This window comes from Mirounga angustirostris, unplaced genomic scaffold (genome assembly GCF_029215605.1).
Source record: "Mirounga angustirostris isolate CCGP_5_RB_7025 unplaced genomic scaffold, mMirAng1.0.hap1 SCAF_11, whole genome shotgun sequence".
Classification (NCBI taxonomy): Eukaryota; Metazoa; Chordata; class Mammalia; order Carnivora; family Phocidae; genus Mirounga; species Mirounga angustirostris.
In genome coordinates this window covers 97,726,555-97,857,658 of record NW_026991719.1, presented here as the reverse complement: position 1 = coordinate 97,857,658, position 131,104 = coordinate 97,726,555, and the positions used below count along the sequence as shown (strand labels likewise).

The 131,104-nt window shown below is 45.8% G+C and overlaps 3 protein-coding genes across 5 annotated transcripts; 2 read left to right on the top strand and 1 right to left on the bottom strand.

Annotated features, from left to right (window-relative positions):
• The first annotated feature begins 38,794 nt into the window (after window positions 1-38,794).
• On the top strand, window positions 38,795-87,310 carry TMEM255A (transmembrane protein 255A). The gene is made up of 10 exons (XM_045881906.3): window positions 38,795-38,890; window positions 45,510-45,652; window positions 55,554-55,616; window positions 57,412-57,501; window positions 62,468-62,536; window positions 63,753-63,824; window positions 64,237-64,325; window positions 72,429-72,591; window positions 78,331-78,474; window positions 84,905-87,310. The coding sequence occupies exons 1-10, from the start codon at window positions 38,833-38,835 to the stop codon at window positions 85,061-85,063; spliced, it is 1,050 nt and encodes a 349-aa protein (XP_045737862.1). The 5' UTR covers window positions 38,795-38,832; the 3' UTR covers window positions 85,064-87,310.
• An 867-nt stretch (window positions 87,311-88,177) lies between these two features.
• ZBTB33 (zinc finger and BTB domain containing 33) lies at window positions 88,178-95,857 on the bottom strand. 3 transcript variants are annotated; one of them, XM_045881882.3, is made up of 3 exons: window positions 95,612-95,857; window positions 93,882-93,945; window positions 88,178-93,181 (listed from the first exon to the last, which is right to left on the bottom strand). In XM_045881882.3, the coding sequence occupies exon 3, from the start codon at window positions 93,177-93,179 to the stop codon at window positions 91,161-91,163; it is 2,019 nt and encodes a 672-aa protein (XP_045737838.1). In that variant the 5' UTR covers window positions 93,180-93,181; window positions 93,882-93,945; window positions 95,612-95,857; the 3' UTR covers window positions 88,178-91,160. The 3 variants fall into 3 exon arrangements, with proteins under 3 accessions (XP_045737838.1, XP_064430594.1, XP_045737844.1); XM_064574524.1 differs by lacking the exon at window positions 95,612-95,857 and adding an exon at window positions 95,378-95,582; XM_045881888.3 differs by lacking the exon at window positions 93,882-93,945.
• A 5,616-nt stretch (window positions 95,858-101,473) lies between these two features.
• LOC135361879 (NF-kappa-B-activating protein-like) lies at window positions 101,474-127,230 on the top strand. Its single transcript, XM_064573616.1, has 4 exons — window positions 101,474-102,048; window positions 113,432-113,502; window positions 113,690-113,833; window positions 120,479-127,230. The coding sequence occupies exons 1-4, from the start codon at window positions 101,474-101,476 to the stop codon at window positions 120,481-120,483; spliced, it is 795 nt and encodes a 264-aa protein (XP_064429686.1). The 3' UTR covers window positions 120,484-127,230.
• Window positions 127,231-131,104: the final 3,874 nt, after the last annotated feature.

The following is a 131,104-nucleotide window of genomic DNA, read 5'->3' as shown; positions in this document are numbered from 1 at the left end:
AATTCTTTGGGTTTTATTATTCTTCGGGCCCCGGGTGCCAGAGTGGCAGTGAATCATGCTTATTCATCCTCTGCACCGCCCACGGTGTCTTTGAATAAGTCAGGGTGTCTCTTACTGTGTGTGATGAGCAGCTTATTAAGTTAGAGCCTATTTCTGCCTTAGCTAGACTGGTGCCTCTCAGAAACCCAATGCACCTCTCTAACTCCTGCTTACCTGCTGCATCAAGTGGCTTTTGGCAAGCGGAGTCATGGCACTGCAGTGGGCCCACAGAGGCCCCGACTCCCAGGAGCTTTGTGCTCGCTGGGTGGGCAGGGAGGGGGAGGGGCGATAGAGGTGGGGCCGCCCCAACCGATCGACCCCACCCCCCCACCCCCCAGGGAACCGGAGCTCAGGGACACAATCCATCAGAGGGAGCGGTCGGAGGGGGAGTAGGGTTCTGGCTCAGGAACTGTAGTGCTAGAAGTTTCAGTCCCTCTAGGGTTGGGGGTGGGGCCTGGGTGCCCAAGGAGATGCCTTGTTCTGAGGAAGGCAGTAGCCCCCAGTGGCCAGCAGGTCCTGGGAGGATGGATTTCCCCTTGTTTTAGAAAAGACCTTTGTTGAAAAGAAGCCGGTCACGGACGCCAACTGCCTCTGAAAGCCAGCGAGCCGCTTGTCACTGGAGCTGCCCGAACTTTGGTCTCTCGGCCACGGGTGACGAGTAGGATGGAGGGCTTTGCCGGATGACCTCTTGGGAGTCCTCCAACTTTGGCGTCTTCTGTGTCTATATGCGATGCTGTTTAATTTATCAGGGCACACTAAACTTGGGTGATACCTTCTACGTACATGTGCTGGCTTCAACTCTAGATGGGTTTGTCTGCGTCTATCTCCAGCCGTAGCTGACACTTTGCAGCAGGTGCAGGGATGTTTTCCTGCCACCTCTGCCGCCCGAAAACGGGCGACCTGAAACTAAAGATTAAACCGGGCAGTAAACCCCCAGATTACCAGGGGCTTGCTAGTAGGGGACGGTCTTGTTTTTTGTGGGTTGGTTTGTCGTGTCGTTTTCATGTCCCCGCAGCGTTTGGCTGGGCGTTCTCACAGAAGAATTGAGAGATCAGGGGAAAATGTGGGCTACGCAGATGTGGAGCCCCTCCACAAGGCTCGTTTTCTGTTTATTGGGAAAGGAGGGTGGGGGTGGGGGCGCGAGGTTTTCTGGAGCTGACTAGAATCTAGGAGGTGGCATTTCTCCCCGTGACAGGCTGGACAGAGAGCCGGAAGCCGAAAGGCAGTCAATCACGTGCGCCGAGCACAGAAGGGGCTGTTGGGCAGCATTGGCCTTTTCCGCCAAACCCTGCCAACCTGTTTATTACCAAGCAACAGCATTTTCCCGCACAAAGGACAGTGATATTAATCCAGCTGAACCCACTCTGGATTCAGCGAGCACCAGTCAGAAATCGCAGTGGCTCTCAGCTGCCTCTTAAATCAAAATCAAGTTCATAGGCAAGAGCTTACGGTCTCTCCATCGGCGGCCTGGCTCAGCCACTCGCTTGCCGTAAGGCCGCAGGAGTGCCACTTGATTTCTGTGTCGCACCGTCTCCCCACCTTGAAAGAGAGTAAGGCCAGGGCCCCTGCTTCCTTACTCTCAGGAATGCCGTGGGCCCGGAAGGCTTCGGAAGAAGACAGTGAGAGAATTCTGAAGTCAGGTGGAATGAGTGCTCCGTAGGGAGTACAGCGTAGTGCTTAAAAGCATGGGCTGTACAGTTGAAACTGGATTCGAATCCAGTGCCCACCCTGAATAACTTGGCGAAGTTACTTCACCTCTCTGAACCTCAGTGTGCCCATACGTGCACTCATTGGGTTAATGTAAGGATCCTTTTTAAGGGCTCTTCCTCACAAGGCCGATTACCTTACTGATAAAGGGAGCGAGCTCACTCATGTTGGAGGCAATGTCCCCATCTGGCCTACTAGTGTCTCCTGGGCTAGGGATTTGGGGCCAGCGAAGACAGAGGGGGCATCTGGAGGTGGGGCAGGAGGTGAACAGTGAAGACAGATGCACTCAGCCCCAGGTGAGTCTGTATTCAGGAGGTGGACAAGGCCTTTGTGGACCTTCCTTCACATCACAACGTGCAAAACAGCAGTTCAAACTTTAGGGCACTCAAAAATCACCATAAGAGCTTGTTAAACATGCACATTCTTAATTAATCCACAGATCACTTATTAATTTCAAAGAAAAAACTGTACCTTTACAATAAAGAGTTATAGAAGACACCCCTTATATAAGTGATCGAATATAGCATTACCAGTAACAGGGCAATGGCACGTGGACCCCCCAGTGTGACACAATGGGAAGTAAGCCATATTACTCCTATAGTTTTCTTGCCAAAGGGGTTGAATGTGAATCTAATCATGAAGAAACAATCAGACAAATCCAGATTACAAATAAGACAACCGACCTGGACTTTTCAAAAATATTGGTATCGTTAGGAAAAATAGCCAAAGGTACTGTTCTAGAATCTAGATTAAAGGAGACTTAAAAAAAAAAAAGGCAATTAAGTGAAATCCATGATTCTTCAAGATGTTTTTTTTATTTGAGAGAGCACAGGTAAGGGTAGGGGCAGAGGGAGAGGGAGAAGCAGACTCTCCGCTGAGCAGGGAGCCTGATGTGGGACTCGATCCAGGGACTCCAGGATCATGACCTGAGCCGAAGGCAGTCGCTCAACCAACTGAGCCACCCAGGTGCCCCCGGAAATCCATGATTCTTGATTGAATCCCTCATCAACATAAACATCTAGGATGTTTTGGAGATCATTTGAGAAATTTCAATATGGATTTGATATTGGGTAATATTCTGTCAACATAACACTTCTTGGATGTGATAATGGTATGATGATTATGCAAGAGAATGAAAGAATTCTCTTATTCTTAGCAGATATATGCTAAAGTAACAGTTAGGTATAAAGTGGCACGATGCCTGCAATTCAATTTCAAATGTGTCACCAAATACATACATATGTGTACTACGTATGCATATATGGAGAGAGAACATATGTGCAAATCTAAAATGTTAACAATTTCTAGGTGAAGGCTATACTAGGATTCATCATAGTTTACTTTTGAATTATTCCAAATGAAAAGTTGGGGGTAAAACGTAAATCCCTTCCTATAGCTCCATCCCAGATGTGCCTTCATCCCCAACACCTCCCTGTACCCCAATTCTTATCTGCCTAATACGCCCTATTCCATAGCAACAGAAGATAGTGGGAGTTAAGGAGTCATGAAATCAGGGAAAGCTTCATGAAGGCAGCCTCATCTGAACTTGGCCTCCAGGGAGGGGACAGGATTTTGCTAAGCAAAGGTAGCAGGGAAAGAACTTTCCAGAAAGAAGTCGCAGCTCAAGTGAAGCTCGAAGAACATAGAGCAAAGGTCCTCACCTTTAGTGTGCACAGAATTATATGAGGACTTGTGCAGATTACCCAACTCCCAAATTCTGATTCTGTAGGTCTGAAGTAGGCCAGAAATTTGAAGGTTTGAAAAGCACTAAGATGAATCTGATACAGTGGTTTGAGGACCAGGACTTGGGAAACGCTGACATGAGCAGTTGCCTATTTCACTTACACAGGGAACTGGCCCCGTCTCTCTCCTGGTCAGCTGAATCTGTCACAGGTACATTGTCACCAAGGCTGAGGCAAACCTTCAGAGGAAAGCCCTCTGTACTAGACCCGTTAGTCATGGTGCCTGCCACGTCCAGGGCTGTGCTCACTGCCTCCTGCTCGGGAAGGCAGATCCAGCTAGTGTTGGCACAGAGGTGACCATAACTGTGCCAGCAATGGGTCCCGCAGTTTGGTGACAGATAAGGTAGCCAGGGACAAAGGGCTCTGCCCAATTGGATTGATAGTAATAAGCTAAGGTGATCAGACTAGCACCCTGTGGAACTGTTCCTATAGACTACGGAGAGAGTTTTCCAGTCGGGTGAGAGGAGAAGAGCGCAGATTGCCAGTGGTAAGCAGGGCCAGTATACAAGAGGAGGAGAACAAGATGCTGATGACTGGAGCTGCTTTGGAATCTAGTTGTTTCCCAGGCTATGTGCATCCTCACCATAATCTTCCTTCTCTTGAGGTATCCTAAGTGGATTGATGCTATCTATGATAAAAGGGTTAAATGAATGCACCTTCTACGAGGTTCCCAGTTCCTAGAGAATGCCTCATGCCCACACTGAAAAAAGAAAGTGTCTTTAGGGCGTGTCGCTGCTCACCTGAGGAGCGAGCGGGACAGAAATAAGCTAATCGGTTCCTTGTCTCTTGTCTCTTCAAGCAAACACCCGCGCATCCAAGAAAAGAAACCGGGAGCCCACTATCTTGAGACCCTTTCTTCTTCTTCTTCTTCTTCTTTTTTTTTTTTTAAAGATTTTATTTATTTATTTGACAGAGAGAGCGAGAGAGCGCGCACAAGCAGGGGGAGCTGCAGGGACAGAGAGAGAAGCAGGCTTCCTGCTGAACGAGGAGCCTGATGCGGGACTCAATCCCAGGACGCTGGGATCATGACCTGAGCCGAAGGCAGACGCTTAACCGACTGAGCCACCCAGGCACCCCTCTTGAGACCCTTTCTCCCTTATGGATGCCTGGGTCCTAAGGGCCTCCCTTTCCTATCCCTAGTCCTTGCTTTGTTCAGGGTGATGGCAACCCCAACTTGCGTAGGCCTTTTGTGGACTGGTTTCTTCCCACCACCTCTGGCTCCAATGCAAGTGGACCTCAGCTTGGTAAATCTATGCCCAGAAGTCAAGAAGTGAAACAATCATCCTCTGTTCAGAAGAGAACAACAGCTGCTGGGGGGTGGGGAGGGTGGGGGGGGGGTGGGAGGATAGCTGAAGGCTGCGGGAAGGTTATTTCCAAGGCAACTCTGCCCGTGGGCCATTCGGCTGGGCTGGGGCGGGGGGCTGGGGGGTGGGGGGGGGGCATCTGCCTGGACTCCAGGAGGGAAAGACTAACCATCTCAGGCCCGGAGTCACCTACACGTTGTAGATTTTGGATGCAGGGACGCGAAGGACAAAGTCATGGTCCAGTTACACTCTGGGACAGTCCGTCCCCAGCTCTTTGCTGTACACCAGCCCTTATGCCGCTCTTCCACCCCGCCTTTGTGGGAGGAAGCCCGACATGGCTTGGCATTGACTTTGCCTTGCCCTTGGCCTCCTGAGGTTCTGTCTTCCAGGCAGGATGACCAGAAGCGGTCAAAAAGAAGAACCCTCATCCTAATGTTCCTGCTCTTCTTCCTCCTGTCCCCGGGGCGCTATCCTCCGAACTCGCTACGTTTCCAGGCTAGGGAGATGACTTCCAGCCCCAGCCCTGTTAGACACGCACAGTATGCTGCTGGAATGGTCACTGAAGACCTCAGCTTTCTCGAAGGGCTATTACGAGGAGAGCCTGGAATCACTTCGGTGGAAGTGCTAGACAAATCATCAGGCCTTCTGGAAGCGCAGTCCTCTGGGGACATGGTAAGTGGGAACGGCCTCGCTCCTCCTGGCCACCTTGAGCTGGGCCCTATTACTCTAGCTTCGCCGAACAGAGAGTGATGGCCTAACATCACAAAAGCGCTGAAGATAAAAAGAGTCTGTAAATAATGAGACCAAAAAACCTATATAAACAAAAGGGATACTGGAGACTCCTGAGATGAGAACTCTCTACTGATACCACTTGATACAATATTGGGGGAGGGGGTTCGAAATAAAGAGAGTGTGATACTGGGATCTCAGCATCGTACACCTCCCGAACCACCACCTAGGTGCCTGTGATCTAGAGGTGGCCAGTAACCCCCAAGGAGCTCCAGCTAGCTAGGGATTTACGAAGTATCTGGGAATGCCTGTCCATCAGTATGATTCTGCCTGGCTCCTGGGTCAGAGGTAAGGGGGCTTGATTTCTCCCAGCAAGCGTAGAAGCCAGAGTGTAAAGATTTTCCTGTGTCACTTCCCCTTGTCTCCAGACTTTCCAGGAGCTCCTCCGAAGGCGCCAGGCGACCCCATACCTGCTGTGGGTTGTGTGACAGGAGAGCAACACTGAGCTTCGTGAAGCCGAATCTTCTAGGACGGGCAGTGAGTATGCCTTTCCTTCGCTCCAGAGGGAGACACCATATCTTCCAAAGCTGTTCACTCTACAAATACCTTCGGGGGGAAAAAAAAAAGTCCGGACCAGTATCGGCTCAGAAGATGTGCAGAAACACGAACGATCCCTGGGGAACGGTCTCACACTCGTGATCATGAGCAAGTTCTAACCTCTCTGCGGCTCATTTGTTTTCATCTGTAAAATGCAGATCGTAATAATGCCTCCTCCTTGCAGTGGTGATGGGTAAATGAGCTCATACATGGTAAAGCACCAGACACCCGGAAGATGCTCTGCAGATGTTAGTTTCCCTTTGCCACCGAGACTACTAGAAGGTCCTGCTGACTCCCACTTCCTGTCCCGTTCCTGCAGCCGTCCTGGGGATGCCAGTGAAGACCTCTGTTTCTCTCTTACCACCTTTTCTCACTCATCTGCTCGTCTCTATCCACATCCTGTCAGGACTTAAGTCCCACTCAGTTCATTAATTAATTCTTCATTCATTTGACAAATATTTATAGGACACTGACCGTGTGTCAGATACTGTGCTAGGGGTCACGGATACAGCAGAGAATGAAAAAGACATGGTCACCACCCTCATGCAGTTTGCCCTTTAGTTGGGGAGATGGACATTAAACAAACAAATAAAAAATTATTGGTCACCAGGAGAACATAACATATGGAAGAGAAGATTATCCCCATTTCCCTCTTTCAATCTGCACCGCCTCACTGAGAGACACTGTCCCCATAGGATCATATCTCTGAACCACTTTTCCTTGATGGAGTCACACTTCACTCCTGGGCCCTAACTAGGTGAAAGGTCAATCTAAACTTGTGGACCAGCTAAGATGTAGAACACTGTCCAAGGAGTGGAGTCCTATTACTTTCCAAGACAGGCAGAGACACTTGTGATAGAAAGGAAGGAGGGTCAGGGAAATGAGGCTTCTAGAATCTGCTGAGGACTTGAAAGAACAGATCCCGGTTGACATTAGCAGAGCCATCTTTAAGACAAAGGAGAGTTTGTTAGCTCATCTGTTAGCCTTCACTCTTCAGGAACCTATGGAGTGCCCTCATTTTTCACGATTAATTAGCTACAAAACTGCCTTCCCTCTCTTCAAAGGTCAGCCTCACCCCCGGCAGGTGAAGAGATGATCACACACTCTAAACCAGTGAGACATTTCACTGGTTTGCTACCACGCTTCCTCATCCTGGCTGAATATTTTTTCTCTCCAATAGGATTGTAAGAACCTTGAAGGCAGGGGCCGTACCTGACACTTAGAACTCACTTCCACGCCTTGCCTTCCCAGCAGAGCCTGCATCTGTTCAGGGACATAAACAATCTGTTCTATAAATAAATAAATAAATAAATAAATAAATAAATAAATAAATACATACATACATACATACATACATACATACATACCTAGCTAAAAAAAAAGGAATGATACTGTGGAATGGCATGGTGCTTACCAGCAGATGAATGGCTATTTTATTTTATTTATTTATTTTTTTTTAAGATTTATTTATTTATTTGAGAGAGCAAGAATGAGAGAGAGTACATGAGAGGGGGAAGGGTCAGAGGGAGAAGCAGGCTCCTCGCTGAGCAGGGAGCCCGATGCGGGACTCGATCCCGGCACTCCAGGATCATGACCTGAGCCGAAGGCAGTCGCTTAACCAACTGAGCCACCCAGGTGCCCCGAATGGCTATTTTATTTATAGAAATTCTCAGACTTCTCTGGTCAGTCACTCCTAGGGTATCAACAAAAATATTTTTCCTGAGTATTTTGCAAGCCCAAATTGGTCTCCCTAGTTTCACAGATAGAAAGTCAGGTGTTAATTTGAACCAATCCTGTGCTAGTGCTCTACTCCTAGGAATAGAAGCAAAGAAACATTATCCCTCCCTCTCATTTTAATCATTAGCTTGGCCTCTTTCTTCGTCTAATCCCCTTGATCATGATTCAGAGACCTTTCCGAGTGTTAGGCCAAGTCTTCTGTCACTGTTCCTCCCTAGGGCAGGGGGCAAATGGCGATTAACTTCAGGGGGCAAGAGGGAGGAGGACATTACCTCTCAGCTATTGCAACATGGCGGCCCAGGGAATGGAGCAACTCTTGGGAGAGAATGAGATTGGAGGGAACTTTCAAACGTGGCAGCCAGGAGACCCTCCCAAGAAGGGTCAGTAACTCCTAACTTGATTCTAGAGAGGAAGGAAGGTGTGATGGGAAAAGCATAGACTTTGGACTTTGACAGTCCAGTGTACTTAAGTAAGGTCTAAAATTAACATATTGACATACCTCCTAAAAACTGTGAGAAACTTAGAGCACTGGAACTGTAATCACTTCTTTCTAGATACTTCTCTATTTGTAAAAGTTGTGAAATATACTTACAGATTTTTATTTTTTTATTTTTTTTAAGATTTTATTTATTATTTATTTATTTATTTATTTATTTGTCAGCGGGAGAGAAGAAGAGAAAGAGCACAAGCAGGGGGAGTGGCAGGCAGAGGGAGAAGCAGGCCCCCCTGCCGAGCAAGGAGACGGACGAGGGACGGAGACCACGACCCAAGCCAAAGGCAGACGCCCAACCGACTGAGCCACCCAGGCATCCCTACTTACAGATTTTTATTTATTTTTTTTAAAAGATTTTATTTATTTATTTATTAGAGAGTGAGCGGGAGAGCAATGGCATGAGAGGGGAGAGGGTCAGAGGGAGAAACAGGCTCCCCACTGAGCCGGGAGCCCAATGTGGGACTCGATCCCAGGACCCTGGGATCATGACCTGAGCTGAAGGCAGTTGCTTAACCAACTGAGCCACCCAGGCGCCCTTTACTTACAGATTTTTAAATAGACTTTATTTTTTAAGTCATTTTTAGGTTCCCAGCAACATTGAATGGAAAATACAGAGAGTTCCCATATATCCCCTGCCCACTCCCCCACAGTCAACATCCCACACCACAGTGGTACATTTGTTACAGCCGGTGAATCTACACTGACATATCATCATCACCCAAAGTCCGTAGTTTACATTAGGGTTCACTTTTGGTGTCAGACATCCTGTGCATTTTGACAAATGTATAATGGTATGCACCCACCATTAGAGTATCGTGCAGAATAATTTCAATGCCCTAAAAAATCCTCTGTGCTCCATCTATTTATCCCCCCTCCCTAACCCTTTGCAACCACTGACCTTTCCACTGTTTCCATAGTTTTTCATTTTCAAGAATGTTACATACTTGGAATCATACAGTATATAACCTTTTCAGATTGGCTTCTCTCACTCAGTATATTCATTTAAGTTTCCTCCATGTCTTTTCATGGCTCGAGAGCTCATTTCTTTTTAGTACTGGTTACAAACAAATTTGACGCATAGAATATTATTGTGCAGCCTAATGAAAAATTTTAAAAAGCTAACACCATAGGGAAACCACTACCCATATCAAGAAATAGAAGATAGATGACCCTCAAGAAATAACCTTTCCTCATGTGGGGAACTTCTAAAAGACAACTGGTCTGGACTCTTCAAAATAGCAGTAACATGAAAAGAAAGGTTGGAAGGTTTGTTTTAAATTAAAGAAATCTAAAGAGATGGGCGCCTGGGTGGCTCAGTCGTTAAGCGTCTGCCTTCGGCTCAGGTCATGATCCCAGGGTCCTGGGATCGAGCCCCGCATCGGGCTCCCTGCTCCGCGGGAAGCCTGCTTCTCCCTCTCCCACTCCCCCTGCTTGTGTTCCTGCTTTTGCTATGTCTCTCTCTGTCAAATAAATAAATAAAATCTTTAAAAAAAAAAAATCTCTTTAGGTTTAAAAAGAAAAAAAAAAGAAATCTAAAGAGACAAAGCAACAAAATGCAATATGTGAATCTTGTTTTGTTATTGTCCCTACCCCCCCCATAAAAAAAGGTGAATAAAAGACATTCTTAGAGAAGTTTGAATATGGAATGTTTATTAGAAACTATAGAGTTATGCTAATTTATTCAAGAATGATAATAGTATTGTCATTATGTAGGAAAATGTCCTTATTTGGGGAAGATGCATGCTGAGGTATTTAGGGATAAATTTTCCTGATGCCTGCAAGTTATTTTGAGATGGCTCAATGAAAAAATATATATATAAAGGAGTTCTACTTCCAGCATGACAGTGTGAGGAGCTCTGTAGACCAGCCCTCTGATGAAACTGGTGAAAATTATGGAAAAATACATACAATCATTAAAAGTCTCTAGAAATGATCCTAAGGGCATACGGCAAATTAAGAAACATCTATTCAAGAAAGTCTACTAAAATTTGGTGAGAACACGGAGTGTCTATGGCATTTGAACCAAGACCCATTCCCTCGTGACCCCCTTTCTTAACTTTGTGAGGAGGAGACTCCACTCCAGATCGGTGCAGCCAAGAACCCAGGGCTCCACCTTCTCCTAGATCCCAGTTGGAGCACGATTTCTCAGGAGGAGCAGGAGGTGAGCATTTCTCATCTGGCCCTTAGCTAAGGTCTAAGACCCAGTGACTGTGAAAAGGTGCAGGCTTCCTTCTTCCACCTAGTCCCCACTTGTGGATGGAGGCGTCTACCTTGGTCATGGCACCGCTGAGAAAATGGGGATCCCAATCACCCTTGCCCTGCCTTGTAAGGTGGTGGTTCTGTGCTGGGAGAAGCAAGCATAGAAAACTTGAAGCTGCTGCTCCCCGTTCTACTGAGCACTAAGCAGCTAGAGTGGGGGTGTCACTCAGAGAGAAGTGCACCATTATCTCCACCATGGCTCAGAGATTTGGCTTAGGGGGAGCAGCAAGCCATAAACAGAGGGCTCCGAATGTCTTCCCAAAGGAACTGACTTCATTGCAACAGAGTGTGGAGAAGTTTTAGTTTAAAGGAGCTCTCAGAAATAGTGGAGGTTGTGGTGAAAGACAGTTGGCAGGAGACTAGTAAATTCATTGGAGAGATTTAGGCTAACTAACTGTGGACACACTCGTTTGCTGGAGAGAACCTAGGAAAGAGACAGCTGGGAGGAGCCCTTCTGGGGTCAGAACAAAGGTCAAAGCACTTTCCTTGGGGATTGTCCTTCCTGAATTTGACTGGATCAGTCTGTGGAGAAGTTTACGGCCCTGGGCACTGTTAAAAACAGTAGGAGAGTCCGCTGACAATGAGGAGAGTTTAACAGCTAGACGTGGTTAAGAAAGGAGATAAGAACTCTGTGAAAACCACTGTCATCCCAGGGTGACTGTTGGAATACCCAAAGCTGCACCCCCTAGAGGAGCAACATCAGAGCCCTCACACTGTGGTTGTGGTGGGTGGGGGAAAGACTTCACTTAACTAATCCAGATGGTCACTAAACAAATAAAACAAACAAATTCAAATAACCAGCCCTAGAGGGGAAACCAGTTGTTGCTATAGAAACCAGAGTTGCTATAATATATTATCTAAAATACTCAGTTTCCAACACAAAAATTATGAAACATCCAAAGTAATCAGGAAGTAAAAAAAAAAAAAGGCAACAGAAACTCTCGTGACACTGTTGTCGACTGAACATTTTTGTCCCCCCCAAATTCATATGCTGAAGCCCTAACCCCCAGTGTGATGGTATTTGGAGGTATGGCCTTTGGAAGGTAATTTAAGAGAGGTCATGAGAGTGGGGACACCATCATGGGATTAATGTTCGTATAAGTGTTCTCCACTTACCCACTTACCCACTTACCCCACTGCTGCCACCCCATGTGAGGACACAGAAAAATGTGGCCGCGTCTAGACGCTTAACCAACTGAGGCACCCAGGAGCCCCTAAAAATAAAATCTTTTTAAAAAAAGAGTGAAGTATAAATTCTGAAGCTGAAAAGTATAATAACTGAAATGAATTTCACTAAAGGGACTCAACAGTGGATTTGAAATGGCAGAAGAAAGAATTAGTGTACTTAAAGATAGACCAGTAGTTTATCCAATCCAAAGAACAGAGAAAAAAGAATGATGAAAAATGCAAAGACCTTTGGAGAAATGTGGTATATCATTAAGCACACCAACATATATGCAGTGGGAGTGGTAGAAGCAGAAGAAAGATAAGAAGGAGCAGAAAAATCATTTGAAGAAATAATGGCTGAAAACTTCACAAATTTATTGACATTTATTTATGCTTCCGGGAACGTCAATAAGCTCCGAGGAAACACAAAATGAGACCAGAGCAGGAAATGAAAGAAATACAAAACAAGGAATATATAAAGAACTCTTACAGGTCAATAATACAAAGACAGGGGCGCCTGGGTGGCTCAGTCGTTAAGCGTCTGCCTTCGGCTCAGGTCATGATCCCAGAGTCCTGGGATCCAGCCCCGCATTGGGCTCTCTGCTCAGCGGGGAGTCTGCTTCTCCTTCTGCCTCTGCCCCTCCCCTCTGCTCGTGCGTGCTTTCTCTCTTTTTGTCAAATAAATAAATTAAATTTAAAAAAGAAAAGAAGAGGAGGAGATACCAGAGATACCCCTCTCTCTCCCTGCAGGTACACAGAGTAGAGGCCATGTGAGGACCCAGCGGAAATGCGGCCATCTGCAAGCTAAGGAGAGGGGCCTCACCAGAAACCAACCCTGCTAGCACCTTGATCCTGGACTTCCGGTCTCCAGAACTGTGAAGAAACAAATGTCTGCTGTTTAAGCCACCCAGTGCGTGGTATTTTGTTAGGGCACACCAAACAGGCTAATACAAGGACTGACGCACGCTACAACATATATGGACCTTGAAAACATTGCTCTAAGTGAAAGAAGCTAATTGCAAAAAACCACATATTATATGATTCCATTTATATGAAATGTCCAAAATAGGCAAAGCTACAGAGGCAGAAAGTATATTAGTGCTTGCTTAGGGCCGGGAGGTTGGAGGGACAGGGAGTTAATAGCTACAAGTATGGAGTTTATTTCTCAGGTGATGAAAATGTTCTAAAATTGAATATGGTGATGGCTACATGTGTCTGATCATACTAAAAACCACCAGTGGTACACTAAAAATGGGTAAGCTGTATGGGATGTTAATTATATCTCAATAAAGCTGTTAAAAATATATGTGGGGGTGTCTGGGTAGCTCGGTTGGTTAAGCGTCTGCCTTGGCTCAGGTCATGATCTCAGGGTCCTGGGATCGAGCCCCGTGTCTGCCTCCCTGCTCAGCGGGAAGTCTGCTTCTTCCTCTCCCTCTGCCCCTTCCCCCACCCCCATCCCCACTCATGTTCTCTCTCTCTCTCTAATAAATAAATAAAATCTTTTTAAAAAATTTGTCTTCACTTTAAAAGAAAAGGAATTTTTATTTCATTTATTTATTTTTAAAGATTTTATTTATTTATTTGACAGAGAGAGACACAGCGAGAGAGGGAACACAAGCAGGGGGAGTGGGAGAGGGTGAAGCAGGCTTCCTGCCGAGCAGGGAGCCCGATGCGGGACTCGATCCCAGGACCCTGGGATCACGACCTGAGCCGAAGGCAGACGCTTAACGACTGAGCCACCCAGGCGCCCCAGAAAAGGAATTTTTAAAAAATTTAGCCATTCTAGGGGCACCTGGGTGGCTCAGTTGGTTAAGCGTCTGCCTTCAGCTCAGGTCATGATCCCGGGGTCCTGGGATCGAGCCCCCTGTGGGACTCCTTGCTCAGCAGGGAGTCTGCTTCTCCTCTGCCCCTCCGCACCTGCTCTCTCGTTCACTCACACTTGCTCACTCTCTCTCAAATAAATAAATAAAATCTTAAAGAAAAATAAAATTTAGCCATTCTAGTGAACGTGTGGTGATATTGCACAATGGTTTTAATTTGCATTTCTCTGACAAAATTGAGGACATTTTTGTATGCTTATTGGCCATTTGGATTTTCACTTCCGTGGAGTAACTGTTTATGACTTCTTGCCCATTTTTCTTATTTTCTTATCACTTTCCAACAATTCTGTATATGTCCTAGAACTTTATTTGCTACACATATATTGCAAATATCTTCTGCTACTGTATGGCTTGGTTTTTCATTCTCTTCATGGTGTCTTTTCTATGAACTGCTTAATTTTATTGTGGTCAAAGTCATCCATTTTTTTCATTTATGGTTAACAGTTTTGTGTACTGTCTAAGAAGTTCGTCACTACCCCAAAGTTGTGACCATAATCGTGTGTATTTTAAAAGCATAATTTGGCCCTTTAAATTTAAATGTACAATCTACTTGTAACTCATTTGGGCTCATTCACTGAAGGAAGGGCCCAATTTCTTTCCGGTTTCCCATATGGGTACCCAGTCATCCCAGCACCATTTTTGAAAAGAACCATCTGTGCAGCTTGGCTGTTCTTTGAGGAAGAACTTGCCATCCAGCAGCCGAGAGTGCAGTTAGCGGTCGGCCTCAAGCCGTGGCACCTCGGAGATCTGCTGAAGCATTTAAGCAGGAGCCAGGCTCTTTCCCGGCAGCCTCTGGCCACTGACTGAGCGTGGCAGGTGCACTCGGGCCCCATCCCTTTGGCCCGCTGAGCAGTTTCTCTAATATATATATATATATATATATATGCAGGAGTCTGGACAAACTATGATCTTTGGCTGAGGCTCCAGATATGAGTCAGTTTTGGGAACCCATTGACTGAAGAGGTGGCTGGGTCCCCAGAAAGAAGGACCCTAAATCACCATGACAATTATATACAATAATACTAGCCCCAGTTCTTCCCCAAAGGGACCTATGGCCATTTATGTGGGTGGCTGTACACTGGGGAAAGGGGAGACATTTGGAGGACTACTGGACATTAATACCGCAGTCCGCTGGGCCTGTAGACCTACCAGGTGCTCATTTCCCTGGTTACTGAGTCTTCAGTGGGATTGACATACTTAGCAGCTGGAGTAACCTCTGCATTAGGTCTTTGTCCTGTGGCATAAGAAGTACAGTAGTAGAAAGGCCGAGTCAAAAGCTCTGAAAATGCAGCCCACAGCCGAGATAGTAAATCAAAATCAATAGTCTATCCCTTGCCCCGGGATGGAATATGGCATAGATTGGGGCACCCTTAAGGATCTCAACGATGAAGGGATGGTGTTCCCCTTTTGATATACCAGTATCAACCCTGCAGAAACTGAATATGACTTGAAAGATGACTAGAGACGACTGTAAGCTCAAGAAAGTAGAAGCCAATCACAGCTTTTGTGATAGTCATAGTACCTTTGCTAGAGCAAATTAATTTGGCTTCAGGTACATGAGAGATGGCCATTGATTTGGCAAATGCATTCTTTACTATCTCAATCAAGAGGGAGAATCAGAAAGAGCTCACATTCATGCGGAATGTATAACAATATTCATTTATAGTTTTGTCCAGGGATGTGTTATTTCTCCTGCCTTCTGTCATAACATAGTTCAAAGAGATCTGGCCTCTCTGGACATCTGCAGAACAACACATTGATCATTACATCGATGATCTCATTGTGCTGATTGAGCAGGATGAGCAAGAGAAGACTAGCCCTCTGGAGGCTTTGGTAAGACACATGTGCTCCAGATTGCAGGAGATAAGGATTTAACTAAGTTTTTAAGAATCCAGTGGTCAGGAGCATGCAGGGAAATCCCTGCCAAAGCAAAAGACAAATTGTGGCATCCGGTAATCCCTACCACAAAGAAAAAAAGCACAGCACCAGGAAGGACCATTTGGATTTTAGTGCCAGTCATTCCATACCTGGGAATACCGAGCCACTCCATATACCCAGGGCCGTTGAAGTCTACCACTTCCGAGCAAGTCACAGAGCAGGAACTCTGGGATGTAAAAGCAGCCCGGCTGCTTAACACATATGATCCAGCAGACCCTAGCGAGTGGGAAGAGTAAGGCGTGAGAAGACAGACATTGTGGAGTTTCTGGCAAGTCCCAGTGGGCTGCAGTTACAAAACAGGGACAGGGCGAAATAGGAATGGAACTTATGTAATCCATCTGGACAACTCTTGATACTCCTTTGCCTTGCTCCATTTTAATTGCGAATAGGCAAGTGCAGCAACCCCAAATTGAGGTGTGAATGGTTACTGGGGTTCAGGTTTCTCAGTAATGAGGGTTTTACTCACTTGACCACGTAAGCCACCGGGACTAGCAGAGGCGATAGCAGAGGGTGAGAGGAATTGAGGATGGATAGTGAGGGAGGAGACAATGGATTCCAGCTGTAGTTCTGGGACCGACTGCAGCAATGGGGGCTGTGGATTTTTTCCACTAACTTCCCTCTTCTAAGTTTCGCTCAGGAAGAGAGGCCTATGGGAAAACTACAAAAACTTGCCCCAAAAATGTGTGGAGAAATTGATCTGCTCAGCATAAGGGATGTATTGTGGCAGCCATGGAGGATCTCCCAATGAGAAAGAACTTGCCATTCAACATGGAGGGAGTACTCCATCCTGGCAACTCTGCCCACTGTGGGACCCCTCTAACTGGTAATCTTTGCTCTAGAGCTCCCTGTTGGATTGGCCAAAAACTGGTCAGGTATGTATCACAGTTTGAGGCTCTTGCTGCACAATCCTGCTTCCTTTTCTTTTATCTTTCACAGGTGATACTCACCCCATTCCCAATAAACCTCCTGCATTTTTAACTCCATTTCAGCATCTGTCAGAGTTCTTAAAATGACACACCATTCTCTCTCTCCATTTCTCTGCAGTAGCATCTCTGTCATATAACAAGTCTCCATATATAGGGATTGTTTTAGGGCTCTCTTTTCCCATCTGTGTCACTATTATACCATCCTGTTTACTACAACTTTATAATATGTCTGATATCTGGTAGAGTCCTCTCACTTCTGCTTCTGCTTCTTTAAAAGTGTCTACAATACCTCTTGTACTTTTAGATACACTTAAAATTTAGCTTTAAGTCTCTCTCTCTTTCACTGTGTCTCTGTCTGTCTGTCTCTCTCTCTCACACACACACACAAAACATTCGGGGGGGGGTGATTGCAATTTCATTGAATCTGTATTTGAGGGAATTGACCTCTTTACAATATGAGTCTTCTAATTTGTGAATAATGTATATCTCTTCTATATTGATCTTCACTGTCTCTCAGTAAAGCATTATAGTTTTCTACATAGAGGTCTTGCACACATTTTATTGGGTTTATTCCTAGGATTTTAAAAAATATTTTATTTATTTATTTGAGAGAAAAAGAGAGAGAGCATGAGCTGTGGGGAGGGACAGAGAGAGAGAGAGAACATGGGCAGGGGGAGAGGCAGAGGGAGAGGGAGAAGCAGACTCCCCACTGAGCATGGAGCCATCCCAGTACCCTGAGATCATGACCTGAGCTCAAGGTAGATGCTTAACCGACTGAGCCACCTAGGTGACTCTATTCCTAGAATTTTTTTTTAAGATTTTATTAATTTATTTGTCAGAGAGAGAGAAAGCACAACCAGGGGGAGCAGGAGATAGATGAAGAAGCAGGCCCCCTGCTAAGCAAGGAACCCAATGTGGGACTTGATCCCAGGACTCTGGGATCATGACCTGAGCCAAAGGCAGATGCTTAACCGACTGAGCCACCCAGGTGTCCCCCTAGAATTTTTTAAAAACTTTTTATTTTGAAATAATATCAGACTTACAGAAAATTTGCAAGGGTGTACTCTATACCTTTCACATACACCGATTGCCCAAATGTTAACAATTTACAACATTTGCTTTCTCTTCCCCTATATATTTTTCTGAAACACTTAAAATTTAGTTGCAGACTTGATGTTCCTTTATCTCTAAGTAGATATTTCTTATAATCAGAACTTCTCATATATAACTACAGACCAATGATCAAAATAAAAAATTAACACTGATATCATACTCTTATGAAATGTACTAATCTTAAATTTAAATTTCACCAGTTGTCACACTGGTTGTCTTTAGGGCAAAAGGAAAAACATCTGGTCCAGGATACAATCTAGGATCACACACTGCATTTAATTGTCTTTTTAGACTCCTTTTAATCTTGCTTAGTTCCTCATTCTTTGGACCTTGACTTTTTAGAGAGTACAGGCCAGTTATCTTATAGAATATCCCCCAATTTGGATTTTTCTTTCTTTCCTTCTTTCTTTATTTTATTTTTTTTTTTAGAGATTTTTATTTGTTTATTCACGAGAGAGAGAGAGAGAGGCAGAGGGAGAAGCAGGCTCCCAAAGAGCAGGGAGCCCGATACGGGACTCGATCCCAGGACCCCGGGATCATGACCTGAGCTGAAGGCAGACGCTTAACCATCTGAGCCACCCAGGCGCCCTGAATTTGGATTTTTCTGATGATCCCTCATTATTAGATTTAGGTTATACATTTTTGGCAGGAGTGCCAGAGAGTGATGCTGTGTCTTTTATAGCGCATCACATTAGAGATACATGATATTGCTTTGTGCTTTTGCTCATAATGTTTATTAACTGCAACCATTTGATTAAGGTGATCCCTAACAGGCTCCTCCACTGTAAAGTTACATTTTACTCTTGATAATTAATACATATCTTACGGAAGGATGCTTCAATACTATGTAGATATCCTTTTTCTGATTATATTCTCACCCACCGGTCTTAGCATCCATTGGTGATTCTTGCATGAAACAAATATTATTATGGTGGTTGCCAAATGGTGATTTTCTAGTTCCATCATTCCTTCTACATTTATTAATTGGAATTCTGCTGTAGGACAGGGCTTTCCCTTTCTGTTTGTTTGTTTGTATCAGTATAGACTCATCAACGTTTGTTTTATTCTAGGGTGGGTTTTATTGTGGGTTTGTTTTTTGTTTGTTTGTTTGTTTTTGTTTTGTTTTGATTGGTTGGGTTGTATTTTTTTTGTTTTTGTTTTTTGTTTTAGTTATTTTTTTCCAGCACCTAGACAAATTACCATAGTAGCGAATCTGTTTATAGTTGTAACTTGGGCGGTTATTATAGTTCCTTTGGTAAAATCTACATTTCCTTTTTTTTAACCATCTTATTTAAATCTTGATTATCTGCTCTCTCTCTATATATATCCACACACACACTTATAATGTTTATAATAGTGTGATAGCAGAATGTATCCTTTTTTTAAGGTTTTCCTATTTCCCAATTTATTTTAAAATGGTAGTTTTGAATGTATGCATTTAGGATATGTGACTAGATGTTTATATCTCACAGGTAGTTTAAATCTGGTTGGGGCAGCCTACAGACATTAGAAGTAGTTTAGTATTCTAGAAAGGTCTGTTGTCGTGGATAGTGTCTAGAGGAGTATGCTCTGTATGCTCTCTGGGCACACAGTATTGTCTGATGAATTTGAAAGAAGCAAACAAGATATGGCTTTATTTTCCCCTTGACACTCCCTTGGACTAATTTTGAAACTCGATGGGAAATCACTCAGTAGGTTCATAATGTACATGATAGAAGGAAGCTTTACATAGTGGTTTACTTTCCTTTAGCTTTGGAAATTTACCGTTGCCCTAGTTTTGGAAGTAAATTCTAGTCCTTTAGTTCTCATTTGTAACAAACACATTAAAGACTACATTGAAATATTGCCTACAAGATTGGTCTTACTTAAAAAAAAAATTTTTTTTAATGTATCTTATGGGTTACATTTCACTACTATCATTATTTTGTTCGTCAAATTATCCCATATTGGGCTATTAGAAGTCATGTCAAGCTAACTTCATTCTTTGAGTACCTCCTTATTTTCTGGCACCACAAGATATTTCTGCTGTCCCAGCCTTGGAATCAGCCATTTCTCCAAGTAGCCCTGGTTCTTATTACTAAGGAAGAGTATTTAGATACCAGGCTCTGGGCATTAGATGTGCTCATTGTCATTAGAGCATTATTACTACTTGGCCTTATCAGTTGACAGAGCCAGAAAATATGCAAGTGAAATATATTATGAACCATGAGTTCATACTGATAGTTCTGATTGACATTCAACACCAGAGAGTTCATTCTAGCTTTCTTCCCTTCCATTTTGTAACTTGAGAATATTTAACCCATACAACCGAAAAAAAAAAAAAAAAACCATACTAACTAGAGTATACTATTTGTTTACAATTATTTTGTTTGAGGGTATATAATCAAAAAATTGTGTTCAAAAGTTTTTTGGGTTAGTTGTCCCTCCACCCCAACCCCTAAAGTGGTTATGATTTATTTGAAATATGTTACATTCATTTGTTTCTGTTTGTATTCCATTTGGGGTTTGCAAAGGAAAAAGAAAGATAGACTCATACACATGGGAAATAAGGCAGTCAATAGGAACTGTCCCTGAGAAAGCCCAGACATTGGAATTAATAGACAAACACTTTGTTTTTTTAAAGTAGGCTCCATGCCCAACATGGGGCTTGAATTCATGACCTCAAGATCAAGAGTTGCATGCTCTACTGACTGAACCAGCCAGACACCCCAGATAAACACTTCTAATGAGATGTTTTAAATATGCTAAAATAAGGGAACTGAAGTCTACAGAACTAAAGCAAAGTATGAAAATGATGTCTCACGAAATAGTGATTATCAATAAAGACACAGAAATTATAACATGAATGAGATAGAATGTACAAAAGTAAAAAGTACAATAAGAAAATGAAAAATTCAACAAAAGGACTTGTCAAGAGAGTAGAGCAGGGAGAAGAAAGAATCCGTGAATTTGAAAATAGGTCAATTGAAATTTTTGAATCTGAGGGGCAGAAAGAAAAATGAACAGAGTCTCAGGGACCTGTTGGACACAACCAAGCACACACACCATGGGACACCCAGAAAGAGAGGAGAGAGAGGATGGAACAAAAAGTGTATTTGAAAGAATAATGTCAGAAAACTTCCCAAATTTCATTAAAAAAGAAAACATGAATGTACACAGCCAAGAAACTAAACAAAGTAGATTTTCCAAGTAGGAAAAACTCAAAAAGATCCAGACCTTAGACACATCATATCAAACTGTCAAGAGACAAAGAAAAAGAGATCATCTTGAAAGCAGCAAGAAAGAAGTGACTCATTAGATACAAGGGTTACTCAACAAGGTTAACAGCTGATTTCTCATCAGAAACCATGGGTGTCAGAAGGCAGTAAGATGACTCATTAAAAATGCTGAAAGAGGGCGCCTGGGTGGCTCAGTCGGTTAGGCGACTGCCTTCGGCTCGGGTCATGGTCCTGGAGTCCCAGGATCGAGTCCCGCATCGGGCTCCCTGCTCGGCAGGGAGTCTGCTTCTCCCTCTGACCCTCCTCCCTCTCGTGCTCTCTGGCTCTCATTCTCTCTCTCAAATAAATAAATAAAATCTTTAAAAAAAAAATTAAAAAAAAATGCTGAAAGAAAAAGACTGTCAGCTAAGAATTCTATATCCAGCAAGAGTTTTCTTGAAAAATAAGGGAGAAACCAAGACATTCCCAGATAAACAAAAACTAATGGAATTGATTGCTGGCAGCCCTGACCTATAAGAAACACTAAAGGGAGATTCTCAGGCTTGAGGGAAAGAACCCTAGATAGTAACTTGAATCCACAACTGATAAAATTTCATTACATAGGTAAATATAAAAGACAATATAAGTGTGGTTTTTTTCTTTATAACTCCTTGTTTTAATCACCTCTTCTTCACCCCATCAATGAAGAATGGCGTCCCCAGTGTCATGACACCTGACAGTAGGTAGATGAGACTGACAGTTTATTAATCACATATACTCACAGTCCAGGGGAAGAGGACACCGCCTGCCATGCGGGGACACAAGGGGATTGCACTTGAGAACAGAGTGAACAAACAGGGTCGGTGGGAGACAGACCTTCTAGTATCAAGGGGGTGAGGTGACTCTTGGTTCCCACAAAGGATGTGATCCGCTTGTTTGAATAATTCCATGGGCCAACAGGGAACTGAGGCCTGCTACTCAAGGATAAGCAAGAACTGTGCCAGGTTCCCCATGATAAGAAGTTTGTTTTGTTTTGTTTTGTTTTGTTTTGTTGGCTATGGGCCCTTATCCATGGGAGCAGAGTGGGGAGGTGAACTTGTGGTTGGTCTCTTTGAGGCTCTCCTGATTTTACCAGCTGTCTGGGCGGCACAGAATATTAATTTTAGGACTGACATCACATCTGACCCTTTGAATGTCTTCACTTTCAATCTTTGCTGTGACTGAGATTTTTAGGGAGTAGAAGGGCCTCCCTAGGAAGTGAAGTAAGTACTTGACCAAGAAGAAGAGGGCCATGTGGTGAGATGATGGTCAAAAACCATGAACTTTAGAGGTGTCCCAAAAAGGCATTTGAGGGACCCATGTGGCATTGGTGCAAAGAGTGCGTGTCCCCAGAGGCCATGAATTTAGGCTAATCAATGCCTATGGCAATAGTGACACCCAGTGGGGGGCTCCGTTTGCCACTTTGTAACTTAAATCAAAGTTATCTGAGGAGCCCATTATGCCTTTCAATTAAACCAACTTCCTGAGTCCTATAGGGGAAATTCCACAAATGCCTTCTTTAAGAGCCAGCATTGTATATTCTGAGAAATGAAATGAGTGCCCTTGTCACTAATGGTAATGTGACTCCAAAGGTGATAAGGAACATCCTGGTAAAGCCTTGTATTGCGTGTGGCCTTAGCATATGTAGAGACATGTGGGCTTCGTTTATATTATGAATATATGTGAGGGAAGAGATTCCCAGAGTTCTTTACTCCAAAAGGGGCAACTCTGAGGCAGTGGCCCAAGGGATGTAAAAATGTGCAAATAAGGGGCACCTGGGTGGTTCGGTCGGTTAAGCTTCTGCCTTCAACTCAGGTCATGATTCCAGGGTCCCGGGACCGAGCTCCACATCAGGCTGCCTGCTCAGTGGGGAGTCTGCTTCTTCCTCTGCCCGCCCCCCCGCCCCCCGCTCGTGCTCTTGCTCTCTCTCAAATAAATGAATAAAATATTTTTAAAAATGTGTAAATGATACTATTTGTTGGCTAGGCATCCAATGTTAAAATGACTACCTGAAGTATGGCCAGTTGTGCTGACTCTTGGGTGCCATCCTTTTCAGGGGCTCTCTGGTTAAGGGATGAAAACATTCTACTGAACTCCATCATGTATGATGGTGCAATGCCATCCATAAAATATATGAGCTCCCATTACTGGTCACTCAGTTGATCCTAAAAGGGTCCCTAGGTAGCCAAGGGTCTGGGAGAGATTTGACCTCCTCTAGGATCATGGCATCTGGCAAGTGACTGAGGATAGAGAAGGCCAGCCTCCTATAGGTGGGATCTACTGGAGGGCTCAGGTTTGGCTCCATCCAGTAGCAAGGAGGTCTCAGTAGCTGTGATGTGCTTGTGGAGTGTGGCTTCCATGACCCAAAGCATAATGGGCAGCTGGGTGTAGAAGGTCACAAGCTAAGGGACTGTGAGAGCCTTGATTTTCAGAAGATTTCTGTGGCCAGCAAATTGCTGCCCTAATAGTATAGTGCAGGGCTATGAAGGGCGATTTCTTATATTAGAAGCCTATGGACCACTTATGGTCATCATATTGTCTAGAGATTCCAGGAAGCATGAAAGGAGGCATGAAGGAGTGTTTGAGGACACTAATAGGAGTGCTTGTTGATTTCAATTTGGACAGATTCTGGAGCTTTTTGTTGGAGACCCATTCAAGGTGGGCCAATTTGCAAGTAACAACATTAATGAGATTAAGTAAAATTTGTAAATGAAGACTACGGTATCTTCAGAACTCCCCCCAAAAATCTTAGAAGATGTTGGGCTTGTATTAACATTGTGGGTGCTGAAAGGATCAACAGGTATTTTCTTAACTGTCCGAGATGGAATAACCCTCAGTTTACTAAAGAATTTTCAAGAATGCAACAGAGATGATGGGGCCTTGCACTATGTGTAGCAATGGTCTGTCCCCTTTTTCTGAGGGCCTTTATGAGTATTTGTATGTTGTTAGTAAATGTGTCAAATGAATCTCCTCGGAGGAGGATGTCATCAATGTAACGTCGTGTCTGTGTTTCTAGAGAAAGCTGGATGCAGTTAGGATCTTGCTGGCAAACACTGTGTGTAATGGCAAGGCCGCTGAGGTACCCCATGGATAGCCTGGTAAAGGTGGATTGTGTCCTTTCAGAGGTGAAGGCAAACAGCAGTTGAGAGGTTGTTGAAATAGACACTGAACAGAATATATTATTCAAATCTGTAATAGCAAAATATTTCCCAGTAGATGGAGTCAGTCGTTCCAATAGTCAATTTTGGATATGGGGGTCTTAATGGATGGGGCCAGAGCATTGATGTGCAGTTACTTACTGTGAGGCACCATTCATTCTTTCCACGTTTGAGAACAGGCCAAACTGGGATGTTACATGAAGAAGCAGTGGGGATAATCACCCCTTCACTAATTAGGTCTTCTATAATAACTTTTCATCTTTCAGGGCCCTGTTTTAAGTTACACTGTGCCATCTTAACTTTTTGAACTGGGGAATCCATGGCATCTCATTTAGCCAAGCCAGTTGATAAGGGCCAAAGACTTTATACAATTTTAACTTATTACTCAATTGGGTCAGAATGTCTGTGCCCACTAGAGGATATTTTAGGGTAATGGGTGCTATGATCATGGGAATTTAGGTAAAATAATAATTCTGATCATTAAGGTGAAGCATACCTCTTTGTCCTTTCTTTTATATTCAGTGACTCCCTGAAGATTATAGAGTGTACCTTGTTTAAATTTAATGGGTCCCCAGGTATAACTGTAATTTGAATTCCAGTATTGATCAAGTCCATGTAGGTTTGCCAATTGGTGCATTTCAGCAAATGTTGACATTAATTCAGAGCCTATGTTGTAGAGGTACAAAAGCCAATCAGTGCCCTTTTGTGTTTTTGCTATATAATTCTTTGAGTAAATTTTGGATTTCCAGTAGGGTCAAATTGTGTACCTTTGTTTCAGTTTAATTTTTTCCTTGCAGCCCTGAGGAGTGAGCTCTTGGTTGCCAAAGGGGCATAAGCAACAGAATGGCAGAGCGGAAGAGCATTGGGTCCACTATTCCGCCCTGGCCCGGCTCTTTTCCCCACAAGGGCTTCCCTTTGTTCCCCTATTTTCTCTCTGTAAAAAGTCCCTCATAAGAATTTAGACTCTTAGCCAAGTAAAGCCTCAACTTCTAGTTTCTGTTCCTGCCCAATCACCCGTGATGTCAACCTTCTTGGTGGTTATGGGGAAAGGTTCAGGGGCTCTGGGGCGTGCCTCACAGGACGCTGTCTCTTCTTCCAGGGAATGCCTGTCAATCTTCCCCGGGTTGAGGTCCACATCCAGTAAAATCATTTTGTCTGTGGCCTGAACGGGATCCATCAAGTCCTATGATCACAAGATTAGCCCTTTGGCGTGCTGGTGAGCTGGACAAAGCCCGGGCACACTTGGGGGCTTATGCATTGGGAAAGCAATTGAGTACAAAATACTCCTTCCCATTTTTAAAAATCAGTACCTGGGCCATGGGTTACCAAGGATGTGCACCTCATTATCTTCGGGGGGCCAGGAGATCATACATGAGAGTAGCAAGGAAAGTAGCAGCACAGGAGAGAAGCAAAGATGCTACTTTTGTCTGAACAACAATGACGATTAGGCAACTGGGGTGCCATGCTTCATTGTCCCCAGGATGGTGGTCTCCTTCCTTTCCAGAAACCTCACCAAGAGGTGTCCCCAGGCCCATCCTGGCAGTGCACAGTCACAAACAAGTTTTACATGGCTGCCCTAGCAGCCAGTGAAAATAACCAAGCTAGACACAGTAACCAGAGAGCTACAGCCCCATCCTTGGTAGTTGGGACTCAAGTGCCAAAGGATTAGGATACTGCGTGTGCTGCCTTCACAGTCAGAGGCCTCAGAGACCACCTGCCAAACCCAGGCCAAACCCAATGGCATTAGCAACAATGCTTGTCGTGAGGATTAGAGCATTTCGAGTGAGAAGAGATACCGACACCTGGCAAAGAGCATAGAGTGCCCCGCAAGCCAAAGTGCAAGTCCATCAGCAATTGGCAGCTCTGTCCCAGACAGCGTTTGCCATATCATGGAAGCAGTTAATTAGCCATGAGCAGTTAATTAAAACTAACCAGGTGTCCTTGGTCATGGTTGGTCTACCCTCTTCATGATGCCAATTGTTTTGATCACCTCTTCCTCACCTCATTGATGAGGGAGGGATTCTTCCCTAGAATTATGGGGATGACTGAACACACAACACACAACACTGGCCACATGAGATTGACGGCAGCTTATTAGTCACATATACTTACAGCCTGAAGGAGGAGGGCACTGCATGTCACGCAGAGCCACACGGGGTTTGCAAGTGGGGTCAGAATGAACAACCAAGCATTGTGGGAAGCAGGCTTGGTAGTATCAAGAAGATGGGGTGACCCCCGGTTCCCATGGGAGGATATGATTGGCTTGTTGAAATAATTCTATAGGCTGGCAGGGAACGAAAGCCCACTATTCAGGGATAAGTAGGCACCATGCCCGGTCTCCATGATAAGGAGGGTTGTTTGGCCAGAGGACCTTATCTGTGGAAGCAGAGTGGCAAGGGAAATTTGCAGTTAGGCCATTGGAGGTATTCCCAATTTTCCCAGATGTAAAAGCAACGTGTAATATTAATTTTAGACTGTGTACCACATTCCTTTTTTTCCCTTTCTGATTTAAAAGACAACTGCACAGAACAATCATGATAAACCTGTATTGATGGACATACAGTGTATAAAGATGTAACTGGTATGACAATCAGCACAAAGGAGGGAGGAGGGAATGGAGCTCTCTTGGAGCAAAGTTCTTGAATAATATTGGTATTAATTTTGACTCGATTTTTATAGGTTAATATGTTCATTGCAGTCCCTGGGGAGGCCACTAAGAAAATAACTGAAAATATAGTAAAAGAAACAATAAGGTAATCAAACAGGTAGACCAGAAAATAATCCATTTAACACAAGATTAGGCAGTAATGGAAGGACTGACGAACACAAAAGACATGAAATAGAAAAAACAAATAGCAAAAGAGCAGACATGAATTTCACCTTTTTGATAATTACATTAAATCCAAATAGATTAAACACTACTATCAAAGGGCAGAGATTGGAAGAATGGATAAAAAAGCATGATCCAATTATGTGCTGTCTACAGGAGACGTGCTTCGGATTCACAGACACAATTAAGTTCAGAGTAAAAGGCTGGAAAAGATGTATTGTGAAAACAGTGACCAAAAAAGAATTGGAGTGGGGATCCTAATATCAGGCAAAATAGACTTTAAGACAAAAGTTGTTAGAGGTGAGGAAGAAGATTTTATAATAGTAATAATAAGGTCAACAATTCAAGGAGATACAGCAATTATAAATATATACACACCTAAAAACAGCCCGCCTCCATATACATGAATTGCAGGGAGAAATAGACAATTCAATAATAATAGGTGGGACTATTACCGCCAACCTTATAGAAATTTTTTTTAAAGAAATGCTATAAACAATTGTATGCCAACAAATTAGATAACTAGATGAAATGGAGAAATTTATAGAAGGACGCAAGTTACCAAAGCTGACTTACGGAGAAATAGAAAGTCTGAGTGGTACTGTGCAAGTGAAGACATCAAACCAGTGGTCAAAATTCCCACCAAAACAAAGCCCAGGACCAGAAAACATCACTGGTGAATTCTACCAAAAGTTTAAAGAAGACTTAACATTTTCCTTCTGCTCAAGCCAGAAACCTAGAAATCTTCCTTGATTCTTCCCTTTCCATCACCCCTCCCCCAAGTCTCCCAAGCACTTAGCACAGCGCTTGGCACATAGTAGGCATGTAGTCATTTATTCAATGAATACTGAGCTCCTACCATATTCCAGGTACAGCTCTAGGCATTAGACTTACAACAGTGAACAAAACAAGTCCCTGACCTCATGGGAATTACATCCTAGAAAATGGATGAATGAGTCAATCTTTTAATACTTAAATCAGGCACCACTTCCCCCATCTCTCCTGCCTGGGTTAGAAACCCTTCTCAGTCCAGCTTACACCTTTACCACTACATTTAGTTTTCTGTGCCAAAATTATCTTTTTTTTATTCTTTACAGATCTCTCTCCCTTACTTGATTGTGAACTCCTTGAGGGCAGGATCTGAATCTTTTTATTTCTAGCATCTGGCACATAGCAAGTATTCAACGATGGTTTATCGTGTGCTAGTCAAAGTGTCTTCTAACTTTGGATACCATGTCTGCCCCCTCCAGTCCAACTCCACCTCTAGACATCCCCAAACACATATACAACTTAATGTGGCTAGGAACACTAGTCAGTTTTTTGTTTTTCCTGGATTCCAGATTCCTTTCATATATAGGGCCCCAGGGTGGTGCCTCAGGCAAAGCCTAGGAGGCTTGCTTTCTTTTTCTTTCTTTCTTTCCTTTCCTCTTCTTTTCTTTCTTTCTTTCCTTTTCTTTCTTTCTTTCCTTTCCTTTTCTTTCTTTCTTTCTTTCTTCTTTCTTTCTTTCTTTCTTTCTTCTTTCTTTCTTTCTTTCTTCTTTCTTTCTTTCTTTCTTTCTTTCTTTCTTTCTTTCTTTCTTTCTTCTTTCTTTCTTTCTTTCTTTCTTTCTTTCTTTCTTTCTTTCTTTCTTTCTTTCTTTCTTTCTCTTTCTTCTTTCTTTCCTTCCTTCCTTCCTTCCTTCTGGGGAAATCCTTGTTTTATTCTTTGGCCTCCCCCTTTTTTCTTTGAGATAACTGTTTCTCTGTCCCTCTCTCCTTTAATCACCAGCACAGTGGGAATTTCCACTGCCCACCCTGCACATTGTCCCACCGGGGAAATCCTTCCCCAGGGCCAGGAGAAGTAGGAGGCAGGATGACAGCTGCACCCACCTCCAGCGAGGGCGGCTTCCCCGCACCCCATACACGGTGGCAGGGAGGTGGCGCTGACAGTGGCTGTTTTTTTCCCACTACTTCTCCCTCGACCTCTTCCATTTCTCGCTCCTCCATCAAGGCTGGGAGTCATGAAGTACTCTCAACTACCCATGGAGAAGAGACCGCTCAACCCTTTCTTTGAGCTTAGAGAGGGTTTTGGGAGATGCTACCCATTTTAATCCTCTTGGTCCTGAAAGGCTACCCTTTCCAATGTAAACTGGGGCCTTAATAATTCCAAACACTGCCCTCATCCTGGGTCCGATCCCCATGGTGATTCCAGAGTACACTCTGGAAGGGTTGTGTGGACATTATTCAAACTAGGGAACAAAGATCAGCAAGAAATTGTGCCTAGCTCATTCAGCCTATGTCTACTACTGGGGAAACACCTCACACCACAGATCCTGTTGAGGGAGGTCCAACAGAGTCAGCTTGGTTGTAAAGCACACCGTGTCATTTGAATGGTGGGACATGGCAGTCACCTGGGTCCCTGCTGCATTTCCTACATCAGAGAATGTAATACTGATGACAGAATTTCCTGGAGTGAGTATAATAACCTCTGTGCTTCTGATGGAAAAGTAGGCCAAGAAGGGTTAATTAGACCAGGGGACTCCAGCCATTTTGTGAGGAGAGGCCATTTTTCATTCCACTGAAGCCTTGAGGACACCTCTGGGGGGCGGGGAGGGAGGGATGCCTGTGCGTATGTGCGAGCGTGTTGGAGAGGCTGTCAGGGAAGGCCTTGAAGTTGGGGTGGGGGGTAGCACGACGAATGATGGATCTGAGGGGCTTGGGAAACGGGTAATAATGATAGGAGGGAGTTAAAGGAGCAGACAGGAAAGAGCCTGGGGGTGAGAGGGAGGCTGACAGCAAAGGTCCTCGGAGTGGGCAGGAACTGACAATCTGACAGTGATGACCCTACACGGGAGCCAGAGAGGGGCTGCTGGTGTTCGCTGCATTTCCTTACTAGTTGATCCAGTGTCCTAGTTGGGGCCCCCTGGGCTGGACTAATAATGTACGTGCCCCACTACAATGCCAACACATCAAACAAGCCACCATTAGAACAGGATCATTTTCCTCCAGGCAGCTGCTTGCTGCAATCATTCTGCTGATTAAATTTCATTCTGGAAAGTACTGCACAGACATTAATCAGGTGTCACAGCCACTCCATCCTATAGAGCCAAAGCCTCTCTGACCTTTAAAAATACACCAAACAGTTGCTAGAACACATCTCCCCAGGGAGGACAGGTCCTCGGGCCAGCTCTCAGAAACCCACGTTGTCCTCGCCCCCCTTCCAACCCATCTCCCTCGTCCCTGGAGACAGGAAAGGGTAGCAGAGACCTTTCTGACATTTTTGCCTGGGGGACTCTGGTCAGTCTTCTGTCTTGGTGGTGCCAGCAACCCCCTGCATGTGTGGATTTGAAGTCTGGAAGGGTTTCCCCATCTCAAAATAGCTTCCCCACTGGCCTGCTCTGCGGAGTGACATTTTCACTGTAATAAGCACTCCTCCCAGTTAAGGCACTGTAGTCTCCAGAAATCCCCTGTTTAAACAAAAACAAAATAAAACTGGCTTAGCTGGAGGAAGAATGCATAAATAATAATGGCACCTTATACAATCACGGAGCACTGTTCCTTGCTTTCAGTGGGCTTTGCCATATGCTATCTCCTATCATCATCGCATATCGACCCTGTGAAGAAGATACTCGTATTAGCCCCATTTTGCAGACGTCAAAATGGAGGCTCTGAGGGATCGATGTGGTCCAAGGCCGAGGGCTAGAAAACAGTCTCCTGATGCCGAGCCTTCAGCACTGTCTGTCACGCTAACACAAACGAATCCTGGCAACTGAGAATTCTAAAAAGAGATGGGCTTTGATGGGGGTACAGGCAATGACTGAGATCACCCCCAAATAGGGTGGCAAAGAAAAAGCCTTTCACAAAGCCAGAAGGCATGGCGGAGGCCATGAGCACCTGGGTAAGAGGAGAGAGATGGGGGGCAGGGGGTGAGAGGGGCGGCAAGCAGCCTGATCTCCTTCGATGTGGAGGTTGGTATTTGTGCTCCCCTATTTCTTTCCCTCAAGCCGGTCGGTAGGCAAATAAGGTGCCTCACTCTCTAGCTGGGCCTTCCTGCCAGAAGTGGTGGAGAGAGGCTGGAAGTAAATGGAGGAAGGAAGGTCCCATATTTTGGTCCCTGGGTTGGGTGGCCCTGGGTGATGGTGCGGGGTACAGGCAGCCTCTGGCCGCCCGCTCTCTTCAGGCAGTGCCCATTCAAGTGCAGGGCTTTCGTATTAAGACAGAGCACTTATAACACTGGATCAGGAATGTAAGACAGTGCCCTGTCCTTAACGCAGAACGCCGTTTAAAATGCAGAGGGTAGCAGACTGCACCTTAATTGGAAAGGATGCCTTGGACCATTCGGGACGCTACAGAACATTTGGCGTAGCCATTAAAAACTGTTCTCCAGAGCCCAGGAAACTAATTGCAAATGGTTAGGTAATGCACAGCTGATGGAAAGAAGATTTCCCCTTAAATGGATGCCATGGTCTATGTTCAGGGATGTCTACTGCAGTACTGCTTGTAACTATGAAAAACTGGAACTAAATTAAATGTCCAACCACGGGGGGTTGGTTAAATAAATCTGAGACGTTCACACGATGGAATGTTAGGCAGCTGCTGGGGGAAAAAAATGAGGTAAATCTATATATACTGACGTGGAAATCTGCCCATGAAGTAGAATTGGGTTTTTTTTTAAAAAGTAAGTTGCAGAAGTAAGAGTTATGGTTTGGCTCCATCTTTGTTCACTACTTATGTGTGTAAATGTGTGTGTGTGTGTGTACTTGTATGTGCATAGGAAAAATGGAAAAGTCTGGGGAAGGACACACCAGACTTTGAATAGAAGTTGCCTCCTAAAAGTGAGATCGGGAAGGGAAAGACTTTCCCTTTGTAGTTCATACTCTTCTGTGTTGTTTGACATGCAGGTGCCTATTTCATGTCTGCAACTGTCGGCTGTTTGCTAAAGGAGAGCAGGCTTTCCTGGACAACCCCTCCTCGTTATACAGACTCTGGGCTCCCAGGCAGAGCTGAGAGGCAGGTCTGGAGTGAGGTGCATTTCATCTTCCACAGAACCTCTTACAGCTCCAACTGAACTGCAAAGCTGTGTTTCTTCTGAACAGTCGGACGCTAAAATGCAACCTTACCAAAGGAGTCCTCGCTAATAAACAAAGCTGCTCATTTTCTCCCTCTCTCTGTTCTGTCTTTCCTTCAAATTCCACCCACCCACTCCAAGCCCGGGCAGAGTTCCTTTTATCTCCCTAGACAGGTCAGTCTCTCAGAAAAGCGGTTCCTTTCAGGCAATCCACAGAGTAGACAGCCCCCTACCGGCGTAATTTCAGGGGCATAGAAAGAGGGGGACCAGAAAGAGTACTTGCCCACCTGCCGCACCAACAAGCTTTAAGAATCACCCAATGAGAGAGAAGTACAAATTTCCTTGAAAGAGGTGACACATTGCCTGAAACTTGCACTCAGGCAAGGATGACTGAAAGCAGAGCCGAGTGTGTGTGTGTGTGTGTACGTGTGTGTGTCTGTGTGCGAGAGACGACAGAGAGAGACAGAGAGAGACAGAGAGAGAGGGAACCAAAGCAGATGGGTCCTGAACAGCCCCAAGCCCATATCGGAGGGAGGACAGAGTGCAATTTACAAAACATTCACAGGTTTATTTAAGTCGTTTGTAAACTAGAATTCGGAGGGCTTGGGGGGCTCATTTTAATAATATATGCTCACTGAACATATTTGGACGACACAGAAAAGTATAAAAAAGAAGGTAGCCCTCTGCAATTCCACTCCCCAGAGTTAACTAAATAGCTTTATGGTTTTCCTTCTGGTCATTTTTCTCTGCATATATATGCAATTTTAACAAAATTGAGATCAAACTGTACAGCCTACTTTTTCACTCATTACTATGGATATTTCTCTGTCCTTAATATTTGAAAACACCATTTTAATAGCTATATAACATATGCACCATATGGCTGTGTTATCATCTAGTTAATCATATCCCTAATTTGGGGCATTTCAGGTTTTTTTCCAAATTTTTTCCTTATTATAAAGAACATTGCCATGGACATCCTTGCACATAAATCTTAGTCCAGATTTCTCTCTCCTTAGTACAGATTCCCAGAAGTGGAATTACTGGGTCACAGAGTGTAAACATTTTTAAAGGCTCTGCAGAGCAGTTTGAACTGGGAGCAGATCTATTGATTCCCAGAAACTACTGAACACAGAAATTCTCTCCACTTCAAACCTGAACCAAGCGGTTGGACGCACCGCCCCCCCTCCCCCGCCCCTGCGCCTGTGACAATGCCACATCTAATTAGGTGTTTAATGAATGTTTTTTGATGGGGATACAGGGAAAGGATGTACTCAGCTCTGTAATTAATTAGAGGAAGGAAACAGGGCAGTTACAGCTTAACTGAAGGCTATTCAGCCGTCCCCACCAACTGCCATTTCTGACAGGTAAACCAGAACATCCAAATTATGAGACCCACCGAATGATCTTCCAGCCCAGTCTTGTGACCTTAAGGCCACTCACTCTCATCTCCTGCTCTTTCCCCCCTCATTAAAAAGTAATATGTGTGATGAATTTTCCTGTATGGATTTTCCTTCAATAAATAGTTTACTGTATAAAATACGTTAATGATGTTTACCCACTGACCCGTCTCCCTCTAACCTTAGCATTTGGTGACTATTAACCTCTGTTAAATTTATTCTAAAATTCACAAAAGCATTACTTAGCCTTTTTGAATATGAAGATTTCCCTAGAGTATTCACTGATGCATGCATTATTGTTCTCTGTTGCTGGTTTATGCCTTCAAATTAGGAAAGTGTGAAATTCTGTGAAAAAAACAGACTTTGATCTTAAAAAGAAACCCTCCCTTTGGTAGTAAGAAACAGATGTTTTTCTGAACTTTCCTATCAAGAATTGACTGGAAGCATGTATACCTCTAGCATTTGGATGTTTTTGTTAATGTTTCCAAGCAATGTGCTTTGAAATCAGAACCATTTCTTTATATTCATCCTCACAGAATTCTCCTGATGCTCTTCATCACACATTAGTGATCAGATATGAGTTGTAATTTCCATTCCTCGTCCATGAGAGCTAAGTGGGTATCGTAACATAAGTTGGAGGGCGTTTTACTGTGCAAGAATGAACTACTGTTGGGTTTGATTGACTGAAGATGGACTTTGACGTGGTGTATTTGAAAGCTATTAAATGCAACTTACAACACTTAACAAAAAATATTTTATCTTATTATTGAAAAAGTTTACTTTTAAAAAGGAGTATTCCATTCTCAAAACAAACAATCTGACAAAAGTACGCGTGGAGGAAAAAAATCAGGAAAAATGCATTTCAACCCATAAACTGTTATCTCTGGGGAGTAGAATTGTGGGGGAGAGGGTAATTTGCTGCATCATGTACCTCTGCAGTTTGGAGAATTTTTACAGTGTCATGTTTTATTCCAGTAAGCAGAAAAAAAGCAATAGATTAAAAGTGCCATATATTCAACAGGTATTTAAGTCCCTACTACAGACCAGGCATGACTAAGTGATCATTACAGAAATTTTGAAAGCTACGGAAAAAGAGGTACTTTGGGTATGTACAACAGAGCACAATGATGAACGCAACAATGAAAACAACTAAGCAGTTGGAGGTTTCTAAGGTTCTTGTAGACCGTGACACTGTGTTTTCTCCTTACTGGGACTGCTCTCAGCTTCTGCCTCCTAGATCTGTGGTTTCCACCAGATGCCTCGTGCCCAGCTGAACTCCCATCCAGCTTCCTGGCTGGCCCCTCCCATCGCTGGCTGTAACCAGGTGTGTCTTAAGTGCTCAAACATCTCCTTTGCAAGGCAAAGCCAAGAGACTGGGAGGATCCACGCACGTGCTGGACATGCTGATGGTGGGAAGACTCTTTGCTACAAATACTTTGGAGGACAATTTGGCAATATGTATTAAAAGCCTTAAAAATATTCAGACTTGGGGACGCCTGGGTGGCTCAGTCGGTTGGGGGTCTGTCTTCAGCTCAGGTCATGATCTCAGGGTCCTGGCATCGAGTCTGATTCTCCCTCTGCCCCTCCCCCTCCCCCTGCTCGTGTTCTCGCTCAAATAAATAAATAATTTGTGTTACCAACATTTTCTTACTGGTATTGAAAAACACAGTGCTTGGTAACTATAGTGTTTTGTCACTAAGATAGGAAGAAAACAGTGACAAAGCAAAGATAAGCACCAGTGTTGTTCCCTGGTGCTGTGGTGCTTTTTCCCGGTACCCAAAGAAAATGAGCAGCTGGCAATGGGAAACAGTCAAGCTCCGAGGGTGAAATCACACCATCAAACATGGTTCTCCTCAGTGACGATTCAGCAGTTGGTGGCAAAGGCGCTGGGTACTAGGCATTGACCTAAGGTACAACTCCAGCCTCAATTAGGAATGTTTGGACTCTCTGAGGTTCTCCATTATTCCGAAGCTCCTTTCTATCCTTAGTGGACTCAAGCCTAGGAGCTGAGAGGTGGGTGGTGATAACCAGGGTGGACAGAGAATGGCTGGGCTGTATCCATGTATGTGTATGCGTGCTTTTGTGACTACTTGGTGGCCACCATTCCAAATATGCATGAATGCCTTTACGTGTAGGTATCCATGGGGACATGACTCCACCAGCCCATAGTTCTCAAATTTGGAATCAGGAAGGTGCTACAGCAATTTGGTGAAATTGATCATCAAAATAAGGAGGTGACGGAGTGCTATGGTTATGCCCAGGGTGAATATGTTAGAGACAGAGCACCATCTGGCCTTTTTCTAGTGGTCCAAAGGCTTCTGGGGAGCGCTCTCATCATTGGTTTGGAGAAGATGGAGAGAAGCAGGCTGCAGCCCCATTGGCAAATGTTTCCTCGTGCTATAAAACAGTTTGCAACCTAGGGCAACGTTGTATGCTTGATTAAGCTTGCAATGAACAGGATTTATTTTTAAGCCATTTTAATCATTTCTTCTTTATCAGAAGCTAACCAAGTAGTTTTATAGTAGCCTTTACTGGCTTGAAAGACCTCTTCCTTCATCTAGGTGGCTTTCCTATTGGTAAATTTTACTATGAGCCTATTACTGTATAAAATCTATATGCGTTTTGACATAAAAAAAAAAATCAGGATGGAGCCCATGAAAAAATTGCCTCTTGCTTTTTAATTGTCCAGCTCATTCGGAGTAAAAGAACTTTTTTTTGGAGGAAAGGGGGTCTTTGTGCCAGGCTTGGTCGAAGTGTGGGTTGCTTTTTTTTTTTTCCTTTCTTTCTTTCTTTCTTTCCCAAGCTCCCATTCTAGTCCCTCCCCTTATCCCAGATCCTCTGTCCAAATAAGCGCACCATCTCTGGGGAGAGGACTGTTACTACTCCCTGAGCTGATGCAGCCGTCACTGCTCCTGGTCTCAAAGTCATTTTTAACTTGACTGAGAGCCTGCTGTGTTCCAAGTCCCATAAGGTACCCCAAGAGACAGGATGAAGGAAATATACAGTATGCAGTTCTTCCGAACAGCCAGCTCCACTCATAATTTTTAAAATAGCTTTTAATTTTCACGCAGGATTTGGGAATACAGATGTTGCATAAAGCAAGCCGCCCACCCTTAAGGGTACCTCACTCGTTTCTGGCTTTGATTATAAAGGTCACATTACAGAGGCCCTCTGTGTCAGTTAGTGGGCAATGTGCTAAAGTGGAAAGGCCTCTGTCCATTGAAACCAGCACAGTAACAAGTTTCTGTTTGGCTTCTTCAGGGATCTCTAGCTCTCTGGTTGCTAGAGGGGAGCCAAAATCTCTAAAGAATGGGGAAGGCTGTCTTTTCCAGCCTGGGCAAACCCTCGTTTCTTCAAGGCTACTTTCACAGAAACAAAATCAGTTACTTAGGAAGTCCTCCTGAGAAATCAATGCTGGTTGCAGGAGCTCTTCACATTAAATATATGAGATATTTAGAGTGAAAGGGGTGGGGAGAGATAAGTAAACAGAACTGAAGACAAACACGGCAAAAATATCAGTACAGGACTGCTCTCTGCCTTTGTGGAGCTTACGGAGATTAACGCCTGAGCCAAGCACGCCTAAGACACACAGCCCTATACTGGTGGGCATCTTGTCTCTATCTAGGACATATAGCACAGATTTCGAAATCACATCTGTAGTGTAAGGCTGCTAATAATACCCTGACACGGCATTCAGCCGGGCCCCTGGGGTGCCCAAGTTCTTTACAAAGGGCTTCCTTTTTAACCTTCAGGAAGCGTCTTTTCTTCCTTTGGAAGATGGGAAAGGGCAAGGGCCCTTGGTTCCATTTCATGGATAAGGAAACAAAGCCTCGCAGTAGATTAGCCAGAGCTGGAAAGAACCAAGTTCTCTTCTACATCCCATCGACTCTCAGGAGAGTTTTATACTTGATTTCTTTTTTTTTTTTTTCTTTTATTTTTTTTCCTGGAGGACACGCGAAGAGGGTTGGCCCAATCATCAGGGGAGGTGGTTGGAAGGAGACCGGGCAATGAGGACCTGAGGGCTCTCACTGGGACAGAATGGATGCCTTCAAAGAGGTAAATTCCGTGGGATGCGGGGGCCCACAGGGCTGAGTTGCCAGAGGGAACTGCCAGCCCACTGTTACCCTCTTCCTCCCCTTCCGCCTCATTCTGTTCTGCTACTGTTTTGAGGACTCAAAACCACCCTCTGGGCTGACCACGTAGTGATTCCAGCCCCATATCCTAATGGGGTCTGGCAGGATCGGTTGGGAGAGACTTTGCTGTCCTCCAAGATCAAGGACATTCCCCCTTCACCCTCAGTTTCCCTTGGCAACCCACAGTGGATTCTGGCGGCCATGGCTATTTCACTCTTTCCAAAGCTACCTGTGTTTTCATCCTGTTGCACCTCTTGGGGCTAATGAATGCCTTAGGTTTTCGATGTGCCATTCTTTTTGGCTGCCATAGCAGCAAGAGCCCTGACCTGGGAGTCCCACAGATCTAGGTTCAAATCCCACCTCTGCCACTGACTGGCTGGGTGGCTACAGGACATATTCATGCCTTGTCTGAGATTCAGTTTCTTCATCTGTAAAATGGGATTATGGATGCTTCCTCTTCCTGCCTTGCATGGCTGCTGTGAGAAGAAAATGAGATCCTTGACCTAAAAGCATCTTGACCAAAGCACAAACTGGGATGGTGCTGATGCAGAGTCGTATTTGCTTTAGCTGAATCTCCTTCTAGCTCTTAGGGGGGGCTGTTGGTTCTAGAATCCTCGGATCTGGTGAATGAGGCTGTGTTCCCTCTCTCCATCTCTGCATAATTTTATACACTCTGGTCACATCCCTTCCCAGCCTTCATCTTTCTAGACTGAAGAGTCTGCGTTTGTTTAATCTATCTTCATATGGCAGCCCCCTCTACCCTCCCCCATCCCCTTGATTATAGAGTGGCCCTTCTCTGGATCATCTCCAGCTCCATTATGTCACTCTGGAAGCACTAAGACCAAACCTGCACAAATGTGTGTGTGTGTGTGTGTGTGTGCGCGCGCGCGCGCGCGCGTGTGTATTCATCAACTCTGAACCTCTGACTCTGCCCCCTCCCCAATTATAAATCCTAGAGCAGGATGCTTGCCCAAGACCCTCTCTCCAAACTACAGAGAAGGCCGATTGGCCCCAGGCTGTAGCCTCCCCCTCTTTCTCTGCGCAGCCCTGGCCCCAAGGGGCTAAAACGGCTCCCTGTCTGGCTTGGGAGGCTGGGAGGTGGATAACTAGGATGGGGGGGCCGAGGGCGAGGGAGGGGGGGTCTTGCGCAAGCGCACGCCGCTGCTCGGACCGCCAATGCTGCTGCCTCCGAGGCAGAAGAGGAGGGAGGGAGAAGCGGGGAAGGGAAGGGAGGGGGGAGGCGGCCCTTGGACTGCAGCTCGCAGCCAGAGGCAGTCTCTCTCAGCTCTCGGAGGGACCGGGAGCGGCAGCCGCGGAGTAGGATGCTCTGCGGGGCGCCCTGAGCCGGGGCCGCGTGAAGCAGCTTCGGGGGCCGGGGCCACAGGGCAGCTTTCACCATGCATCAGTCCCTGACTCAGCAGCGGTCCAGCGACATGTCCCTGCCCGATTCCATGGGTAAGTCCAGCCCGCCCTTCCTAGGGGCGGCGGCAGCTAGGGGTGAGTGCGCTGCCCTCGGGACTACGAGCGCCCCGGCCGCCCCGGGAGCCAGGGGGCGGGAAGCGGGGCTAGGCAGGGGGTCCGCGCGCCCCAGCGTCTGGGTCGCCGACCAGAGCTCCAGGGGAGCAGCCCGGCGGGGGCGGGGGCGACGCGCGGAGCTGGGAGCGCCAAGCTTGCGTCGGAGTATCCGTGCCCCGGAGTGCGGGTGTGTGCGTGTTTGTGTGCGTGTGCCGACAGACTTGCAGCCGGTGGTAAATTCCAGCTGTCTGGGGATCAAAACACTTGCCTGCAACCTGCGCCTCCGCTTTCCATTCGACGCTCCCTCTTTGCAAAGTCCCCGTCACTTCTAAGAGCTCAAGACTAACGACAATTAGGAGAAGCAGAGTCCTCGCCCCCTCCCAACTCTGTCGAAGGTGCCCAGAAATTCAGAGCTGCAGTGGTGGGGGGGGCGGACTTGCTACTCGCTGATGGGGGGTTTGCGGAACCCTGGGGGCTGGGCGGGGGTGGGGGGAGAAGAGAGGAGGGGGTTGGCGGGAGGGGAATTCCTAAGGAATCACTCAAGACAGCCCAGCCCTGCCGTCTGCAGCAGCAGGATCAACATTCCTTGAATTTGATTCCTATTCTGCTCCAAAGGCACGGAATGTGCGTGAGTGTGAAAAAAAAAAAAAAAAGTGGGGGGGGGGACGAGTGAGAGCGCTAGAAAGAAAGAGCGAGCGCGAGCCCGCGCATCTTCTGAAGTCGCGCTTTCTCTCTGGGGGTGGAATGGAGGGGGAGGAGGGGACCCACTAGCCTGATTTGGTTCAACACTTTTTCTCATCACATCTGGGGGACAGCTACCTCTAGGCACCAACTTGGCTGCCCCTCGAAGCTGCTTTTTGGTAGTTTGAAACAAAACACAAATCCAGTGCCCCTCAGCTGTTAGGCACCTTCCCAAGCCTTCTGATTTCACTGGGCAGAGAAATTAATTTGGAGCCCAGGAGAGCGGGAGGGGATTGTCAAACCATGATCCCACCTAATCTTAAAATTCGCCTCGGATACATTTTAACCAAATCGAATTATCTCTTGCCAACATACTTTACATTCTGCAAATTTCCTCCGTCCTGAATTCCTGCCATCCAATCTGCTTAGGTCTCCGATGAATTTGCGGGAACATCTCAAGAGGAGGGGGCGGGGAGAGGGTTGAACCCCCCTATATGAGCTCCCTACTGCCTGCATCAGACTGGGTCTCAACAGAATTCGTTCACCGGAGGGGCCCCCAGAAAGCGTCATCTCCTAGATGGTGGGAAGATCCGTATTTTCAGTGGCTTTGCATATTCAGTATAAGAATTTGCTTTTTTATTTTTAAGGGTCTGGTGATTTGCAACGTGGTCCAAATGAGGCCAAGGGCTTGGGTCCGAATCCAGAACCCAGCAGTACCAGACTCCCCCAGCTGTCTAACACAAGCGCGCGCGCGCGCGCACACACACACGCACACGCACACGCACGCGCGCACACATGAACACAGAATGCACTCCTCACCTTGGCCAGCTGTGGCGCCAGCCACATATAGGAACTCTGGCTCCCCGACGCGGGACTGTTGCGCCAGGGAGGTCTGGGTGCGAGAGTGCGAGGGCCCGCCCCGCGCATTCCCGCAGCGGGCCACAACCACCTGAAGCCGGCCTCCCGCGCCGGGCGGTCGGCCCGTGGGGGAGTGGGCAGGTTAGGGGCCCAGGGCTTTAAATGTTGCCCCTTGGCACACGGCTCTGTGGGTTGGGGAACGGGACATAAGAGAGTTCTTTCTTGGGCTCCCAGGGGCCCTCGGCCGATCTTACGTTTCTCGAAAGGTCTGCGCAACAAGAAGCCGAGCGGGCTTTGCCCAGACTCGACACTGCGGGAAAAGAATCATAGAGCCCTTAGAGACGCGCGAGCCTGCTCCACGCATCCCGCTTTGTAAAGTCCGCAGACCGAGGGCACTAGCAAATTCCTGAGTCGAGTGGTAATCCTGGGTTTCCACAGTTTGGACAGGGGAGTCTCCCCGGAGTTCCCTGGCTCGGGTCCCGCACAACCCAGGCCTGAATCAGCGTCTAGGCTATTTAGGAGCTACTCCCACTTAACTCAGCTCTGGCAACGCCACCTTCCCTTGCATGGCGGGGGAGGGGAAGTGGAGGTGGGGGTTAGTGTTTCAGCCCCCAAGGGGCAGCATTTCTGAGGGGATTCCCCCTACAGGCAAGACACAACCGCAGCCCAGACGATAACGTTTAAAACACACGGATACACACTGCACCAAGGTGCCGCACGCTACGTTTGCTGGCTGCCTGGGGATGAATGGTTAGTCCAAGGCTCGGAGCGGAGCGGGCGTTGGGCAATATGAAGATGGTAATTTGACCAGCGCCCCTACATCCCCCTGCCAGCAACCCCCTTCTCCCTTTTGGCAACACCGCCCCCAGGCGCCGGGGCACGTCTGCTACAGCGGGGCCCTCCTTCCCTCCCAAACAACACATTTGTAATTCACCAGTGGCCTTGGACGGCTCTGGTTAAAGAACTGCAAAAGGCGGGGGGGGGGGACACGGACATCAGCACCTTTAAGGAAATGTTTGGGAGATTGGCAGAGCCTTGAGGCTCTTGTGTGGGCAGCCACCTGTTTCCACCCATGTACCAAGGCTGGGACTTTTCCCGGGACCCTCCCTGTGTGGCAAAGCTGACTCAGGTAAGCAAACCCTACTTGGTTCAAAAGATGAGCCCCCCAAATTAGCCAGTCATCAACAACATAGTGTACAGGACAGGCTACTGGACTGGGCCCCTGTCCTGGCCTCACTCTGATAGCGATGACATACCCTATAATCAAGGGGGTAATCAAGAACATGCACGAGGTAAAACATGAGTAAGCAGAGACAATCATCCCACCTTCTGGCAACCCACACCTTCATTCCCGTCAGCTACATAATCCTGGAACTGGATTTATCATAGGGCTTGGGTACCAGACCCACAATTACAACGGTAGTTGTGGCAGTTACAATTAATATGTGTATTGAGTAAGGTATATAGGAACTCTGGGACATGAAATAATGAGCGATTAGGGTACAATAGGCTTGGTAAGAAAAACGTTAGGAGGAGGTGAGTTTTGAGCAGGTTTTAGAGGAAGGGAGGGACTCAGATTCCAAGACCGCAGTGCAGGTGGGGGTTCTGCCCAAGGAGGAAGGGGGGGGACCAGGCTGTATCTGGAAGGGCGGAGACAGCAAATAATTGGGCGCTTCTAGAGCTGAGCATCCTGGTCGTCAGGAATCTGGGGTGGAGGTAGGGCACTGCAGAGAGGGAAGGCTGCAGTAGCTCTGTGGGGGGGCTGCTAGGGGCGGAAGGGGGGGCAGGCCAATGACGGGATTTCAGACTCTCCCTCCGCTGATGGTTGCAAGGATGGTGGTTGTTGTTCAAACAGAAATATACTGGGCGCCAAGTAGACAGACCAGTGAGAGACATTGGGGTAGTGTGGTACTAGTTGACCAGAAGGCTTTTAGTTCTGGGGACCCTGATAGGTGTGTCCTATTTTTAAAAAAATCAACTCTACGAACCCAGCTTATATTTATTCATACAATTCCCCCCCCCCACGTCTTTTTGATTAGAAGAGAAGCAATTCTGATATGTTGCCTCTTGTTTATTCAACACGTACTGACTGCTCTCTAGGTATCAAACCCTGCGATAGGCACTGTTTTCAAGGACCTCCTGCTTTATTCAAGTACCTCCTGGTATGGGACGGAGGATTTTGGTAGGTTGACTAACTAAACAAAATTGGAATCTGATGTTCCTGTGTTCATGGGGACATCTAAGGCAGGCCCCAAATTGTACCTTAATAAGAATAGGGCTCCCTTCTAAAATGAAACAACCACCAGGAAAATGTCCTAAACAGACACAGTGAGCTACCTTTTAGTAGCCTGGACCACACATTCAGAGAACAGGTGTGTCTTGCTCTAAGTAGATGTGACTTTTAAGTTGAATTAACACTAAAGGTAAATGGAGAGGTGATTCTTCACTTTTTAAAAGCATTCGCCCTGGGGTTCCTTATGATGGTCAACTCCCCGGGTACAACTAGAAATTATTTCATCTTACACAATTACAGTCCTTATAGCGTAAAGAAGGGGGTGACTTGGGGGAGGGTGTCAGGGGACAGAGAAGAGATCTTCAACCTAGTGATGAGAGAGTTTTCTTAGGAATTTTCAAAGCAAATCCTGTCTGGAGGCAAGGCCCCTATAAATCTGTAAGATCTCTGCCCGGGTTTCTCAACTGACTGGATTTTCAATTCAGGTTCTAAAGCCAGGGGAAAAAAAATAGATTTTCAAATGACACCATGTGGTTTGCTGAGTCACTTTTCTGACCTAGCTCCTGTGCTTTTAAGAGCTAGAGTGATATTTGCAAAGGAGACCCAAGAGCTGTGAAGAGGATTTAAAGCCACTTGGCAGGGAAGGAACAAGCGAGCGATACCGAAAAAAATTAGAAAGACCATACACACACTCCCCCAATTTAGTCTCTAAAGTTGTATGTTTTCTGTGTGAGGTGTTGAGACACTTTCGGTGTCACAAAGATACCCTTGGTGTCTCCAGATGTTCCCTCACCGTCTTTTGCTAATTTGAGGCAGGGGAGGGCTAAGATGGGGTGAGTGACAGAGGAGAAGGCTGGTGGAATGGGAGGCGATGTTGGTAGGTTTATGTTAGAGCCCCTCTGTGGAACCAGCTCGCAGATTCACCTAGAAGCATCCATCATCAAATAGACTCGGGGACCCTGGCTTAGACGCTCGTTTAGGACCCCTCGAGATGCCCACGAAGGATAACTAACCTTCAGGTGAACAGGAAATAAATCCTGGCCCCCCTCATCCCCCCCCCCCCCCCCGCAGGCCGCCTCTCCCAGCCCTGCTCGAGGGGTTTCCACCAGTCAGCTTGCCATTTGCATCCCAAATAGCCGGCTCTCACGAAGGGCCCTGATGTCACAGGTGTCACTAGTGGGCCTTTATGCTCTTCTCAGTGGAGGCTGGACTCAGGCCCCACCGGAGAGGAGCCTCATCTCCCAACTTTCCCTCCCTCTGCTCCCAGGGTGAGGTCTGGCGCTTTACAGTCTGTGGGTGCCTGTAAGGGCTCCAGCCACTTCGACATTTCCATGTGAAATAGTCTCAGGACGGGATCGCATTAGAAATGACCCTGATGAGTCATGCCCCTCACTTTGCAGGCTGACGTCAGGGGAGACCGCCAGCCCCTCCCACCTCCCCTGGAGCCCTCGGCAGGGCCCGCCTGGGGAAGACAAGGTGGATGGTGGGGCGAACCCAGGGTGGCACTCCGGGCGCTTTGGTCCACACCAGGAGGGCAGATCGCCTGGTGGCTGCGCGGCCAGCCACAGCCCTCCCCACCTGCCCCCCACCCGGCCTCTGGGTCTCACTGGCTGTCTCCCCCCCGCCCCCCGCCTTCCCTCATCCCCTCTCCCCTCCCTCCCAGTGGTGCAGTCTGGGCTGCAGTGAGGCCTCTCAGAACGATGGGGCCCTGGGAGCAGATTCTAGTGGCCTCTTTAGGCCCATAAATGCCACTCAAGCCGCCTGGGTGGGCGACCCCATCATAAGGCTCCCCTGCCGCTTCATCCTTCTCACTAGAGAACTGGACTCTCCCGCCAAGCCCCCCGTTTGCTTCTGCCTGGTTTTTCCTGCTGAGAGCCCCTTCCCGGGGCCCGGAGAAATGCGGGAGAAATGCGGGCAGCGTGTGGAGCGGTGCTCGATTCCTTTAAAAAAAATTAAATTCAAAAGCGAGCCTAGATACCATTTTTCTATCTGACTTAATAAGCCTGTTTTCGAAAAAAATATTGGTTTGCACTATCATGTCCGATAAGCACTGAGTAGGAGAACAGGTTTCTTGTCATTTATATTTATGTCACCCTCACATAAGCCTAAATGTGTATAAGTTATAATCTTCCCCATCTGCCTCCCCCGATACATATCTTTGTGGACTAATGGCCTCCAAACACTTACTTTATTACACACATTTGTTATGTGACAGATCTTGCCAACACACCATTTTAAAGTTTATACATGAGGTGGCAAATGTCAGAAATAAATGGGAAAAAAAAATCCCAGTACCTGGCTTGGTTGTGATATTTACACGGAAAATGAAATTTCCTATCTCCAGCTCATGAAAAAACCTTTCTCGGGAGCATATTGGCTTTAAAATATTTTCATTTAATACCTCCACACGCACACTTCCCATTTATCATATGCCTTATAATTTGGCCTAAAAAAACACTCTACTAAGTGGGTATGACACATCTTTTATAGAATGCCGAAAGCACAAAAATTTGTTTTTGTTTCGTTTTTATGTAACTGGTAAGATTTCTTCCGTTGTTCATTTTCCAACTGGAAATGTGGATTTTTTAATTGTAAATGCGGCACCTGATGACGGCAAAAAACCAAAACAAAACTGAAGCCCCATCCCTTCCCCGTAATTCCACTCCACAGAGGTAACCCCGGTGACCCGTTGGAGTGGGAAAGGAAGGCCTTCCTAATGATTTTTCCTTTAAGTCCATTCCTTCTCTGGCCGAAATGAGTAATTTCAGTTTCTCTCTGTGCTTTCAGGAGCCTTCAATCGAAGGAAACGAAACTCCATCTATGTCACCGTGACTTTGCTCATTGTGTCGGTGTTAATTCTCACGGTGGGCCTTGCTGCCACCACCAGGACCCAGAATGTGACCGTCGGAGGTTATTACCCGGGAGTTATTGTAAGTATAAAAGGCATGGGTAGGTCTCGGTGGCTGTCTGCCTACCGTCTTTCGGGTTCTACTCTGATGGTTTTCAATTCTGCTCGAGTTTCTAGTGTTTGCTCAGTTTTCCTCCTCGATGTTGCCCTGTATGTGTTGAGAGGGGCAACTCTGGGCCCATTAAGAAGAGTACTGGACTGAGAATCAGAAGAATCTGAGCTCTGTCCCTGATTAGCCTTGTCACCTCATTCTTTAGGACCTTGGTTTTCTGGTCTAGGAGATGTTACTAACTAGCAGTGTTAACCTCAGGCTAAGGTCCTTTTCTCTCGAGGCATCTGCTCTCCTATAGATGATAGGGGTCACCTGATCTTCCCGGAAACCTGAGGACAGCTTGAAGCTCTATGACCGACAGCACTGATCTCCAAAGTAATCCTGCACTCCTATCAGGAAAGATATGTGGAATATTTACTTCTAGAATATGTGTACTTATTCATTTATAAGTTTTATGCATGTTCATAAAACATACAAAAATGGAAATCCAGAGATTAGATTAAAAACAATAATTTTTAATGCCTTCATACTAACACTAAAATTTCAAAGAATGATATACACTTCACATGAAGTCTGTCATGAAAGGTAATGGCTATAAATCCTTATTTGAAATAGCCCACTAGATAATTTTGAATGATTTTAGCCGACTTATCAGATATGATTAGATTATCATTGGCATCATTTAAAGATCTTTTTTTTAATTTGAGTATAGTTGACACACCGTATTACGTTACTTTCAGGTGTACAACATAGTGATTCAACATGTCTAGACATTATGCTGTGTTCACCCCAAGCGTAGCTGTCATCTGTCCCCATACAAGGTGGCATCGTTGTTTTTTAATGTCGATCCCACAACGTAGCCGACAAAAAACTCATCTCCGAGAGTTTTTTGAGAGAGAAGTGTCAACTCCGCCATTTTCTTGTGGCTCGCTTCTTCTGCTTACATCATTAGGGTCATCTTCAATTTGTGGTTTCCAAAGCCCTTGTCCATTTTGTAGGGACTGGCTTAGTTAAAACTAGATCACACAATCCGGGCACACATTCAATGCCCCACCATCAACATTAACCGGTTGCTGCTTGGATCTTGCCTTCCTCCCCAACAAAGACAGCCCACCTTGTCATCTCACACTGGGGGAGGGCACCAGTGACAGTCTGTTTATTGAATATGTGCAATGCTTAATTTCTTTCTTACTATTTTAGATAAACAATAAATAGGAAACAAGAGTTGGGATAGTTTCTTCCATAGATCAGTGGATTGCTTTAGCCATCCATCCCCATGGTGCATGCATTCCACTCTGGAAACCACTGAACTCTTGACATACAAAACCTCATTTTATATCAAATCGTCGTGTTGTATACTTTAAACACATACACTTTTATTTGCCATTTATACCTCAATAAATCTGGGGGAAAAAAAGAGAAGAAAAACAAAAAAACAAATATGAACCTCGTTCGGATCTACACACACTGCTCTTGAACCCGAAAGCCTAACTCTAGAGGTTGGATCATATATCTCTCTCAATCGTATGACTTCCCAATTATAATTTGTAATTAATTGTAGAGAGCAGGAAGGAAGTTTAGGATGATTTTTTTTTTTTTTAAGTACAGCAAAGAGGTCAGATGTATTTATGTTGTTGGTTTTTTTCTTTTTTCTTTTCCCTTTTTATTTATTTATTTATTTATTTATTTATTTATTTATTTATTTATTTATTTGGAGAGGTGGGGCTGGAAAGAGGAGTCAAGGGAGAGGAAAGGATTAAAGATGGATGCCTTTGACAAGCCCGCGCTGTGAGTGACCAAGCCTGACGGGGGTTGCCTAGGCCACGGGTTCCACAGTGAGCCTCCTCAATAGCCCTGGCTGGCCAGACTCATGCTGCACCTCCCACCTCCCGGGAGCTGAAGGCTGCCCAGGAAGTTCCTTCCCGGCTCTGGGGCTCTGGGGCGGGCAGGGCTCCCTCCAGCCAACGGCAGGTGTCCCACAGACACCGTTCGGTGCCCTCTGTTAAACATGTGATGTGAGAACTCACCCAGTCCACTTCCTGTGGTGAGGCAAGAAAACCATTTGTCAGCAGAATTGGGTTTTATTTTTAAACACAAGCAAGGGGGGTTGGTGGTGAGGAGGAAAGGGGAGGTAAGATTGCACTTTGGTGGCTTGGAAAGGCGATTTATAAGGTCTGTATGACTTTGCGTGCTTCAGGTAGCTGCATTTCGTAAAATATTTCTGACGGATGAGCAAATGCTCAAGCCAAGATTCAGAGTCTCCATGGGTGAGGATAAGGTATTTTCCATGTCGTTTAAGAATAGAGCTCCTCTTATTGTAGAATGATGACTATGAGCCTTCTCCATAGAATATGGGCCGTGGGTGGCTAGGTTGGAATACATTAACAAAGGCAGGAGGGCTTGTGATTGTTGTTATTCGGGTACCTGATGTTCAGCTAGCCAGGAAGTTGAAGCAGTGGGGGCGTGTGTCTGTGTTTGCGTTTCACTAAAAGCTAATATGGAACTGTTAAGAGGAGAACCATCCCTAAAGGACAGTGTGCCCCATGGCTTAACCTTTAAAAATGTGCTCTTGGAGTTCCTGTAGATTGTTTCTTTAAAAAGGGGTTTTAATTATCGAAAGTGAATGGGGAAGATGGCAGACTGAAAAGCGGAAAAATGCATTTGGGTTTAGAGGTCAGATCGCGGTGTAACAAATACAGTGACCCAGGCCTGAGAAATCCAGATTTATTCGGGAATGGGGTGCTTTTGCTAATCGAATCGTTTAGTTATTAGAGAGGTAGATACTATATAAATTCTAAGCCAATGGTTTCCCCGCTTTGATGTGCATAAGAATGACCTGGTAAAGGCGGCGGTAAATGGGGGGGGGGGGTGAAGGGGGAGGATGCAGACCTCAGCTCCCTACCCCCCAAAGATTCTGATCCAGCAGGTTCAGGTAGGGCCCGGGAACCTGAATTTCCTTTTGATTGAAAAAGCAATACACATTGAATCTGCATTTTAATAAATACCCCCAGGAGAACCTAATTCAAGTCAACCAGCAACCACCTGGAGAATTAAAACCCAAGAAATAAAATATGCTCAGAGATAAAACCAGCATGAACATAGTGGGGCATTTTAAGACTCCACACTGGCAGATTGGTCACTTTGAATATAAAGGATCCTTGTATAGAAATGTGAAAAATTTCAGGCTACTTGGAGCTCTGCTGTTTTGGAGTTAACTGCAAAAAAACCCAGAATCATCCTAAACTTCCTTTCTGCTCTCTCCAATTAATTTGCTAATTAAATGCGTTAACAGTACATGAGAATTTAAAATTTCAAAACAGACAAATTAGGGAGCAGTTATTAGATTAAAAGAAGAATTACCATACCTACAACCCATTTAAATATTGAGATCTCAGGCATTTTAAAATATAATTATATTTGCACAGCTCAAACTCATGTGAAACTTTTCTGGGGCATATTTATTTTGCCAAGCGAGATGCCCTTGTACAGTGAGGTGCATTATAATCGAGCATAAGCTACTCTCTCTGAGCTAGAATGTGGTACCAACATCCTAAGACACACGTACACACGTGCATCTTTAAAGACGTGCTAATCTGTACAAGCTGAACTTCGCAACTTTTTAAAAATGAAAACCGATAAAGAAAGACAAACTGGCTTAGGATTTTTACTGTCCTCGAGTGTTCGAGGCGTATTCCATTCCAGAAGAGTTTTCGGTGAAGTTTCTGCACCGGAGACCTAAAAAAACAAGAGGCTCCGTTGTTGTTGTATAAAGCTGAAAAAGGCAGGAGGGAGAGCCTGCTTCTTCTCTGTAACACTTTAACCTTAGATCCAGGAGAATGAGGCCTTTAAATGTGTTTCCCCAGCAACCCACAAGATGGGGTTGGCCACCTGATCAGCGTGGAAACCCTTTCATTCTTGCACCCTCTCCCCAGCTGTTGTACTGCTAAGCCCATACCAGCCTGGGTTTCCTTTCAGGAAAAAAAATAAATAAAAATAAGAGTTTCAGCTCTGTTTCCAAGGTGCGACTGTGTGTGTGAGTTCATTGAAAAATTATATCAGAGTTACCGTGGGATAGTAGGAGACTGAGACAACGGGGATCGTCCGAGGCAATAGCCCAGAAACTTTCTTTAGGCAAGTGTGGCTTCAGCCTCACATGTGAAGACTCTTGATAAATCCAACAAAGTTTAGATTAAAGAATCGACTGCTAAGGAAACATATGGGGTTCTGGATAGTGGGATTTTGTGTTTTATTGTGAATTAGGCAGAAATTTTGTCCACCTCTTGTTGAAAATATTTCTAAAATATCAGCTCATCCTAAAATAATGTTCCTACCTTAGGAAGTACATTTCAAAGATGAGACTCGAATCCGGATTTGCTAAATCAGACATCTAATGCCAGAAAGTTCTAACTTCCATTGGCTCCCTGTTGCCTCCTTAGCTTTGTCATTCAGGGCTCACTGAAGATGCCCCTGGCCTGGTCTCCCATTCCCCCTCTTTTTCCAAAATTGTCAGTTCCTGCCCTGAACACAATTTGGGTTTTCCTGCCTTGCTGCTGTGATTTTTCATTGTTCACCCTGGTCTGGAATGTCCTCCTGGAGGCACTCTCTCTCTCTGTTGACCCAAATGCTCTGTTCTATCCCAACTTAAAGACGTGGCTGGGGGCGCCTGGGTGGCTCAGTCGTTAAGCGTCTGCCTTCGGCTCAGGTCATGATCCCAGGGCCCTGGGATCGAGCCCACATCGGGCTCCTTGCTCAGTGGGGAGTCTGCTTCTTCCTCTCCCTCTGCCTGCCGCTCTGCCTACCTGTGCTCTCTCTCTCTCTGTCAAATAAATAAATAAAATCTTAAAAAAAAAAAAAAAAAGACATGGCTGGGACGTTTTTCAACTGCAGGGGTCCGCAGTGGTGTCTACCATCTTTGAACTCCCTACCATAGATTTCTCCTACTCATGGTTCCAGAAAATACTTAACATTCTCCTTTACGGCATCTGTTGGGCCATATTCTTTGACTTTGTTTATACAGGCCCACCATCCCTTATCTGAATCCTTGGGTCAGATGTGTTTGAGAATTTAGACTTCTTTTTTTTTATTTTAGAAAGATAATACAGTGCATATGTTACCTTATCTAACATCCCAGTGGGGTCTTGAGGAAAACCCCATAATCAGCTCCTTCATATCTCTCTAATAAACTGTGAATTTTATACTAAGTGGATAAAGATTATAAAATAATCTCACATCAGTTCAAGGTTTTACCACCAAGTTAGTTACAAAAAAAAAAAAACAACAACAACAACCTTTTGGTTTTAACAGCTTTGTGGATTTCAGGATTATGGGAAGGAATTGTGGACCAGTTTACCTAATTATAGCTTCTTGAGGCCGAGTCTCATTGGTCGTAGTCTCATTGGTCATGGTATCATATCCACCCCCCCCCCCCCCACTTCTGGTCTCCAAATCACAGATCTAGCACAGTCCCTGCTGCAGAGTCGATGTCCAATTAACATGTATTGAATGACTAATCCTTCTGAGCGTCAGTGCTGGGTGTTTGCAGCAGTGAATGGGAATCAGCATAAGTTACAGAGCCCAGTCCAAAAAGAGCCCTTAAATCTGACTTTGATTTCCAGTGATTTGACTTTTTCTTCAACGAGTGGAGGGCAGCCAAAACAAAGCAAGTTGGTTATTTATTCAGGTAATGGGGAATCAAGATGGAGGTCCAAAGGTCTGCACTTCCCATGATTCCATGCACTTCTCGAGGGGTGACCATAGAGCTTACCTTTCTGAGGCCTCAGGAGAGTAAACAGTTGATTAGAAGCAACTGCCCGCTTTCAGGAAATTCTGTTGATTTGTCCTTTTTTATTTTCAACCCCTCAGTTCTTCCTCAAATAGGACTTTTCACTCCATCCTTGCAGGGAACTTCTTTCCTGGAGAGGGAGGGACAGTGACAAAGGTCACTATTCTACAGCACAGTGTGGCTGAAAGAGCATCAGCTGTAGGTCAGGGGACCTGTGGGCTAGTCCTGGCCCTGTCATTAACCTGCTATATCCGGGGATAAGTCCATACAGTTCTCTAGGCCACCATTTTCCTGTCTATCCAATGGGAATGGTATCAGCTCCATTAAACTCCATAGCGTTACTGTGACTAAAATGGAAAGCACATGCTTCTTTAAATTCAAATGCTTTTCAAAAGTATGGTAGTTTCAGCAACACTGGTGAGTTCATCAACCTATCATCCAGGTGAGTGAATTCTTCCAGCCATGACTCAAAAGATACTAGTTTCCTGCCTGGCGAACTCTACCTATCTTTGACCCCATATTTAAATATCTCCTCCTCTGTGAAATCTTAGAACTACCACTTACTTATCATCCTACCTTATGCAAGTCACACCACATGCTTTATTTTTTAAATTTTATTTATTGGAGAGAGACAGAGACAGAGATAGCGAGAGAGAGCAGGAGCAGAGGGAGAGGGAGAAGCAGGTTCCCCGCTGAGCAGGGAGCCCGATGCGGGGCTCGATCCCAGGACTCCGGGATCATGACCTGAGCCGAAGGCAGATGCTTAACCGACTGAGCCACCCACCCAGGTGACCCCCACACACTTTATTTTTTAAAAAATTTTTTATTTGAGTATAGCTGACACACGATGCTACCTTAGCTTCAGGTGGACGACATGCCAATTCCTCCTCTGTATACATTATGCCGTGCTCCCACCCGTCAGCATACGACGCGATTACAATTCTGTTGTCTATATTCCCCATGCTGTGCCTTTTCTTCCCATGACTTCTTCATTCCATAACTGGAAGTCTGTATCTCCACGCCCCTTCGCCCATTTTGCTCACCCTCCCACCCCCCTCCTCTCTGGCAACCATCAGTTTGTGCTCTGTATTTATAGGTCTGATCATGCTTTTTGTTTGTTTGTTCATTCATTTGTTTAGTTTTTTCAGATTTTACGTATAAGTGAAATCATACGGTATTTGTCTTACTCGGTCTGACTTACTTCACTTAGCATCATACCGTCTAGGTCCATCTGTGTTGCCACAAGTGGGAAGAGCTCATCCTTTTATGGCTGAGTAATATTCCATTGCATATATATACACCACATCTCCCTTATCTCTTCGTCTGTCAGTGGACACCTAGGTTGCTTCCATATCTTGGCTATTATAAATCATGCTGCAATAAATGTAGGGGTGCATAGATCTTTGTGAATTAGTGTTTTCGTTTTTGGGGGGTAAATACCCAGTAGAAGTCACACTACACACTTTATCTCATTCCATCCTCACAGCAGCCCTGTGTGGTAGTTACCATTGTGATGCCCATTGTATAGATGGGGAAACTGATGCACAGAGTGGGTAAGGGCCTCGCCCAAGGTCACACAGTTTACAGGTAGCAGGGCCAGGGATGTAGTACAAAATGAATTATTCTCTTCTCCTGTAGCACTATGTTTACCCTTTCCTGTGGTCCTTAACCCACAGTCTGTCTCTCCTTCACTGGACTATGAACTGCTGGAGAGCAGAGGTCATGTCTTATTATCTGACACAAGCACTTAGTGAATATTAGAAAACCGAATGCATCAGAGTGGATTCAAATGGAATAGAAAGAAAGGGAGGGGGCGCCTGGGTGGCTCAGTTGGTTAAGCGACTGCCTTCGGCTCAGGTCATGATCCTGGAGTCCCTGGATCGAGTCCCTGGATCGAGTCCCGCGTCGGGCTCCCTGCTCGGCAGGGAGTCTGCTTCTCCCTCTGACCCTCCCGACCCTCCCCCCTCTCATGTGCTCTCTCTCTCTCAAATAAATAAATAAATAATCTTTAAAAAAAAAAAAAAGAAAGAAAGAAAGAAAGGGAGGGAACTGGATGAAGTAACTGGCTAACCTGGGACTTCTAGTCCCGAGTGCCTTGTCTTTCCAGTCCATTCCACGAGGCTTCAGCCCACCTCTTCTGGCCACTATCATCAGGGAGTTATTTGAGAGCACCAGGAACGACGAGTGTTTTCGTTTCCCGTCTGAAGGCCAAGACTGCTGTTGGGGTTCAGGCGACATTAAGTGACTATCTGTGGAAACTGATCAACTGCTCAGGCAGAGGACTTACGTTCCATGTAAGAAGCTGCCTCCGACTTTCTCTCAATCTCCCCGAGTGGTCCAGAATGCCATAAGCACAGACTAGTCATGGAATTCTTCCTGAAAAATAAAAGCTGTGGAATACATTGGAGGCGGGGGAAAGAGAAAACATGAAGGTCTCTTATGAAATCGAGCAAACAGTGAGAGGACTTTCCAGCTCAAATTAGTTAGAGCTGCTCAAAAGTTAAATGTCTTCAAAAATAGAAATAACCACGGGAACAATATTTACTGAGTACTTACTGTGTGCCAGGCACTGTGCTAAGTTCTTTGAACGTACCATCCTGGTCTGTGCTTGCAAAAGCCCCATGAGATAGCCACTAGAGTCCCCATTTCCCAGATCAGGAAACTGAGGTTGAGAGAGGCCAGTCCGTCTGTTCAAGATCCCAAAGACAACGGCGGAAGAGCTGGGGTAGGAAGCCAGGCTGGTGTGAGTACCAGGTTTTAATCAGTATACTTTATGACAACACATTTCAATTACACTTAAAATAAGAGCAGGCGGGAGACGGGCAGAGTTTAACTGTTGAGTGAGGATGTTCTCAGTGGCGTCTTGGGTGGTGCGGGATATAACCCTTGTGCACATCGGCTTCTATTTCCCCAGAGGGGTTGCTGGCTGAGTGGCCCTGCAGAATGAGTCCCGGGAAATCTGTATTCATTCCTTCCCTTCAAGCCCCCTTCATGCCCTTTCATTCTTGGGTTTCTGAGACCAGCACCCAGTGCCCCTACGCTGCCCCACCTCACTTCTGCCCGGCCCTCGGGTCCATTAGATTTCCAAGTTCAGCTGTAAGGCTTGGGGGCCTCAGGTGGAAATAGATGCCCCTGTTAGCCAAGGTAAGGCTGCAGAGGGCAACCCGGACCATTAGTGAGGCTAAGGAGACCTGTAACTACATCACCGAGCTTGTGTTAAGATTTATTGGTCCGTGCTCACCACTTTTTACTTATTGCATTTTTATCCCCACCGACAGCCATCGGTTAGTGATCGTGTGCGGCTGAGCCTGGCCAACTCAGTCCACTAATGGCAAAAGTGAGAGGAAATGGGACCTGCTACAGCGAGCCATCATCCCAGCCACTTAGACAGGGAGATTGTTTTTTCAGGGCTTTACACGGCCATTTCTGTTCACCCTCTAATGAATGCTTTCTGTCCATAAATGAAGCAGAGATGGAAGAAGAGGTGACTAAGTGCGAACGTAAATCGCAGTGGGTCAGCCACAAATACAGGCTTTCAAAAAATAGGGTTTGGTTTTGTTTTTTGGTTTTTTTTTTTAAGTCTAGGTTAAGGTACTTGCTGATCTCTAAAGTACTTCCTGGGTTTGATTAGTGTGCCAGATGCATCAAAAATTGCTATTTCAAATCTTTACTTTGTAATCCATGCATCAGAGTAGACGGTCTCCTTTCAAAAAAAAAAAAAAAGATAAAGATAAAGATCAGACTATAACGCGTGCTTTTCACCGTTGTATGTCTCGTACTGACTCACCAGTCACGCGCTGGGTAATAGATATTGACACTGAAATAGGCAGGCTCTGAAAAGCTCTGGTTGACCTTTACTTTGAATTTTTGGGCACATGAGTTTCTTTTTAGGTCTGATTCATTTCGACAAGGCAAAATTGACAAATGGTGGGAGAAATACTTTTATTGAACACGTCGTATCTGCGTAACAGCCGCGTGTGTCGTATCAGGCCTTTTTCGTTGTCCTGAATCATATCCAGGAGCGGGATATGATCGCGTGGGCAGGCTGATCACCTTCTCACATGCTATGTTTGCCATATTGCTTTGCAGCTCGGCTTTGGATCCTTCCTTGGAATCATCGGATCAAACCTTGTTGAGAACAAACGGCAGATGGTAAGTTTTCATCGCTATAGAATCGTACTCTTCCTCTGAAAAAGCTCAATATTTATACGGATAAGTAACACACTTTTTAAGGTTGCCCAGGCCAGGCCTCAAAAGCAAATGCCCCTTTGCCTTTTCTCCTCAGCCTCCAGGGAACTTATTCTAAAGTGACCCCGTGGTATGGGACTTGTTCCTGTCTTGCCTGACCCTCCTTCAGTGCCCTGGTTAGTCTCCTTAAGTCAAAGAGATAGAATATTCTGGGTCTTGCCCTTTGCTTTCCTCCTCCCTCTCTGATGCATAACCTTTGGGGAAAGTTTTGCAGAGGGTTCCTGCCTTTTAGGATATTACACTTGTAAATCAAGATGCCCTGGGGGGTGGTCAGACGGTGGACTGATTAGACTCACCCAGTACAAGCCTCTGTGGCATCTAGACCTTGATAATGGGGTCTATTTAACAGCAAGTTTAATCAGATAAGATAATAGCTCCAGGGACAGAGAACTCTAACCATCCATTCTCCCCCAGCAATGTGGGAGATTCCCTCAGGGGAGCACTCAGCGCTCTCTTCTTCCATTTTACCTGGACTCCCCGCCTCCCCCCGCCAGTCATTTTTGCACTCTGGGCTTACATTATTCAAAATAATGGGGGAGTTTTAATTGTAGAGCTGATCATCGCATAGCTAATAATGCCAATTTCACGACAGCGTTCATCCATTATTTACCAATTCTCTGTAGTGCTGTGAAGTGAGATTGATGGGGAGAGGCTTCTGAACAACTCCTGAAGGAGAGAAGTATTTCCTCCTAGCCTGCTGAGGAGGGAGAACCTTAGGGTAGCCTTGACTTGGATTTGGTTTTGCCCTGGAGAGCAGTTTAATGCCGTGCTATTTCCCCCTGTTTACCTCCAAACACCTCAAGGAAGAAAAAGACTGATTCCGTCTCCTTCTGAGGGTCGACCCCGGGCAGATGGTGGGTTTAGGCGGCCCCCGCCCCCCACCCCCTGCCCCTGGAAGCACCTTCCTCCACATTGGCTTGTAGTATCTCCCTTGTAACGGAAGCCAGATTATTAGGAAAATCTTGTTATCTAACATGATCAGAGTATAGGGCAGTCTGGTGCAAGCAAACATTTTTCTTAAAAATTTTTGTACGTACTACACAGAGTTGATCGGTTCCAGAGACTTCCACCCTTGTGAGAGGTCTTTGATATCTAAATCTTAATAAGTTGAATGTTCCTTCTTCAACCATGCAGAAGGCCAGGTGGGGTTGTGTGGGGCCTCAGAATCGTCCCTGTCTTCATCACTGCCCATGGCGAGGGGTTGAGAAGAACACTGGACCGGGAGCTGGTGGGCACCGGGCTCTTCTGTAGACTGGATGGGGACCCTGGGCGCACCCACTACCCCTCTTTGAGCCTCCGGCCCCACAATAAATAAAACGGGTGGACTACACGACATCAAATGTCCAACATCTTTTGGAGTCTGAGGATGGAGGAGCCACAAAAATTCCTCCACGGGGATAGGATATTCCTCCACAGACATCATGCTCGGTATCAGCAAAATCTCCTCTTGATCGGGTGTCCACAGACTCACGGGGTGAATTTCTTAGCTTGCCCTGAGAATGTAAAAAATGCCTTCGGCGGCCCCTACCCCTCATCCCACTCATCCTGCGTGACTGATGAAAAGCACCCCCATGGGGTGGCAGGCCAGAGTTGGGCTTTGGCTGGCATTCTCTTGGGGATCCTCTAGGCTCCAGGAACAGCAAGAGTAGAAGGCTAACAGACACTTGTGTTTTGTCCCCCCCCACCCCCACCCCCGCAGCTGGTGGCTTCTATCGTCTTTATCAGCTTCGGTGTGATTGCGGCCTTTTGTTGTGCCATTGTGGATGGGGTCTTTGCTGCCAGACACATCGTGAGTACTTTCAGGCCCGGGTCAGAGGACGCGTGCAACAGAGCAAGGCTTCGTTGAGTGTGTGCGGCGGGATGTGTGTGCTAAAGGGCTGTGACAGTACAGAGGAGGGGGAAACAGGATCCCTGTCTCAGGTTGCTGAGCGTCAAGATGAGGACGCCGCTGGACCCCCGGTCATCTAGAGAACCGGGGCTAAGCTGGGGGCATAAACTTTAAGTGCCAGAGCATTTCTCTTGGGCTCCAGTGGCCAGGAACAGGCTTCCCTGCATCAGCCTTTGACATGCGAGTGAGATTTGGGAAGGCAGAAGCAAGGGCACTGGGGCCAGGGGAAGGGCCTTGGAAGTGACACTGGGGACAAGGAGGGAGGGAGAAGCAGGAAGGCCTATGAGTTCTGAGGGCCTCGGAGGTTTCAACAGTGACAGGAACAGACCATGAGGACAGAGTCACCTCTTCTCAGATTCCTGAACTTTGCTGTCCCTACAACAGGGGTTGGCGTTTAGTGATGTGATTGGGGTCCAGAAAAAACCCCAGTGCTAGAAGCTTCCACTCAGAGCCCAGTCCTGGCGTTTAGGGGCCAAATCCTCAAAGCTGCCCCTTGAGGAAAGCCATTTGACTCCTGAAGCCCAAACTTGGGCTCTTCTCTGAGGAAACCTGGGCTTCAGGGCATTCCCATGTGGCTCTCCACAGGAGCCCTCGCCCCTCTTTTAGTACTTTCCATTCCACACTATTCCAGACAGTGCCTATGACCCATAGTACTTTCAGGGTTTCATAAAAATATTATCCTTTCTTTTCAAATCAGTAGACAAGCGATGAGCTTTTAGGTCAAGGAGAAGTTTTCGCATATAAATATATTTGTCTTTATAACAATGCAGTCATTCGATATAATTAAAATAAAGAAAACATAATTTTCAATATCTTTTAATGGATAGAGGGGCCCACAAAAGCAAAAGTGCCTAGGTCCCAGGGAGGTCATAACATAGCCCTGATCAGGCCCAAAACCAAAATCAAAAGCGAGCCACCACAGCTTACTGGGTCCTCACAACAGACACAAATACTCCTTTTATTCCTACTGAATCAGCATGGAAAATGAAAGCATCTCAGGAGTTAGTTGGAAATGTTTTGTTTTCCAAAACAGCCAATTGAGGGCAAAATTGTATTATCAGAATCTTCTGTGGATCGATGACATTGGCAAATAGTGCAGGTCATCCTGAGGCATGAGTATGGTTGGATCTGGGGAAGGATGATCTGTGACATTGTTATCTCAATTCCCACTTGCTCTTGGACCCCCCTCTCCGGCGTAAGAGTCAGTCCTTCGTTTGCCAAGATTAGAGGAACTCATGCGGTCAGTGCTGCCCCACAAACAGTCTCTGAACTGGTGTCTCAGGAGATAATTTCTGGGCAGGGGGCAGAGTCAGGGGTGGGAGAGAGAGGCTCTTGGCCCAATTTTCTTTTCAGGGCCAAGAATTTAAAGGTAGGCCCCGATATCAGACCCACCCTTTTGGATTTTAGCTGAGGGCAGCCATCTTCTTCATCTTTTCTTTCTTAAAAAGGCCCATGACACATTGGGAACTTGTGACATCCACAAGCCTACCACCCTCACATAGCAAGTCTTAGCATTTCTGCATATTACCCTCTGAGCACACACCTGTTTGTGTAGCTGGTTACAGCCAATCACAGCATGCGTGCTATTTTGTATTCAACAGGAGCCATCTTAATAACAATAATGCCTTGTTTTTGTGGAGCGCATTTAGCTTTTCAATGTGGCTTCCCATCTATTATCTCATTTGAGGCCCACAGCAATCCTGTGAGATATGTAGGGCAGGCATTATTATCCCCATTTGACAAGGAGTATTCACTCTGAGGCAGTCTCCATGGTAACAGAGGCCTAGTGGCCAAGAAGCCTGCAGTAGATTTTGATGGCATCATGAGCTAAAATGGCTTCCTCCTTTTCCCTCCTCCTCCCACTCTTGATGTGTATTTTTTTTTAAACAGCTTTATTGAGATATAGTTCACATCCCATATAATTTGCCCATTTAAAGTGTACAGTTCAGCGGGTTTCAGTATCTTCGCTGTTACGGGCAAACCATCACCACATCAGTTTTAGAAGGTTTTCATCATCCCCCCCAAAGAAACCCCGTATTCGGGGCTTTCACCTCCCTATGCCCCATTCCCCTCAGCCCTAGGCAACCACGAGGCTACTGTTCCTTCTCTACAGATTTCTCTATATTAATTAACCTTTCATATTAATGGAATCATGTAATATTATGGTCTTTTGCGACCTGACTTCTTTTTATGTCGTATGATATTCTCGGGGCTCATCCATGCTGTAGCTGCATTTCTTTTTATGGCCTGATATTATTCCATCATATGGATATACCACATTTTGTTTATCCATTCACCGGTGGACATTTAGGTCGTTTCCAGCTCGTGGCTTTTACCAATAATGCTGCTATAAACATTCATGTACTGTGTGGCCACATGTTTTCATTTTCCTTGAGTATATACCTAGGAGTGGAATTGCTCGATCATATCATAACTATGTTTACCCTTTTGAGGACCTACCAGACAGTTTTCCAAAATAGCCACACCATTTTGCATTCCCGCCAGAAGTGTAGGTACGAGAGTTCTAATTCCTGCGCTTCCTTGCCAACTCTTGGTATCTGACTTTTTAATTCTAGCCATCCTGGTGGGAATGACGTGGTACCTCGCTGTGGTTTTGATTTGCATTTCCTTGATCCTCCTCCCATGTTTTTTTGATCACTGGCCTCCATCAGAGGCAATGGGGAAAAATCCAGTTATATTTACTGGAAGTTTCCTCTAATGACCACCTACCTATCTCTGACTCCAGGCCCTCGGCACTTCCTACAGTTAGTGGCCTACAGTAGAGCATTTGATTCAGGGATTTGGGGTAAAGCTGGATGAAACTTTAAGAAAACCTTTCTGCTTACCCTGTACCTATCCTATGATATCTGCCAGTCCTCACTGATACCCAGAGAGTTTAGAGGAAGAAGGCTTTATTGATGTATGGTGATATCTATTGGCCAGTTTAATGAAAGGCACTTTTGCGCCCTAGCACCACTTGGGTGGCCTAAAGCCAGTCTTTTCTTTTCCTTTCTTTCTTTCCTTTTCTTTTTTTATAAATAATGTATTTTTTAAAAGATTTTACTTTTAAGTAATCTCTACACCCAACGTGGGGCTCGAACTCACAACCCCGAGGTCAAGAGTCACACACTCTACCCGCTGAGCCGGCCAAGGCACCCCTAAGCCTGCCTTTTCTGTTGTTGGAGTCCTTCAGCACCATCTTGCCCTGTCCTTTGACCTGGGGGCGTGTGTGCTTCCTCGCAAGCCCTACCCTTCTTACACACCCCTCTAAAGGTGTCTTGTTCCTTCTCTCGGTTGTCTCTTATTTCCTTCCCTTCCCCTCCCCCTAACACGGCCATTAGCCAGCTGGGAAAGTCGCTTTACCTTCTTGGGTCCCAGTTTCCTTCCCTTCAGTAACCTCCCTAAGGGAGCCTGGCACAGAGTAGCCTCTCACCATGAAGCAACTTTCATTTCCATCTCTTCACTCCGCAATTGGTAGCCCTTCAGATTAAAAAGGTTGCCGAGGCCGAGCTGAGTGACTTTTTCCTACCTCCCGACGGGGTCTCAATGCAGATTAGCCACCAAAGGCAGCGCATGGACAACCACCACGTGTGACCGGGTCTGTCTTCATTTAGTTGGTGGCTGAACGCTTTTTGCAGAACCGGGAGGTCAGGAAGACTGTGACAGCACATCAAGCCTCCCCTTCCCCAAGATAAGAAGGGCCTCTGCTCTTCCCCAAACACGGAAGATAAACCCTGCTGAGTACGAACATGAGCACCTTCATTCCTTCCCAGCCTGACTCCAGCCTAAGCCAACATTGAACAGACAGGACGTTTCACAGAAAAGCAGCTGATGGAAAGTCCTAGGTCCTCGATGGAGCTGGAGGCTGGGAGGCTGGAAGCCCTTGGGTGCCAGGAACAGGAGATGGCAAATCATGGGTGGGAAAAGCAGCCACCGGGGTTACTGAAAATGGTGAGAAAAGTGGGGGCAGGAGGGAGGGTGGTTTGGCCAAACCCCACAGGTCATTTTGCGTAAACTGCTTGTCCCATCCTAGCCTGCTTTTGGCCAAAGCCTCCTACCCCTTGGGGGATGTTTAGCATCACCCCAGAAGTGAACAGCATCCCCTGCCTGCAAGTTCCCGGGCAGCGCTGGATCGTGTCTGTCTGTTCTACCCCAACCCCCACGCCTGAGAGCTCCCTCACCAGGAAGCTGGCCAAGCCAGGAGGGTAAGTCAACTGTCCTTGAGCCCCATGTTAGTCTTCTGGGCTTTCGCAGTATTTTTGGAGGTCACGGTCTTTATCTAATCTGTGTAGTTGAGTGAAAATGGCTTATAGTTCAGCTGAGTTAAAATCTACAGCAGCCTCCGTAGCTGCTCATCCCCCTGGGGCTTGCTTCCTGAGCTCTTCCTTCTGGAAACACTGTGGCAGTGACAGCAGCGAGCATGTCAGCCAGCCTGAGTCCTGTCCTCAGGTGACAATGAGACCTCATCGTCGGAGCAGGGCTCCCTCCTTTTGGGAGTATGATGTTGCAAGAGTTCTGCATCTTGTTCCCTGGGGGCTCTTGGGAAGACGATGAAGACTAGAAATAAAAGAAAACCAGAGAGGAAATTTCAAGGAACCGATTTCTCAATCAGTTTCCTAATTTGTCATTAACCAAGTGGCCCAGTGGAAAGCAGTTATGAGAACATTTGTATCTAATCCTCAGATTCTCGGGCCCATAGATGGGCAGCTTTCAGAAACTAACCCGACCCACTGCCTGCTCGTGTGTGTGTGTGTGTGTGTGTGTACGAGCATGCGCGCGCATTTTCAAATCTTTTATTACCCATCAGAGCGCTTGCTGCTTTGTTTTCCAAAACCCAAACTCTTTGGTTTGCTGTTTCCCTTTCCAGGATCTGAAACCACTCTATGCTAATCGGTGCCACTACGTCCCCAAGACATCCCAGAAGGAAGCTGAGGAGGTGAGCCGGAATGAAGCTGCATGCCTTACCTTTTGGGAAAGTCTTCTCTGCCTGAAACCCCCTTTCTTTTACTCCTTTTCACGGGCCTAAGGCTTGCCACTAGGTGTCTGTAGTTGATTTGTTCAGTGGGTCAGAGCACAAGTCTAATGAGGCCATGGTCATAGGTTGGAACCTCATAAGACCTAATCAGATTTACTTTGCTCTGTGGCCACGGGCTACCCCTGTGACCCCAGCAGGCAGCCTCTCAGTGTGTGGCTTCGATCCCAAGAGGGACAGATGAGTACAGAGGCCACAGGGCAGGCCCCTCCCCCAGCTCTGCAGATGATGGTTTCGTTGCTTGGATTCGGTGCCCAGCTGGAAGAAAAACAGAAGCTCCACCAGAGCCCTGGGTCTGGACTAGGGAGGCAGAGCCTGAGTCCCACACGCAAGACAATTCGGGAAGCCAAATGAGGGTCACTGAGAAGCCTGGGCCACTTTGCCCGGCAACTTCTCTCTCTTGCCCCAGCAATCCTTGCGCTCCATGCGCCTCATGCAGAACTAGAGGCAGTGGGCAGTGAGGTGAAGCTTGGCCCCGGGTCATTTTCAGAAAGTGACCCACCCACTGCCTGCTCAGCGTGCACACAATAATCACCCCCCAACCCAGAGAGCCCTTGAATGGGAAACTACCATTCGACATAAAATACAATGAATGGTGCCCTTGGAGCTCAGCAAAGCGATGGCCTTGCTCCCAAAGCACCAGGGCAAATACTTCTATTATGGCTCTGCCTTTCACCTGCCCCCCCCCAACACGCTTCCCCCTGAACGCAAATTTGCCGTTTTTTCTAACTATCCTCTGGTTCAAAGGGAGGAGTAGAAACGTGTGTGTGCCGACAGCTTATCAGAAAGGCAGTGAGCATTTGCATGAAGGACCCGATATAAAAAAAAGTGCCTGTTTACCACGAATATTCTCTATAACACAGTGAAACACATTCGCAAGCACTTCATTGCATCCATATGGGGAAGGGAGTCTGGAAAAGTTCTTGAAAGACGGTAAATGGAAAAATCAATGTTTTAAATTGTTTGCAGACTCGAGATGTGCACAAATGTCATTGCTGTTCTCTTGATTTCGTGCTGAGCGCTTTCTTGTGTTAACTTGGTGACTGTGAAAATATTAATAATGACTTCCATAGGTTCACTTGTAACCCTGGTCCCCCTAACCCTATTTTTCCTATATAAGGTCATAAGTTCCTCAACCAAAAATTCTCCTTCCGCGAGGGTTATGAGGAACCTCACCCAGGCAGCTAGAGAGGTACTATTGTACTTCAGAGTGCATGTGATGGCCCTCTTGTCTTCCTCCCCCTCTGCTCCCCTCCCCCCCATCCCCTGGTTCCCCTTCCCCCCCGCCCGCCCCGTCCTCATTTCCTACTGTCATTTGTTCTTCCGTCTGTCCTTCCATCCATCCTTCCTTCCTCTGCATCTCCGCCATTCAGGGATGGGGCACTGAGGGCTGTGGCCAGGGGGCTGGGCGGACCCCGGTTCCCCAGTGGCTTGTCTCAGGCACGAGTTCAGCCAGCCCAGGGCCCGCGTGGGGGTGTTCATCTGACAGCCGTCCATACCGTCCTTACCGTCTCCATCAGGCACTAACTCATATTTCCAGTCCCAGAGGGTCCTGCCCCCCATCCCGGGCCAGCCCATCTCCTCACTGTTGTGTGCGCCCTCAGGTGAACTGCCCTCACCTCAGCCGAGGATTCTGCACACCTCGCATCCGGGGCAACACCTGCTTCTGCTGCGACCTCTACAACTGTGGCAAGTACGTGCTGAGCGCCCAGGCTCGGGGAATAACGGTCGGACGCCAACGGGGACTAGAAGGGGCGGGGGCGGGAGGACGGAGCGCCAAGGGCACGTGCTACGGATCAGAGAAATGGAAGGCGTTGGTCTGTCAACAGATTTCTGGCCTTCTCCGTGCCAGGCGCCGTGCAGAGTGCTTTGGAATATTTGATCTCATTTAGTCCTCACCGCTGATGGACGAAGGGTGACCATCTCCATTTTACAGATGTTGAGAGTGAGACTCAGAGGATGCAGACACCTGGTTCAAGGTCACACAGAACTTGAAATGGTAGAGATAGGGTTCAAACCCAGTTCTGTCCTAAGTCCAAGTTCAATGGCCCTCAACAAATAGTTATTGAGCACTTTCTCTGGGCCTGGCCCGGTTCTAGACACTGCTGATTCAGCAGCAAGCAGAATAAAAGTCCTTGCCCTGATGAAGCTTATATTTTATTAGGGAAGACAGTCGATAGCACATGAATATATAATATGCCAAGTGTTGATCAGAGGTCTGAGAAAAAAACGAGCCTGGGGTGGTAGATAGATAGTGACAAGGTGAAGAGCACATGTGCTGTGTGAGACAGAGTAGCCAGGGAAGGTCTCTTTGAGGAGGGGACATTTGTGCAGAGACCCGAATGAAGCCAGAGGGCAGCCCAAGTAAATACCTGGGGCAGGAGGGTTTCAAGCAGCAGGAACAGCAAGTGCAAAGTTCCCAAGGCCGGAGCGGGCTTGGTGCTCGTCCTGTCATAACCACTCTGGCTCTCTGCCCTCTAATAGCAAAAACATCACTTATTCTTCCTTTCAAAACATATTTAGGTGGTAGGAATACGGAGTCTGCTGCTGAGGAGCTCACAGACTAGTAGGGAAGACAGACGTGTAGACCACTGATTACAGACAACAGAGTGTGATAAGTAGAGTGGGGATCAGTGGGCATACTGGGGACCCTGGCCACCCAAATGACTGAAGTCAGAGGTGCTGGGGGACAGTGTCAAGGAGGAGGTGATGTGGGAGCTGAAATTTAAAGGGTAAGTAGGGAGTTAGAAAACAAACCAAAAGGGGGTAGAGGTGGGGAGGGTATTCCCAGCAATTGTGTGGTAGGGGCAGTTTGACAGGGGGTAGGAGGTGAGGACTGAGCTATAGTCAGAGGCCCAGTCATAGAGGGCTCACTGGCCACGGGAATGACTTTGGACTTAACCCTGTAAGCAATCTGGACTCAACCCCAGACCCCATAAACCACTGAATGCTATAGCATGGAAGATGGGGAGCAGAGGGCCTGGAAAGGGAGAGAGGAAGAGAGGAGTTGGCAGAGGGGGCCTGGATGGAGCTAAATCCAGAGGAGTCAGATGGATGCAGCCCCCTCCTCACTCCCACTCCCTCCTCTTGGTATTGGGGGGCCTGTCCCTCTGGTCTGAGGATTAAGACCTGACAGCCTGGAGGCAGGGAGGGGACGTGTGGGGGGGTGCTCACACCAGCCTCATTCCGTTAAAAGGTTGGGCAGGTGGAAGAAGAGAAAACTTAAGGACTCAAATGAGGTTTGGGGATTATCTGGGAGGTTCAATTATTCATGTTGTAATAATAACTAACACTTGTAAGGGACTTCCCTCCTTCGCAGCGGTGATCGAGAGCTGGCTATAATTGTACTTCCTGAGCTCATCTTCCAAAAATGATCAAAGGAATGTAAAATAGGTCCGAGGGGAATTGGGGTTATTTTTCTCTCTTTCCTTTTGCCTCCCCTTCTCTGCTGCTGTCCTTCTCTCTCCTTCTCCCCCACTCACCCACACATTGCTCTTTCCCCCCGCTCCTGTGGCCCACTCCCCCTCTTTTCCCACTTCCTAGCCTGGGGTGGGGGGGCGGCGCCGGGTCTGGGAGCCGGCCAGTCCCGGAGGGCTGCGAAGTGACTTCTTGCAGATACACCTTTCTCTCTGCAATTAAGTGTGTTGCTGGAAAAGGTTTGAATAAACTAAATCCTACTTTAAATTCCATTTAGCTGAGTCCTTAGGTGAATTTTTTTTTTTTTTTCCGAAAGCGGAGGCTCAAGCCCAGTGTATCTTCCTGTCAATCTGAACTTGATAATAACTGACTTTCTTACTTTCTTAAAGCAAGTTATGCCAGTATGGTCTTCAAGGCTCTAAAGGCAGGGAACATGACTTCATCTTATCTATATCCCCATGCCCACAGGACCGGGCATGAGTAAAGACCTAATGAAACAGGAGTGACATTTGTTGGAAAGTACCGAAAAGAAGAGCACCCTTTTCACCAGGAAGATAACTTATTGGCCTAGGCAACTAAGAGGGGTCACGGAGACATTGTCCCTAAAGATCTTCAAGCCCGTAAATGGTTTTCACCTACCGAGACCAGCCCTGGGTATCAGTCAAGGCCCTGTCTGCAGTGCAAAATTTCCAAAGGCAAAGCCACTAGGAAAAGACTTCCTGAACTTTCCATCAGGAAACAGTCCCACTGGGGTCATAAACCAAGGCCCACGAGACTTTAAGAGGCAATGATCCTACAATAGAGGGCAAAGTTTTTCCTTGTCTCGAGGCTTTCTCCAGCCAGCGCCAGAGAGATCTGCACTCCGGGCCTAAACATAGCTAGCAACAAGCATTCTGAGAGACGCGGGGGCTTTAATTTTGCCGAGCGCGTGTTTTCCTCACACGAAACCTATTTTTAATCGATTGGCAGCTCCCCGAGTCCATTTCCTGGAAAGAAGTCCAAGAAAAAAAAAGTAGGAACAAAAACATCAGGCAGTCATTTGTACAGAGCTATGGAAACAGAGTTTCTACTGTCCCCTCAAACCCACAGACCTTCCTTGACATCAAGGCAGTGAGGTTTTAATACCAAACATAGATTATTCCATTTAGCCTTGTGCAGGAAGGTGGCCTTCTCTAGGACACAGCTCCTCAGCAGCTGCCTCTCAGAGCACTTCACTCAGCTTTGGAGAGGTCAAGTCAGATCACTGGTTTCCAGCGTGTCACCTAAAGGAAATGGAAGGATATGGGGTGGTTTGTGAACTGCTTCAGCTGGTAACAAAACGAAAGGAGATAGCTTACTTTCATTCATTCCTCCCTTCAGCAAACTTTTATTGAGCTCCTGAAATATGTGCCAGGGACTGTTCGAGAAGAATAGGTATGGAGAAAGCATAATTTTACCCTGACGGAACTCAGTTTACCAGCGGGGTTGTGGGGAGGGCAGCTTAGACCCATACAAAGATTCCCATGATTCCAGGCCCCTATGGAAGAGCAGAAGGATGCCCTGCTGCCTCATCCAAGATCTGTTGCCTCCTCCTTCGTTAAGGAGGCAACTGAAACACAGAGAGGTTATCTGTTTCTCAAGGCACACCCAGCAAGTTGGGAGCAAGAGGGTGAAAGCCCATATTGGGTAATCAAGCTCATGATCAATGCCACAGTCTTTGAACTCAGTTACTCAGTCACCAGGTATTTATTGATGACTTACGATGTTTCTACCCCTGTGCTCGGCAGTGAGGAAGACACAACAGATGTGTAAGAGATGACCCTCACCCTCAAGAGGTTACAATTTAGATGGAGACGTTACGTCCACCTTGGCTGTAGCCTCAGCACCCAGCACAGTACTCAGCACTGAGTGGGCCCTCAATAAACATCGGGTTGAATGACTAACTGAATTACTGACATTTGCAAAGTGCCAAACTAAGAGGAACAGACTGTCTGAGGCTGTGGGAGTCCAGGGAAAAAGCCAATGAATGGGGCACTGGAGTCCTTGAGGAAGACACTAGGGAGATGGGTATGGAAGCTTCAAGCAGTGGGAGAGGTTCGGACAGGCAGAGAACAGAAGGCAGTACCTTCCATGCAGGGAGAGAAATCTGAGCATAGGTTTGGAATAAGTACCCAGCCTGGCCAGGGCCGGGCTCCTGGGGGCTCCAGGCTAGCTGGAACGCGGACTCCATTTTGGACTCGGGTTATGGCAGACTGAGGAATTTGGACCCCTTTGCCGGAAGGTAATGAATGGGGAGCCATGGAAGGATTTTGATTAAATGAATTATTCCATTTTAAAAATGTTTGAGGAAGCTTAATCGGGCAGTGGTAGGGTCTGGTAGGAGAGCCTTGCAGGCCTGGAGACTGAACCAAGTGGAATCATGAATCTCACACAGAAACAGACCGCATTCATTTGCTAAACCCTGAACCAGGGCTAAGTATTAATGTTCTTTTCCTTCATGGTTAAGTAAAAAATATTTCCAAAGCTGCTGAACCTGCCCAAACTGGAACCAAACATATAGTATCTAAAATAATTGAGTATTTTTAAACAAACCACTAACCTATCACGGTGGTGTGGTCTGTGCCTTTCAAGTGTCAACCTTTTTTTTTTTTTTTAAGATTTTATTTATTTATTTGAGAGAGAGAGAGAGAAAGAGCATGAGAAGCGGGAGGGTCAGAGGGAGAAGCAAACTCTCTGCCGAGCAGGGAGCCCGATGCGGGACTCGATCCAGGGACTCCAGGATCATGACCTGAGCCGAAGGCAGTCGCTTAACCAACTGAGCCACCCAGGCGCCCAAGTGTCAACCCTTTTAATAACGAGATTCTAAGGTTCGTTGCCAGAGGCTGGCTCTTAGAAGGGGAAAAAAAACGTAGCTACATGTTTTGCCGGGGGCTCTTATTATGTGCTGCCGTGCATTCTCTCATTAAATCCCCCAGGCTTGGAGAAGCTAAGCAAGTTGCTCAGGGTCAGACAGCAAATAAGTGACAGAGCTGGGATCCAAATGCAGTCCGACTCCAGAGTCTTCTGTGTCGTCCTGCCTGTCTGTGTGTACTCGGCCCGCCCTCAGTGTGTTGGGAAGTAGACAGAGATAATTTGGGGGAAGTCAGAAGCTGACTCTTCAGCCTTCCTGCACCCCGACAACCCCGCACTCATCCTTACCCACGGGCCTGCCTTTTGGCAGTCCTGTCTGCGCCTCTTCACGACAGTAAGCTATCTTTCTTTTCACGGAATAGATCTCTTTATTAATAAGTGATACTCTTGAGAGTAATGCCTTAAAATCCCAATAAACACGGGATATGTTCATATTTTATATCAGAAGCAAGAATTTTTCAAAAGGATGATGAAATATGTCTTCTTTCTTGACCCCTCTTTTTTAGTATATGTGCTGCCGAAGCGAGCATGTCTTGACCCCTCTTTACTGGATCATTTCTCCATCCATTGTCTAATATCCTAGGTGCTATGGAGCCAATGTTATGGCCCATGGTTCTCTACTAGGTTCAGTGAAAAAAGAAAAGATAAGTAATATGAAAAGAGGTAGCATGAAATATAAATCTGGTTTGTTTGATTATAATTAATAATGATAGAGTAACAGAATTCGACAGTGATTTATGTCAGTGGTGCTCAGTTTTGATTTGGGGAGGCAGCAAAATGTCATGGTTAAGTATAAACTCAAGGCCAGAGTGTCTGAGTTCAAATCTCACCTCTGCTACTTAATTTCTGTCTCTGCCTTGATTTTCTCATCTGTGTGTAACAGGGATAAAAATAGCCCCTACCATATAGGGTTATTATAGAGATTAAGTAAGTTAGTGTTTGCAAACTGCTTAGGATAGTACCAGATAATAGTAAGGACTATAGCACTTTTTGCTATTATAATTGCATTATTTTTCAGAATTGTAGATTTGATCGACATCTATGATGATAGCTAGATATACATATTCTTATTTGATACTATCAAAAAGAAAATATTCTACCTGCCACAAGTAATAATTACTTTGGAGTTACTATGTTCATGGATGTATGCAGAGAGCCACGGGTCTTTAAGCTTTAGGCAATAAGCTTTCTGTGTATCCCTTCCTGCTTATGGGTGGGCTCCAGCTCTGCCCTTGAACATACTGAAATCCAGCTCAAATTCCAATGAATGAAGACAACTTTAAAATTTCACTATGGAAGCTTACTATTTAAAACAGTGGGTTTCAGGGCACCTGGCGGGCTCTGTCGGGTGGAACGTGTGACTGTTGGTCTCAGGGTCGAGAGTGTAAGCCCCACTTTGGGGGCAGAGTTTCCTTTAAAAATAAAAAACAAACAAATAAAACAGTGGGTTTCAAACATCAGTGAGCTCGTTAACACAGATCCCTGAGCCTCACCCTAAGAGATTCTGCCAGATTCTGTGGGACTGGGGCCTGGGAATCTGCATGTTTAAGCATCTCTTTCTCCAAGACATATGCACCCGCAGACACACAAATAACACACTGACACACACAGGCAGGCACTCATACACACAAACACAGATGGTTCTGATGCAGTCTGTCCCGTAACCACAGGGATGGCAAGTCCTCAGAAGAAACACCGAAAACACTTATTTTAAAGAATCCTAAGATAAAATAAAATCATCTGTGAAGTTTAAAAGTCTTTTCTTGGGTGAACAGTCCCTCCCTGGTTCGCTTTGGAGGCTAAGCTTTAATTTTTTTCCCCCTTTTCACTTCCAGGGTTCTTCTAAGAGGGGAGTCCCACCTAATAACCACCCGGACGCCAGGGGCGTTTTGGTCGTGACTTTCATTTTAAGAACCACAGTGTTGGAGATTCATTAGCGATTCCAGCGGCCAAGTTGTAAACTAGTTTGCAACATCAAAGAAGACAGGGACTTTCATTGAATCAGCTCAACAAGTGTTTATGGAGCACCAGCTAGATGTCAGGGACAGCAGTGGACAAAACAAACCGAGTCCCTGCCCTAGAACTTCCGTTCAGGTCGGAGAGACAGACAGTAATGTGTGAGTGCTAGAGAGCAATTCAAGGAGGGTAATGTATTAGGCAGCTCAGGCTGCCATGGCAAATACAAGAGACATTCATTTGCTCAGAGTTCTGGAGGCTGGAAGTCTGAGATCAGGGTGCCCGCATGGCGGGGGTCTGGGGAGGGCTCTCTTCCTGGCTTGCAGACACCCACCTTCTCCCTGTGTCCTCACCTGGCCTTTCCTCAGTGTGTGCATGTAGATGGAGAGAGATTTCTCTCTCTCTCTCTCTCTCTCTTCCTCTTTTTATAAAGCCATCAATCTTATCGGATTAGGGCTCCACCCTTCTGACCTCATTTAACCTCAATTACTTCCTAAAAGCCCTGTCTGTGTCGGAATGCAATCCTATTGGGAGTTAGGGCTTCAACTTGCGAATGTTGGAGGAGGACGCAATTCAGTCCACAGCAAGTAACGTGAGGGACGGTGGCTGGGCGGGGACGGGATGGGGGGTGGCTTTGGACTGAATGTGGCCAGGGAAGGCCTCTCCAAGGAGGTGAGATTCGGGTTTTGGGCAGCAGCTTGGCTTCAGTTTTTTCCTGGGACGTTGTTGTTGTGTTTGTTGCTGTTTTGTTTTGAAAGAGGAAACGGCGAAATCTTTGAAGCCTGAATTCGGATCCCAGCTTTACCACTTATGACTTGGGCAAGTTCCTAACCTCTCTGTGCTTCAGTTTCTTCATCTGGAAAATGGGAATGGTGATAGTACGTACCTCATAGAATAGTGTAAGGATTTGCGGTGCTGTCTAGTAGAACTTTCTGCAATAATGGTAATGCAATATCTGCTCTGTCCAGTGCAATAGCCCGCCTCTAGTGTGGCTCTTAGAAGTGTGGCTGTTGAGCACTTGAAATGTGGCTGGTGAGCCTGAGGAACTGAGTTTTTTGTTTACTTCATTTTAATTAATTTAAATTTAAGCAGTCACGTGACTAGTAGCTACCATATTGGACAGCACAGATTTAACGAATCCACGCGCGTAAAATGCTTAGCACTGTGCCTGGCACGGAGTAAGGGTCAATATATGCTATCTAATACTGAGTACTATTGTACTGTTTTTCCCAATCATAGATTTGATCGGCATCTATGATGATAGATTGATAGGCATACCTATTCTGTTAGTGATGGTGACAGGTGTTTCCCTGGTAGGGGGGAGGTGGTTTTTTTAATTTTTTTTTTTCTTGGATAAACAGCAATCACACTTTATCATAGTGCCTCGCTCCCCCAGTGCATTCATGGCTGTGCTGTCCCTCACCCTAGCTCCCCACCTGCTCACCTGTCTTTTCACTGAGCTGCGTGGTAGCCAAAGCCTCGGGGGACAACCTGCTCCCTGGGGACTGATGGGTGTGTGCTTCTCCCTGTCCAGCCGCGTGGAGATCACCGGTGGGTACTATGAATACATCGACGTCAGCAGCTGCCAGGACATCATTCACCTCTACCACCTGCTCTGGTCTGCCACCATCCTCAACATCGTCGGCCTGTTCCTGGGCATCATCACTGCCGCTGTCCTTGGAGGCTTTAAGGACATGGTAAGGAAGGAAGTGCCTTCCCATTCCAGAGGCCCCTGCCGGGGGCCAAGGTGGAGCCTAGGAGGTTGGAGGCGATGGGGACCCATGTTTTGAAGGGAGGAATCAGAAGCCATTGCTCTAAGAATGTAGCCGCCTTCCAACATCTCAAGTTGAAGGAACCAGGCAATGTCATTCGTCTGCACAAATTTCTTGTTAACATGAGTTGCCCATGTTCTTTTTTTTTTTTTTTAAAGATTTTATTTATTTATTTGAGACAGAGAGAATGAGATACAGAGAGCATGAGAGGGAGGAGGGTCAGAGGGAGAAGCAGACTCCCTGCCGAGAAGGGAGCCTGATGCGGGACTCGATCCCGGGACTCCAGGATCATGACCTGAGCCGAAGGCAGTGGCTTAACCAACTGAGCCACCCAGGCGCCCCCGAGTTGCCCATGTTCTTGAGGCACATTCTGGGGGCGGGGGTGAGGAGCTGGTGCCTCAATTCTCCCGTTCATGCTGGTTACGTAAACGTAGCCTTTCATGCTCCCCCCCCCCCCCCAACACTCACTTTTAGTAGAAACCTTTCTGGGCAGTGTTTTGTTTTTTTTTAAACAGATTTGGGAGAGATGGAAGAAAAGAGGTTTTTTAGCTCAGGTAAGAGTAATGCTAGTATCCCCCTCCCCAGGAATTTCATCCTGGAGTTTCTCCAGAAAGACCACGTGGGCTCTTCTCTTTCTCCACTGGAAGGGCCAGCCCTGGGCTAAGCTGTTTGCAGGGTCTTGTCCTCAACCTCAGCCTCCCCGAGTTCCCTATCTTCCCTCTCAACTCCTGGCCATATTTGTGTGTGTGTGTGCGCGCGCGCACCCAGTAAGTGCCCCATAATAGGGGGCTTCTTCCTTCCTGTGCTTTTAAAGCGTTGCTAAGCATTTCTTTGCTCATTTAACAAACCTTGATCTCTAACTATGGCGATAATAGCTTTAGAGCTATGGTTGTCAACCTGGCTTCCTATTAGAATAGAATCACCTGAGGTGCTTAAAAGAGCCCAGATGCCTGGACCCCTCCTCCAGAGTTTCTAATTTAATTGGTCTAAATTGAAGCACGGGCATCAATATTTTTACAAGTTCCCCAGATGGTTCTGCTCTGCAGCCAGGATTGAGTACCACTGCTTTAGAGGGGTCCCTCATGTGTTTAGGGAATTATTTTGTGCCTAAAAGGGGTTTTCCTTTGACCCCAGAAATGAGGCAGATAGCCCCTCAGCCCGGGGCTGTTTCTGTCCCATTTTGGGCTCCCTGAGGAACAGGAACCTGAAAGGCAGTTTGTAACTTGACCTTGGACTGTCAAAAGGCTAAGCAATGGAAAGTGAAAGGCGGGGGTAAGACAAGGGAAAAGAAAACACTCCAGAGCACGACCAAGTTGTCAGGAAGTTATTGAGTGTTCCTGCTGGTGACTCCAAGTCAAGAGAATTCCTTCCCCGCTCATGTCCTGTCTGTCTGTCCCTCTTTTTTTCTCTCCCTCTCTCACTCACGCATTTCCTTTTTTTTTTTTTTTTTTTACTTTCTATTTATTTATTTATTTTTAGAGTGAGAAAGAGAGTGAGAGCCAGGGGCGGGGAGGAGGGAGAGGGAGAGAATCTCAAGCAGACTCCACGCCCAGCGCAGAGCCTGACACAGGGCTCGATCTCACGACCCTGAGATTACAGCCTGAGCCAAAACCCAGAGTCGGGCGCTCAGCTGACTGAGCCACCCAGGCGCCCCTCATACACACATTTCTCATTCCTGCGCCCCTCCCCATGCCAGGGCAAGCCGGAGCACTGAGGAGTGGGGGACGCATCAGCATAGATGGGACCCTCGGAGGGAGGAGGTCCCGTAGGGCTGGGCCTAAGGGAGCTTTGGGGTGAGAGGGCTTCAGAAAAGCTTTTTCTGGGTTGAACAGAGGATGCCCTGTGTTCTTGGAGACTTTCCCCAGGGGGCGGCTAAAAGCACTAGGAATGTTCCAGAGAACCCTTAACACCCATCCTGCTGTCCCATCTCCTCAACTCGCCAACCCCAGAGCTTCTCCTCCAGCCAGAGTGGCTCACATTCTGCACTGTGACCTTTGATCTTTAGGGGGAAAGGGGGTTTGTTGAGGGTCTGTCCTGAGAGGTAGCAGTGACGATGGTCCTTTATACGAAGGGCTTTTGCGCAATTACTTTCTTCACGCCTCCCCACTATTACTACCTGATGAGGTAATTACTGCCCCCATTTAACAGATGAGGAAACAGGCCAACAGAGGTCAAGTGACTTGCCCAGAACTAAACAGCAGAGCTGGGACTGGAGCCCAGCTTTGTCCAATGCCAGAGCTTTTGCTCTTTCTACTGCACCCCAGCTGCCCGGACCAACGTTTGGATAGCCCTTTCCGGTTCCACAAGTGTTTTAACACACATTACCTCCTTTGTTTAGCGGCTTTAATTTAGAACAGTTAAAGGCGAGTTGTTTCCAGCTGTCCAGAGCTTCCTTAGGCGAAAAGGAGGAGGAGGGCCAGAGAAGTACAAATGCAGGGCCTGGGAACTCAGTCAAGGACCAGTGGGCAAAACGAAAGACCGAGCGCAAAGATCCGATTGGTGAGATGGGAGAGCGAATGGGAATGGAAGATGGGGGGCCCAGGGAGAGCCCTTACTTTGATGGCTTTACTAAAATGAGACGTGGTGTAGGCCATCCTGGAACATCAGCCAGGTGAGCCTAAATACCGTCTTTGGCCTGGGTCCAAGCGCGGTTGGCGACTCGTGGTGTGCCTCCCCGCCGAGCAGAAGGCCCGGGGATCTGCAGGGAGGCCCGCGGGGGGCTGGCTGGTGAAAGCCGCTCCTAGGGAGTGAGGACAGGAGCCAAGGGCTGGGAGCTGGCAGCTGACAACAGGATCAGCTAGGAGCCGCTGCTTCCAGAATGTGGCCTCCTGAGAGGAACAAGGATGTCCTCATTCCCCGACCAGAGGCGGCATGGGGAAAAGGATCTTTGAGAAATGTTTGATGAAGTGTCTGTTGACCCAAGATAGAAGAAGTTGAGATGGGTCTTTAAAAGGTGACTGTATCTTGCCAGTTTCTCCTCTTCGGTGTCTCTGGTTTGGAGGAAAGCAGGGAGGCATAAAAGTGGCACTATTTCCAAAGTCCGCAATCATCGCCTCAGAATAGACTCAGTCTCGTCCAGGCAAGACTGCGTTCACCATTTCCTGGGCCACCTAGAAATTTCTTGTTTCCCTGGAGCTCAGAATGTGCCTGATCAGTGATGGGGGGCGGGTCTCACAACTTCAGAGCCCCAGAGTTGTTGTTTTTTTTTTAAGATTTTATTTATTTATTTATTTATTTGAGAGAGAGAGAGAGAGAGAGAGAGAGCAGGAGAGGGGGGAGGGTCAGAGGGAGAAGCAGACTCCCTGCTGAGTGGAGAGCCCGATGCGGGACTCGATCCTGGGACTCCAGGATCATGACCTGAGCCCAAGGCAGACACTTGACTGAGCCACCCAGGCGCCCCCGGAGCCCCAGGGTTTTAACAGAAATGCACACAGTGCTGTACACACACACAAACAGACACAGAGCCCAAATGTGTTGTAAAATCACAGTTAGCAATGTAAGGCCTCTCTTGCCCTGCCCATTCTGTCTACACCCTCTACCCTGGACTCTCCTCTCTTCTGTGCCTTTTCTGTGCTCATTCCATCCTCCTCTTGTGTTGTTTTCTCTGTAATAGTCAACTTCCTTTCAAAGATGATCCCGCCCCGCCCCGCCCCCCGCCCCGGCCTCTTCTCTGAACACACAACAATTTTTAGAGATAGAGTTTACATTGCATGATTGTTTCTCTCTGGCTAGGCTTAGTTTATTTGCAGAGAAGAACTGGTTTCATTTTGCAAGAGCTGGAGAGCGTGCTTTTAACTGACAGAAAGCCAAGGGAACATGCTTTCTGGGACTTCCTTGGGGATGAAATTTCTTCTTAGCATTCTGGTGGAGAGGTAAGGGCGTTTCTGAGCACTCTTTCTCTATAAAGCGAGCCAGCCCTTGGAATGGTCAAGAATCTCAGCCCTCTCCCGAGCGTGGGAGGGGCTGACAAACATTTCTCTGCTTGTCTGGGAGCTGCATTGTAATGCCTGAGGTTTGTAGCTCTTCAAACCTCCCAGAGATGTAAACAGTAACCCACTCCAAGGAAGAGAGCAGTAGAACTGTGTTGAAACTTGCTCTAAGGAAGATTCCTCTGCCAACACCCCCAGCGTGGCTGCCTTGTAGCCATTGCCAAAGCCTGCCCACACGCTTTCATCACTTGAGAGGAAGCTTCTGCTCTCCGTTAATGTGGAGTAGATATGTACCAAGAATCAAGACTCATTGATTTTGCAGACAGCTCTTGATTATCCATGCAAATGGCAGCAATGTCAATGACACGGAAAATGGGGAAAACATTTACCCTGCACTTTGACCCATGTGGCACTCATAAGGTCCTGCTTGGGACAGCCCTGGTTGGGAACTAATGAGCAGTGGTGACTTCCTTTAGCAGTGTATTTGGGATCTTATTCTTTTCTTTGTCTTTTTGTTTTTTTACATGATTTCAACTTTTCTATAGGTTCGAATTTTTAAAAATAATAAATTGGGGGGAAATGACACAAGTAATACCTATTATATATAAAAAAAAAAATAGAAGGGCACCTGCGTGGCTCAGTCAGTTAAGGGTCGAGCTCTTGATCTCAGCTCAGGTCTGGATCTCAGGGTCATGAGTTTAAGCCCCACACTGGGCTCCACATTGGGCATGGAGCCTACTTAAGTTAAAAAAAAAAAAAGGAAAGAAAGTGAAGGGTCCCCATTTACCTCCTGATGCTACTTCCCTCCCCAGAGATAACCACAGTTGACAGTCTGTTGTGAATCTCTCCAGGTTAATTTCTTTTCATTTACAAACGTACACACATGTATAGTTGTTCGGGTCTTTGTTTTTACGTAAGTCAGGAATCATGCTATATGATGTAACGGGTTCATTTTTTTTGGAGGAGTTTTAGGTTCACAACAAAATTAAGAGGAAGGTATAGAGGGGCGCCTGGGTGGCTCAGTCATTAAGTGACTGCCTTCGGCTCAGGTCATGATCCCAGGGTCCTGGGATCGAGTCCCACATTGGGCTCTCTGCTCCGCGGGAAGCCTGCTTCTCCCTCTCCCACTCCCCCTGCTTGTGTTCCCTCTCTCACTGTGTCTCTGTCAAATAAATAAATAAATAAATAAAATCTTAAAAAAAAAAAAAGAGGAAGGTATAGAGATTTCCCATGTCCTCCCTGCTCCCATCCCACACGTAGCCTCCCCCTTTAACTACATCCCCAGCAGAGTAGCACATTTATTATCAAGGATGAACCTACATCGCCAAGTCATTGTCACCCAAAGTCCGTAGTTTACCTTAGGGCTCACTCTTGGTGTTGTCATTCTGCGGGTTTGGACAAATGTATAATGACTTGTACCCATCATTATACTATCACACAGGGACGTTTCACTGCCCTATAAACCCTCTGTGCTCTGCCTGTTCCTCCCTCCCCCCAGCCACAACCCCTGGCTACCACTGATCTCTTTATGGTCTCCTTAGTTTTGCCGGTGGCTTTCTAGTCTTGTTACTACTTAATGATGTCTGCTGGACGGCTTTCTCCAGCAGGGACCATAGGTCCACATCATTGTGGCTCAAGAGCTGCATGGTATTGCACAGTACGGACGTGCCAGTTTATTTAATCATTCTCCCGGTGATGAACATTTATGTTGTTTCTACTTTGTGTTCTTCTACAGAATCCAGCTCTGCCAGCGCTGAACTGTTCTGTTGAAAATGCCCACCCGACGGTTTCTTACTATGCTCGTCCTCAAGTGGCATCGTACAATACCTACTATCATAGCCCCCCCCACCTGCCGCCATATTCTGCTTACGACTTTCAGGTATGTTCTGAGGGAAACACAACTCTCCCGTGACTCTTGCTGCCATTCCTGCTATCTTGTTCTCTCCCTAATTATGGAACCTCCCTCCTATGGACAAGGTAGCCAGGCCCTCAGCCTGACGGCCTTCAGCAGCCTGTGGGTACCAGTAACGAGCTTACAGACTATAGCAAGGCAAGATGGGAGAGATGGGGAGGGTGGGAAAGACACAGGAAACAGAGAGATGGAAGAAAAGGGAGAGAAGGAGCGAGGATCGAGGTGTCCCAAATTGCCTTGACCAGCACCCAGGAGGGGACGTACTCATTAGTACGTCAGTATGGACCCCTGTCCAACCGCGGCTTTTCCCATTCTTCTGCCACAGAGAGAGGCCTAGACCTGCTCTTTAGCACAAAGGACTCTGGCCACACAAGGGATTGAATGAAATCTGTAATGAGGAACAAGTCCCTTGTTTTTCTCCAGACTTCCTTAACTAGGACTACACGGAGAAAGGGTTTTGTTTTGTTTTTTTAAATAACACCCCCCCTCCCCTTTTTTGCCTTGTTATCACATGGGTCCGAAATAGAGTTACCAAATTTGCACTTTCCCCTTTTCCTTTTGAGCTGAGACAAAGCACAGAAAAACAGAACCAAGAAAGGCACTTAATTAAAAGGCCTTCATTGTGTGCAGAGCACTGGGCTAGGCACTTCAAGGAAACAAGCAAAATGGTCTTTTCAACATTTACAGTGATCGGCAACCCTTGACCATAGAAGAGTGGGATTACACGGAAGTCTGGTTAATTGAAAATTTGAGGACCAAAGGAAATACCTTTGAAAGGAGAGGAGCCCATAATGAATTTGCTTCTCCTGACTAAGGGCCCCTAGATGCTCCAAGGGGACATAAAGGCATGACTGTTTGGGGGTGCTTCCAATTAGCCAGCCAGTTTACAAACACAAAGCCCTTGGGCAACCTAATTTCAGCTTTAGATTAACAAAATAATTGAACCTGGAAAGCCCCATTTTGTTGAAGACAGTGTCCTTTTGTTCGGCTTAGATGCTGTGCGTGGAGGTCTAGGCCTGTATATCGCAACAGTAATATATATAGTGTGACCACGGACTTGTTCACTCTTATAAAATGCAGAACCAGAACAAGGAGGTGTCCATCAAAGCTTGGGAAAAAAATAATGCTGGAACTTGTTCTAAAGCCTATAGTATTTACAGGCAGACAACAGAGGGAACTCGTTACCCAAATAGGTGCTACACAGACTGGGAAACACAAATCTGTTCAAAAAGGGCATAGACAATTTCAGCAGGGACAGAGGCAAGAGGAGTCCTTTAAGAGACTGCAAGGATGGGGGCGCCTGGGTGGCTCAGTCGGTGAAGCATCGGCCTTTGGCTCAGGTCAGGATCCCAGGGTCCTGGGGTTGGGCTCCCTGTTCAGCAGGGAGGTTGCTTCTCCCTCTCCCTCTGCACCCCCCTCTTGCTCTCTCTCCTGTGTGCTCTCTCTCTCTCTCTCATAATTAAATAAAATCTTTAAAAAAGAGAGAGAGAATGCAGAGATGTTGAAATTTAACACAGCAATAAAAAGTAATAAAAAGTCATCTTAGGGGGCCCCTGACCAGCTCAGTCAGCAGAGCACGCAGCTCTTGATCTCGGGGACTGAGTTCAAGCCCCATGTTGGGCATAGAGCTTACTTTAAAAAAAAAAAAAAAAGGTCATTCTGGGATAGAGGGGCCACAGACACATAGGTCCAGCCCAGGGGCTGCCTCCATTTATTTTTTATCGAAGCAAATTATGTTGATTATATTGATTTTAGGAATTTTCACTTTATAACGAACCCCTGAAGTAGGAACAATCATCTCCCTGCTGATGGTCCTTGTACACTCTAAGATAGGAAGCCTCTCTGTAGGGTATTGAGACATTTCTTCATCCATCGTTCCTCACTCAGACACTACCCCAGGGATGAAAACAAGATTGACAATGCCAGTGGTGACTCGGGCTGTTGGCTTCCGTTCAGTCGGTGTTTACTCTGTGTTCCCATGTGCCAAGCACTGTGCTAGGAGCCGTGGATAGAAAGATTGATTGCATTAAGAAATCAGGGACTTGGGGAGCCTGGGTGGCTGAGTCGTTGGGCGTCTGCCTTCGGCTCGGGTCATGATCCCAGAGTCCTGGGATGGAGCCCCATATCGGGCTCCCTGCTCAGCGGGAGGCCTGCTTCTCCCTCTCCCACTCCCCCTGCTTGTGTTCCCTCTCTCGCTGTCTCTCTGTGTGTGTGTCAAATAAATAAATAGAATCTTAAAAAAAAAAAAAAAGGAAATCAGGGACTTGAGTGGGGGGTGGTCAGGGGACAGCAATGGAGACAAAAAAGTAAATAGTCTATTACCCAGAGTGCTGTGGAAACCCAGCAATAGGGTCCCTAACCCAAACCTACACTGTGGGTTTATAGCACGGACGTCAGGGATTTGTGGAAGCCTCTACTTTTTAAGAACAGCTCCTATTCACTGAGCCCTTGTTCTGCACCAAGCATGGTGCCGAGTGCTTCACGTATATCATCCAGTGTAATCCTTTGAGGGAAACAGTCTTGTCATTGCCAGTCTCTTGTCATTGGAGTCTGTCTGACTCTAGAATAGGCTTAAAGAATTCTTTGGAGAAGCTGTAAATCTGAGCCCAGCATAGATCTTTTTTCCCCCCAGTTAATTTTAGGATCTTTATATTTTTTACTGATTTAAATTATGGGCTTCCTAATCATGACTCAGAAGGGGTCTCTAGAGAGTAAATTCTCTCTGATTAATTATTAAATTGCTCCCCACTCTAGCAGCTGCTGGGACACTTCTCATACCTCTCCCGGTTCTTTTTCTAGGTTCGAGCTGTCTTTGTGTTTCCTTTTTGGAGACTTTGGAGTTGTGTGGTGTGGGTTTTGAGTGATGTGGGGTTTTAAATTTTTTTAGAGACTTTATTTATTTTAGAGAGAGAGAGAGAGAGCACAATGAGCAGGGGGAGGAGCAGAAGGGGAGGGAGAGGGAGAGAAAAAATCTCCAGGAGATTCCGCACTGAGAGCAAAGTCCCACGTGGGGCTCAATCCCTCAATCCTAAGATCATGACCTGAGCCAAAACCAAGAGTCAGACCCTCAACCGACTGAGCCACCCAGGCGTCCCAAGTGATGTGTTTTTAAGGACTTCACTCTGGTCAGATGGCCCCGAGGATGCTGTGAGTGCTGAGCTGGGAGAAACGGGACTCTTGCAAACACTGGACTCCACGGTGTCCTCCCTTCATGAGCTCCCCATCCCCCGAGACAGGAAGGATAGAAACTGAGACTACCTTTGCCTCCTCACTAACCTCCCCACTCACTTCTGTTACCCCCACGTTCATTTCCCTCCTGCCTGTACTTTGGTTTCAGCCAAGTAGTCCAAATTCCGCAGGGTATAAAGCATCGGTTTCTACTTCCACTGGGAAATTCAACCCAGGGGAGCTTTGTGTAAAACCTTAAGGGGTTCCAGCCATACTTCCCAGCCGGGCCTACCAGCCTGGTCCCCCTACTTCACTCTAACCAGGGGCTGGTTCCTTTCCTGTCCACCTGGTGAATTGCCACGCCTGCGCCTTGCCCCTCTTCTCGCTCCAGCCTCCCAAGAAGCGACTCCGGAAGCTCCAACTGACGGAGGCCCAGCAGTAGGCTATCTAGGTGCTTTTCATGCTTTGCGCTGAGCGGGGATTCCAAGCTCTGTTCTTTTGAGCTGCCTGTCCCATTAGTAAAGTCCACTCGGAGGCAGGAACCAAAAGGCACCAGGCCAGCTCCCCAGCAGCAACAAAGCCAAATCCTTCCCAAGGTGCCTGCCTGTTGCTAGGAAACTACGTGCTGGTCCTGTGGGTCTTGTCCCCCACTCCCCCCACTGGGCCCCAAGGGTGTGTGGACTACAGCCAGTTAGCTCCCTAGCTCTGCCAGGAGCCCTTCAATTTTATCCTTAAGGCTCCCAGCGTCCTCAAAGGGAAGTGAGAAACATCCCAGCCCCAGCCACTTGAATACTTCCCGAACATGAAAGCAATAAGTGAGAACCAAAGGCCGTTGTGTCACCACCCCCCCTTTTACTATCAAAGTGTACAACTGCCCCCCCGCAGCAGCTGCTGCCCACAGAAGCCTCTCGTAGCACCTCTCCGGACAGAACTGCCTTTCGCTGCGCTGTCGGAAACTTGGCCTCCTGTCCGGGGCTGGGAGCACCTAAGATCGGCCGCCTGGTTCTCACCCTCCCATGGCGGCATTCAGAAGGGCCAAGCACCGCGTCCCCGTCCCCCGGAGACTCTTGTCCCCACTGGGCTGAGAGGACAGTGTTCTTCGTTGAGGAAAGCAGCAGGAGAGGAGGGAGAGGGGAGGGAAGCCTGCAGTGCAGAATGGAAAACCAGGAAGTCTTCCTGGAGGCGGGAGACAAGTTGGGATTTTAGCAAGGAATCCTGCTTGTCTCAAGTCCACGGACTCAAGTTTTGTCTTTAGAGGCTCTGCAGGTTCTAGGACCCTGTCATTCCTTCCCTCAGGGCAGAAATAATGGATGGGGCGGGGGAGGGGGAGGGAGTGATGGTGGCCCCAGCATGATGTGGACAGATATTTCCGTGTCTCGCGCAAGACCTAGAAACCTGGACAGCCCTTTCTAAGGCGTGCAGGGGTGAGGACTGGCGATTAGGAGACTCAGCCAGGTGGGCTCAGGCTCCAGAAATCCCATGTCAAGGCTGCCTTTCGATTGCCCCAGGCCTTTAAAAATGACATGATCGACTCAGACTCTGGCCAGCCACACAAAGTAAAGGCATGACCTCCCCCAAACAGCACTTGAACTCTTGAGAAATTTTGGGGTAAGTGGGTCTTGTTTTTCTTTTAAAAGCCATAGCTTTTATTTATTTATTTGAGAGAGAGTGGGGGAGGGGAGCAGAGGGAGAGGGATAAGCAGACACCCCGCTGAGCAGGGAGCCCAACCGTGGGCTGGATCCCCATGACTCCCGAGATCATGAGATCATGACCTGAGCCAAAACCAAGAGTCAACGCTTAACCGACTGAGCCACTCAGACGCCCCTTTTTGTTTGTTTTTTTAATATACCAGTTCCTCCTAGAGCTAAGACACACCAGAAAATTGCAGTTCTCCAGCCCCGTTCATTGGCTTATTATGTTCACCCTTCCGGAGAGCCTAAAACTGGCCCGTGGCCTCCTGCTATCCGGGTAGCCCCCTCCAGTCTTCAGGCCTCAGCCATTCTGCCCCGCTGGAGCAAGGCAGCGGTACCCACAAGATGGGGCGGCATTCTTTGAAACTCGATTTTACTTTTAAAAAACATGCCCAATTGGGGCCCCTGGGTGGTTCAGTCGGTTAAGCATCTGCCCTCGCCCAGGTCATGATCCCGGGGTCCTGGGATCAAGCCCTGCGTCGGGCTCTCTGCTCAGCGGGGAGTCTGCTTCTGTCTCTCAAATAAGTAAATAAAATCTTAAAAAAAAAAAACCGTGCCAAGTTCATCTCATATACTCCTGAGGTTAGGGTCACTCATTCAACATTTATTGAGCACCTACTACTTGCCAAGCACTGTTCTGAGCTCTGCGGGATATAGCAATGAACCAAACAAAAACAGGCCAACTCTCCTTGAGCAGGAAAATCATCAGAGTCAAGGGTATACATGAGCCAGAGAGGAAGCAGCAGCAATGGCTCCTGACGTGTCAATTCACTGTTTTTACAAAAGAAAAAAAAAATCTGTATCCTCTCTCTTCCCGAAGACTACCAAAGTTGGACAATACAAAGTCAAATTGCATCTTGTGTCTCTGCAACCTGACAGATTGTTCCTTGTTCTTACCATTGGTATTCTCACCTCCACGCCTGTGTTCCTCTCTGCCCTCCAACCTACCCTGCACTTGGGGCTGGTGGGCCACGGTTAAGATGAGATAGAAATTGTCAGACTCGGAAGAACCCAGATCCAAGAAAGCCCACTTAGGCTCTCTGACCTTAGTTTTGTGTTTTGGTCTGTGAGATGGGCTCTGTGACATATTCTGGTAGCAAAGACTTTCCCAGGTATTACTGGCTTAACCTCAGAAGTTCTTATGGCCCAAAGTCCTTTTCTGAAGACTAGCTGGGATGCTGTTGCCATAGTTCGAGGGAGAGGTATTGAAGGCTTGGGCTGTAAACGTGGACAAGGGAGTGGTGGACTGAAGAGGCAACACAGAAGTAGGAGCAACAAGAATGGATGACTGGATGCAGGGCTCAAAGGGCCAGGGAGGAGGACCCCATGCTATCTGCAGGGAGCTGTGCAGCCTGAGGGACCGGGAGAGTGGGACCAACCCACGGGCTCATTGCCCCTCATTAACTTTGTGAGGCTTAGGAGCCCTCTGTTTTTCCAAACAGAAGCAAACTTGGTCCACATTCACTTTTTAAGTAACAATGGCCTGTGGAGGAATCGCAACCCGGCTGCCTAAACTGGTTTTGTTTTTATTACACAGCATTCCAGTGTCTTTCCATCCTCCCCTCCCTCTGGACTTTCTGATGAGCCCCAGTCCGCCTCACCTTCGCCCAGCTACATGTGGTCCTCGAGCGCACCGCCCCGCTACTCTCCTCCCTACTACCCGCCTTTTGAAAAACCACCACCTTACAGCCCCTAAAGAGGAATGCCTGCTGGCTATTGAGATTATTGTGGCTTTCGTATTTCTGCTTTAGTGGAAGTGTGTAGGGTACAAAATTTAAAGTGCGATTCTTATGCATAAAGTTTTGCGAAGGCCTGCCAAGCTAGGGAAAGATAGGGATGAAGCTTATTCATTTATCAGTGCAGAGCAGGGGTGGCTAGGCTGAACCCAGCGCTTCCAAAAAGGGCAGCGTGCACTCTCTAAGCAAGGCTGGGGAGCCATCCCGGCAAGAAGCTTGTCCCGTATGCACCTGCGTTTCCCTGTGGCTCCACCTCTGTCCTCAGCGGTGCCTGCCACCTGTTTCACTTTGTGGAAATGCAGTGTCGTCCTCAGACCCTTGGCAGACCGCCGCCCTAGCACCTTGGGTGAAGCACCTGGCTTGTCTATAGGCCCTATCTTTCCCTACCACTAAAGTCAGTCCCTAAGGAAAATTTCCCAGATGGAGCTACCCACTGGTTCCAATGCAGAGAGTTCTGGCTAAGATTTTGTTTGCTTGTGTCCGGATGTCGAAAAACGCTGCCCGTACCTTGTACTCCTTTCTTCTCTGTGAGTATTGTAAAAATGGCTGTCGTGATCATTCAGCTCGGCTTTCGTTATCAGTACCTCCCAAAGGGAAAAGTGCAATATTCCCTCGAGTAGTGGGGAACAGGATCGATTGTTTAGGATGCACTGAAATACAAAGAGCAACTTGTGAGGTGTTTTGAGTTGATCTCAGTTACACACCCGATAACTTAGGAGACCGTGGTTCTACTGCATGGTGCAGTATTACAAAAGATATTGGCTATGGGAGATCTTACGGTTAAAATTCAGAGTTAAAAACGCTAGGTTAGGTTCTTGGGTGGTGATGATGAGTTGTTACTAATCTTTGTGACTATTTAATCTTCAGATATTGTGCTTCAATCCCAGCAAACCGCACGTATCCTGCACCCCACCCCAAAAGAATCATCCGTATTCTAATGCCACTGCTCCTATTGGTCCTTTTTTCTGTTGAGACCAATCATGACAGTGTTCAAGATTATGAAAGTGTTACAATGCCGCTTTAAGTCTGCAAAACCTCAAAAGTAGCCAACTTGACAAATTCTTAGGTGTTACCGTAAATTTCAAATCCATCTAGCACATTTGTGGTAGGTGTTTGTACGGTTCTTTTAATTATGCATAGCTTTAAACCATCCACCTGACGAATTTAACACTTTGGCACCCATGCCTTCACTTCAGAACCAACACTTTCACTGCGATCTTATGTTAACCTGAGAACTGGAGTGATTTAAAGGAAGACGGATAATCCTACACTTGTATGACGTAAAAATACAGGGGCTACAGGAGGGTACCTAATTAGATAGTTCTGCAAACACAAAACGCATACGGGAAAATTTTCCGGCCAATTTCGCTACCTCCCAACTTGATGGATTAGAGGTAGCAGGCAAATGCTGGTGCTCCCATCTACCTTGTAGACACCCAGCCATCAAGAATTATCAAGGCACAACAAGTGCACTCATTGTTCACAGTTAAGTGTTTGCAAAGCATTCGGTTTAACTTCCGGCATCGTGAATGATGTCTCATCGAGTTCAAATCGGGAACACTAGAATCCTTTTGCGTTATATAAAATTACTATTATTTTCTACAGTTCTGAGCATATTAAATTCTATTGGATTTCAAAAAGGGACTAATAACCAATTGACTTACTATACAAATACCAACTTGTAATACTCAATGAAATTTTTTGCCATTTACACTGTACCTTTTGCTTTAGTGAACGTGTATGAGTATTTAATTTTTTTAAGAGGCACCATTACACAGTATATCCTACATTTATCACATTTCTTAAAGTGTTAAGACTCTGACTCATTTCTATGTATTTTTCTTACTTTACAAAATAACTTGAAACAGAATAGATTTTGTAACACTTAATTTGAGCAGCTTCTTTTTTTATTACACTGAATTATATAAAGTGCATGTTACCTTAGAAAAATTAATATTCGCTGCTTTACTCTTTTGCAAAACATTTGCTGTAATGAAGGAATTTGTACTTCCAATATGCACCTTGACTGCATTTTGTAATATTTACTGCTTTATTCCTAATTCTGCTTTAAAGTATTGAACTGGGCATGAAACATTAAAATATTAATCCAGAACCTGTATAAACTGGATGTTGCTTAAAATCTGTATCACTGCCATGTTGGAAACCCAGACTGCTTTTGTGATGTTTCAAATTAATAAAACTATCCTCCTCCTTATCCACTTACACGTGTCTTCATGGAACCTACAAAAGCATCACAAACACTCCAAAGCAACTGACAACAGCCCGCTCACTTTTGACTATTATGGTTCAAGGTGCAATGGGGATGCAATGAACCAACATATAAAACCTGTTAGAAGGTAGAAGAGGGACAGTAAAGTATCCTCCAGACTGAGAAGGCATTTTGAGACCAAACAATGAAGCAAGCGAAGCGAGCCACGCCATACCGCTGACAGAGTTTTACTCAGGATAACTTACTGATGGGGGGGGGGGGGCAGAATGGAGCAGACCACCACAATCCAGGCACTACACAGCTATACTCCACAAAGGCTGGACCTTAATCCACAGATTTTATACAGCATTGTGGGGAGGTCAAAGTGTAGCTATCTAAAGTGGTGCCATCTGTGTGCCAGAGGGGAGGGGAAGAAATTGTTAGCTCTCCTAGTTGTTTAAACAACCTTAGGAAAGATCAAAACAAGCCTTCCCGCATTCCGGTCATACGTTAACCTCCAAGGGGCCTGGAACATGTAGCCCCAAGGCAGGTCACTGCACAGACATGAACAAGATGGAGAGCCAAAGATGTAGTCAGTATGGTCAGCACCGCTACAGACCTAGTAGAAAATTTTGTTATGCTGTCATCAGAAGTACCCCCAGTCTCCTACTACAAAAACTGAAAAACAACAGAATAGTAAAGTCTATGTAATTTCTTTTCTTTTTTTTAAGTGAGCTCTACTGCCAATGTGGGGCCTGAACTCACGACCCCTCCTCCCCTCGCATGCTCCACCAACTGAGCCAGCCAGGCCCTCCAAGTCTGTATCATTTCTGAAAGATAATCTTGTAAAAAATACACTCGAAAATCAGAATTATAACATTTTATTTTTGCCATAAGAAGCTCTACGAACTAATACCAGGTAATGGTTAATGAAAAGTAGAACTTAAAGTCATATGATAGGAAAGATTGTACAAGTATGAACATTACAGTACTGGGTGGAAATGAACAAGGTTTCGTATGATTGACAGAGGTGAGGAAGCCAGGGCTGTTGAATTAACATTTAATCCTTTAGATTAGGCATGCCTTGACAATACAAAATACCTTGACCATTTTTAACCATTTATCTTTTTGGTACAATGGAAAGAAGAAAACATCAATTCCTCATAGTAGTTGCATGTGGGGGATCAGTACCACTGAGATGATAATGATCATCTAAAAATATATTTTAAAGTAAATCTTGCAAGATTGCTATGGCATTTTAAAATCTTTGCTTAGTTTGGGCATTTTCATTTTCTGTCCTCTCTTTCAACAAATTGCTATTTCAAACAGTTCCTATCCAGAAGGTTTACAGGTAATTTAGCACAGGAGCAAATCTGCAGCCAACTTGAAAGAAAAAAGAAGGAATTTAGTAGCCAGAAAGCTAGGTATGAAATAGGAAAACACCATGGTAAGTTTTAAACAGAATCTTGCTACAGATTTCCAACCCAATAAACACTGGGAGTGAATGGTTTCAGCCCCAAAGGAGTAGTTCACACAAATTCTGAACTTTGGATATAGAAACTTCTGAAAAAACTGAAGACCTTGACATACATGCAAGGAAGAGTCTTCTGGCAAAAATACAAGTTAACTTTCCAGTTTTCCTTCTCCCAAAAAAACTCTAGAAGACACCTTCATTAGGCACAGGGTTTAAATTTTATACTCAGAATTGACACAGAGCACAGCAGCAGCAAATAATTACGTCCATATTACTCAGAATGGATAGTTTTCCCTTACAGACTCAATTCCTGGTTTGTCATAATAGCCTTGTTAGGCACTCTCAACTTTTATTATGATCAACTAATTTTCCTAGCAGTTAACTTTGAAAGGTCTGGAAGCTCTGCTGGCCATCAGTATCATTCACACTTGCAGAAGTAATTATGTCTAACTGGTGAAACAGCATTAATGAAACTCAAATTTCCACTGAAAATATTTCTGAGTGCACCTTATAGTCAAAGAGTAATGTTGTCAATATCTGCACAGAACGGAGGCAGATATTGTGATTCCAGAGATCAGAGTCTTAAGTTCTAAGGTTAATTTAAACTTCTCCAAGGATTAGTTCACAAAATGGTTTGAACGTCTAGACTCACAGAACAGAAAACAGACAGATGCACATCATTCTAGCCCTCGGTAAGCAAAGGATTATAATATTTTTCTTCTTTCTTGTATTATTGCAAATAGTGAAGCCTGATACCCTCCACTACCAACTGAAACACTGAAACCATTATCTTCAAATCTAGCTTACCATCAGAAGAATGATGTATACATGAAAAATTATGATTAAAGCTTTAAGTTCAAAGTCAAGAAATAGACTGTTTTTAAAAATACATAGTTAAGAGAAAGAAAATATCTATGTTAAGAAATATTTAAGCAAGGTTACAAAGGACTAATGACTATGCACAACAATCTTTTTCAGTATCTATTAATTTTTTTCCTTTGCAAAAAGTAATTTACAGAAGTTCAACACGTTAATCCTGTTATAAAGGCTAGGCTATATATTTGTTCCAACCTGCTTCCTTTTAGTACTAGCACTTCAATGAGTTTTGACTTTATTTTCTAAGTGTTTTAAATATGTGTCACTTGAAAAGGAAGAAAGGTACACGTATTGTTCTCAAGATAAACGGGAATCAACAAGCCTATATAACATTCCATATATAGTTTCTGATTGCTATAATATTGCAGCACTTTGCAGATGGAATGGAACTTACTTTAGAAGGGGTAAAAACCTAAAAGGTCTTGTGAAAGGAAAACACTAGATCATGGATTCAACTATTTCAAATGAAAACTTTCTATTAGAAATTCTAAGTAATATGAACATTTAAAAATATATACCAGTAGCCTCCTGCCTAAAATATGTAGGAGTCTCATTTATGGAATCTATCATTTATAAAGATTTATACATAATGAAAGATTTATTTGGTGGCTTTCGGATTCAAACTTTGAAATTTCTCAAGGGAACATTTTTAACCATATGAACAAAAAAGGAACTCTCCATTCACTTCCACTCTCTATCATGTAAGAACAAAGACTTCAAAACAAACGCAACAGAACTTTTCCTCTCCTCCTGTCTGCAATACAGAGATTTGTTTTCCATTAACATTTTTGCCCACAGAGACCACAACTGCAAAGGTATATATACAGTAGTCCAGCCACCAAAAGTCTTTTCCAGACGATGGCAATAAAAGCAAAACTCAATTCTAATTAGCTAAAACTCTTTCTTCAGATGAGACACTTGTCTGCACGGCCATTTTCATGGCAGGAGGGAGGCAGGAGGTTGCTATCCATTTGGACTAGCGGAATACACAACCAAGCAGAGACTTATTCTGAGAATTTCCAGAACAACTTTAGAAGTTCTTGTTTACTTTTTATGCCACATCCAAAACACAACACACATTTATAGTCTCAATATTAAGATAACTGAGAATTCAGCAGTAAAGTGCTAACATGGAAGGGGAAAGTTGTAAGATAAACTAGGGTATGCTAATAACTCCAGTTATTTTCAAAGAACATTCAGACAGCTTCAAATTCTATTCAGGAAACTCTCTCTCCAAGCTTTTTTTCTTCTTGCCTCTTTAAAACGAGCTGAAAGCTAACTATATAAACAGATACTCGGTAGGGGGGGGGGACTTCTCACTCTCTACTCAAAACTTTCAGAATAATTTGCTTCTAAAAATTATCAACAAATAATCCAACTAGACTGCCTTCAGATGACGTGGCAGATGAAATGAACTCGTTTTCACCTTAATTTGTTTTACAGGCCTTTTGAAACCCCTGCCCCTGAATGCAAACCAAACTTTCTGAGATTTCAAAGTTCAATAAGATTCTGGTATTATAAATTCAAACTCAGTACTGCCATCTGTTACATTCTGTTTAAAAATTGAATCATTTTCCTGCTGAATAAAAATATCTTCCCAGGTCATTGGCTTGTTCTGAGGAGTAGATGCAGTCCCTACTGCAGGGTCTTTCCCAGCATCAACCTTATACCCAATAGCATCATCCTTCATTACAGGCATAGCGCCTGACCTATCAGAAAGATATGCATATTGTCTGATCTGTAAGGACCTGCATGGATGTAAACGATAAAGCTTTGAGTCTCCAGAAGGATCTTGACTATGAACTGATTTTATGTGTGAAGACATAAACTGATAGTTGATGAAGGATTTGCCACAGGCCAAACACTGGTACCTTCGCTCCCCTGTGTGATGAATTTCGTGTTTTGTGCGATATTCTGCAAGAGGAAATACCTTCTCACAGTAACGGCAAGGGTACTTCTTCTCCCAAGAATGAATGTTAAAATGTCTCCGCAAGCTTGTCAGACAGACATATGACCTTTTGCACACAATACAGATATAATAGACCCTCCCATCTACTATTAACTCATAGTGATCATCATGTTTTACTTTCATACGTTTGTTGGGCGTCTCACCGCTAGATGTTTTTGGTATCTCATTCTCAAGTCTGGCCTCCCCTTCGTCAGGGTCATCTTTGACGGGGATCACTATGTCATAAGTATCTTCACCAATATTTGCATAAACCTTGCAACCCGTTGACAAGCCTTCAATCTCAGTAGCTGTATCTAAAGTAATGATCTTCTGACCCTCCATTAGATGTTTTGATCCTAAACCTGCATCATTAGTGTTTCTAGTAATTATATCTGAAATTTTTAAAGAATTGGAAAGTGGCTCTTGCAGAAGTGTAGGTATCTGCATCTTCTGTACCAACGATCCATCAAAAGTGGCACTTGGGGGGACATCAGCCTGGGGGACCAAAGATGTATTACTGACCGCCGAATCTGGGCTGGAGCTAATAGTGTCATCGTCATCATCTATAATCTCCTCCTCCTCCTCTTCATTGGCCTTGTTTCCTGTTATAACAGCACTGTTTGGTGTCTGCTGATTCTGCACAAGCAAATTGATTGAAGGAGACATATGATTTGGAAGTGAAGAAGTGACATTTGGTGGTGTAGTAAGTGGTGTCTGATTTAGCAAAATAATGTTGGGAGTCAAATGTGTCGGGGCTGAAGATACCAGCAATTTTTCACTTCCTTGCGTCTGGCTCAGAGTTGCCTGATTCACAGAAGTAGGAAGTTTCTGAGTAGGTGTGAGATTTGGTAAAGGGGGAGAGTTATTACTAGCACAAGGTGCAACATCTGAAACGGCAACGGCACCTGGGTTAGGCTGGACCTGAGCCACTGCATTGGTACTCGGCAAAGTCTCCTTTGCAGGCAGAATCTCAGAGCAGAAAATGACGTCATCGTCATCATCATCTGAATCGGTAACAATGATCTTTTTTGTCTCGTAATCTTCAGCAGATAAGGAAAAAGACTCTGTTATAATAGGCATTATAGTGGCCCCGTTATCTTGGGCTTCATCTTTTGATTTTTGTATTTCAAGGTTCTTGTCACTAGAACCAGGAGGTAAGGTTTCGGCATTACCGTCCTGAGATGTACCTGAGATGCTTTTAACCTGTGACAATGGGACACCAAGCTCTGCTATAAATTTAACCCCTAACAGCTGCCCTGATTTAATCAACTCATCAAGTAAATCCGATCTAACACGAACAATTTTAGAACTATAGATATAATTGAGAATTTCGGCAAAGATCTCTGCTCTTATAAAGCTCAGTTCAACAACTTGCCCAGCAACTGAGAAGAGCTGATGGAAATAAGTACTAGAAGCTGAAAGAATATTCCTGTGGGCCCGGAATTTTCGGTCTTCCACGATAACGGTAACGTCACAGAAGAGTCCATGGCCACGTTGCTCATTCAAGGAGTTCAGCAGACTGCCAGAATATTGAATGTCTGTAGCAGAAATCAGTTTTCTACTCTCCATGCCTGTAAGAGAAAGGGAGGAGGAAGGGGTGGGAGAAGATTAGAAAAGAAAAACAAGAAGTACTTTTATCATTCAGAATGTAAGTTGCAGCATCACTAAACAGTGTATTCAAGTTTTAACTGAAGTTTGGCATAACTTTTTGGCTTGTATATAAATTGTTCATACAGGCTGGCTTTTGGACCATGCATCAAATCTCATGACTTCCCCCTGAGAAGAGACAAGCGAGTTTTTAATTGATCTACAGATCTGAACGGTAATCTCTTCCTCTGAATCTCGGATACATGCGTCACCACTAAGCAATTTTTTAAGATTAGAATTAATTTTCTTAGTTCCACTTTTAGGTTCTGTCCTCAAGAAGACTTAAGAGTTCATTTTTAATGGTCTTAAAACTTTAAGAAAAAGTCTTCATCGTGAACACACAGAAGTTATTTCACCTGTAAATGAATGATTTAAGTGTCAGAAAAGCTTGCTGTGTGCAATATCCATTCTATACTCTTCCTAAAACTTAACTTTAAGAACACATTCAAAAGCTACTCCCTACAGCCAATGACCGAGTAAGTGTTTATAAACGCTGACAGGTTATTACCTCTAGACTGCCCGTCAGTTTTCTGTTATTTAAATTGGGGTGCCTCACCTAGATAAACTATGAAACACCTTTTTTACCCTCTCCCCTTTCATCATCTCCTTGCCCCTTCCCCTCACCTCTCTACTCTTACAATCTCCAGAGGTGAAATGTTAGAGTGCCAAGCGAAGTCAACAGATGGTACTGTGAAAAAAATAAGACAAAGGAAAGGTCACCATTTCTTAATGCTTATTTGCATGAAAACATGAAACATTTCAATTTGTTGGTAAAGAATTATGCGCACTGGTATGAGAACTTTTTTTTATACCAGATGTGTTAGTGAAAATGAAAACATAAACTTACTGGAACAGAGCAGGCGGTTACTCTAGAAAAAGGGAGGGGGAGGTCAGTAAAGAGCAATGCTGTGTACCACTCCCAAAACATTCTTTTTTTGCCCGTCACAGAATACATTAGCAGTAACAAGGGTGCCAAGTGGTTTAAAACATATACACATATTAAATCTATATTTAATTTTTATATATTTAACTTTTATAGATTATATATATATATAAACAACTGGCTGATAAGTACTTTAGGTAGAGAAACACTTTTCTTGCTAATATTCTTTCCCTTTAAAGTTACCAAAATAGTAGCACTGTCGTCACAGTGCTTAAGTTATATACACGTGGAAGGCGGGGCGTCTCAAGCATCTTCGAAATTTTCAAAACTGCAGCTTAAAAACAAAAAGTAGGCAAAAAGTCTAGAAATGAGGATTTGAAATAAGGCGTTGCTCGTTTAACAGTACCAAGGAATTCCAGGTTACCATAAAGGCACTCATCAGAAAGGGTGACCTTTGGACAGCGAGCCAGCCACCAGGGCTTCCGAAATACGGGGATTTCGACAGAAGTCGCTTTTAAGTAGGTAGATAGGTTTTCCGAATACAATTCTTGTCGTTTGCAAACGGGTCCTGGGAAGGGGGCAATGCATCAAACGTACGTGTCCAGGTGACACTGGGAATTGGTTTCATTTTGTTTAGATCTGCTCCCGCTTTTCCCCGTCAGGGTGGGCCCAGGAACGGCACAAATCGCTCTGAACCCACCCCGAGATCGGCGACCTGCCTCCGGAAAAGCCATTCCGCATCACTGGGAGACAAACCCTTGACTGAGGGCATGTGAAGGTGTAAAAGAGAGAAACGCCATCCGCGAGCGAGTAAAGCCAACCGACACGCGGCTCCCTGCGGCAGCTGAACCCCATCTTCCTTACTCCACCCCCTCTTCCCCATTTGCACCCAGCCGGCTGCAACCGAGGGTTTTTTTCACCCCAATTCACGCGAAAAGGCAGCTTCCTGCAAATCCTGATGGAGGTACGAACGGCACCGCCAGGGCGGGGGTCCGCCGGCGAGCCGGGGAAAGTAGAAGGTGGCGAACGGGAGGGTGGGGTGTTGGGAGGGGATGAGGCCAAGCAGGCGGCATTGTTATGCCCTGGGAAGGGGACGGAAGGGGAGGATGGGCCGGGCAGAAAAGCTCTAAATCAAAGTCGGGGCTAGGAGGAGAAAAGGAGGCACAAAAAGGCAGGCGGAGGGCGAGGAAAAAGCCAAGTGGGTCCCCGTGGTGGGCTCCCCACGCGCCGGGCCTACCCCGGGCACCGGCAGCCCCTCGGCCCCTGACGGCGGAGGGGACCGCGCCGCGGCCCTCCGGGTTCGTCCCCTCCTTCGCTCCCGGGCCCACACAAAGAAAGGGCCGGAGGAGCGGAGCCTCCGACTCCGCCGCTTCCTGGTTCAAGTGAGGAGAATGCAAACGCAGGCGCGGCCCAGCGACGGAGGCAGCGGGCGCGCTCCCTCACCCCTCCCGGCACCGGGCCGGGTCCTCACCTGCTTCCCGGCGCCGCCGCTTCTCCTTGTCTGGCCGCGCGGACGGGTGGGAGCCCTCCAACAACCAGAAGCCGGACTCCGCGGCGACTCGGCTCCTTCTTTAAACGTCGCTCCAGTCTTGGTCGACGTCGACGCGGCTGCCGCCACCGCTGCTACAGCTGCCCCACGCCACCGACAGAGGGCACAGCGCGGGGGCGCAGCGCCGAAGTCGAAGGCGCCCTCCTCCTCCGAGCGCAGCTCGGGTCTTTCCGGAAGGGCCCGAGCTCCAGGCGGCCCCGTTTCGGCGCCCGGCTCTGCCTTCGGCTCCTTCCGCAGGGGGCGGAGTGAGACTGGGAAGCTCTGGGAGCGTTCGGCCCTTTCCGGAGGGCGAAAGGGTGGGAAAAAGGGAAGGGAAAGATGGGGTAATGCAGGCAGCCGCGGGCGGTTGGGATCCTAAATTCGGCGCAAGCGCTTGGGGCGTGAAAACTTTTCGAGACCGTACGAGTTTCACTTTTTGCAAGTTGGAAACTGTTCGATTCGCCCGTTTCTTAGACGATAAACCACCTTGAAATAAAATCTGAATAAATATAATCGTAAGTCGAATTGATCGACTCAGGATGACTCAAGTTCTAGGATGACAAGTTAACAACGACATTACAATAACTATTTTTAAGAACTAAGTCTAGGGTTTGGACACTAGACCGTCTTCTAAGTTGAAGACTAAATAATGCAGGACTATCTTAATTCCTTCGCTTCGACTACCGTTTACTGACCACCTGTTTGAGCTATACCAAATCTAATTTAGGTGTGGTGGAATACAAAAATGAGTAAGCCAAGGTCTCTCCCTGTCCAAAGAGCTCGGTAGACGGTTACACAAACGTCGACAAAAGTATTTGTACAAGGTATAGAACACAGAGAAGGAAATAGCAAACTAAATGTTCCCATTTGAGCTGTATCATGAAAGAGGAATAAATTAACACTTGCATTGGTTTTTTTTTTTAAGATTTTACTCATTTACTTGAGAGACAGCGCGCGCGCGCGCGCGCGCTGATGGGGGGAGGGGCAGAGAGAGGGTAAAGCAGACCCCCCGCTGAGCAGGGACCACGCGGAGGGGCTGGATCCCAGGATCCGAGGATCTTGATCTGAGGATCTCGACCTGAGCCCCGGCCAAAGGTGCACGCTCAACCACTGAGCCACCCAGGTGCCCCTAAATTAATACTTGCATTGTTAATTTATAGTTTTTATTTACATAGCATTTCCTCCTCAGGGGGTTTTAGTGTCTGACACGCAGTCGGTGTTCAATAATCGTTTAATGAATGAATAAATGAATGAGTCGTGGTAATTTTTAAAAACCCTCTGGTAATACGCTTCTGACTGAGTACCATGATGAACGAAACAACAGAATGGGTGTTTGGAGAGCAAAATCTCTCCCTTTACACTGGTTATTGATCGTATCCAACTAAGGAGCCAAATACTGCTTTTTTCTTCAACAATTAAGGCCATTCACTACCTTCATTTTCTTTTTTAAAAAATACGTATAGGGTAATATTGCATCCATCCCCCCAAAACTTGAATTTGCATCTGTTTATCTTTCAGTCAGAATTCCTGTGCTTCCTTCCTACAAAAATCTTGCTGAAAATGTCCATCAGGATATTCCAGAATGAAAACAAATCTAACTATATCTAATTTTCTTCAGCATGAAATCAGACAAGAATGTCACCATCGATCCATCCCTAATCTATTCTACATTCTCCTCAATAAAGTAAAGCCACATAGAAAAATACCAAAGTGGTGTACTACAGTTGTATTTTCACATGCAAACAAGAAATCCACATGAAATTCCTTAGGCTCTTCAAGATTTTGTATTGTGAGAAAACAATGTGAGAATCACTGCATTATTGGGGTTTTTAAAATTTGGACTTAAAATGATGAGTTTCATTGTTTAATATAAAGACATTTCACAGGAAATAGGAGTACACTGTTATAAAGGAAACTAAAGCGGATGGTTAGTATTTTCCTGGAACTGAGCACTTAAACAAAATGAGTTAGCAGATTTAACAAAACTAGTTAGCAGATTAATGACCATTAATGACCATTTTCTTGAGTCATCCTCGCCCAAAATTTAGGAGCAAAAAAAAAAAAATGTTTTTAGGAACCAGGACAAAGTACTTCTTGAAAATTTAGGATCTATTTGCCTTTCAGTAGCTTAGTTGACTAAAACTAGAATGAGATGTATCTTTGAAATACAGATCACAGCGGCAGTAGCTGCACACCTGGTATCAAATATTTGTTGGTTACCTCTCAGTAAACTGCAAGACATGATATCATTTATTTTGCACCAGCATTACCAGCACCAAAGTGGCCAAGAGAATTGCCTTGCCTTTTCCTCTTTCCTGAAAGGGCTTTAAAAATGTGGAGCCCCAACTAAGGTATGATGAAAATCTGTTGGCTCAAAGCACAGGAAACCTTCTCTTCCCTTCTGGCCATGTCCCTCACCCCCCAGCCCAGCAAAAACTAAATTAAAATTTAAAATCTACCTATAACCAAAGGGGATTCAATGATCAGAAAAGGAATTTTCCTGCAGGAAAGCGGAGCAGACCCAGAAATTTGAGTGGCCTTAATGATTGCCTTTTGGACAAGATCATTGGAAGGTTTCGTTAATTTTCTGTTTCTTGACCAGTCATTTCACCTTTCACTTTCTTTTTATCTGCAGACTTAAGCCTACTTCAAATAACCCAGTAGATTTTAAAGGTATCAATCGTTTCACATTCTAGAAAGGTTTTTGATTGGCTGATAATGGAATCAGTTAGGTTTCATAACCACATTGTCAGTGTTTGCTTGCCTTGTTTGAACTTGATTATGAATTTCTTTTTTTCTTTTTTTCAATTTTTAAATTTTTTTAAAGATTTTATTTATTTATTTGACAGAGAGAGAGACAGCGAGAGAGGGAACACAAGTAGGGGGAGTGGGAGAAGGAGAAGCGGGCTCCCCGCTGAGCAGGGAGCCCGATGCGGGGCTCGATCCTAGGACCCTGGGACCACGACCTGAGCCGAAGGCAGACGCTTAACCGACTGAGCCACCCAGGCGCCCCTGATTATGAATTTCTTGAGGGCAGCAACTGTCCTCTCCTGTGTTAATATGCCAAGAATCTTGTGGGTGCTTAATATATATTCATTATCCATTGAATTCAATGGATGATGATAAAAGATTTAAAAAATGACGTTCATTCAGTCCCTGTATAATAGAGATAATAATACCTTGCCACAGAATTGTTTTGAGTTTCAGTTTCCAAACTATGACACGATGTTGACTGCTTCCATGTCCCTGCCAGGAACCCTGAGCTTGGAATAACCATTCCTTTCATATTCACAGTTTGTCTCTCCTATTGTTTGGCCAAGTGCCTGGTCTTCCAGAAAGATGCAATTCAAGCACTAACTTACTTGTGAAGCCTGACTTGATCCACTCAAAGGTGGATAAATATGACTACTTAATGTTGAATGAACGAGTGTCTGGTACCTAATAAGTGCTGAATATTCATTTGCTTGTTCATCTCTATCCCTTTTCTACTTAATCCTGACAATTTGCTCTTTAAGTGACTTGATACTGCTGCTTCTCTTTTTCTTCTTAAAACCTTCCAAAGTCAATTAGATAGGGATAGATAACCCTCCTAATGGGAAAGAGGGAGTGGACAATTGCTAACAATAATAGAAACTACCAAACAACAACAACAACAACCAGGTAGCTTATTTCAAATATGAAAAAAATTGAGGGAATATACTACCCATGAGTTCTTTGTGAAAGATTACTTGGCAATGTGAAATAAAATCAAATAAGAAATGAGTCAAAATAAAAAATTAAGAAAGGACATTTTGCAGTGAGCCAGTCTATTTAAATGGAGGACTAAGACCAAACAATGAATATGTGACAGAATGAAACTGTTATAAACCCTGACACAATAAAAACCCATTCGTTCATATGTTCATTAAATACATATCATTTAGGGGCGCCTGGGTGGCTCAGATGGTTAGGCGTCTGCCTTCGGCTCAGGTCATGATCCCAGGGTCCTGGGATGGAGCCCCACGTCTGGCTCCTGGCTCGGCGGGGAGCCTGCTTCTCCCTCTCCCACTCCCCCTGCTTGTGTTCCCTCTCTCGCTGTCTCTCTCTCTGTCAAAAAAGAAATTAAATCTTAAAAAAAAAGACAAAGTCCCAGTCTTCATGAAACTTAGATTCTAATGGGAGATACATACAATAAACATATGTGCATATATTATCTAAATGTATAATATCAGATAGTAATGAATGCTGTGGAGAAAAATAAACAGTGTAAAGGGATAGAGAATGATCAGGTGCCACTGTAAATAGCGTGGTTGGGGAAGACCTCTCTGAAAAGATGATGTATGAGCAAAGAACAGAATAAAGTAAGGGAAAGAGCTATGCAAATATCTGGGGAAGAACATTCTAGGCAGTGGAACATGTCAATGCCCTTCAACCAAAGATCACCAGGAACATGCCCATAGTTGACAAGTTGGGTTTATTATTCTTTGCAGGGAGGGAGAAAGCGCACCATAGGGAACTGTGGGGTGTTTCAGTAAGAGGACGTTAGAAAGAACCTATTGTAGTATTTGGGCGATTTAGGGGATGATCTAAGGAAATGGGAGTTCCTTCTAGATCAGATGCTGTCAGAAAGCAGGGGCAATTGTATGATCGGGCATCTCAATAAATCTTATCTGTAGGGAAGGCAGAGGAGAGCAGGAATAAAGCTGTAATTGATAAAGTAGCAGTCACCCATTTTGGCCAAGAGAGGGGGTGTCTGGTGTTTTCTGAGTGACACAGTGACTTTTTTTTTTAATCTATGATTAGACAAAATTATAAATTGGTCTTGTTTTGTCTCACTTCATCAGTCTCCTAGTGACTTTGTCTTAGGTTAATATTGTGTGAATTTATGTCCAACATAAGAACATGGCCTGCATGCTCTGCTAGCTTCCAGATATCAGGGGCTGCCTCCCCTTCCCCCTTCTCAAACAGCAAGTGAAAAGCTATAAGGAATAAAATTTAGAGGTCGTGGAGGAGGTACAATAGTGGCCTTCTCACCTTCAACAAAAAATAGTAATTTAATACTGTATTATTATTTTTTTTTAAAGATTTTATTTATTTGCGAGAGAGAATGAGAGACAGAGAGCACGAGAGGGAGGAGGGTCAGAGGGAGAAGCAGACTCCCCGCCGAGCAGGGAGCCCGATGCGGGACTCCATCCCGGGACTCCAGGATCATGACCTGAGCCGAAGGCAGTCGCTTAACCGACTGAGCCACCCAGGCGCCCAATACTGTATTATTATTGTACGGGACATACTTATACTAAAACATTGTTCGTTGTTTATCAGAAATTCAAATGTAAGTGGGTCTACTGTATTTTTTCTTTTTGCTAAATATGACAACACTAAAATAAACACGTTGTCAGCTGTGTAGAAATACTTTGAATACTTTGTGCTTTTTCGTCCCATTCCTCATTTAGATTTTTAATTCAGGATAGACTCAGAAAAACATATGTGATTCGACTTGAGCCATTCCTATATATTATATATGTACATGTATACACATATATCTATGCATATATTATGCATACACACATATATACGCATACATATGAGACACACTAAGCGCCCAATATTATATAATATGCTACACACAAAGACGCACAGAAAGCACCCGAAACACAAGCAGAATTGACTGTGTTGTTGATATGGCCATTCTGTGAAATGTATCCTGTGGTCCGTCATCCTTCCCTTCGGTTATTTTAAGCATAAGGCTGAGAAAGACACGGTCTCCTACCCAAATGAGACCTGCCCAACCTTCTGCGGAACTGGAAGGATAGGCGCTCCGAGCCGATGACAGCGGCGGCTTATTTACACGGATACACCACCCCTTTCACATGGGCTGGACGCCACGTAGCCCCGCGGAAGGGTTTTGCCGACGTACCCGAAACGCTCTCCCCGTTTTTCTCAGCTCTGGGAGGTTGCGCAGGTGGCTTCTGGGAGCCACGGCAACTGAGGTTTTCCCAGGCTCCTGAGAGTGTCCCCTACTTTTGCGGCAGCAATGGCTCCAGTGTCCCGCTCTGCAGTCCGGAGACGGAGGCCTCGGGCTCCGGCGGGAAGCGTCGCAGTTCTTCGTGGAAGAGCGCGGAGCCAGGCAAAGCCGCCCGCTCCCCGCGGAGCCGCAGCTCTCGCTCGCACTCTTGCTGGCGGCGCGGGCACCGGAATGGCCTGCGCCGCCAGCGGAGCGGCCCGGCCCGAGGATCCCCCCACCAGCCCTGCCGATCCCGTTCGAGGTCTCGCTCTCCAAAGCGGCCGTCTGCGCCGCGGCCCGCCCCCCGCCACTTCGCTTCTGTCTCCACGTCCGCTCCCCGCGCCCCTCCGGCAGCCACGGGCGGCGGCCTGGCCTCCGGGACAAGGAGAGGGAGGAGGTGAGTGAGCCGGCCGCACCTTCGCTCTGAGGAGCCCGCCTGCCTTCATCGCCCATCCCGCTTCTTAGCGTTCGCATGTCTCTCCCTTCTCCCTTCCTTGCGCCCATTTTCATCTTTTTCTTCAGTCTGCGCACGGCAGCCGCTTATTCGCCCCTTTCCTCCCTTAATGCTCGCTCATCCTTGGGCGCCCTCCTCCTGTGCCTCTGGTCCCTATCACCTCCGGCCTTGTAGCGGACGTGGCCAGGGGTCGCAGATTTATGTATAGCGTTTATTCACGTTATGTTCTCATTCATGAGCATGTTTTTATTCTCCACTGGACTGAGTTCGTGGAAAGGAGGATTTTATTCATTACAGAATTCACAGCGTTTAGCCCTTAGTAAAGAGCTCAACCATGGCGTGTTGAATGAATGAGCAGATCGGTTTGAGATGATAACAGGATATGTAAATAGAAATTGTTTGTAGGGAGTTGGGAAGGGTCGAGATTATGGTTGTGTTTTTGTTTTGTTTTTTTTAAGTACTGTCTGTGCCCAAGGTGGGGCTCTAACTGACAACCCCAAGATCAAGAGCTGCATGCTCTACCGACTGAGCCAGCCAGTCGCCTGGGGACGGGTTTAAATTGGAAAGTTAGAAGAACCTTGCTCCCAAGACGTGATTGGATGAATGTAGAAAAAGTGATGTGCTCTACTGGAGATGGGGCTACCTAGAAAGGTCTTGTTAAGGGGGGGGGGGGGTCCCAATCTTGACCTTGACCTTGAGAGATGAGGGGAGGGTGAGATCAGTTTGCCGCTAATGAAAGTGAGTATTGGAGTGGAAAAGTAGTTTAAGAAGGAAAAGAGTTATAATTATTGCTGTGTGAGTGTTCATATCTAATGTTTATTGAGTGTGTCAGGTACCATACTAAGGGCCTTGAATGTGTTAAAAAAATTAAAAATTAAAAAAAACATTACAGGCATTGAGAGGTAGGTTGAAATTACAACAGTTGGGCGATGTCTTGATGGTTCTTTTTCTTCCAGCCATGAGAGGTAATAAGGCATACTGAGGAGGATAGTCTCTGGATTCAGACTGCCTGAGTTTGAATACCTACTTTGCCACTTAACACCTGTGTGGCCTTGAGTGTGGAGAGTTTAGCCAAGCTACTCCATGGTGCTGCTACCTGGGCATCCATTTTGTTTGGCCAAGTGGCCTGCAGGGACTTTAAACTTAACACTAGCAACCCCTCCCCCCCATGCAAGCACATGCCCTAGATAGCAGCCCACAGAGTCACAAGCATATGTTAAGTTCCTTAAAGGATTTCCCCAATAGCCCTTGTGATCAACCGTCTCCCCTGCTTCCCAGTGCCTCTATGCTTTATAGGTCCCTTAGATAAGATCCCTCTGGGGCTTACCAAAATCCCACTCTTTTGGTTTAAATTGACCGATCTGAGGGCACCTGGGTGGCTCAGTCGTTGGGCATCTGCCTCGGCTCAGGTCATGATCCCAGGGTCCTGGGATCAAGCCCCACGTTGGGCTCCTGCTAAGTGGGGAGCCTGCTTGTGTTCCCTCTCTCACTGTGTCTCTCTCTGTCAAATAAATAAATAAATAAAAATCTTAAAAAAAAAAAAAAAAAGATTTAAATTGACCGATCTGGCCCTAACCTGGGAACTCCAAATCACCATGCCCACAGACCCTGATAAAGGCACGTGCCCCAGGTCCTGTCTCTATCTGCACTCTGCCTTGACCTCCTTGTGTGGCCTCTGGAGGCATTCCCTGTGCTTCCTCCAGGTCTTCTGAGTAATTAACTGCTCTATTTTTTTTAATTTTATTTTATTTATTTATTTGACAGAGAGAGACACAGTGAGAGAGGAGCACAGGCAGGGGGAGTGGAGGGGGGAGAGGCAGGCTTCCCGCCAAGCGGGGAGCCCGATGTGGGGCTCGATCCCAGAACGCTGGGATCATGACCTGAGCCGAAGGCAGGCGCTTAACGACTGAGCCACCCAGGCACCCCAATAACTGCTCTATTTTAATTTCTCTTGTGGTCTGTTGTTGAACTTTGGCTCACCATCCAGCACCCTGTGCTCTACTTAACAAATGTTATTTGAATTCAAAGTCAACACGTCGGGCAAATTACTAAACCTTTCTAGCTTCATTTATTCACCTGTAGAAAGGGGATAAAAATAGTGCTGATATTTTTAGGGTTGTTGTAATGAGTTAGTGCCTGGAACAGAATATACATTCCTGTTAGCTACTAGGGTTTCATGCTTGGGAGCAGAAAGAGTAAAAACTAAAAACAGTCCTGAGTACACTGGAGACCTACCTCTTCGAGGTATGTGTTTTAGAAAGGTGCCCTCAGTCTGTGCCAATCAAACCAAATAGCTTCTTTTTTTTTTAAATAAAGTTGCACCTACGAAGCTGTGATTTTTCTTTTTTTTTTTAAGATGTTATTTGAGAGAGAGAGAGAGCACGCGTGTGCATGAAGGGGGGGTGTGCAGAAGGAGAGGGAGAGGCAGACTCTGCTGAGCAGGGAGCCCGACACAGGGCTCGATCCCAGGACCCCAAGATCATAACCTGAGCTGAAGTCAGACGCTTAATGACTGAGCCACCCAGGCGCCCCAAACCAAATAGCTTCTTATTTTAGAACTCTAACTAAAAGATTCAGGAACGGCTTGGATGAAATTTGTATTTGTGCATGTGGAAGATAAATAATTTATCTTACTAGTGCAGATGAAACCAGGCAGCAACAGGGATTATTTTAATGGTCTCCTATTCACCTTGTTGGTGAGGGAGGGATTTCCCTCATAGGGTTATGGGGAGGCCAAACACAGGACACCTGACACTGGACAGATGAGATCCATACACTGGCAGAGTACTGAGGCCCACTACTCAGGGATAATCTGGAACTGGGCCTTTTCCCTATGATGAAGAGGGTTGTTTGGCTAGGGGATCTTACCTACAGAGGCAGAATGGGGAGAGGAATTTGCAGTTAGGCCATTGGAGACCTTACTGGTTTTCCCAGATGTCAAAGCAGTACATAATAAGGGGCCTTTTTTTTTTTTTTTTTAAAGATTTTGTTTATTTATTTGACAGAGAGAGAGCGAGAGCAGGAACACAAGCAGGGGGAGTGGGAGAGGGAGAAGCAGGCTTCCTGGCTGAGCAGGGAGCCTGATGCGGGGCTCGATCCCAGGACCCTGGGATCATGACCTGGGCTGAAGGCAGACGCTTAACGACTGAGCCCCCAGGCGCCCCAATAATGGGCCTTAATTTTAGGCCTTAAACCACAAGAGCTGGGTGCCTTTACAGCCTCGCAGGCATCATTGGCCCCTATATTCCTCATATATTTCAAGAACTGTTATTTCTGTTTATTTTTAGATTGCTCCTCAAAGTGGGAGACCCTCTGAGTCTTGGGGCACTGGTCCAGAGCTAGTACGCCCCAGGGAGAAGTCACCAGTCTACAGGCCAGGAAGAGAGGTCTACCAGAAATCAGTTCTGGGCACTTGGGTGGCTCAGTTGGTTAAGCGACTGCCTTCGGCTCAGGTCATGATCCTGGATTCCCGGGATCGAGTCCCGCATCGGGCTCCCTGCTCGGCAGGGAGACTGCTTCTCCCTCTGACCCTACCCCCTCTCATGTACTCGCTCTCTCTCATTCTCTCTCTCTCAAATAAATAAATAAAATCTTTAAAAAAAAAAAAAGAAATCAGTTCTGATGGCACCTTGATCTTGGTCTACTTACCTCCAGAATGGTGAGAAAATAAATTTCTGTTGTTCAAGCCACCCAGAATGTGATATTTTGTTATGATACTCTTTTACTTTATAAAATAGAAAAAAAATTATTTAAAAAAATAAAAACATGGAACATATCTAAGAATTAAAACATGTTGCCAGTGGATTTTAGGATGCTAAGTGTTCTCTTTAAATTATAATTCATGGGGTGCTAATTTCTTCATAGAAGGGTTCAGTGTTAATGATACATTTCTAGTATTTGGAATTTCTTTTCTCAGCTAACCCAATAGTAGATTGCTTGTCAGATTTTAACATTACAAAGGGATTTTTAAAATGAATATATCAGGGGCGCCTGGGTGGCTCAGTCATTAAGCATCTGCCTTCGGCTCAGGTCATGATCTCAGGGTCCTGGGATCGAGCCCCGCATCCAGGCTCCCTGCTCCACGGGAGGCCTGCTTCTCCCTCTCCTGCTCCCCCTGCTTGTGTTCCCTTTCTCACTGTGTCTCTCTCTGTCAAATAAATAAACAAAATCTTTAAAAAATAAAATAAAATGAATATACCAGTATGGTTTGGTTTAGTTAATTTTCCTAAAGTCAGTAGTCTCTGAAGGCTTAATGCTGCTTCTTTTTCCTTATTTCTTTCCTCTTTGGTACTATTCATAAGCATTTTCTTCCTCTCCTCTATTTCTTTTTTTCCCCCTCAGTGATGTTTATGCCTAACATGGGGCTTGAACTCACAGCCCTGAGATCGAGGATTGTGTGCTCTACCGACTGAGCCAGCCAGGCACCCCGCCTCTCATCTATTTCTGTGTCTACTGTAGGTTGAGTTGAGACAATGTGCTTTGACGGGTAAAATCTGTAATTTGTGACAGGGTGATAAAGCATTATCAGAAACTTGTTCTTAAGGGGCGCCTGACCAGCTCAGCTGGTAGAGCTTGCAACTCTTGATCTCAGGATTGTGAGTTCAAGCCCCGTGTTGGGCACAGAGCATACTTAAAAATGAAATCTTTTAAAAATAAACAAACTGAAAAACTTGTTCTTAAAAGATCATAGAATTCGAGTTGGAAGGAACCCTAAAAATAATGTTCTAGGCAATACCTAAATTATTCTAGATGTGATCTCCAGAGGAAAACATTATATGATACGGAAATTCCCTTTTTAACTACTGTAGAATTTTAATAATACTCGTTTTCAGAATTCTCTACAACAGAATGAAATCTCTTTTTCCTGTAGTGTGTTAGCTTCTTGCTCTGGGAACAGAACAGTTGCTGCTCCACCGGATGTCCTTTATACACATAGAATACGATCATGAGGTCTTCCTTCGGTCTTCCTAGCTCTGGTTTTTTCCATCTTTCCTTATAGTTTCCTACATTTACCCTGTGGTTTCATTCTGAAAGGATAAATCACTTTTTTTTTTCTTGAGCAGTTTCGGTCCACAGCAGAATTGAGCACAAAGTACAGAGAAATCCCATATACTCCCTGCCCCAAACAGGGACAGCCTCCTTAACTATCAACAGCCTTCACCAGAGTGGTACTTTCGTTACAGTCAGTGAAACGTACACCAACACATCATAATCACCCAAGTCCATAGTTTACATTAGGATTCACTCTTGGTATTGTACATTCTGTAGGTTTGGATCAGATGTATAATGACATGTACTCACCATTATACTATCATACACAAGAGTTTCACTGCCTTAAAAAATCCTCTGCTCTGCCTGTTCATCTCTCCCTCCCCTCCAACCACTGATCTTTTTACTGTCTTCATAGTTTTACCTTTAGTAGAATGCCATATAGTTAGAACCATGTAGTATGTAGCCTTTTCAGCTTGGCTTCTTTTACTTAGCAATATGCATTTAAGATTCCTCCAAGTATTTTTTTATTCAAGTATAATTAACATATGGTATTAGTTTCAGGTGTACCGTATAATGATTCGGCAGTTTTACTCATCACTCATCTCAGTGAGTGTACTCTTAATCCCCTTTATCTATTTCATCCACTCCCCTACCCACCTTCTCTCTGGCAACTACCAGTTTGTTCTCTGTATTTTTTTTAAGATTTTATTTTTAAGTAATCTCTCCACCCAACATGGGGCCCAAACTTACAGCCCCGAGATCAAGAGTTGCATGTTCTACTGACTGAGCCAGCCAGGAGCCCCTGTTCTTTGTATTTAAGAGTCTGGTTTTTTGTCTGTCTTTTTTTCTTTGTTCACTTTGTTTAATTTCTTAAATTCCACCTATGAGTGAAATCATATGGTATTTGTCTTTCTCTGACTTATTTCACTTAGCATTATACCCTCTGGGTCTATCCATGTTGCAGATGGCAAGATTTAATTCTTTTATGGTTGAGTAATATTCCATTGTGTATGTGTGTGTGTGTGTGTGTGTAAACACCACGTCTTCACATCTTCTTTATCCATTCATCTATCAGTGGACACTTGGGTTGCTTGGCTGTTGGAAATAACGCTGCAATAAACATAGGGGTGCACATATGTTTTCTAGTTAATGTTTTTGTTTTCTCTGGGTAAAAGTGGTGGGATTACTGGATCATATGGTAATTCTATTTTTAATTTTTTTTTTAAGTAGGCTCCACGCCCAGAGTGGAGCCCAATGCAGGGCTTGAACTCATGACCCTGAGACCAAGAGTCAGACATTTAACCGACTGAGCCACCCAGGCACCCCTAAGATTTTATTCTTAACTAATCTCTACACCCAATGTGGGGCTCGAACTTAAAACCATTAGATGAAGAGTCGCATGCTCTACTGGCTGAGCCAACCAGGTACCCCAAGTTGTGTGAGTTCTTTATATATTTTGGATATTAACCCCTTATCAGATACATCATTTGCCAGTGTCAAAGAGGTTACTGCCTGCGTTATCTTCTAGGATTTTTATGGTGTCAGGTCTCACATTTAAGTCCTTAATATATTTTGAGTTTATTTTTGTGTATGGTGTAAGAAAGTGGTCCAGTTTCATTGTTTTGCACGTAGTTGAGCAGTTTTCCCAACACCATTTGTTGAAGTGACTGTTGTTTCACCATTGTATATTCTTGCCTACTTTGTCATAGATTAATTGACCATAAAAGTGTGGGTTTATGTCTGGACTCTCTACTCTGTTCTGTTGATCCATTTGTCTGTTTTTGTGCCGGTACCATACTGTTCTGATTACTATAGCTTTGTAGCATATCTTGAAATCTGGGATTGTGATACCTCCAGCTTTGTTCTTTTAAGATTGCCTTGGCTGTTTGGGATTTTTTTGTGGTTCCCTACAAATTTTAGGATTATCTGTTCTAGTTCTGTGAAAAATGCTGTTGGTATTTTGATAGGGATTACATTAAATCTGTAGATTGCTTTGGGTTCTATGCTCATTTTAACAATATTTGTTCTTCCAATCCATGAGCATGGACTGCCTTTCCATTTGTGTCATATTCAATTTCTTCATCAATGTTTTATAGTTTTCAGAGTTCAGGTCTTTCACCTCCTTCGTTAAGTTTATTATTCCTAGGTATTTTATTATTTTTAGTGCAGTTGTAAGTGGAATTGTTTTCATAATTTCTCTTTCTGCCACTTCATTATTACTGTGTAAATACACTGGATTCCTGTATATTGATTTTGTATCCTGTGACCTTACTGAATTCATTTATCAGTTCTAGCAGTTTTTGGGTGGAGTCTTCAGGGTTTTCTATATAGAGTATCATGTCATCTGCAAATAGTGACAGTTTTACTTCTTCCTTACCAGTTTGGAAGCCTTTTATTTCTTGTTCTTGTCTGATTGCTGTCACTAGGACTTCCAGTAGTATGTTGAATGAAAGTGGTGAGAGTGGACATTTTTGTCTCGTTCCTGATCTGAGAGGAAAAGTTCTCAGTTTTTCCCCATTGAGGATGATGTTTTTGTATGAAAAACCCACAGCTCCATTACAAAGGGATTTTTAAGGCAGATGCTTAACGACTGAGCCACCCAGGCGCCCCTGATATATTCATTTTAAAAATCCCTTTGTAATGGAGCTGTGGGTTTTTCATATATGGCCTTTATTATGTTGAGGTATGTTCCCTCTAAACCTACTTTGTTGAGGGTTTTTATCATGAATGGATGTTGTACTTTGTCCAATGCTTTTTCTGCATCTATCGAAATGATCATATGGTTTTATTCCTTTCTCTGGTTAATGTGATGCATACATTGGTTGATTTGCAGTTTTTAAAAACATTTATTTATTTTAAAGAGAGAGTGTGTGTGTGCACGAGCAGGGGGAGAGGCAGAGGAAGAGGGAGACAATCAGACTCCCTGCTGAGTGGGGAGCCTAACTTAGGGGTTGATCCCAGGACCCTGAGATCATGACCTGAGCCAAAATCAAGAGTCAGATGCTTAACCGACTGAGCCACCCAGGCACCTCTGATTTGCAAATTTTGAACCACCTTTGCATCCCTGAAATAAATCCCACTTGATCATGGTAAATGACTTTTAAAAAAAGATTTTATTTATTTGTTTATTTATTTACTGGAGAGAGAGATAGGAGAGAGACAGACTGACTGCCTGCACAGGGGAGAGGGAGAGGGAGAGAGAGAATCTCTCAAGCAGACTCTGCACTGAGCACGGAGCCCAATGTGGGACTCGATCCCACAACTCCGAGATCATGACCTAAACTGAAATTAGGAGTTGGATACTTAACTGACTGAGCCACCCAGGCACCCCGGTAAATTGAGTTTTTTAATGTATTGTTGGATTCGGTTTGTTAATATTTTGTTGAGGATTTTTATATCTATGTTCATCAAAAATATTGGCATGTATTTCTCTTTTGTAGTGTCTCTATCTGATTTTGGTATCAGGGTAATACTGGCCTCATAGAATGAATTCGGAAGCTTTCCTTCCTTTTCTATTTTTTGGAATTGACTTTTCTTTAAACGTTTGGTAGAATTTATCTCTGAAGCCATCTGAACTTGGGCTTTTGTTTATTGGGAGTTTTTGATTACTGATTCAATTTCAATACTATTTCAGATTTTCTATTCCTGATTTAGTATTGGAAGGTTATATGTTTCTAGGAATGTGTCCATTTCTTCTAGGTTGTCCAATTTGTTGGCATATAATTTTTCATAATATTCTAATAATCCTTTGCATTTCTGTGATATTGGTTGTTATTTCTCCTCCTTCATTTCTAATTTTGAGTCTTTTCTCTCTCTCTCTTGATGAACGTGACTAAAGGTTTATCAATTTTGTTGACTTTTCTAAAGAACCAGCTTCTGGTTTCATTGATCTGTTCCATTGGTTTTTTTAGTTTCTGTATCATTTATTTCTGTTCTAATCTTTATTATTTCCTTCCTTCTGCTGGCTTTAGGCTTCATTTATTGTTCTTTTTCTAACTCCTTTAGGTGTAAGGTTAGGTTGTTTATTTGAGATTTTTCTTACTTCTTGAGGTAGGCCTGTATTGCTATAATAATCTTCCTTCTTAGAACAGCCTTTACTGCATCCCAAAGGTTTTGGGCCATTGTTTTTTCATTTTTATTTGTGTCCATGTATTTTTTATTTCCTCTTCGATTTCTTCCTTGACCCACTCATTGTTTAGTAGCATGTTATTTAGCCTCCATGTGTTTGTGTTCTTCCCAGATTTTTTCTTGATTTTTAATTTTATACTTTTGTGGTTAGAAAAGGTGCATGATATGATTTCAGTCTTTTTGAATTTATTAAGACTTGTGTTGTGGCCTAACATGTGATCTATTCTGGAGAATGTTCTGTGTGCACTCTTTGAAAAGAATATATATTCTACTGTTATTGCATGGAGTGTTCTGAATACATCTGTTGGGTCCACCTGGTCCATCTGTCCTTTAAAGCCACTGTTTCGTTGTTGATTTTGTCTGGATGATCTAGCCATTGATGTAAGTGGGGTGTTAAAGTCCCCTACTATTACTCTATTACTGTCATTTTTTTTCTTTATGTCTGTTAATAGTTGCTTTAAGTAATGTAGTATTTAGTATTAGGTGCTTCCATGTTGAGTGCATAAATAGTCACAGTTATTATATCCTTTTGTTGAATTATTACCTTTATTATTATGTAGTGTCCTTCTTTGTGTCTTCTTAGTCTTTTTTTTTAGTAATCTATATGCTCAATGTGGGGCTTGAACTCATCACCCCAGGATCAAGAGTCACACACCCTACTGACTGAGCCAGCCAGGCACCCCTGTTAGTTGTTGTTTTAAAGTCTATTTTGGGGGCGCCTGGGTGGCTCAGTCGTTAAGCGTCTATCTTCGGCTCAGGTCATGATCCCAGAGTCCTGGGATCGAGCCCCGCATCGGGCTCTCTGCTCCGCGGGAAACCTGCTTCTTCTCCCACCCCCGCGCTTGTGTTCCCTCTCTTGCTGTCTCTCTCTCTGTCAAATAAATAAATAAAATCTTTAAAAAAAATAAAGTCTATTTTGTCTGGGGCTCCTGGCTGGCTCAGTCAGTAGGGTGTGCGACTCTTGATCTCGGGGTGATGAGTTCAAGCCCCACGTTGGGCATATAGATTACTAAAAATTTTTTAAAAAATTTCTTAGGGGTGCCTGGGTGGCTCAGTCATTAAGCATCTGCCTTCAGCTCAGGTCCTGATGCCAGGGTCCTGGGATCAAGCCTGCTTCTCCCTCTCCTGCTCCTCATGCTTATGCTTTCTTTCTCTCTCTCTGTCAAATAAATAAAATCTTTAAAAAATTTTTTTTAATTTTTTTTAAAAGATTTTATTTATTGGGTGCCTGGGTGGCTCAGTCGTTAAGCGTCTGCCTTCGGCTCAGGTCATGATCCCAGGGTCCTGGGCTCCCTGCTCCGCGGGAAGCCTGCTTCTCCCTCTCCTACTCCCCCTGCTTGTGTTTCTGCTCTCACTGTGTCTCTCTCTCTGTCAAATAAGTAAATAAAATCTTAAAAAAAACATTTTATTTATTTATTTGAGAGAGAGAATGAGATAGAGCATGAGAGGGGGAGGGTCAGAGGGAGAAGCAGACTCCCTGCTGAGCAGGGAGCCCAATGCAGGACTCGATCCCGGGACTCCAGGATCATGACCTGAGCTGGAGGCAGTCGCCTAACCAACTGAGCCACCTAGGTGCCCCTAAAAAATTTTTTTTAAATAAGGTCTATTTTGTCTGATATAGTATTGTTACCCCAGCTTTCTTTTCCACTTCCATTTCCACAATAAAGGTTTTTCCATCCCTTCACTTTCAATGTGCATGCCATTAGGTCTAAAGTGAGTATCTTGTAGGCAGCATTGAAAATATAAATCTTACAGGGCACCTGGGTGGCTCAGTTGGTTAAGTGTCTAACTCTTGATTTTGACTCAGGTCGTGATCTCGGGGTTGTGAGATTGAGCCCTGCGTTGGGCTCCGCATTAGGCAGGGAGTCTGCTTGGGATTCTCTTTCTCCCTCTGCCCCTTCCCCCCTTCTCTCTCTCTCTCTGTCTTAAATAATAAAAAACAAGTCTTAAAAGAAAATATAAATCTTACATGTTGCTTTCAGTTTGAACAGCACTTTGTAAACTCTAAAGCTTTATGCAAACATAAGTGATTATTATATTATCATGAAGGTGGTAGACCCTTGAACAAAGTTATTCCAGTGTTTGCTTTTAATTGTTCTTGGACAATTGGTGTCATTACTGAAGTTTTTTGGTTCCATATTTTTATACTCCATGATTCACATTTTATCACTTTTCTGATTCTTACAACCATCTTCTTTAAATTCAGCTCTGATGAACACACACCAGTAGAGGATGATGAGCCAAAGAAAAGCACCACTTCAGCTTCTACTTCAGAAGGTATTTTTTAAATACTACAGAGCTGCTGTATTGAGAAGTTGAAAAAAATGTTTATAAATAGTCGAACGATAGACTCTGCTTGTACTCAAGTTGCCTGTCATCTGTTCTTTTTCAGTATTTCAAATACAATAAAATTGATGATCGTAATACTTGTTAGAAGTTAATTTGATATTTGTACTTTATGTAGAAGAGAAGAAGAAGAAGAAGAGGAAGTCTAGTCGTTCGAAAGAAAGGTCCAAGAAAAAGAGAAAGAAAAAATCCTCTAAAAGAAAACACAAGAAGTATTCTGATGACAGCGACAGTGACTCTGACTGTGACTCAGACTCCAGCGGTAAGAAGGCCAGCATCACTCTGCAAGCCTGGCTTCAGAACTCATTTTACTTCGTAAAACTGATTTCAGGGGAAGGTTAAACCACAAGAACGGTAGCCAAGAGTCGTTGAGCACTCGCTGACTTTGTGCCAGGCACCGCGCTGAGTGCTCGGTGTTCGTCAGTGCTGTTTAATCCACACGTCGTAACTCCAGACTACATCGTAGAGCTGGGGGATTGGGGCGCAGAGCAGCTTGCGATACCGCACTCAGGCTCACACAGCTGAGATGCAGACCCGAGCGGTGTGACCCCAGAGGGGTGGTGTCTAGCCGTACAAGGCACGTGGCAGCGAACCGAGGTGGGGTCCGGCCGGGAGACGTGTGGCAGCAAAGCGAGCCGTACAGGGCTGCATCAGCCCTGGGGAGTGGCTCTCTCGTGTCATTCTCCCACTCAGTGGGCACCTCTGCGCCATTTTTGAAAAGGCACACCACAAAGGACCCCCCCCCTTCAGGCTGGCAGCTGATTAGGGAAGACACCCCCCGTGGGGTGGTGCCTCACCGAAAGCCACCTTTTTGTGCCTTCTCCTGGCTGATGATTGACAGAGGGTGCCACCTCTGGGGACACATTACATAAAGGTGTCTTTTCCTCTGATGTCACCTGGGTTTCCTGGCTCCTGTTGCTACTTTTCTTCCTCACTGCGGAAGAGTGAACTACCTTTTTTTTTTAGAGAGATAGTGTGCAGGTGTGCAAGTGGGGGGAGGGACAGACGGAGAGAATCTCAAGTTGACTCCTCACTGAGCATGGAGCCTGAAACAGGGCTGATCCCACAACCCATGAGATCATGACCTGAGTTGAAATGAAGAGTCAGACGCTTAACCGACTGAGCCACCCAAGCGCCCAAGTGAACTTTCTTAGAGCACAAATGTGAGCACATCTGTCCCCTACTTAAAAATCCTTCAGAAGCTCTCTGTAGCCTTCAGGGTAAAGTTCAGACCCTGACTGATCCCTCTCTAATCACACATGCCCTGTCACTCCTGCAGCATCCTCTGTAACCAAAGAACTACTGTCTGTCTCCTCAGTATTCCATGTTCTTTCTCTTGCTTCTGTTATTTGATACAGAGTCCATCTGCCTACAATGCCAATCTCTCCCTGCATGTGGCTTGGCTTACTCACTTCAACAACAGGCATGCAGTACTTTTGTAATAAAACTGATTTTATTTTTTAAAAGATTTTATTTATTTATTTGACCGAGAGAGCACAAGCGGGGAGCGGCAGGCAGAGGAAGAAGCAGGTTCCCCGCTGAGCAGGGAACCCAATACGGGGCTCGATCCCAGGACCCCAGGATCATGAGCTGAGCCGAAGGCAGATGCTTAACTGACCGACTGAGCCACCCAGGCATCCCCATAAAACTGATTTTTAAAAGAACTAGTTTAAGAGTCACCATTCCTTAACCACCCTCCCCAAGCTAGCCAGATTAGGAGACTTCTGTGTAGGCCAGAGCACCCCATGCTTCCCTGTATCACTCCGGATTCTGTTTATCTCTTTACCTCTGTCTCCTCTATTAGACTGAGCTCCTGGAAAGCATGCCCCCCACCCCAAACACATAGGGTTTTCTTTTCTTTTCATCATGAAAATATTCAGGGAAGCAAACGGAATAGTATAATTAGTACCATATACTTACCACTCAGGTTAAACATGTGTTAGCATTTTGACATAGTTGTTTCAAATACGAGTTTTTTGCTGAGGTATCAAAGTTAAATTATAAATATCCTACTTTGATGCTAGATATCTCTGTATGCAGCTCTTTAAAAAAAAGACATTTTCCTACTCAACCACAAAACCATGATCTCACCATGGGTGTTCTGGGCTGCAGGGGCACCAGAATAACCCGTCTCCATTTGGGCTCCAGAACAAAAATGGCATTATGGGGTCCATCTAAGGTTATGATGGCAATGTGACGCATGGCAATGGGGGACATATTTCTGAGAATTAAAACTTTCTGATGTCTCTAACACTTGGCCCTCCTATTCTTAAACCAATTAGAAAAGAGGGATTTGTTTAGTATATTGAAAAATTAATGTCTTAATAGGAAAACACAGCATACCAATCTATATACTATTGAGATTTTAAACCACAATGGGAGAAGCTTTTTCATTATTGCTAAAATATCTTGGGAATGTTAATACTGCACTCCTTCCATTCAGCTCACCCTTAGTGAGCATGAACTATGTGCCAAGCTCTGGTCTAGGCTTATTGCTTTGCTTTTATTCTCCCACTTTTAATGTTCTTTTTTTTAAGATTTATTTATTTATTTGAGAGAAAGAGAGGGAGTGCATGTGCCAGGGGGAGGGAGGGGCAGAGGGAGAGAGTCTCGAGCTGACGCCGTGCTGAGCACGGAGCATGACACGGGGCTTGATCTCACAACCCTGAGATCACAACTTAAGCCAAAACCAAGACTTGGGCGTTTAACCATATGAGCCACCCAGGCGTCCCTCACTTTTATTGTTGCTTAATTATTTTCCAGGTCTTGGATGCAAGACTAGCTAGTGAATTGCACTGTGTCCTTGCTGTTATGCTTTGCTTGGTAACAGCATAAAGAAATGTTATTGTCCTGACAGTAGACCATTAGAGAGAGTGTCACCCTGGTGGTGGGGGGAGCTGAGCATGGTAAAAAGCAGGTGCTTTTTAAAGTCATTCTGAGGGAAACAGCCCCCTCTTTAAAAAGCCCATCTTCAGTCTGAAGTAGCTTATCAATAAGCGCATATTGGATTTTTAGACAGAAGGTTTCCTTCAAGGATGACTAAAGGGTCATACATCCTCTGAAGCCTCTTGAGAGTTAAAAAGGTAGTCTGGTAAGGAGGCTAAGGAGGCTTGTGGCTTGTGGCCACAGATTTTTCCCCTTCATTCCCCCCTTTTGATGCCTTTTCTTACTTGAATGGGCATCGATTATTATTAGGGTTCTTGCCAGTCTAGAGGTCTGTATTGGGTTGCCAGTAGATGTAATTTAAATGATTCTGAGAGCTGATGAATCAGGTGATGAGATTAATAATACGTGGACCGAACAGGAATGCCAATAGGATCATGAGGAGAGGACCGGCTAGGGGAAGGAGCCATGTAGCCCAGCTCCAGATATTAAACCAGTTGCCCCAAGAATTTGCTAATTCTTCTCTCCTGTGTGCAACCCGATCTTGTAGTTGTTGGATCATGTCTCTGACCAACCCTGATTGGTTCATATAAAAACAACATTCCTCATTTAGGGAGAGACAAAGTCCCCCCTTTTCAGCAGTGAGCAGGTCTAAGCCCCTCCGATTCTGTAGTACCACTGCTGCGAGGGAGTCTGTCTGATCTTGTATAGTCATTATAGACTTGGCCACCTGTTGCGTATCTTCTGCGAGATTTTCTGACAGTTTCTGGTAGTAATTGGAGGATGAGGCGATTCCTCCTATTCCAGTGCCCACAGCCGTTGTTATGCCGAATCCAATCAACAGTCGGATGAATTGGACGGCCCTTTTGGGCCCTGTATATGCCAACAAGGGAATGGGAAGGGATTGATTATTGGGGATTATGTCTACCTGAGGAGTAAGAAGCACCAATGCACATGTCCCCACCCAGTTAGCTGGCAAGCATCGATAAATATACTTTCCGCACATGACAAGGGTGCCAGGTTCTGGAGTGCACCATGGTGTGGCAGACATGCACCCATCAAGCGAAAGGCAGCTATAGGTTTAGAGACATTGGGTGGCAGATAGGCTTCCTACTGAATGTGTTTCCCCAGTATTATGGACACAGTCAGGAGCCGGGTAGGACAACAATATATCGGCCGGTTTTGGGTCTATTTCTGCGGGTTTGGGAGGGTCACCTGTGGGCTTGATCAGGTTGAGGAAACTCAGTGGGCTCGCTCTACGCTGAGCTGGGCCCGGTTCGCAGGCAGAGCCAGCAATCTGCAGCCAACCGAGGGTTGGTTGTGTTGAGTAAATGGTGGACCCCTTCTAATATACCATTTATTTGAGGGTCTAGAGTGAGAGGTCCCCAGTGGGGAGGAAGCCTCAGCAGGGGTTGATAAAGGTCAGGTTTCCAGCAGGTTAGGCCCTTTTCCTCAGAACATCTCGGATCCCTGTATCCCCAGTGTAGTCTGGGCCTAATTTTTCCTGTCATGAGTGTCTCTCCCCTATTGTGACAAAGAGTAACTTACCTCGAGTCATAACATTGTCCCAGCATGCTAGGGTACACTGAGGTACAAGGACAGGGAGACCATGGGGTTGGTGTTGTCTGTTCTCGAGTGGGAGCTCGGGCAGGGGCCTTCCGGACAGGAGTGGGGAAAGTCTGTGGAGGGGCTGGGGGGTCCCCAGGGGGCAGGGCTGCATAGCAGTTGGGACATCAGTCTGTCGGGCGACCAGGCACGTAGAACAGACCCTCGTGTTGGCAGAGGGTTGGGTGGCGTTTAGCACACACATCGAGGTTATTTGCCCAAGAGGGCTTGTGGTAATGCTGGCATGTACATGGCGGGTAGTTGGTGCTCCCTAGTATCCCTGTGGCCTGGAGAGTGAGGGAGAGGAAACCTGTGAGCAAGTGAGTGTAGTAATACATCGTGAGGTGACCCAATAAACAACAACAATGGCAAGCCTCTGGGGGAAAGTCCAGTCAGAAGAGGCAACAGTATAGAGTCTGACTCCTGGGATGAGGGATATCACGCCGATGAGGGCTAGGGACCACAACGAGCAGGTGTCCATCAGTCAGTGGGGTCTCATCGAAGGTGAAGCCGGAGCAGGTCTGTGGGGTTTGGCTGGACTCTCCATTGGCACAGCTTCTCGTCCGAATGATGAGCTTTCTTCTCTCTGGAGTGGTGGACCCATGGGGTGACACCTGAGACCTTGAGGGCAGTAGGGGCGGTTAGAACAACAGTGTGGGGCCCTGTCCACTGCAGTTTGAGGGGGTTTTTCTTCCAATCTTTGACCCAAACTGAGCCCCCTGTCTGGAAGGAGTGTACCTGAGACCCGAAGGAGATAGGGCTCTGCTCAGTGGTGTACTTTTGTAATTCATTCAGGGTGGCCCCCAGGGCCTGAAGCTGCTCCTGTAGCCCTTTATCTCCAACCTAATGCAAGTTTCCTGGAAGGCTTCCCAAGCACGGGGGAGGCCGTCCATATATTAATTCGAATGGGGAGAAACCTGATGTCCCGGGCGTGCAGCGAGCACGCAGGAGAGCTGGGGGTAGCAGATCCGGCCACGGGAGGTTAGTCTCCCGACAAAACTTTGCTAAGGTTCCCTTGAGGGTGCGATTCATTCGCTCTACTTTCCCTGAACTTTGGGGCCAGTAAGCGGTGTGGAGTCTCCGGGTGATGTTGAGAGATTTGGTCAAGACCTGTACAATGTCCGCCACAAATGCGGGTCCGTTGTCACTATGGATTGTTAATGGCAGGCCGAACCGGGGCACGATCTCCCGCAAGAGGACTTTAGCCACTTCCCGGCTTTGCTCCGTCCTGGTCGGGAAGGCTTCGACCCACCCAGAGAATGTGCGTACTGTTACTAGGAGAGATCTGAACCCTCCGCTCGGCTGCACATCTGGGAAGTCTACCTCTAGATCTTCGAAGGGGGCTGCTCCCATCCTCTGGACACCTGTGGGGGGGGGCCGTGGTGCAGACCGAGCATTATTTTTAGCACATGTTGTGCACCATTCACTCGCTCGGCACAGTGCCGGCAGCTGACTGACGCAGTCGTGCTTCCTGAGAAGGGCTCTAATGCATTTTCCCCAGATGAGTGAGTCGGTGGTGCTCCTTGACTAGATGCCCTCCAGTTGCTGTTGGAATGAAGACGCGCCCGTCTGGCATCATCCACCATCCCCTTTCAGGCAGGCTGGCTCCCTCAGCCATGGCCCATTCCTTTTCCTTTTTAGTGTAACTGGGTGGAAGGACTTCTTCCGAGGGTGTCAGGGCCATGGTGAGGGAAGGGGCTCTGTCCATGTCCTCACTGGCTGCGGTCTTGGCTGCCTCATCTGCCAGATGATCTCCCTGCGCTATGGGGTCGTCGTCTCCTTTCTGGTGTCCCTTCCATTGCAGGATTGCTACTTCCTTTGGAAGCCAGACGGCTTTGAGGAGTCTCAGTATCCCCTCCTTGTTCTTGATAGCTTTTCCTGCAGTGGTTAGGAGGCCCCTTTCCTTGTAGATGGCCCCATGTATGCGCACAGTAGCGAAGACGTACCGAGAGTCTGTATAGATGTTGACTTGCTTGCCTTCACTGAGGGTGAGGGCTCGGACTAAGGCATATAGTTCAGCCCGTTGAGCTGACCATCCAGCTGGTAATGCCTTAGCTTCTAGGACTTCAGTGGTTGTGGTTACTGCATAACCCGCTTTCCGGGCACCCTCTTGTAGGTAACTGCTGCCATCGCTGAACAGCGTGAGCTCTGGACTCTTTATGGCTTGAGCCCGGAGATCTGGACGGCTCGCATAGACGTCATCAGTCACCTCGGAGCTGTCATGGTCTGGTTCCCCCTCTTCCATGGGGAGAAAGGTTGCTGGGTTTAATGTCTTTACTGTTTCAAGGGTGACCTGCGGGTTTTCACAGAGGAGCCCTTGGTATTGTGCTAGCCAAGAGTTAGAAAGGAAGCAGTGTCCCTGTGCATTAATGAGGGACACAACTGCATGAGGGACCTTGACGTTAAGTTCTTGCTCCAGGGTAAGTTTGTCCGCCTCCTTGATGAGTAAGACTGTGGCTGCCAGCACCCTGAGGCACAGCGGCCATCCCACTGCTACGGGGTCCAGCTTCTTCGACAGGTAAGCAACTGGCCATTGCCAGGGTCCAACAGTCTGGTTGAGTACCCTGAATGCTATTTTTTCCTTTTCATGCACAGAGATTGAAGGGTTTTTCTACATCTGGTAGGCCCAGGGCTGGAGCCTGCCCCAGGGCGGTCTTTATCTCTGCGAAGGCAGCTTCTGCTTCCTCAGTCCCGGCAGGAGGTTCTCAATCTGGTCCCCCTAAGAGATCGTAGAGGGGTCTTGCTATTGCCGAGAACCCAGGGATCCAGATGCGGCAGAATCCTGCAGCCCCCAGGAATTCTCATAGGCCCCTCTTTGTCTGGGTCTGTGGCAGGGAGATGATGACTTTCTTTCTCTCCGGCCCTAGTTCTCTCTTCCCTTGGGTGAGGAGGAAACCAAGGTATCGGACCTATTGTTGGCAGAGTGTGCCTTCTTCTATGAGACTCGGTATCCCGAGTCTGACAGGAGCTGTAGGAGGGCCTTGGTGCCTTTTGTGCAGTCGTCTTGTGTGTCACTGGCGAGGAGGAGGTCATCCACATACCGGAGGAGAATGCATCGTGTGGCCTCTCTTGGGAAGCTGGTGAGGTCTGCGGCCAGTGCTTCCCCAAAGAGGGTTGGTGAGTTTTTAAATTTTTTTTTTTTTTAAAGATTTTTATTTATTTTTTAGAGAGCGAGCGAGAGAGAAACAGCATGAGAGGGGAGAGGGTCAGAGGGAGAAGCAGGCTCCCCGCAAAGCAGGGAGCCCGACGCGGGGCTTGATCCCAGGACCCTGGGATCATGACCTGAGCCGAAGGCAGACGCTTAACCATCTGAGCCACCCAGGCGCCCCGTTGGTGAGTTTTTAAACCCCTGCGGGAGGCGTGTCCAAGTCAGTTGCATCTGGCGCCCTGTATCAGGTTCAGACCATTCAAAGGCAAACAGTGGCTGGCTCTAGGGAGTTAAGCAGAGGCAGAAAAAGGCATTCTTCAAATCTAGGCAAGTGAACCATCTGGCCGACCCTGGGATTTGGCTGAGGAGGGTGTATGGATTCGGGACCACTGAGTGCAGAGAGATGGTCACCTTGTTGATGGCCCACAGGTCTTGAACTGGTCGGTATTCTGCTCCTGGCTTCTTGACTGGCAGGAGTGGGGTATTCCAGGCCGACTGGCACTCGACTAGAATACCTGCTTCTTTGAGTTTGGCCAGATGTTCTTGGATGCCAATCTTAGTTTCTTGTGGGAGGGGGTATTGCCTTTGCCTCTGAGGTTGGGCTCCTGGGATCAGTTCAACAATGATAGGGGCCTGTTTCTGGGCTGGTCCGGGCGGGTTGTCTTCAGCCCATACTGAAGGGAAGGCAAGTCTGAACTCCGGCGCGCTGCTCGGTTGGGCCTGGGCACAGAATAGCCTCCATTCTTCTTCCCCTCGCGTGGTAATTGCTAGTACCAGAGACCCCGTCTTGCCTTGGGTTCAATCAGAGGCTAGTATGTCCCGTGGGCTCAAAGGTTATCTGAGCCCGAAGCTTGGAGAGTATGTCTCGGCCCAGGAGGGGGATGGGGCAATCGGGCAGATAAAGGAATTCATGTCAGACCTTGTGGCCCCCGAGTTCGCACTGGTGAGCCTGGCAAAAGGGCTGTTGTATCACCTGCGTCCCGGTGGCCCCAAGGATGTTCGCAGTCCTTTTGCTGAAAGGGGCCACTGGGGAGGTGATAACAAAGTGCTCGGCCCCAGTATCAACCATAAAAGTCACTGGTTGGCCCCCTGCTTTCATTCTGACCGTGGGCTCATGGGGGCCAAGGAGGAAAGAGCCTGGTCCCCCTCAGTCTGAGTCTATTCCCGTAAGGCCTATAAGGTCCTCCTCTCGGGGTTCTTCCTTGTAATGGCTGGGCTTCTGAGCCTTTTCCCGGTTGGGACATTCATTTTTCCAGTGCCCTTTCTCCTTAACAGTAGGCACATTGATCCCTTGCCAAGGGGGTTCTGGGTATCCCCCCTTTCGGTGGTCGGGATCTCCCCTCCTTTGTGTCATCCTTTTCTTTCAGGGCAGCGGCGAGGAGGCTTTCTTTTTCATCTTTTTGTTGGCTTCCCTTTCAGCTGTGACTTCCCTGTTCATGTAGACCTTATTGGCAATCTCTTATTAGCTGGGTGATGTTCATCCCGGCAAAACCCTCTAGTTTCTGAAGTTTTCTACTGATGTCTGGGGCGGCCTGAGCCACGAAGGAGGTGTTTACCATCTGTTGGCTTTCCTGTGCTTCGGGATCAAATGGAATATATATCCTGTAGTCTTCACATAATCTTTCGTAGTAGTCCCCGGGGGACTCCCTGGTTGTTGAGTGACCGAGGATACCTTAGTCATATTCATGGGTTTCTTAGCTCCTGCCTGGACTCCCCGGAGGAGGGCCTCCTGGTATCAGTGAATGTGGGCCTGTCCCTCATCCGTGGTGAAGTCCCATGCTGGGCACTGCTTGGGTGTGGCTGTGTTAGCCCAGGCAGCAGGATCGATGACTCCCGCTGGTGCGTGCTCTTCCAGGTACTGCCGTGCACCTTTCATCATTCTCCTTTCCTCTCTGTTAAACAGGGTGCGGAGTAACTGTTGACTGTCTTCCCAGGTTGGCTGATGAGTCTGGAAGAGGGATTCCATGAGGTCTACCATAGCCTGTGGTTTCTCAGAGTAGGAAGGAGTGTTGTGTTTCCAGCTGAGGAGGTCAGTGGTGGAGAAAGGTTGATAATACATCATGGAACAGCTGGGTTGGACTGTCCTGTCTTCATCGCGCCTCTCAGGTTCCCGAGTCTCTTGTAACCAGCATTTGGAGGGCGCTTGCACCCGGCCTGGGGCACAGCCTGGCTGCTGGTCCAGGAGAGAGTGGATCTTCTGGGCCTCGGGGTGGCGGGGAGACTGATGGCAGTGGAGTGTCTGGAACTGGGGGTGCAGAACTTTGGGGTTCGTACGGTGGAGGCAGGATTGGTTCATCTTCGGGATCTCCAGCTAGAATCTGCGGAGGCCGGGGCTTCTGTCAGTCTTCTTTGGGCCACTTAGATGAGGTGACTAAGATCCTGGCCTGTCCCTGCCTAATGCAAGTGAATCGGACCCAAGGAGGAAGGGTCTGGGCATTCCTAGCCAGGAGTCAATGTACAGGAACTGGTCGGGGTGTCCTGGTTCTCCTGTTATGACTCCCCACATTCGATGGATCATTGGGACATCCAGTGTCCCTTCTGAAGGCCACCTGACATCAAAGGTGGGCCATTCCAATTCACATAGGGCTCTCAGTGTGCTGGGATTCATCCTGACTCCATAGTCTCCCAAGAACCCCATCTGGAAATTTTTGATCATGGTCTCTAGAACCGTAGGTTTACTCTTCCCTGACCCCATGGTGATGTCCCCGTGTGTGGTTGCGCAGAGACAGACAAGGGGGGGTTGCCTCCTGAGATGAGGAGACCAATCAGATGCCTGTCTGGCCATGTCTCAAAAGAGCTTAGGTGAGGCTTAGCTGTAGCGGTCTCAGTGTTGTGACTTATGATCAGAAACTATTCTGATGCCGCCATAGACTGTATGCCATTCACCACGGAATCACAGACGGGCCCATTCAGACTCTGTAGGCTTCTGGGGACCCTAAGGGTGCCCGCCCGTGGAGTCACAGAATCAGTCTGCTTGAGCAAGCCAGGTTGGACTGCACACTTACTCACACATTCACACTCCAGAGGTTATTACATTCCCTCCCTGGGCATCCCTACCTGTGAGACCTCTAAGAGGTGTCCGGGAGATGATCAGGCTCCCCTTCCACCCCGACAGGTGGGTCTGTCTGGGTCTGGGGCCCCAGGCCTTACCGTGATCCGTTGTTGGGACCAGGTCCTCACCTGCCGAGTCTCCTTGAGTCCGGCAGGAACAGCAGAGCGGGGCCGGTCCGAAGCGACCGGGGCGGGAGACTGCCAAATATTAGGCCAGGGCACGTCTTCTCCATTACGATCCCTCGTTCCGTCACCGCCCCGCCGTTGCTCCCAAACCAGTGGCAACAATGGGCCAGCGTGGTTGGGTTTCCCGGTGTGGGAACCAAATGTTACAGAACCTGGACTGGATCGGCCGACGGAAGAACCAAGCGGCACCCGGAGATCTTGGAGGATAGGAGGTTTATTTAACGCCGGCGGGCTCAGAGGAGAGTGGTCTCCAAAGGCCTGAGCCCCGAGCACAAACAAAGGGGGCAATTTATATACTTCTACTTCCGCATACTGGGCACTTTCGGCGCGTGCGCGAAGCGGGCAGGGAGAAGAACCCGGAAGAGCCCCGGGGCAGGGGCTGGGACTGGGACTCCCTTGCTGGCTTTGTCAGCCATCTTTGGACACAGATTTCCCCCCCTCAATTCAGTGGTAAAAAAGAGTGAAATCTTGCCATTTGCAGCTGTTGCAGGTTTGCAGGGTTCTTGTCTTATGGAGTCGAAGAATGAATCTCGCGCACACAAAAGGGTGAAGTGAAGTGAAAGTTTATTAAGTGAAGGTGAGAACAGAAAGGAAAGAAAAAAAAAAAAAACTAGAGTGAGAGGGGTCCTGACAGGGTTGCCACTGAGGGCTTTTATGGTCGGTCTTGTATAGGAAACTGACCAGGGGACTGAAATCTGTAAGTCACCACTGGCAGCACCATGGTGACTTCTCCATTGAAGTTTGGTAACTTTCAGTGGTCGATCTGTAACTATCATGAAAATATCCCGTCTATAACATTTAAGACAAACAAGGTGGTCTCCTTATGTTCCCTTATCTCTGTTTTTTTATTTAAATTCAACTTAATTAACATATAGTATACTAATAGTTTCAGAGGTAGAATGAGTGATTCATCACATATAACACCCAGTGTTCATTACGTCAAGTGCCCTCCTTAATGCCCATCACCCAGTTACCCCATTTCCCCCCCATCTCCCCTCCGGCAACCCTCAGTTTGTTCTCTATAGTTAAGAGTCTCTTGTGGTTTGTCTCCCTCTCTGTTTTCGTCTTATTTTATTTTTCCTTCCCTTCCCCTATGTTCATCTGTTTCGTTTCTTAAATTACACATACAAGTGAAATCATACAGTATTTGTCTTTCTCTGATTGACTTATTTCACTTAGCATAATACCCTCTAGTTCCATCCATGTCATTGCAAATGGCAAGATTTCATTCTTCTTGATGGTTGAGTCATAGTCCATTGTGTGTATATATATACATACACACACACACACACACATATCTCCCACATCTTTCTCCATTCATCTGTCAGTGGACATCTGGGCTATTGTGGACATTGCTGCTATAAACATTGGGATGCAGGTGCCCCTTTGGATCCCTACATTTGTATCTTTGGGGTAAATACCCAGTAGTGCAATTGCCGGATTGTAAGGTAGTTCTATTTTTAACTTTGTGAGGAGCCTTCATACTGTTTTCCAGAGTGGCTGCACCAGTTTGCGTTCCCACCAACAGTGTAGGAGGGTTCCCCTTTCTCCACATCCTCGCCAACATCTGTTGTTTCGTGAGTTGTTATTTTTAGCCATTCTGACCAGTGTGAGGTGGTATCTCATTGTGGTTTTGATTTGTATTTCCCTGATGCTGAGTGATGTCGACCATTTTTTCATGTATCTGTTGGCCATTTGTATGTCTTTTTTGGAGAAATGTCTTCATTTTTTGACTGGATTGGTTTTTGGGTGTTGAGTTTGATAAGTTCTTTATAGATTTTGGATACTAGCCCTTTATCTGATAAGACATTTGTAAATATCTTCTCCCATTCTGTAGGTTGCCTTTTAGTTTTGTCAACTGTTTCTTTGCTCTGCAGAATTTTTTTATCTTGATGAAGTCCCCGTAGTTAATTTTGCTTTTGTTTCCCTTGCCTTTGAAGACGCATCTAGCAAGAAGTTGCTATGGCCGAGGTCACAGAGGTTGTTGCCTGTGTTCTCCTCTAGGATTTTGATGGATTCCTGCCTCACATTTAGGTCTTTCATCCATTTTGAGTCTATTTTTGTGTGTGGTGTAAGAAAATGGTCCAGTTTCATTCTTCTGCATGTGGCTGTCCAATTTTCCCAACACCATTTGTTGAAGAGACTGTCTTTTTTCTATTGGACATTCTTTCCTGCTTTGTCGAAGATTAGTTGACCATAGAGTTGAGGGTCCATTTCTGGGCTCTCTATTCTTTTTTTTTTTTTTTTTTAAGATTTTTTTTTTTATTTATTCATTTGAGACACAGATACAGAGAGAGAGAGAGCATGAGCAGGGGGAGAGGCAGAGGGAGTGGGAGAGGGAGAAGCAGGCCTCCCACCGAGCAGGGAGCCCGACGCGGGACTCGATCCCAGGACCCCGGGATCATGACCTGAGCTGAAGGCAGCCGCTTAACCGACTGAGCCACCCAGGCACCCCTGGGCTCTCTATTCTGTTCCACTGATCTATGTGTCTGTTTTTGTGCCAGTACCATACTGTCTTGATGATGACAGCTTTATAATAGAGCTTGAAGTTGGAATTGTGATGCCTCCAGCTTTGGTTTTCTTTTTCAACATTCCTCTGGCTATTCGGAGTCTTTTCTGGTTCCATACAAATTTTAGGATTATTTGTTCCAGCTCTGTGGAAAATATCAATGGTATTTTGATAGGGATTGCATTGAATGTGTAGATTGCTCTGGATAGCATAGACATTTTAACAATATTTGTTCTTCCAATCCATGAGCATGGAACGTTTTTCCATTTCTTTGTGTCTTCCTCAATTTCTTTCATAAGTGCTCTGTATTTTTCAGAATACAGATCCTTTACCTCTTTGGTTAGGTTTATTCCGAGGTATCTTGTGATTTTGGTGCAATTGTAGATGGGATCGATTCCTTGATTTCTCTTTCTGCTGCTTCATGATTGGTATATAGAAATGCAGCAGATTTCTGTGCATTGATTTTATATCCCGCCACTTTACTGAATTCCTGTATGAGTTTTAGCAGTTTTGGGGTGGAGTCTTTTGGGTTTTCCACATAAAGTATCATATCATCTGCAAAGAGTGAGAGTTTGACTTCTTCTTTGCCAATTTGGATGCCTTTTATTTCTTTTTGTTGTCTGATTGCTGAGGCTAAGACTTCCAGTATTATGTTGAATAGCAGTGGTGAGAGTGGACATCCCTGCTGTGTTCCTGACCTGAGGGGAAAAGCTCTTAGTTTTTCCTCATTGAGGATGTTATTCACTGTGGGTTTTTCATATATGGCTTTTATTATATTGAGGTATGTACCCTCTATCCCTACACTGCGGAGAGTTTTTGTCAAGAAAGGATGCTGTATTTTGTCAGGTGCTTTTTCTGCTTCCATTGAGCGGATCATATGGTTCTCGTCCTTTATTTTATTAATGTGGTACATCACATTGATTGGTTTACAGATGTTGAACCACCCTTGCAGCCCAGGAATAAATTGCACTTGGTCATAGTGAATAATCCTTTTAATGTACTGTTGGATCCTATTAGCTAGTATCTTGGTGAGAATTTTTGCATCCATGTTCATCAGGGATATTCGTCTGTAATTCTTTTTGGTGGGGTCTTTGTCTCGTTTTGGGATCAAGGTAATGCTGGCCTCATAGAATGAGTTTGGAAGTTTTTCTTCCATTTCTATTTTTTAAAAATGCTTTATTTATTTGAGAGCGAGAGAGAGAGCATAAGCAGGGTGAGTGGCAGGCAGAGGGAGAGGGAGAAGCAGACTCCCCATTGAGCAGAGAGCCCAATGTGGGGCTCGATCCTAGGATCCTGAGATCATGACCTGAGCTGAAGGCAGATGCTTAACTGACTGAGCCACCCAGCTGCCTCCCATTTCTGTTTTTTGAAACAGTTTCAGAAGAATAGGTATTAATTCTTCTTCTTTTTTAGGATTTTATTTATTTGAGAGAGCGAGTGCTTGAGCAGGGGGGAGGAGTAGAGGGAGAGGGAGAAGCAGACTCCCTGCTGAGCAGGGAGCCCAATGTGGGGCTCAGTCCCAGGCCCCTGGGATCATTACCTGAGCCAAAGGCAGACATTTGACCGACTGAGCCACCAAGACACCCCAGTATTAATTCTTCTTTAAATGTTTGGCAGAATTCCACTGGGAGGGGGCGCCTGAGTGGCTCAGTCATTAAGCGTCTGCCTTCGGCTCAGGTCATGATCCCAGGGTCTTGGGATTGAGCCCCACATCGGGCTCCCTGCTTAGTGGAAAGCCTGCTTCTCCCTCTCCCACTCCCCCTGCTTGTGTTCCTGCTCTCGCTCTCTCTTTCTCTGTCAAATAAATAAATAAAATCTTTAAAAAAAAAAAAAAGAAGAATTCCACTGGGAGGCCATCTGGCCCTAGACTCTTGTTTGTTAGGAGATTTTTGATTACTGATTCAATTTCTTTGCTGGTTATGGGTGTGTTCAGGTTTTTTATTTCTGTTTCAGTTTGGTAGTTTATATGTTTCTAGGAATGCATCCATTTCTTCCAGATTGCCTAATTTGTTGGCATAAAATTGCTCATAATAGTGTCTTATATTTGTTGGTTTTTCTTAGGTGTTGACTCTTTCATTCATGATTTTATTTGGGTCCTTTATCTTTTTTTAAAAAAAGATTTTATTTATTTATTTGACAGAGGGAGACAGCGAGAGAGGGAACACAAGCAGGGGGAGTGGGAGAGGGAGAAGCAGGCTTCCCGCAGCGCAGGGAGCCCGATTCGGGGCTCCATCCCAGCACCCTGGGATCATGACCTGAGCCAAAGGCAGACGCTTAACGACTGAGCCACCCAGGAGCCCTCTCTTTTCTTTTTGATAAGTCTGGCTAGGAGTTTATCAATCTTGTTAATTCTTTCAAAGAACCAGCTTCTAGTTTCGTTGATCTGTTCTGTTGGTTTTTTTATTTCTATATCATTGATTTCTGCTCTAATCTTTATTATTTCTCTTCTCCTGCTGGATTTAGGTTTTATTTGCTGTTCTTTTTCCAGCTCCTTTTAGGTGTAGGGTTAGCTTGTGTATTCGAGCCTTTTCTTGCTTCTTGAGAAAGGCCTGTATTGCTATATACGTCCCTCTTAGGTCCACCTTTGCTGCACCCCAAAGGTTCTGAACTGTTGTGTTTTTATCTTCATTTGTATGAATTTTTTATGTATGTATTTTTTAAATTCTTCTTTAATTTGGTGGTTGACCCATTCATTCTTTAGTAGAATGCTCTTTAACCTTCATGTATTTGTGTTCCTTCCAAATTTCCTCTTGTGATTGAGTTCAAGTTTTAAAGCATTGTGGTCTGAAAATATGCATGGTATAATCTCAATCTTTTTGTGCCAGTTGAGACCTGATTTGTGACCCAGTATGTGATCTATTCTGGAGAATGTTCCATGTGCACTCGAGAAGAATGAGTATTCTGTTGTTTTAGGTTGGTATGTTCTGTATCTATCTGTGAAGTCCATCTGGTCCAGTGTGTCATTCAAAGCCCTTGTTTCCTTGTTGATCTTCTGCTTAGCTGATCTATCCATTGCTGTGAGTGGAGTGTTAAAGTCCCCCACTATTATTGTATTATTATCAGTGTGTTTCTTTAATTTTGTTATTAATTAGTTTATATATTTGATTGCTCCCAAGTTAGGGGCATAAATATTTACAATTGTTAGATCTTGTTGGATAGACCCTTTTTTTTTTTTTTTAAGATTTTATTTATTTGACAAAGAGAGACACAGTGAGAGAGGGAACACAAGCAGGGGGAGTGGGAGAGGGAGAAGCAGGCTTCCCGCCGAGTAGGGAGCCCGATGCAGGGCTCGATCCCAGGACCCTGAGACCATGACCTGAGCTGAAGGCAGATGCTTAATGACTGAGCCACCCAGGCGCCCCTGGATAGACCCTTTTATTATGATATAGTGTCCTCCTGCATCTCTTATTACAGTCTTTGGTTTAAAATCTAGTTTGTCTGATATAAGGATTGCTACCCCAGCTTTCTTTTGATGTCCATTAGCATGGTAAATGGTTCTTCACCCCATCACTTTTAATCTGGAGGTGTCCTTGGGTTTAAAATGAGTCTCTTGTAGACCGCTTATTGATGGGTCTTATTTTCTAAGACTTTACTTACTTGACAGAGCGTGGGATGAGGGGGAAGGGCCAGAAGGAGAGGTAGAAGCAGACTCCCCACTGAGCAAGGGGACCCCCCCCATGTGGGGCTCAATCCCAGGACCCAGAGATCATGGAGCCAAAGGCAGGTGTTTAAACAACTGAGCCACCCAGGTGCCCCTGGGTCTTGTTTTGTATCCAGTCTGATACCCTTTATCTTTTGGTTGGAGCATTTAGCCCATTTACATTCAAAGTAATTATTGAAAGATACAAATTTAGAGCCATTGTATTACTGTAAAGTTGCTGTTTCTGTAGATTGTCTCTGTTACTTTTGGGCTCTCTCTTCAAAGGATCCCCTTTAATATATCTTACAGGGCTGGTTTAGTGTTCATGAATTCCTTTAGTTATTGTTTGTCCTGGAAACTCTCCTATTTTGAATGACAGCCTTGCTGGATAAAGTATCCTTGGCTGCATATTTTTCCCATTTAGCACCTTGAATATATCAAGCCAGTTCTTTCTGGCCTGCCAGGTCTCTGTGGACAGGTCTGCTGCCAGCCTCATGTTTCTGCCCTTGTA

Excerpts from the sequence above, each read along its gene's own strand:
- TMEM255A (XM_045881906.3), top strand. The coding sequence starts at position 38,833 with ATGCATCAGTCCCTGACTCAGCAGCGGTCCAGCGACATGTCCCTGCCC. Across the intron at positions 62,537-63,752 it reads CCCAGAAGGAAGCTGAGGAG|GTCATAAGTTCCTCAACCAA; the intron begins GTGAGCCGGAAT and ends TTCCTATATAAG. Across the intron at positions 72,592-78,330 it reads TTGGAGGCTTTAAGGACATG|AATCCAGCTCTGCCAGCGCT; the intron begins GTAAGGAAGGAA and ends GTTCTTCTACAG.
- ZBTB33 (XM_045881882.3), bottom strand. The coding sequence starts at position 93,179 with ATGGAGAGTAGAAAACTGATTTCTGCTACAGACATTCAATATTCTGGC.
- LOC135361879 (XM_064573616.1), top strand. The coding sequence starts at position 101,474 with ATGACAGCGGCGGCTTATTTACACGGATACACCACCCCTTTCACATGG. Across the intron at positions 102,049-113,431 it reads GGGACAAGGAGAGGGAGGAG|CTCTGATGAACACACACCAG; the intron begins GTGAGTGAGCCG and ends CTTTAAATTCAG. Across the intron at positions 113,503-113,689 it reads TTCAGCTTCTACTTCAGAAG|AAGAGAAGAAGAAGAAGAAG; the intron begins GTATTTTTTAAA and ends TACTTTATGTAG.